Consider the following 144,179-nt stretch of genomic DNA (forward strand, 5'->3'; position numbering starts at 1 on the left):
AAGGCCATGTCTCCAGCCCCTCTCCAATGCATGTCTGAACATTTTATACAAAGTAGAGAGATGCAAGAAGGAGAAACTGAAAAAGACAGATGCAGAACGTTACCAAGCATTTGCACCCTTCCAGGCAGAGAGAGGCAATGGACAACACCTGAGACTTTGTAGTCTCCAAAACCTGAGCATATTTACACTGAGCTGCTCCATTCCCCAGTGTATGAAGGACACCTCAGTCTAGCTTTCCTATTGCTACAAATCACCAAATTATAAATAAAACACTTCCAATGAAGTATTTCTGACAATTCATAGGAATGTTGTTAGGTGCCTCCTCTTTTATTTTTGCTACAAAAGAAATAAGGAATTATTTCCATTTTGAGGCAAGTTGAACTGGATGTTTGCATTATCTTTAAATTTGAGGGTGGGCAAGGGGTCAGCCCCCAAACAGTTATCCATTCTGCACAGCCAACTGTAACAGGCACCTGGCATGAGTTTATAAACCAAAACAGTGGAGGCAGGTTATAGTGAGCTCTGCATGAAAACCAGCTCTGAAAGAGAGAGTGCACATTCCACTCAATAAAAGAATAATAAAGTTTCAGGTAGGAAATAAATATTAAAACTAATTTTCCACCAGGGAAATCTCTTTGCAGTAACTAATTTAGATGGAGAATAAAACAAAAAGGCCCTATATCTCAACCCTGGCAATAACCTGTCACTGAGCACCGCTCACTTCTTGTCTCTGCTCAGACCTGATGCCTGCACAAGAGAAAGAGGTGACAACTGCTTTGCCATCTCCCTTTATAAATCCAGTCAAATAAACCATGCACAAAAGGAGTTTCTTGCAAAATTATAACAGTGCATTACAGTCCCTTGGACATTCTTGAGCAGCAAGGACAAGAAGTTAACACAAGATTTTTTTCTCTTAATGATGCCAGTAATTACATGAGATACTGCAGGTGAAGAGATTGCTTTGGTATTCTGTCAAGAAATTAAAATGCTCTCACGGTGAAGGCAGTGCCTTTCGGTTGCTGGTGGTGGTTTTCGTGTTTAAACTTCTCTGATGATTAAAACTGGGGATGGATGAATAATACAGAAGGAATGGAAAAATGTTAACAACATGTTGAGTGCCTGTGGTAACATGGGCTGGAGACCACATCAAAACAAGTGAGGTTTGACTTCCCTGGAGGTAGAAGGAACAAAGTGGAGGCCAGAACCCTCACAGGCTGTCCCTGCCACAGTGAACGTGTTTACTCTGTTTTTACCCTGTGCTCTCTTGCAGAGGGAAGTTCACACTGTGTCACTGCCTCTTCCTTGCACAACTGCTTATGGTGACCTTGGGCTGACAGGCTTCTGTTGGGATATACATACACTGAGGGTCCCTATCAGATGGTGCATCCCCCACCTGTAGGCTGGTATTGCAACCTCTCCCTGGAAAAACAGATACTGCCCCTGTGTGATCTGCTTGCAGAACCCTGTATGCAAGCACCACGGGAAGGTCACACATCCCTTTTTTTTTGCCTCTGTTCCCCTGAAAGCAAAAATGGGGAGAGAGGCACAGTGCTTTCTCAGAAAAGAAAAAAAAAGGAAAACACTAAAAGAAAAAAGTAGTAGAAAAAAAAACCCCAACACCTAGGATCACTGTTCCTGCTGGCTGAAAGCCCATGTCTGAGTTGTCCCCACTCTGGAATACATTTGCCTCTATCTCTGACTACATGGAATAAAGAACCAAGACCTTGTCACAGTCCTTCCCTGATATCACCTGTCAATGTGCAGTATCCAGAATCACAGAATTGTCTAGGTTGGAAAAGACCTTGAAGATCATCCAGTCCAACCATTGACCTAACACTGACAGTTCCCAACTACACCATATCCCTAAGCACTATGTCAACCCTACTCTTAAACACCTCCAGGGATGGGGACTCCACCACCTCCCTGGGCAGCCCATTCCAACGCCTAACCACCCGTTCTGTAAAGAAATGCTTCCTAATACCCAGTCTAAACCTTCCCTGGCACAATTTGAGGCCATTACCTCTTGTCCTATCGCTTGTTACTTGGTTAAAGAGACTCATCCCCAGCTCTCTGCACCCTCCTTTCAGGGAGTTGTAGAGGGCGATGAGGTCTCCCCTCAGCCTCCTCTTCTCCAGACTAAACCCCCCCAGTTCCCTCAGCCGCTCCTCTTACGACCTGTGCTCCAGACCCTTCACCAGCTTCGTTGTCCTTCTCTGGACACGCTCGAGTAATTCAATGTCCTTTTTGTAGTGAGGGGCCCAAAACTGAACACAGTCATGGAGGTGCGGCCTCACCAGTGCCGAGTACAGGGGCAGGATCACTTCCCTGTCCCTGCTGGCCACGCTATTGCTGATACAAGCCAGGATGCTATTGGCCTTCTTGGCCACCTGGCCACACTGCTGGTTCATGTTCATCTGGCTGTCAATCAACACCCCCAGGTCCCTCTCTGACTGGCAGCTCTCCAGCCACTCCTCCCCAAGCCTGTAGCGCTGCTGGGGGTTGTTGTGGCCCAAGTGCAGCACCCGGCATTTGGCTTTATTGAAACTCATACAGTTGGCCTCAGCCCATCACTCCAGCCTGTCCAATTCCCTCTGCAGAGCCTCCCTACCCTCGAGCAGATCAACACTCCCACCCAACTATCCAGCAGGTTAGAGTAACATTTCCCTAAAGGCTCAAAGAGTATTTCCTTTTAAACACCAATGTCTACTCTCCCAGATGCTTCATAACCTCTGGCTAAGCTCATCCTCTATCAGCCCTCTTGGTTAACCTCTCCCAATTCCTTACCTATCTTCAGTGCCTGTTTCTCTTTGTTGTGCTCCACAACTCAGTCTAGGCACAACGCTGTTGCTCGCACATAAACATCTAGTATCGTATGAGCCCCCCCTAGGATACCTGAGTTGAACCCCATGGTGCTGATGTGGTACAGGACAGATGGGACAGGTTCATTTTTGGAGCAATAATCAGAGATTAGGTAGGATAGAGTGGAGCATCATTGACAGTGATTGGCACATGCTTACACACTTAAATATTCTGTTTTCTATATTTTCCTTCAGATATTAATAAAAATTTCATGTATCAATAAAATATTAATATATTCCCATATTAATAAAAATATCGATGTGCTTATACAATAGCTTCTTGCAGATAATGCATGCCTGAGTTTCCACAGGCAAAGAGCAAAGCATATCTACCCAATTTGAGATAACTTATACCTCTACAACCTGAAAAACAATGACAGAAAGTTAGGGTGCTCTGGAACGGGAAGAAAGTATGGAGGAAATAAATTCTATTATACAGGTTTTAGCAGCCCAGAAATGTCTATCACTGTAGGTGGAGACACCTACACTGGTGCTAGTCATCCAGGGTGCAGCTTCATGTCCTGTGCACCAGTGGACAGTCGCTGAAATACTTGAGCAAGGCACACACGGTTGATAGATATGTCATGGGCTACCGTGGGAAATAGGGAGTTGGAAATAGAGCATTATTCATCTCACTGATTTTAAACATCCTAACTACAGCAGGATAAATCATTCTATTGGAAAGGCTGCATCTCTCCAGTGATGTTAAAGGAGTCCAAATATCTCTATCAAGAAAAAAATGTCCTGTCCACTCCCAACATCTTGAAGTCTAAGAGGTAATGCATGACAAAAAGCAGTTTTTACTCCCCTCACCTATGCCTGGGGTGTGAGATTCCTTCATCTCATGTTCATCTTGCTCCAACATCTCATCAATATCTCAACTTACAGGTCTCTGGGATAAGGAAACTCGCCTTCCTGCTACACCTGTAAAGCATCATGTAATTTTATGTGAATGATGCATTAAAATAAATAACTGTATTTTTCTGTGTCTAAGGTTCTCACACCCAGAAAATAAATTGCCTATCTCACTTTACAGCTTTACCATTGGCACCTTGAAGAAGCAGCTCATTAACGAGTGAAGGAGGATGCAGGGAAGGGGGGAAATCCAATTTCTAGCTTGCAGTATTTTGCTAAAAACATTGATAACAATTTCTGCTATTAGTCTCTGTCAGAAATGCCAGAGTCATTACTGAAATGGTGTGGCCAGAGGGCACCCTGCATCACAGCTCACCGCAGAGTCTGAAACCCTTGAATAAACATTATAAAGCACTGCAAAACTGTTTGTATTTGAAAGTTTTCAAGTAATTAAAGTAGTACTCAGTTCTGTTGGTAGGAGACTGTCAAGATGAAAGGAAATCTCATCTTCTGCTTACCGTCTCTTAGCTAAATCAGTGTGCTGTGGTGGTTCTCCCAGCCTGTATCTATGCAGGTTTTGGTAGTGTTGGCTGAACGTGCATTTGAGTATCTGACCCAAGCATCAAATTGTATCCACACAGGGTCCCCTTGGAGCACGCTGCTAGGATCCATATTTTGCCTCGGGGTGGGAATTCAACAAGCATTTGCCCCCTTTCCGCAATTCCTTTCCTTATGCCAGCTGCACATCATGCAGGAGAGCTGAGCTCAGCTGTGCACCACCATGTCCATCATCAGGAGGTCAGGACTCAGATGTGAAGACAGCAGAGTGCTTGGATGGCAAGAAGAATGGCATCCACAGAGCTGTCAATCAAGATCAAAAATCTTGTTGCCCCAAAGCGTAGTAATAGTAACTTGTCAGTGGCTGCCTGCGTGCCTCCATCAGGACCACGTTCCTAAGAAGATAAGGTTCATAACATCTTCCCAGTATTTACAAGCCAGCGGCAATTTCTGCTTTTTGTGTGGTTTAAAATCCTAGAGCTCACGTTCCCCAGGGATTTCCATCTGATTTCAGTACTGATGGGACATTGTGAATTGGGGTTTACCACTGGCCTTCCTGAGCACAAAAGTACCCATCAACTGCAAGATCCAAGGAGCTTAGGACCTACTGTCTTTACTACTGACTCTCATCTGTGTAAGAGAAGTAATGATTCACCTTTTGGGCATACTGCAAAAATTAGTTAATGTTTGAGGAGCATTTTAATGATATAAAGTGTGGTAAAAATGCTAAGTATTATTATTGTTCCACTTTGTCTTCCACTTAAATATAAAGGGGGATTGTACAGCTACTTCCCAAGTGTCTCCCAAGGGTCTTTCTAAAGCAATTATGTTGGCTGACACTGTCAAGCTTCAGAAAATGGAAACGATTCAGAGGCTGACCAATCAGCCCCTTTACCAGCAGATGAATCTAACGACTTTAAAGCTATTCATTAAGCAGCACTATGAATTGATTACATAAATTAGCATGCCGCTGACAAAGCAGGGAAGGGAGGAGAAGACAGGAGAGGAGGCTGACATAACACATCCTTCATTTGGCAAAGACAGTGGTTATTAGGAGCCCAGAGCTAATGAAAGAGACAGATCCATTAGGCACGTGTCGCTGTAAGGGATTGATTGCTCCCCCTGAAAAAGGGCTGCTCCTCTTGTTACTGGGGGATTATATTTGTTCTAGCTTGTTGATCCAGGGGTAACTCTGTCACATTTAACAAGAAAGTATAGTTTGGAGAGAGAGAGAAGGAAGATGATAAACTTGCTACAAAACCATTATTGAAATCTTCTAAGCCCAAGCAGCGCAAGCTAGGTTTGTTTCACTGTTAAAAGGGAAGACATGTGAGGAATATTTTCTGTCTGAGGCACCTGTATTCAGGAGAATTACAGCCAGAACTATTGGAGCAGGAAGTTTTTTTAATGGAAACTTTGAATGACAAAACCTGACAGGCGTGCTTGAACCCTGCATCTGATGAAAACTGTCTGTCCAGGACTAGCACCATACTGTCTCATTGCAGGCTCCCCTGAGCTTAGCAAACCTGGATCAGATCTAAGAGGACCAGAACCTCTCATGGAAAACCTTATCAGAGCTCAGCTAGTTGCAGTCAGATCCCATCTGTCCATGCTGTTTGGAGCTTGCTTTCCCCTCTGCAATAACTGATGTGTTGTCCCTACCTCGAGTCCCAGCATGCTCTAAAATCCTTCACTCTTGTTTAGAGCCACCTTAATTTCAGGTGGGTCAGCCTTGAGCTGTCAACATCATCTCTCCAGGCAATGCAAGCATCACTTCACAGCAGAACTTCCTTTCATGCTAACTAGAGAGGGATCGAATAAAATGGTCTGATTTCAAAGTTGTCTGTATGCAGCATTACTTCTTCATTCAGGACTCTCTGAACAGTTTTGCCAGTGCCCCCCTGTCTAGTTGAGCCCAGAATATGCCTGTGTAACTCTAAGTACAGACAAATCCCTTATCTTTTTGTTAGAAGTAGGTTTTCAACCTATTGGAGTTGCTTCTGGCCCTGCATTAGGGAAAGATGTGTCGAGTTATCTTCCATTGCTGGTCTGTACTGCAGCATGATTTAAGTAATCTCTAATTAGAGGGGCATAAGTGTGTTACTCAGCCCTTCAGACCCTTAAGTATATGCTTAAATTAAGCACATGCTGAAGCCCTCTTCTGAATCAGGAGCCCAAGCAAGTTCAGGCTGAATTTTCTGCTGTATTTTGAAATTGCTGCAATCCATTATTCCAAGTACACTTGGGTGCTAAAACTAAACAAAAACTCTTGGAAAAAGCAGCTCTTAAGAAAAAGGCACACCTCATTCAGTCTCGCTTTGCAGACAGCTATCTGCTTGGTGAGTTTGCTCTTTGTCTAGCAAAGGTTTGCACACTGCAGGAACATAACTCTGTTGTCATTTTGTGACTGACATTAGTTAACAAAATGTTTTGCACTCTTTAAAGAAGGAATTGATTTTTTACTCTGTAGTTTTATTACCAAAGAGGGATGAATCCTGAATCTGATATCCATTCAGATTTTTTCCAAGTTTACAAGAAAAATGTTTTGATTTAAAAAAGAAACCAGTCACAAGCTGGTGAGCGTGGTTCAGGGAACAGACCTCCCCACTGTTTCAGATGGCTTGCTGGTTCCTGCTGCAGAAAAAGCTGGGTTTGATGGATCACCAAGAAAATCCGTTATGGCAAATGGATGCTGATGGCAGCTGCACATATTTAGACCAACTGACTTTTTCTGTTGCAAAAAGAATTCAGCAAGATCAGAAACTACCAGAGCATCATTAAATTTGGATATTTGATGGAGCAGCTTTGTGCAAAAATTTAACTTCAGAGAGGATTTTTCTATCCTTCGCCGTTGAAGTAATTTGGTGGATTTGTTATTAACCAAGAAAGAAAACAACCGGGATAGAATATCTTGCTAACTCTAGCTACATAGGGATTACACAGAGCTTTCTGTATTATGCGGTTGTTCCTTTGCATATTTCATTGACTTGGGGGAAAATATTAAAATGTGTAATTTCCATATTGCCAGATTATCGTACACTCTCCAATGATTGTTCTCTCTATTTTTTTATGATCTGTCAATTTCCACACTATTTAAAAAGACAACTTAACGCCAGAAAAATCTCATAAGGTATTTTTTTTTCTTTCCTCAGCATAGAAAAGGCTATTTTTATGACTAGAAACCTATCATTACCATTCATTGAGCACCTTCCCTTGCCATTGCAGATAAACACTGAGCTTAACAGTTTTTAGCCTAAAAAAAAAAAAAAAAATTCAAATCTGCTCCCAGGAAGTCTTTGGTAAATATCATGTCACCATGGAGTGCCACATTAATAGAGAGTGTGAAATACAAGTGTGAAGTCTATGATATATCTATACCCTGTGCTTTTATATGTCATAATATTTAGTTATCCACAACTAAGGAACTCACAAGATTTTTGAAGTGCAGTAAGCAGTACTTTGCACATTTCACAGACAGGGAGATGGAAAGATTCACGAAATAGATGCAGTGGCTGGCAGGAGGTAAGGCAGGTCCTCAAGTACAGCTCTTGGTACTGATCTGCCATCTTCCTAGCACACATACAGCCCAGTGCCTCCAGATTTGATTAAATAAAGAATGACTTAATAAGGTTGGATGAGGTAAAAGGCTTGATAAGAGGAGATGCAAAGCTTGTCAACAGAGAGACACATGTGAACATTTTTCCACAATAATTAATGGTGGCGACTAAAAGTGGATTTGTCAGTTCCTTTTTTAAGCCTCGGTGTTAATACTTGCTCCAAATGAAGTGCCCTTAGATTTACTTACGCAAGGACCTGCTACTGTGGGGGCAGAACAACAGCAAAGGGTGTCCTGAAGCACCTGTTATGGTGGGCTCTGCTCACCGGCCACCACCCCCCAGTTCTCTACAAACCTGAGATGACCTGAGCAAGTGTCCTCAGTGTGAGATAACATGAGCAATCCCTTTCATTATGTACTGTGCAAGGTGCAGAGCCTTTCTGCAGATCTGATGATCCCCAGGTAACCTGACAAAGCCACTCTTCTGGGACCAGGGCCTTTCTAGGAAGGCCGTAGCAGAAGTGGTCCTTGATACACATTTATTGAGTTACGCTCTAATGCTGCTGCTAAAAGACTTTTCATCTTAGAAGACCATTAAGTATGCACTCCTAGAGGACGAGAGTCCCTCTCATAGGATAAGCAATGCGGATAAGAGACAAAATAAGAGCAAAATACTCATCGTGTTTTGGAAGCCATTAAACTCTTCACAGTGATGTGCTCCTCTGGCATGGCTGAAACCATGTGGCAGGGCTAGAGGATCTGAGAATCCTTCTAAACAAATGTCAACAGAAAACTTACCCCTTTTCCGCTACAGAGGAAAAGAAATTGTAAAGCCAGAGAACAATATACCCATTCAAGCTCTTTTAAGTTTTCATTAGTTCCTAATGAAAGCTTTGCAGATGGAGGAGGCAGCAATTAACAATTAACAGCAATTAACAATTATTCCTTCTGTTTGCTTCCTGCTGGAAAAAGGAGACAATTAAAGTCTCTTATCCTGTCCCTGCCTCTATCCCACCTCTACCTTGGGAATTACACTATCAGGGAATCATTTTGTTTAGCAAAGTATCTGCTTTTTCTTGTAGTAAACAGTTATTGCCTTAGGGCCAGGTTTTCAGACATGCCTGAAGATACAGCTGAGTAATTCCTTCTGAAAACTCACAAGGTGTTTTTCTGTGTATATAAATGTGTATGGTCTCTATGTAGAAGATAAGAAAGACCAGAGAAGCCAGGACACAGTAATGGGTTAAGGTATGCCATAGGGAAAGAAGATGGTGAGTGTCAAAGACAGAGGGAAAGAATAGATTCAGTTTGTGAAGTATATCCAAAAAAACAGGTTTTACTGTCAAGCCTAAGTCCATCCAGTCGTTTACAGTTGGAGCTCCCAGGTATGTGTCTGGGATGTGGCTTTGTTCTTCATGCTGTCCATCAGTGTTAGAGGAATGTGCTATGCTGAGAGACAAACCCCACCTTGCAGCAAGTCTTCCGAGGTGGGTTGAGCACTCCCCTGAAACAGCTCTTCTCTGTGCAGCTCCTGCTGAAGATCTAGGACACATCTGTCTGTGAGTCTTGATTATATAAACATGATCTAAGAAAACAAATTGTAGAATTTACCATAAGGAGTCTAAGGAACTAAAAGAGCAAGAGATCCCTGATGGCACAATAAAGGAAATCTGTTTCTGCTAGGCATATATCTGTGATGCAGAGAAGTTAGCAGCTCTCCAAGAATGAATTGAATGGAGAAGAGAGAGTTACATGCTTAGGGTGTAAGAAGCATTAAGACAATGTAGCATAACTGGTAGAGAACCAACTTGAGCTGGACTGGATGTTCTCTAGAGGTGTTGCTGAGACTGTGATGAATCACCATGTCTGGAGTTGCATGTGGGCAGAAGCTCTTGTTAAAAGAAAAAATATCCCTGAGGATAGCATTAATATGGGAGACTTCAACGTCCTAGGTTCAGACTGGGAGACAAAATACTACTTTCAAGAGTTGGACCCAAATATCTTTGATGTGACTGTCACCTGGGCAAAAAGTGGTGAGGCTGCCTATGAAGGAAGAGCAAATTTTAGAAGAGCTTGTGGTAAAAACAAGTCTGCATTAAGTTGATTTAGTTTCTGTTAAGCAGAAGGGTACATCAGAACTGGTCTGCAATGAAGATTCTTGATTTCAAAAGGGCCCAGGGTTTCTTAATGTCAGTTATGTAAAAAGTACTTGGAATGGAAGTGGGGAAAAAATATTAGGATTCCAAAGTCAACTAAATCAATTTTTATCCCCGAAGCAACGTTGTGGTGAGGTTTCTCTGACTTCAGGTTTCCAAAATTTAGATACATTCACTAAGTTAATTGACCTCTGGAGACATCTGTCTCACTTTGCTACAAAAGACAATTCATCCTGTCCCAGGTCACGGTCTTAAATAGATGAGATAAACTGCCCTCTGGAGCTTCTTGTCTCCTTTTGTGGCTACAGAAGGAATTTACATGTGGTGCCTATGCCTGAAATGCTAAAATTAAGTGATGTTGATGTGGGAGGAAATGAGAAACCTACAAGGGATGGGGAGGGAAGGGGGTGGGGGTGGGGTGGGGAGGAAGTACAGCATTAATTAGCAAAGAAAACAACATCTCAAGGTTATGAAAATTTAGAACAGAGTAAGAATGGCTATATTTCAACTGGTAATTTTGGGAGCATTTGTAAAATACGTATCTCACCGGAAACAGCAGCCACTAATAAAACAGATTTTTAACACAACTGATAATACCAGATACATCTGAAGGCATTTCCTACCACCCTGCAGAAAACACCTCAAAACTCCTTCCAAAACTTCAGAGTTCAGAACTATTTGGGTGCTCAAATTTAACTATGTGTTTATGTGAGTGAATGGTTACAGATTCATGCTGGTGAACCTCCTCAGGTTTTTTGGGAGGGGGAGAGGGAAATGGCATTTAAAAATTATAAGGTATTTTTTTTTAGTGGAGAAAATATGTAGTAAGTCAAGCTTTCATCCAACTGAAAAGTGTGGAAAACTGGTGACTGAACTGAAGTGAGGTCAGTAGAGAAAGACTGTTTAGCTTTTACAGAGAAGTATCTGCATGACAGCAGAATGCCTCCCATTGGAGGGATCTGAATCAACCTGGTCAACTATAGGTACTTGTTTAGGTCTTAGAAACATCTTCGTATGTCTCTGCACATGAATTAATTACCTCAGCTTTTCAGTTCATCACCTCCATGTGGTTTCTTTGCATTGCTTCTGTATGTCTTTGAGGCATGACTTTCAAATACACAGTGAAATCGTTTATCTAGGATGGAGATCTTCTGGGTTTGGTCTGGTGGTGCTTAGCTCAGCTTAGGGATGCTTGAGTGCAAGGTGAGTTGTGTGAGAGACAACAATTCTCCTGCTCTGCACATGGTATGAAGAAGTGTCTGCCCTTGTCTCTAGGACTATGGCAACTCCCGTACCTGATTTCAGTGTAAATCCATGTGCAACTGAAAAAGATTATTCTTTCCTGCTTTCTCTCTCAAGTGCTTGTTCCTACTCATCCCAAAATACTGGTGGAAGAGCTCATGCACCCAGGCAGATAGATAGACTGGGAAAATGAGCCAGCTGAGAGATAACATGGCTTTTTAATGTGAGTTAGTCTTTAGCCAGAAGAATTTCCTAACTGCCAAAATACTGATGCCAGCACAAGTGAGAAAGTAGAAGTGACACGGGGAGGGGATGGGACCACTCACTGAAGCAGAAAGAGTGCTAACACTGAGGTAGCCTTGGCTTGTAGGTTAAGTAAGTTCAATTGCCTCATGTTTACAATGCACCACAAACCTATATGTAGGCAGTTATGACAAGTAGATAAACCACAAAAGTTCATACTAACTCTTCCTCTCATATAATTTCTTCACACCTCTGTGCTCAGAAACTACCAACCTGTTTACATCCAGAACAGACTGGGTCACTCAGGAAGAGATATTGTTGAATAATACTGCATGTCTCACTAATACTGATCTGTGGATGTAAGAGATATTCTGCAATTAATCTTTTAGAAACAGGCAATTAATACTCCAAAGGCTATAATTTATATAGTTTCTGTCAACTTTGTCATCCAGATCAGAGGATAAAAGATAGGGGTTGCAAGGATCTGAGAACGAAGCAGCCCACAAATCTTCACTGCAAGCTCAGCAATGAGAAAGTTAGCATTAAAGTGCTCATCAATCTTAGAGGCGCTGCCTGGATCAGTGTGCTTATCACCCCATGCATTTCTCCAGAGGCAGAAACAGCAAAAGAGGTATGGACCTTGGTTGTCCTACCAAGGCTAATGGAAGCCTACATGCAGGTGTTTGCAAGCATGTTGATATCTATGATTGCATCTGGTACAGTCAGTGGACCTGCACAAGCAGATATCCAGGTGGGACTTCAATGAGTTGACTCAACATAGCTGTCTACCACTGAGAGACCCCAAAATGCCACTTCTAGCTGCTGCTCCATGAGGGTGTCACTTTTCCTTAGATTTGCCATCCCATTCACCTCTTGGGTGCCCTGGATCACCAGCACGATGCTGGATCCTCAAGACTTTTTCTCTACAGTGTCATCAGTCAGGCTTCCCTTTGCCTGCTCTTTTCTGCTCCTAGTCACATCTTAAAACCAGGGTGGTCATCACTTAGTGCAATAACTAAGGGAGGTACTACTGAGCTGCAGGCAGAGGTGTCCACTTTGCAAACTAAGATTTCCATCAGTATGGGGTCTGCAGTGTCAGATGGTATCTAGGAAACGTTTTATGACCAGTTCTTTCCAGCTCTGTATTCTCTGAAATGTCACCAAATTTCATCATTCTTTCAAAATTTTAAGTCCCTTTCTTTCCACTTGTAAAAATTCAGCAAAGTATCCACTGGATTATCTGAATCAAACCTGTCTTCACATGCTTGTCAATAATGTTAATATATGAAAAAATGCAACAAACGTTTCTTTGCCTCACGTCTCTAATGCTCTATCAGTAAAAATTAAAGATAGATTTGTCTGAAATAAGTTACAATTCAGAATGTCTTTTCCTATTCTACATTAAGGGACTCATCTTCAAAGCAATCTGCACAAATCCCATTAACAGCAATAAGAGAATTTGTGTGAGTAACTCCCCAAACACCACTTTGAGCATTAAGCCCTTTACTTAATTCAATATCAGATAAAAAACGATCTAAGGAAATGCAAAGACTTGATATTCTGGTTTGTGTTTCACAATGGACTGGAGACTCTTACACAGAGAGACACACGCACGCACATAGATACTGCAGCTTAACAATTGTAAATGGAAACAGAAAAGCTCTTTCTTGTTAAAGGAATTAAAAAGAAAAAAAAAAAAGGGAAAGAAAAAGTCCCCAAAAAGCAAATCCAAAATGCCTGTGATATAGCAGCTCCATTCCCAGAAGAGAAGTAAAACCTTGAAACACATTTCTGAAAATGTTGTATTGGGTTTCAGAGGAAACATGGCAGAAAACAATATCCCCTAACATTGGGTGCATCATTCAGCAGTCTGCAGTTAAATTTCCGGCCTCTTCTCCACTTTCCATCGTCTCTCCTTCCTGTCCTATTGCCTATCCCATCAGGCACTAGGCATCCTGGCTCCCAGCTCCTTTCAAGTCAAAGGTCATTGCTGCATCTGTACCTGTTGGTGAGGACCTTCTTTGAGATCTGTGGGCACAATTTTTTCCTCCATCCACCTCATTGTCAACAAATATTTGGGCCTGGACTAGCCACAGTGTCCTCTTACAGAAATTCAGATTTCACCCAGAAATGCCATGACCAAGGTACCAGCCCAACTGGCCTCTTAGGGACACAGTGCTCCCAGGCACCTGAAGGAGAGGGAAGGTTTTACATTGGTTTTTGAGGTGCATTGGAGACCCTTGAGCAGGGAGAATAGGGAAAAGGATTCACAATTTTTCACTGCCATGCTGTGTGGCTTGCAGAAACACCCTGGTCTGCCTCAGTGGTTAATGTGCTAAGAGAAGACAACAGGACTTTCCCACTGGAAAGACGTGTATGAGTTCATTCCAAGTTCTTGGTGGAAGATATTCTCATTATATATTACTTGTAATAACATGGGCTAAAAACGTCAAGTTCCAAGGCACTAGCAGTTGTAGATACTGAACAAACACAGAACAAAATAAGGGATATTTTCCCCCAATTAGATGATACTTTAGGGCTTTAATTGAGCCTAACATAGGTCCTTTGAGGCAGAGCAGTCCTCAGATAGTGTCCAGGTTCCCAGCTCTTCTCTCCCTTTGTGCTTTTCTCTATTATATTCATGACAGAGCATGAAAATGAGGTGCCAAATGCCTGGCACTCAAAAGCAGGGCATTGAGTGATTGTAGCTGGAGACCTGCTGTGCTCAAGCACTCTTTGGCTAGGCAGATTCCTGCTGTGGAGGCTGTAAAGCAGAAAGCTGCCTTGGTAAAATGCAATTAAGGTCAACCATACATCCAGGAGCTCAACAGAGCTTGCAGGTTTCCTGTACAAACTCAAGCTTAAAGATTTACAGTTTGGATGTTCGAGGGTCATTCCAATTATGAACAAAAGTGAACTTCAGAGTAATGATTGCATTTTGATGTGGTGATCTGCCCCAGGACACTCTTCCCTAGAGACATGTGTGATCTCACCTTAACCCAGTGGGAAGAAGGTTCCTTACTACTGCAAGGTCTCCAGGTCTCAGTGACAAGTCCATGAAAGTGATAACAGCACTTTCTTCTCCTGAAAAGGTCCTGCCTTTTGCTAGGTCTCACAGCAAGACACTGTAAATTGCCTTGGCAGCAAATATCTCCCGAGTGCTCTACATGTGCGTGCGTGTGTGGGAGGGAGGTTTACCGAGACAGGGTGTTCCTTCTATACGTACAGTTGATACACATAAAAGGACAGAGTGGGCTTTCCAACATGTGGGCATATTTCACATCTGAAATAGCAGCAGCAAACACCAGACTATGTACACACCAACAGCAGTTGCTTCACATTTGACTTAGGTATGTCCATCAGCTGGAAAATTTCACAGAAATGGCTGACTGCTGTGTGGGTAATGTCAGCAAGAGGACCAAAGTGATGTCCTTCACTCTTGTCTGAGGTGAAGGGGAGTCATACATAAGAGAGCAATCTGCACCTAAAAGAACAGGACTTTAACCTGTTGCCTACAACAGCCCCTGTATGCTAAAGCTGTTAGGTATAGAGCTTTTGCATGTGACTAAGGGCCACAGGCACGCTCAGAAAGAGTGCAAATATCAAGCTGATTTGGGGAAATTAATTCAAATGATGCCTACACATTCAAATATGAGAAAGCTTCACTTTCTCATATGAGTAGAGTTAGGAGAATTATATCTGTTCTTAAGTTTTGTGGTGAGCGGAGTCAAGGTCCCTGGCATTGGGTTTGGACCTGCTTGCTTTCCTTTCTTTCTTCTTTTCTTCTACTAGTTGCCCTTTTGCTATGCGCAGACTTCACATTTACATGAAATCTTACATTGATTCTTATGGAGAATTTTTAGATTTACACGTAGTAAGAAAAAGGGGGTCTTAAAAGCTCTGTTTGGGATTGATGTTAATCCTGGACTGAATCAGGAAAGCAGTCAATGCCTTCTTTCCCTGGGAACAAAAAGCAGGTTTGAGAGAGCCATCACCTTGGAAATCCCACCCAGAGCAGGATTACCACAAGCTAACAGCTGTTTCAGGAGCTCGGGGCTCTTCCTAGCTTCCTCTCTAGCTAGCAGGAATTGTCCACTAAAAGAGACTATTATCATGCCTGGAAAGACTGCATGCTCAAGCATTCCAATCGCATATCCATCATAGGTATTGCATTCCCTAAAATGGCGTGGGAGAGTGTCCAACTGATTCAGAAGTACTTGAGACTGACTGCTGATCAAGCCCATCTACTCCTCTTTATGGCCAACTCACCAACTCGCCGTTGGGCATGGCTGGGCCATCCCTACTGTTTAGCCCTTGCAGCTTTGGATCTGACCTTCTTCAGCCAGCATGGTTGTGAGTCAGTGGGCCACTGAGTTGCCTGGGCACAAGCTGGGAACTCTGTGTTACAAAGCTTTATTTCCAGACATGACTTATCCAGAGACACAAGAACAATGATGGTAGCTCTAGCTATTGCGGGGAAGTTCATCGTAGTACCATTGTCTGCTGTAACCTCCAGATCATATGTTCTACGTCCCCAACTAAGGACTCATGATGGAAATTATTATCACAGTTGCTTACTTGAAATCCAATCCATCTTAACTGTGAATTTTCTGCTTTTACTTTATTAATTGCTACATTAATCACCAGTCATATTGAGCTTTTCAAAACGAAATGGCCATTCAATGGCAACATCAGCTCAGTGTTTTGTGCCTGGGAATATTATGCTTCATCATCCAAATGCCATCACTTTTTTTTATACGCTGTAGAAGTGCTGGGGAATTGCTTGTTGCTGGAGGTCTTATTTTGACACCCATCTGAAGGTCAGGTTAAACAAATGCCAAATAGGAATAAGATTTGTCTAATTGGTCCTGTCTTGTAGAGGGGAAACAGTCAAGCTGACACCTCAAGGTGTCCTGCAGCACTATTTTTCTCTGGTTTTAAGATTTTATGACTTATTAGAGAAGACAGTGTAATTACAACTTCAGCTGAGGTGCAGTTACAAAATCAACTTATGGCACTTGAGTACAGACACTATAGTAAGAGGTGTATCATTCTTAAGCAAATATTGTAGCAGTAGAGGGACTTTGAGAATCATTAAATTTCACTGAAAGGCTTGAATCTTGAAATTAGAAAAAGCAATAACAATGCTAACAAAAGTACCAGTAACAGCAACAATATGGTTAGTAAAAACAATAATTATTTGTCTTGAAAGTCTGTCTAAAAACCCTAGGAATTGAAATATAACTACCTACTATTTTTGTTCGTTCTGTATGCAAAAAACAAAGATGGTGTTTCCTCAGAAACCTGAAAATCCAACTTTATTTCTGTAAGTGTTTTTTAACGGGGCAGTTGACTACATGTTGGTGTTCATACTGCTGCTTACACGAGTGCTTGATTGTGTCCACAAATCGGGTGAAGTATCTAGAAATCTTTCACAAATTAATTGTGCGTGCAAAACTGCAACACTGAAAATGGAGGTGTCTTCAAAATCTTGGCCTGTGATGTCAGAAGCAAGGTTGGTAGATCTTTTTTCCCTGCGGAAATAATATATGGCAACTATATTTCATGTGTTGGTCATCAATTTCAAGGAGCTCAGTTGGAATATCTTGCCAGTGCTTTACTAAAATCACTTTGCATTATATTATTCAAAAATTAGCTCTTTGCAGAGCTCTGAGCATGTCTTCCCTGAGCTGGGGAAGAAATTTAAAAACCAGTGTCTGACCTTTGCATTACTTTTAAATGACTATGTAATAAGCTGCAGGGAGATACATGGATTTATTTTCACCTCTGGATTCTGAAGAGTATCATAAAACATTCAAGCTTTTGCTCTTTTAGTTTTATGTCACCATCAGATTTAGCTTAGAATTATTTTACGTTCTCTACATCACCTTTCAGTGAGGACTTCTATGGTCTAGCAAGCCATATGTCAACACACATCACTACCCATTGGTCTGGTGCTTTATTTTTAAGGCTGGACAGGTCACTTCTCTGACTATATGCACTTTTGTCCTTCCCGAAGCATGGGCTGGTGGTTACAGTGTCATAATAACACAGAAGGATTTCCATCCCAAGACTTTGTTGACTTTGTAAAAAAAAAAAAAATCTTTCCAGCAGTTTGATCCTTTTGTAAATCACCCTAAACCCACTTGCTTGCCCATTTCTGTATTTTTGCCTTCTAAAGAATAGCCAGTCTTGAGCTAAGACCAGGAAGGAGCAATTTTGTTTCTCCCTTTTTGCTGTATCCACAAGAGACATCTGAATGGGATTGACAGAGCAAAAGCAAAACGAGGGTCATTCAAGTTCTTGTTAGATAATTCTGTAGACTCTTTGCTCACTTTCTCCCATGCACACGTCAGTGGATGCATCCTGCTGTCTTGGGGTGTGCACTACCCCAATTTCACTGAGGCAGAGGGTATGGGTGATGAAACCAACAGCAAATGCCTGGTAGCCAAGCTAGCCCAACAGATGGACTTTCTGGGCAAGACTCAGGATGCCATTGAAAGGTGTGAAAGGTGAGATGACTCACTTCCAAAGCTGGAACTTATACTCGACACAGCCTGTAACTGCAGAGAAAATGTTATATGAAACATGTAAGAAACACAAGGTTTTCTTTTGCAAAGCGTGTGACTATCTCTGCAGCTTACATTTTGGACTCCACAAATAGCTCTTTTTCCATCACTGCAGGATGTCTCCCCCCATGTTCAGTGGCTGCTGTGCAACTTGGGACGTTTTGTTTTTGTAATTCTTGTCCTGCCACCATCAGTTCCTCTCTCACTACATCCTTCTCTGCCAGTTGCTCATTGCATTACCTTCATTCCTGTCTTTCACCCTGCTCCTCATCTCTCTCCTAAAAGGTCCTCGGATGCTCTTGTGTCTCCTCACCCACCCACCATCTTTCTTGTTTCATGTTCCACCATACTGCTTCTCTGGGAAGAATTTGCAGGCAGGTAAAACCCAAACCCTGCAGCTTGGCATCTATGGAAGGTAGAGCCAGGGAGGCTGTGTTTCACCTCCCTGGAGGTTTGGGGGCTCAATGAGGGCAAGACTGTGCTCCAGGCAGCTTGGGCACATTCATCAGGGCTGGGGTGTGGAGCATGCAGAGCACATAGATGTGGAGACACACCTCTGCTCGGTCAGGAACCTGCACTGCCTGCAAGTCAGGCTGTTGTGGGTCCATTATGTTCTGAGGGATGCAACCACACTAACATCTATCTGTGCCCATCCACGGAGACTGGCTACTGGCTCAGGTTCACCCTCTTTTAGTATGAACCTAAATGAAGATTTCACCTTCTCTAGTTGTCCTCCAAAGGCACTGAAGAGAGGCAGTTCCCTAGGGCGATTTGATTTTGGCCTAAAGTTTACTGCAGGTGCTTCCCTCTACAGACAAAAAGGGAGCCTCCAGAGGTGCCTCTGTATCTAACACTGCAAAGGACAAATCCAGACTGGCCTGTCCTAGAAGATGCATGAGGTCACTCAAGATGGAGATAAGTTGGTATTAGCAGTGAAGCCAAGCAGATGGCTTTCTCATCTTACCTCCTCAGGGATGAACCAAATACATCAAAACACAAGCCTCACTGCCCAGCCAAACAAAACACAACCCAGAGAGAGATATGATTTATTGTTACTTTATTAACAACGCGGTTTACAATTGTTTCAAGTAAAAAGGGAATTTCTTTCATTTTGAATAAAAATTAAAATATAACTCTGAATATAGATTTTCACTTATTTACATGAAAACATATATACAGAATAGAATCTTACAGCAAACTTAAACATGCCCTTTTCCCTGTGAAATTTAAAAAGTAAAAACACCAGCATTGATTGATTTATATGTATATATATACACATACATACACACACACACACACACATATATATACATATATATATATATATACACACACACACACATATATATTTGTAACACACCAAAGGGATTATATACACAAAGTTTGAATCAAATCTTCAGTACAAACTGGAATGCAAAACAATTCAAAGGTTTCCAATGTGCATCACCACGAATGGACTACAACTGCTGGCTGTAGAGCTAATTTGTCTTGTTCCGTAAGAGACAGGAGGGTTTAAGTGTTTGCCTCGTCCTACCATGGTACATAAGAAAGCTCAATTTCCTTCAAAGCCTGCACTTGAGACTTTCACCTTTGTGGGACCATACTGCAGCAAATGCCTGGCTGTACTTAACATCCCTGCCTGTGCACATGAAACTGCCATGATATTGTTCCCCAAGTGAGTGTTTTCTAGCAAGCAGGTCCCTCAAGGTGAAGGCTGCTGGAATAACTGCACATCAGCACATCCTGACCCGGTTTGGTGGAACAGGGATCGGGGAATTCAATGCACACATTTATAGGCAGATATAATGTCCATAATCTCTGGTGAGACTGGAGCAGCAACAGGCAGGTGGGGCAACTTGGGAGTGATCATTTTTGTCCTGTCACATCGTAACACAGAGCAGAGTGTTTCGTAGACCCACAACCTGAACTCAGGGCAACGTCACCTTTTTCTATGGGAGAGCTCAAATTTTAGCCCCTGGCATTTCCTATGGAGGTCTGAAAGGTGCAAGAGGAGGTTCTTCCGTCCCCAAATCCAGAAGACGCACAGGAATTGGGTACAAGGAAGAAAGACTGGTTTTTCCCTACTATCCAGCCAAGGAGCCTAGGGCCACCTGGGCCAAATCTCTGTATCTCCACTGGGAAACAACATACGAACCTTTCAGCATTGTAGCTCTGAGCGTATTGCCAGCTTCTTTCCTTCCTCCCACCTAGCCCCTGTTAGGGCTTAAAGCATCTTTTCTGTGAAAAAGACTGAGAAGCCTTCAGGAATGACGCCCATGGGCTGTAGCTGTGCTTCCCTGTTGTGAGAAGTCCTTTTCCACAAAGATATTTCAAGCCCAGAACTCCAACCTCTCTTCTTCTCTGAAAGCCTCCCTCCCCTCTCCCACATCCTTGGCAGTCATCAAGACCAAGAATATCTGTAGGTAGGCAGCCACAGGGCAATTGACCTGCTGCATTAGGCTACTTGGGCTACATGACCTATCCAGCAATAGCATCACTGGAAACATCTGTCCCTCCACACTGAGCTATGGGGAACATATGCCCTTCAGGCTGCACAGATGGCTCCTTCAACAAGGTGTCAAAGCAAGACCTCCTCGTCTCACCTGGCCTAACTGCCTGTCAACAGAACGTCCCCATGCTCATCTATAGTGTGACAATGGACAAAAATGTATTTTGCTGGCATGATGTGCCACGGACCATTACAGAGTCTGGAGTTTTAAATCAGGAACATGAGACCTTTTTCAAAGTAAGAATTAACATGAAAGACTAAAACAAAAGAAAGGCCATGAGTATTTAAAACTATGACCCATGTTGGTTTTGTGCAGTTCACATGTCTTCTTCTGCAAGAGGATTTCAGTGCATGGCACAAAATCACTGCAAAACCACTCTTTTTTCTGCAAGGATGGCTGACATTTAAAGGACTACTGGGCTGTAAAACTCTCATCTTTGATGACTTGCTCATATTCTAAATGCAGCCATTAAGATCATTTGCACTTCTTGCTGGAGTATTGTACCAAAGAATCAATAAGAGTATTAAACGTTTCTGCTCCTTTATTGTGAGTTCATGAGCACCTAAAGACACAAGCCCTCCCTTGTTAGGTCTGGCAGATTTCAGCTGGATTTCTGCCTGCTAGAAGAAGAAGGGGTTTAAATTTTATGCTAATTAACTGCACACTTTTTGTCTTCTAAGTGAAGAAATGTGAAGATCTGGTCCCACAGCCCACACATCCGTGAGGGCCCTTCCACTAACCTTGGTTACTTCTGGATCAAATCCTGAGTAACTGATTCCCTTAGTTCTGGGACAGATGATGTGATGAAGAGTATTACTGAGAGAAAAGCATACATGCACCCACATTTTGAAAAGAGTTTTTACATATATATATATATTTTGTATAAAACTTCTTCAAAACTCACACGATGGGGAGGGGGATATTTGTTGAGTGTATCTGAGTTAAAAAATCTACAGCCACAAGAAAAAAAAAAAAAATCCTAATGCTTAAGTTGTTGCTGATTACAGAAAATATTTCCTGGAGTAGGGAATCAGCTTTGTAATCCCAAGCAATGGAAAATACAGCTTGACATATCTTAGCACCAAACTGGAGCCCTTGAGACTATATTTATCCACATATAATAAAGCTGGTTTTAATGGTGTTCAGTTGCAGCATATTCTTCTCTTTTGGCACTTGAATTTGGAAATGGGAGGAACAGTCTGAGTTCATAATTTTCCAGACACACTGCACCAGAAAAGCAAAAAGTATTTGAAGTGCCCTGATGGTACTGAGTTTCTAAAAGATTGAGATGGCACTGCAGCTCTGCCAAATTCAATTTTGTGCCCTGAAAAGACCAAGGCAGGCTTTTCAGGTGACCAAATGTTCATTATGACAGCCCAACAGTGTCTGGCCGGCCTTCAAAAAGCTGAGACAGTGTTTGCTCCACACCACATGACTGGGGACTGCAAAAGGTTGAACGTTAAAGCCAAGGAATGGTGACTTTCCAGTTTAAGGCAAATTAGCTGTTTACCCAGAGAGAAATATTAATGGGTTTTAGGTGTCTAACTTACTGAGAATCTTTGTAAATCCTAGCAGACATTCAAATACCTCTGACAGTGTGGATCAGGTCATCTCAGCTAGGACACGCATCTGCCAGATGCTTCACTAAGGACAGGGTGTGTAACCATTTGCCCTGATTTCAGTGGTTACTGAGGGCACATAGCATCTCTAGGAGGTTTTCTGCACCCTGCAGGACCAAACCATCAAGGGCGATTGCATATGGTTATACTGTGGAGCTGGAGACCTTGAAATCCTTCTGAGAGGCCATAACGCCTCTGAGAGGTAGAAAAAGCCACGTTTTGGTTGTCCTGGCGTTGAGAAAAAAAAAAACAAGTGTGGATGAGAGCTGTGTTTTTGAGCTGGAAAGGGAAGAAGAGCTCTGAAACCAAAGAGAGCATTTTTCTTCAAGGTGAGAGAGGAACATCCATGACAACGGGAGGAAGGCAGGACAACCGCCAGGGAATCATGGACATTCCCCTATGCTTTAATCTAATTTCAGAGATGAGTGCTTTTGGCCTGTAGGCTAGGAATTGGTTGATTCTGTCAAGGTAAGTGCTGAGGGGGTTGGGAAGGGAGCAGGGACCTGCCCATGGATCTGTTCAACCTGACTGAGTGCAAGCTCAAAGAAGCCAGTGCAGATGAAGATGGGCAGGTACCACACATCCTCCAGCCCCCTGCCTTTTTCTCCACAAATGCCTATCCTTAGTCCTATGCCTGAAGAGAGGCCAGTAACAGGTGCCTGCACACCCTTCTTGTGAGAGCAAAGTGGTCTGTGTGAATATGCTGAAGTTCAGCATCCAACAGCCCAAAAGCAACTGCTCCTCAGCTCTTGGTTATGGTCTTGGATAATCATGAGTTCAGCACTTCACACAGGTGGTCTTTTGTATCTGGTAACACAATAAACTTCAGGCCTGGATGCCAAATTTGGAACAGGGAGGAGAAAAGATGTGGTTTCACCAACGTCATCAGTGTGTCTATGAAGTTGCACCATCTCTGAATTTAACTCAGAACCAGGGCTGCACCAAAAAAATCTTCCAGTGGTTTATGCTTCTACATTATGAAGTCAAGTGATATTTCACCTTAGCAAGATCAGGTTTCTGACATCTCCTTTGAAGTGCATTACTCCAAAGCCTTACTAATGTTCCAGAATTGAAACGAAGTCCAAGCAAGAGTAAGTAGTTCCTTCTGATCTCTGCTCAACCTGTAAGTGACAATCCAAGCATACTGTCCAGTTGAACTACACACTATTTTCCACTTGCTTAAGAAATTGTCTAGGAAGTTCAGCTCCAGCTTTTCTGGAAGGCAATCAGTGCAACAGATAACTGTAGCCCAATCCCCTATTTCTTTCCAACCTGCAGACTAGAAGAAATAATAAAGCATTTACCACCCAAGGTAATTTTAGGATAAAGATTTCAGGTTATTATCTTCTCCGAAAGGACAGAGTGATAAATGAGACAACAATTGAAAGACAAATGGTGAGGAGAGAGAAACCTGAGAAAATAAAAGAGCCGGCGCAAGGTAAAATTAAAACTCTTTTTTTTTTTAATAGGTGAGTTTTAAATACGTTTTAACTTCCCTGAACAATCAGTAAAGACTCCCATGTGCTGGGCTCAATGCTCCACCCATCCCCTGCTTGGCCAACATCAAAGCTGGTTGCTCTCAGAGACTGCAGCTGTCTGCTCCCCAGCCGTGCCTCCATGAGTACTTAGCTGCCATAGGAAAATCTACAGTTACAAGGCTGATGGAGAAAACAATTACGTTTTTGCAACATGTCCCAGGAAGCGTTAAATGTCTCTGACAAATCCCAGTGACCAGAAACTCCAAGAACATCAGAGCAGCAAAGGATGTTCAGATGAAGGTGGATGTGGTAAGCAAAGGATCAGCGCTGGGATGCTGTTTAGCAAACAGCCATTCTGCTTTCCTTCCTTGAAATGTCCTCATACGCCAGTTCTCCTGACAGCAGTCTTTTGGGAGCTATCTCCTGCTGACAGATGTTATACCAGCCACCGGAGGGATGGGGCTGAAGCAAGGAGGAGCTGGGAGAAGCACCCTCCCTGTTTTTCTCAGCTGTGCTCTCATTTTGCTGGGCACAATCCTTTTGTCTTCAGAAACAAAACAAGGAGCAACAATTTTACGGGACCCTAAGAGGGATCCAAAGTAGTTATCAAACCAGTTGCATGGTCACAGTCCACTGCTACTGTCAGTGGGAAATCCAGTCGAAAACCCAGTTTTTGAATGTCTGCACCACTACAGAACCCTATTCCTGGATTTCTGAGAAACAAAAGAAAACCATTTGATGCAGAGGTGACTACTTTTCCTTTGAGTTGATTAAACTTGAATAACAAGATCGTTGTCAGTACAAGACAATAGCTGAGAACAGATCCAGTCCTGCTGATCTCCCATGTAAGAAAATTACTGATGAAGTCTCAGGAGTTGGCAGGATCTGGCCCAGCCTGCAGTGGTTGCACCCATCACATTCCTCAGTGGCAAATCAGGAAACTCACTGAAAGACAGACTAGAAATTCCCCAGTGATGCATGGCAAACAGAGTCAATACTTCTGGCATAACACATGCTCTGTGGCAGATTCTAATGTAGTCCAGAATACTTATTTCTGAGGCTTTCTCCCCTTAATCCAAAGAATTTAAGAAAGAAATTGATGAAGGAGAAAGGAGCAGCCATAGCCTGCTGTTAGTCTGTAGGTTGTTCTGAGCACACAGTGGTCAGCAGAATTACTGATCCAAGTTTGCTGTCACCATATGGTATGTGCTTGAGGGTGGGGGTTATCTGGCCATAAGCACTGGCTTCAGATTTAGGGCTAGAAATGACATTTCTTTTTGAAGAGGTCTTCACTGAGTGGGCTTTGGCATCACAGCATTGTAACAGAGCTGTGTACAATTTCCAAACAGTTCCCTGAGGCCAGGGAACAGGGGTCTGTTTATGATTTGAGAACAAAAGTCTGCCGAAGTCAGTGGTTTCCTATGAAATCGGGCTAAAACTCAGCATGAACCATCCAATTCAGTTTTTGAAGGAGGGATTCACTTGCACCTTATAGTTAGAGCAAAATTCAGACTTGGTCCCAGTTTGGTTCTTGCTTTTGGGAGAATTTTACATCATTGTGATGCCGCCAACCTCTGCTGAGTTACAGCAAATTCAGGCTCAACACATGGGACTAATGGGGTCATATATCCCTTCAAATGGGAAATAGTTCTCCTATAAACACAACTGAGGCAAACCCGAGGTGTCTGACCCACTTTTTCACCCTCTCTGGTGCTTACACTGCTTGGCATGAAGCAAGCCCCCAGTTTCACTAGCCAGGGTGGCACTGGGACAATCTGGGGGCTGTATATAGACTGCGTTGGGCCAGATCCTCAGCTGATCTAAAGCACCGTCGTATACGCAGCTTGAAAAGATTGATACTTTTTTATTCCCGCTTAGCAACCAGATTCATGAAGGTGCAAATGAAACCAGCATTCACTCAACAGTCTCATCATTAAATCAGAATAGCCTTTTTTTTTTTAACTCTGTGGGGCTCAAAGTCACGTCTTTAAAGTGACTTGGGTTTAAGAGCATGGGCTTGACTATGAAAACTTTCATGCATGTTCCTGTACAAGAATGCAGTACTGTACAGCTCTCATCACAGAGACATTCAGCTTATTGTGCACAGCCAGCACAGCTCTGGACACGTTACTGTGCACTGGGTCTTGTTGCACGCCTGTCAGTTCGCTGCAGCTTTGTCTGATACCATACAGAGACCATCAGTTGAGTCCTCTTTCATAAATCACTCAGGAATAACAAACAGCGTATGACTGGTATAACACTTTTTCCTTTTCTAAGACAGGTGGGAGAAAAAAAGCCCATTGATCACTAAGATCAAATTTGCAGTAAACCCCAGGTAATGCTACAATTGATCACTTACATTTCAATATGAAAGAAGTGTGTCAGAGTTGGCTAAAAGAAATGTTCATGTCCAAAAATTGGCCTAGACAAACCATCATCATCTGGAAATGTCCATCCCTTCTCCTTGGGAATGTGTCTGCCATCGGTAGCTTTGTTTTAATGAATGACAAACCATCTGATCCATGCTGGCCTTCACCACTGCGTAACAGGTTGGCGAGGCTCACAGGAGAAATGCCAGCAGTCTTTCGGTGTGCTTTACAAGTACAAAAAAATTAGTTCAATTTGTTGCTAGTTTTCTGTTGTGGGTTATTTTTTTCTTCCCTACAGATTAATTTCCAGTGCTTCCAATTCCACGTGTTCTTGGAAAAGAGAAGGGGTAGCGGGAAAAAACCCCTTGAACAAGCTGAAAAGTTACAAAAGAGAGGGAACAAGAAGGAGAACAGAAAGAAATGGAGAAGTGCAGTCAGTTGGCGTACTGTGCATAGAAAGCAACTTTTACTCGCTCGATCTGGTGACAGAGTTTGATGGCTGGACCAAGCTTCAGCTCCATGCATTCTTGCACCGTGGGCAGTGTCAGCAACAGAAGGGCTTGGCCATCGATGTCCTGGGGAAGAAAAAGACAGGGAAAATGGTTTTGTTTGTGGACTCTGGAGGGCAGAAAGCATAACCAGGTCTGGAAAAGCAAGAAGGGAAGTTTGCCCCAAAAATTAAAGGTGGTTTTGTCCTCTGCCCCTTTCTCCCACTTTGATGCTGCCCATCTCCTTTCTCTGCGATACCTCATGCTTTTTCAGAAGTTGTCTAGTGTGTTTTTGTAGGCTCTCGCCTTGCCCCCAGTTTGGGAAAAGCCTCCCAGCTGCTGAAATGCAGGATCACCTTCTACAGAAACTCTGCAGGGTCCACAGAGACCTGATTAGTCCCATTTTATGACTGAAGAACTGAAACAAGGGGGAGGCTGCAGGGAGCACACCAGGAGACACAGGAAGAAGCTGAATGGAGAAACTGATGCAGGTCTCACTTCCAAGTCAGACCTTTCCCCCACCTCTTTTGGCCCGTGACTTGTTCTGCAAAGATTTATGTCTGTCTTGCTCCACGCCATGTCCCCTGGTCCACCCAGGACCTGCCCTGTTCCACTTCAGCTGCTGAACAACCAAGACCGAGGGGCCTGGACCACCCAGAGCCCTTACAATCTCTAAAGTCCCAGAATCGCAGAATGGTGTGAGCTGGAAGGGACCTCTGGAGATCACATCCTTCCCTCAGGCACATCAATGCACCAAACTCCATGAACTAGCACCCTAGACAAAAGCCATTTTATTAGGGATTTCTGTTGGCTATTGTGCTGGTTATGATCCTCTTCTTAATTAAGAGCTCAAGTCCTCTTTATTCTTTAATGGACTGAGAAGCAGACGAGCAGGCTACAAAACTGCTTTTTACCCCTTAGGGAGGATCAGAGACGAAGTGCAGAAAAGAACTGTAACTCACAGGCAACATATAACTCCCCAGGCCGGCCCTGATTAGGCAGCATTAAACACGAGGAGGATTTGGACACCTTAAGCACTGCTTTGATCAGGACTGTCCACAGCTCAGGTTCTTCCTCCACTGAAGCTTGATGGCATGGCCCATTGCACCAGAGCTTCCTTGCAAATCACAAGGAAAAGCTCTAGTCATCTGTGTTCGATTAAAGTCCCCATAAAACTCTTTGGCAAAGGAGAGACAGGGTTGGCTTACAAGCCCTGGCGTTATTCCAGGCTGATTAACAAATGGTCGGAGCATGCTGCGACGCAGTGACTACAGCTATGGAGTGTTTCAGCTGTGCTCTAGACTCTCACTTCAACTTCTCCCAGTCAAAGCAGCTGTACTCGGGTACAGAGTTATTCGTGGTGAAGAATCAGAGATAGTTCAATGTGCAGTTGGCCATACCACTGACTGCCATCGGCTATGGCCTAATAAACCACACTTCCTTCTTACTAACTATGATTTCTTAGCGCTGCCCTTTACTTTGAGCGGCAGCTGTTACTCATTAGTCAAGGAATGGCTGTTTCCATCTAAATTTTACACGTTCACACTGACTTGAGATGAAGAGCATTGGCTTCTGCCCCTGCAAACCTATCTGCTTAAGAGGGAGATGCTTAGCATCTCCTAAAATTAGGTCATCCAAGAGCCTGACTGCCAGATCTTCAGAGGGATGTAGATGGGAACTAGGTGTCTACATACTTGAAGCATCTAGGTGTTAGTGACAAAATTCAGGCAGCCAGTTTTGGGTGCAAGCAGCAGTTTTCTGCTTCCCTTCTGCTTTAATATTTTAAAATAGGGTGGAACCCATGTGTCTAGGAGAGACAACTTGCTAGGTACCAAATAACCACTATCTGTTGGTACTCTGAGGTGCCTGTGTGACACCAGGATGATGCTGTGGACATGGGCATGAACAAGGTCTAAACCTCCTGTTTTTCACAAGCACTCCAGCTGGGGTGTTTCTAGTCTCTCTGAGGATGTGGCAAGGCTTTGATTCAAGTTTCCAAGGGTTTCCATGCCTTGCCAAAATTTGTGCTACAGCTTGGCCTGAGGGGATCTAAAGTCTGATCATAATCTCTTTGTCAAATCTAGCAAGGTGGCTTTTTTTTTTTTGTGATGTGAATAAGCGCCACAGACACAAAGAGAAGAGTTAACATGAAGACCTCTACCTGCTCCTGAAATATTTTGGCAAGGGGTGCACAGTCCGTCAGTTTAATAAACCTCACAACATCAGTCACGGTCCACTCCAGTGGGTTACTGTCCAGGATGAGCTTTTCTTCCTCTTCTTGCTTAATTTCCTATGAAAAACACAAAAGCTCTCATAAAGAAAACTACCTTGTGTGGAGAACCAGAGCAGGGATTCCCTCCCCAGATGAGGAAGGCTTGTCACTTAAGGTTGATCTAGGAAGAATACTGCTATTAATTGGGAGTAAAAGCCTATGGACATACTCACTTCCTTGACTTGCGTGCACTTCTCCGCCTCGCCATAGGAGTGGGGCTGCGGCCTCCGGCTCCGTCGGGCTCTCTCCGTGGGAGGAGGTCTGTCCGACTCGGTGCTGCTCCGCAAGGTGACCGCTCGCCGGGGCCTGGCGGAGGGGACCTCAGCAGAAGACGTATCTGTCTGGTCATCCCGAAGCTCTGAGCTGGTTTCCTCACTTCCCGTCTCATCCTCCATTGCGTCTGGCTCGTCATCTTCGCTCTCCTGCACAAGGACCGTCAAAGAAACAGCATCCGGGCTTTGAGATTAATACAGCAGCAAATTGAAAGGCGCTAGGTCAAACTGCACACCCGTGCCCACGCCAGTCCAGGGTAACATTTATTTTAACTGAGTTATCTCATTTTCATTACAGTGCTAAGTAGATTAGCCCTCAGTTTAGATTTGTTATGAAATGTAGAAGGAAAAAATACATGGTGGACAAATTATTTTTTGTTTTTAACAAAAGGTCAATGGCAATAACTCATCTGGCATGAAATGTTCCTCCTTTGGGCTTGCATCTCAAACCTTCTGGCACTGCAGATGTGCGTGAGAAAGGAAAATGGAAAATACTAAAAGGCTAAAATGAAACTCAGGTTGCTTGAGATGAAATAAACCCAGAAACAGGCTTGAATTTAAACCTTCACCTTGCTTCAAATTGTCATAGGTGTCACTGGTACTGAAAGGAAGGAAATTTCACAGAATCACAGAAATCACTGAATCATCTAGGTTGGAAAAGACCTTGAAGATTATCTAGTCCAACCATTAACCTAACACTGACAGTTTCCAACTACACCATATCCCTAAGCGCTACGTTGACCCTACTCTTAAACACCTCCAGGGATGGGGACTCCACCACCTCCCCGGGCAGCCCATTCCAACGCCCAACAACCCCTTCTGGAAAGAAATACTTCCTAATATCTAGTCTAAACCTTCCCTGGCGCAACTTGAGGCCATGACCTCTTGTCCTATCGCTTGTTACTTGGTTAAAGAGACTCATCCCCAGCTTTCTGCACCCTCCTTTCAGGGAGTTGTAGAGGGTGATGAGGTCTCCCCTCAGCCTCCTCTTCTCCAGACTAAACAACCCCAGTTCCCTCAGCCGCTCCTTGTAAGACATTTCAGTGCCTTTCAAAAATATTGTGATGTACAAGTGCATACTTGTACTTAGTTTCTTAGCTGGCATTTCTGTAAAACCCAGGACAGAGGATTTCACCCAGATTTCCCTGCTTTCAGCCCAACACCTAACTGCTGAAGGTGAAGCACAGATTTCCACTTAAAGGATATTATACCAGATTCTTGTTATTTCTGTCACATAGCACTTGCAAGCACACACCAACTGATGGAAACTGTGTATTTTCAAGTTTATATATACATTAGCGGCCCAAATGGCTTCGACAGCTTAGCTCTGATCAAAGTGTGAGCAGGCATCCAAGCCATATGCTTAGGTCTTAAGCGAAAGAGCAATTTTAGACAAAGTTAGTTATATTGGCTGAAAGGCTGAAAAACTTGGCTAATGGTTGATTTAGGCTTAACATGAGTTTAAATTCCTCTGAAGCAGGTATAATCTAAGGAAATGAAGCAGAACTACATCTAAATGAGGACCAAGTCATGAAGATGCAAGCAATCAACTGAAAGCTGACTAAAATATCCCTCTCCAGCTCAAGTAGAGGGAATTTAAGTAAATCAGTTTTATTTCACATTGCACAAAGCAGCAATCACTGGCACTCAGCTGAGAAAAGGAAACCACACATGAATTTTGTCATTACTATCATGGGAAAACCACCTGGGAACAGTCTGCTAAGTCTCCTTCAGGCTGCATTTGGACACGAAACTTTGCTAAAGCTGGGTCCCTGTCATATCACACGGCATACTGCAAAAATTGAGGCCTCAAATACCGTATATTTGGGACACAAATAATTTGCTTGTTTTCTAAAGCTTCTAGAATGTCTATTGTTTCATGTTGTGAGCCAAAAATATTATGAACAGTTAATGAAAGAATGAAAGCCCTTGAAACCACAATGGTCCATGAGTTATTATTATTTATCATAATACTTAGAGATCCTAGACGTGGATTACAGACCTCCTTCACTCTGATAGATACTGTGCAAAGCATCTAACGGGCTCATCTGCCTGCCTACAGTCTTGCAAGGATGCAAAGGAAAACAAAGATAAAATATTAGACAGCATGTTAGCTAGTGAGCATTACGAAGGTGGGAGCAAAACCTTCATTTTCCAACTCTAGAATGGACAAGGGTGAAAGTCCCCAAAGTGTCCCAGTAAAACCAGTCTGACCTTAGAAGAACAGAGTAGCAAGGAGTGATTCAAACTGGAAAATGGAAGTGTTAAGGTTTGCTGTGAAGTCCCTCAAAAGGAAGACGCAGATGGGGGGACAAAAAAGCACCAAGGGGCTTTTGCTGATTTATCCCAGTGCAACACATACCTCTGCAGAGCCTGCAGCATTCAAATCAACAGCTGACGATCTCCTTTTCTTCTGCACAAAGATGGATTTCCGCCTTTTTCTGCGTCTGGCTGGCTTGACATGTCCACTTTTCATGTTGTTATTTTCTCCAATCGGTGGCTTAATGATTTTTTTCCTCTTCCCATAATAATAAGCTGGAGAAATGAAGCAAAATACCCATTAAAAACTTTAACCACAGAGAAGAAAACTTTGGCTTGCTTATTGCTACTGCTTCAGTACTGCACTCTAGGTGCACTTTTATGGGAAACTTTAAAATACATTGATTTGGAAAAAATGTCCAGTGTAAATATAAGATGTCATCTTGGACTAGCACAGAGTGTTACAGCTCTTATGTATACATATTTATTGGTGATGAGTGAGGAGTTTAGAATTTAACCCTACAATATGTACTTAGGAAAAGCTTCCGCTAAGCCAAGCGGTGATTTGGAGGGAAAGAGGCCAGCATGCTTCAGATCCAATACCCTTCTGCTTGAGCTAAGTCTTGGATACACTTTCAGTTGCTAATGTTTTCAGCAGAGAGTGGAGAGGGCCAGCTATATTAAATTATGTATGTTTGTTCAATGCACAAAGGAACAGGTTTTTATTACCTTCAACTATTTTGTGGCCCAAGTTGAAATTAAGGATGTGAGAGTCATCTGACCTTACACTAGTGTTTATGTTAGATGCCTTCTGACATGCTCTAGAGCATCCTCTGGGGCTGACAGATACTCTGCCCTTCACCAGCTCGGGTATCCTGGGACAACTAAAAGAGCACTTGGCACCCATGTCAAAGTTCATAACTGAACTGAGCCTTTCATGGAGTTTTGAAGAACAATTCATCCAGCCACACACAACCACCACTTTGAGATAAGACAATCTCAGCTGGAGCTCCCCCAGCTGTACTTCTCCAGCTCTACTCCTCATTTACTACCAGTGGGAGGCAGGAGCCTAGCTCATGTGTAGACTTATATAAAAATCCATATTCACTGATCTGAATATCTCCCTGTGCCCATTTCTCCTTCTACTCTGGCACCAAAGAGAAGTTAATTGGTTTAAATCAAACTTACTGGTTTCTTGCAACCTTTGAGGAAGAAGGACAGCACTCACTTCCACTTTCCTGATACATTTAAGAGCCAATAATATCAGAAACATTGACAACAAAAAACTGTTGCACACATGCCTAACTTCAGCCTCCTTGTGTAGGTAGGAACATGTTTAAATATTAAACATCCTGAGCAAAGAGAGTCAGTGCTCCCAAACTCCTACCAGTACTTCAGCATCATGACACTGGCCTGTGCTGGTGCGTATGCCGGAAACTCTTCACGGAGTAGGACAGGATTCATCTCACCTAACAAAGCTGTCTCAGATGTAGCAGTTTAAATCTTAGCTGGCCACTGCTTGTACCTTTTATGAGCTCCTTATATTAACTTTATGTATGAAGAGAAGTCAAGACTTCCAAAATGTAATGACTTTCAAACACATATTTTAGGATGGAGTGAGATGGACATTTTTCTGGAGATGCCTATTTCTCTGTACAGAATAGTAAGGGAGCTTATGGTGGCCCAGTCAGGATTAAATAACTGCTCTCAGGTGAGATGAATCCTACTCAATATTAATGTATTATACAACCGTTCTTCACCACTAGCTCATGCAGTCTCCCACTGCTCTGACTTCCAGCTAGCAACAAGCAGCATTTTGGCCAATACTCACTGTACTTGGTTTTAGTATGAATAGAGCAGTTCTCTGGGCAGACTTCAGCCACCAGCACAGGACTGAACAAGTTGGGGCAGCACTCCAACTTGGCACAGACTCTTCTGCAGAAATCCGCTACCTGATCCGATGTCCGCACAATCTTAACAGTTGCCCTGTATGTCTTCCCTCTGTATCTAGAAGAGAGCACAACACCCCATGTCACCAATCAAGAGATGTCCTTCAATGCTGCAGACCAGACCCTCCTGTTAGTGAGATACCTTCCCTAATCACTTTTGGAAGAGGATCTTTCTTGGGAAGGCAGGCAGAATAGGTCTACTTGTTTTAGTGGCTCCATTTCAAATGGACTTGAGGAAAGAAAGGCAGGGTGAAATGAATCAGAGGTGTGGACAAGATTTGGGAAGGAATACATGTGCAGACTGGATGTATCTGTAAATACAGCAAGAGATGGAAAAAAATCACAGCAGGCTTGGTGAGGATACTATACAGGACAGCAAGCCCATGCTATGAACTGATGGAAAGTTTTGGGGAGAGGGATGTAGTCTTTCTTCATATATTGACATGTGATGAGCAGCTTATACGCCTTGCAGAGACTTCTGGTCACCACCCTGTGTTTCAGCTGCACTGGAGACTGTCTCTATAAGCACCAATACACCCTTGGTCTTCTCCATTGCCACCCTTCTCAAGGCAGCTCTCATATCACATTCCATCTCACAACAAGACCACAGTTTCATTGTGCCGACTGGTTACTGGGATGCACACATTGTGTAGAAGTATCTGAGTGAAACTGTACTGTCTGCCATACGGGGGCCAGATGACTTCACCGGTATGAGATGTGGGCGATACAAAACCCAAGGAACTAATCAGGAGTCTCTTGAGTTGTTTAATGGGGTTGCAGCAAAAGGCCCTAAAAACTGATTCCTACAGGGAATGCTTAGAGCAGAAATCTGCAATGAAAGTTTGGTCTTAAATTTGTTATCCATGTGCTACTAAAACATTTATTTCAGGGTTTTATATGAAGTGTTTCTGAGCGATAAATGGCTAAGAAAGATACAGTTACATCCCTGCCGTAATACATTGTAGATGTGAACTCTGAAAAACCAATTATCCCCATAATTTATTAAACAGCAGCACCAAGCTATTGTAAACAGTGAGATAAGGTTTTTAAAACATCTCTTGCACATCCTGAGGAATGCTACACAAGAGACAATCATGCAAGCGCCTGGTGTTAAGGCATTATAAATGTGCTTAGAGGAGAGAAAAGTAACACACGCAAAAGAAAAAGAGGCAGAGACAGTGAAAGAAGGATTACTGGATGAGAGGCAATGAAAGACAAAGATACAGTCGTCAGGAAAAATGAGACAAAGCATTTGTGAGTGCGTTAAGATCCACAGTTCCCTAGTAGGGAATCGGCTGCTGATAAGTCAGATATGGAAGAGGAAGAGGAGGAGAAGGTGAAACAAAGAAGACCTGGCCAGAGAGTTAAAATAGACAGCATGTGCCCAGACCCAATTCCCTCTCTCTGAATGTTTTACCGAGTTGCACAAAGCAACTGAGAAACCACCTTTTGCTGCTCTCCCTCCCAAACCCTCTTTCTGTGAACACTGGGGTATGGGAAAAGGGTTTGAAACTGTAGTACACAAAGTGTTTATAGAGGGGTATCCAAATGAAACTTGGTCTGAGAACAGCCCAGTCCAACCATCCTCATGTCACAAAAGACTTGATCCAAAGTATCACCTCAACACAAACCTCTTCCAGAACCTAAACAAGCATTTCTGCAGGGCACCAGGCTCTGATACCCCACTTCCAAGAACCCCAGGTCACGGTGACAATCCTGGACTCCTGGATTCATTCATTCTTCGAATGAATGAATGAATGAATGAATGAATGACTTAATTAGCCAACTCTTCATGCAGCCTGACAGACCTGGACAGATGACATAAAATGGAAGAAGTGTTCCTTCCAGATACAGAGCACTGTTATCCCAGCTTCCTTATGAAGTAGCTGCACAAGCAGGTGGGCTAAAGAGGGTTTGGCAATACCTAGTATCAAAAGAACACATTCCACGGGCATTTAAATATATCTACCTATAAACGTTATATATTTCTTTTCAGTGTGTTTGAAAAGACTCCTGCCATTATTACTTCTCCAGGAGCCATTAAGTTTAGTGATGGCCTAGACCATTAGGTCAGTCAGTCTGACTCCTGTGACAGGCTGCAGAATTTCACTGCATTACCTTCACCTGAACCCCAACAACTTTGGTTGGACTACAGCATCACTTCCAGAAAACCACCAGCTTCCCATCGAGGGTCTCCACATTGGAAGAATCCTAGCAGCAGGAGCACCTGTACCTATACCTCAGAAGCCTATGCCTCATTTTATCTCTGGATGTTTCTGGATTTAACTTACATTTATTTGTCCTTGTTCTGACTTTCACCACTAGGATGAAACGACAGCATCTGGTTTTGTTTCCCTGCAAAAGCACTGTAATCAAATTGCCTCTTGATCTTCTTCCTTATAAGCTGAGAAAGCTGCCTGATGGGTATTATTCAAGGATGGCTGACTTCTTCTAACTGTGTGCTTCTGATTGTGTTTGGCTGCCCAGAAAGGACCCATTGTACTAAAGTGCTTGGTGAAAGAAAAAGGTGAAACTAGGAAAATGAACTACTGACTGATTTCACAGTCTGGTTTGAATGCAACACACACAGCAATTAACAGAATGGATGGCAAAATGGAGATCAACATGACTGCAGCAATCAGTTTCAATAACCCAAGGTGTTAGTACTGGCCGCAGTAATATTTTTTACATGATTTTGGCTTTGGCAGCACCTCTTTCAACTATAAACCAGGTTCTACTAATATTTTCCATATTCCTCACACACTAAAAATTTTTAACACAAACACCACCAAATGTAATCTGAGCTGTTCTAGGACAGCCATGTGGAAAGAGTTCCTTTGGATATAATCAGAAAATCCTTTTCCATTAGCATTGCTCAAAAATTTACCAACTACTGATACTCCTACTGATGTTTTCATACTAGGGCTCCTATCTTCCCAACCACTTGCAAGCAGTAAGTAACGTGCATGCACAGCATGGCAGCACTGGTGACTTGAAAAACAGTCATGTCGAGCACAACATTTTCAGTTTTCTTAGAAACCACTGTTCTTTTTAAAATGATTTTTCAGCTGAAGCCGAAGAAATCTTCCTTTTCTTTTCCCCTTTCTCTGCCCTTAGATCCCAAAAACTGGAGAAAGTTATGGCTGAAACGACTCCCATGAAAAACATACTTGGGATCTTTGCTAATCCATGAGCAAAAATATTAAGCTAATAGCACTTTGCTGGCAATATGATTTTTCTGTTGAAGCTTCCTTTGGTGATGAAATAGATCAGAGGTTCATGAGAACAAAATGCCTTCTAGGAGCTCCAGTTACGGACCATCATGTGATCATAGAATCATTCAGGTTGGAAAAGACCCTTGGGATCATCGAGTCCAACCATCAGCCCGACTCTACAAAGTTCTCCCCTACACCACATCCCCCAACATCTCATCCAAACGATCCTTAAATACATCCAGGGATGGTGACTCCACCCCCTCCCTGGGCAGCCTATTCCACTCTCTGACCACTCTTTCTGGGAAAAATTTTTTCCTAATGTCCAGTCTGAACCTCCCCTGTTGCAGTTTAAAGCCGTTCGCTCTTGTTCTGTCACTAATCACCTGTGAGGAGAGACCAGCACCAACTTCTCTGCAACCTCCTTTCAGGTAGGTGTAGAGAGTGATGAGGTCTCCCCTCAGCCTTCTCCTCCTCAAACTGAACAGTCCTAGCTCCTTCAATCTCTCCACATAGGATTTGTTCTCCAGGCCCTTCACCAGCTTCATTGCCCTCCTCTGCACTCACTTCAGCACCTCGATATCTCTCTCGTATTGAGGTGCCCAAAACTGGACACAATACTCCAGGTGTGGCCTCACCAGTGCAGAGTACAGGGGGACTATCACCTCCCAAGGCCAGGTTGGACGGGGCTTTGAGCTACCTGGTCTAGTGGAAGGTGTCCCTGCCCATGGCAGGGGGGTTGGAACTGGATGATCTTTAAGGTCCCTTCCAACCCAAACCATTCTGTGATTCTGTGATTCCCTGATCACCATCAACTTTCAAACATGACAGCGAGTGGCCTTGCAATGGTCGGTTCTCTTATGCAAAGCTGGCTGCGTCCCATCTGGTTCAAAGCAATGGTGTCTGTGATGGGGATAAATATTCCTGGAGTTCAGCTACTGGCTTTGGGAAGCTCTCAAAATTCCATTTAATGAAGGAGTCCAGGAATACTCATCTTTCTTATTTTGATTAACTGGGCTTCATACAAGACCCAGAAGGTAACTCTCTGCACACACTGGTACTGTTAATGTCCAAAGTCCTGCAAAACTGGGTTAGTTCAAACACTCCACTTACAGCCCTCACCTATGAAAACCCTTAAAAAGCATAAAGTCCCTCAAGCATTTTACGTAAAATTGGAAAGCCAAATCTAGATGTAGGCACTGAATTTAAAGCATCAAAACTATAAGGGTTGAATGCCTACAGCTTCGGCTGGCCCTCATGGGAATTCAGAGGATTAGGCCTGACATTTCTAACTCATCATCACCAATAAATCAGGTTTGACTATTTTCACAGAGAACCAGCAGCACGGATTGGAAGCGACTGCCATCATGCATTGCAAACACATCTCTTTGGACAATCTAAATTGTTTATCTTCTCTGCAAGGCTAGTGTAATTGATTCTGCGCTGGTCACTCATGACAGCAGAATAAACTAAATGCAGGTTACCCTAGTACTGAGATAATGCATTCCTGGCAGTGCATGATCTGGCATTTGGGCCAGTGGGAAAAACAGCCTTCTCTTCACCGTCCTCCTCCCTCCCCATTGCTCTACCCTACTGCAGCCGTCACCGCAAACAAACAACAACATTGTCAAGATCCAAGGAGTTGTCAGTCTACATCAGAAGGAAGGCAGTGACACGACATGTCACATTACAGCACAGATACTCCAGCTGGCTGTAGAGCTGTCATCATTAGCAGCAAGACACCATTGGGAACTGGTGTAGCTGGAAGCTGGTCTAGACAGGCATTTGCTCATTACAGGTCTCTGTTTAAGATTCCGGAGCTCAACTGACTGTCATACCTGATGTAAAGTGTCATGTGCTGTTTGTGCAACCCAGGGTATCTGATTTCATAGGCATGTTTTCTTTTCTGCTTCTGCACAACCAAATGCAATTAAAACCCTGGTATGCTTCCTGATGAAGTAACTCAAGCAAACTCAGGAAGGAATAGAGAAGGAAGTCCTAGGGTAGCCAGACAGTCTTGGGGCATGTCAACCCTCTGTCGCCCACTCTTAAAAGTACTCAAACTACCCACAGGCAAGGCAGAATGACCACTGAGCACCACTCTGTGTACAGAGCTCCAGCCCAAGCCAGATAGCTACAGCAACAAGGTGCTGTCCAGGCCCATGAGCTCTGTCTCCTCAGGAGCCAAAGGACAACGCCACACTGAATGAGAATGCACTGCTATGCTCAGAAGTCACTCCAAAACTTGCTGTCCCAGCTCTGAGCCTGTAATAATCCATTCTGTGGCTTGATAAAGTTGAAAGATGCTGCTTGACTCACTGAAGAGCGGAGGTTGCTGCCTCCTGGGGCAGCCATCATACAGGAACACGTACACAGCCTGTGACTGGCTGGCCAACATAAAATACAAAACCTCCTTGCTGGAAAGCAGTGGTATACTTTTATCTGTCAGGCTATGTAGATATAAGGTATATCCCAGCAGGCTGGCTGCCCTACTAAATAGATGGGAGGAGGAAGCAGACACAGGAATAAATGGGTAGAAGCATCATAGGGGAAAGTAATGGAGACAGAGGTGCTCATCACAGTATGATTAGCACATCGGGTAACAGTGAGGGAGGATAAGTGATTGATGTGATACAGATGAGTGACAATCTCTAGCAGCCCATGTACTCATCACTGAGTTGGTCTTCCTGGTATAAGTACACCCGGCGTCAGCAGGCTGCCTGGGGTTGCAGTGGATTGGGCTGTAGACACAGCTGACTATCAAGGACGAAGACATCCCTGCACTTTATGGTCAGTTAAATGCTTTTCAGGCTGTCTCCCATTAGAAATAAGGATTGCAGCAGCCTTAAGAACTAGATATGGCTGCTTTTGCACAAGGCAGATCACCACAGTCAAATGAGAAATCTCAACAAAGTCCTATTTTGGATACTGATAATAGGAAAACTGCCTGTAAGGTCAACTCTTTGCAAGCCAGGATATTAAGATGGCGCATTATGACTTGATTTCCAACTGCTAAGTACTGCAGGAGTGCATTATCTGATGTTTCCTAGTACAAAGTGTGGGAGCCTGGAATCAATGAAACCCAGGTCACGGACAATGACTTGTTTTTAATGAAAATCTGCATGCGCAAGGATGACTTTTAGATTTCCATCCACAAAATTTCAATTGACAAACACAAAAACATGACTTTCCACATGGGTGAAAGAAGCAAATTAAAAATAGGATTTTCTAGTAGCTTTTCATTTCTATTTGCAATCCTCCTTTAGAAAAGCAGTTTCCAAGTATGCAGAATAAAATGTTCTCAATTCTCTCCCTCAATAAAAGCACACATGAACTTTCTGCAATATCTGCATGGCTGAAGATCAAATACAATAGCAATCAATAGTGCCATATTTGACAGCCAATCATTTCAAATAACCAAGTGAAAATTGCTTTTATTTGAAAAGGAGTAACAGAGTTCAGTACAAAGGGTGAGATTCACTGCATTTAACTTCAGTATTCAAAAAGTCAAGGTGACCAAGTTAGTCAATGGAGAAAACTGTCTTCAAAGAACTATTTGTTGACATTCATCTTGAAGCAGGAAGAATTGCTCTTTGGAGGGTCTCTGCAGAGAGTTTAGGTGAGACTCCCTTCTTTCAGAGAGACAGGGGTTGTTGAAATACATCCTAAGTGTAGTGACCATTACATAAAGAAGACATAAATGGGTAAATTTTAAAGTTGGAAAGGGAATTTGAGTATTTTCTAGATAACCCAGTTTTCTTAAGTGTTGAGTAGATGAGAATTGAAGCATATATTCTTGAAAAGCCTCAAATCTTGACCTGAATCTCCGATATGTTAGTATTTTGTCCTAATCACTCTCCTGCTTAAAAATGTGTCCCCGCTATTTTATTTGCACTTTTTTTTGTGCCATTCAATTTCACCAGGTTTTTCTGCATTAGAGTGACAGACTCTATATTAAAAGCAGTAATACTCCTACATTTAGAAGGCCAGGAATTGAGTTAATTCAATAATAGCCAAGCTTATAGGAACAGCTTATCATAGAACTCAGGACTTCACTGAATAAACATGGCATTTCTCATCAAAATCAGGACGGCTGCTTGGAGAAAGACAATAGAAATGAACCATTCAGGTGAATATTTCATTTCTTAAGTTGCTATAGAATGACTCAAATAATTCAGTGAAGCAAAACGATAATTAGAAAAGTAAAACTCTCACAATAGAAAAAAATCTTTTGTTCTCTTCTTTTTCTTTCGCCAGTCAGTTCCATTTTTGAAGCCTCCCAAATAAAAGAGCTCACGCTGAAGACTTACTTTGCTTTAAGGGTTTCCTCTTGGAAATTCCACTGAGGGTCTTCCACTAGCTGCAGTTCTCGTAAAACACTCCCTGGCTTGTAAGCTGCATTGATCACCATGCTGAGAACCTATTGAGAGACAAAACCAACAACACTTAGGGGTTTAAAAGTTGTTCTTGACCACACTGAGTATGAACCCAGGTGCTGCATAGGCAGGAGGAGCTTACAGGTGCCAATTTAAGTCCAAGGCTGCACAGGCTAAGTGCTAGATGCAATGAGAAGAGGTCCCAGATTGGATCAATGTGCCAAACATATTGTGGATGACACATCAGTCTGATACGGTGACTGCATTAAATGCTGCTAGCTAACCCTCAAAATCTCCTGTTAATCAGTAATTTTTCTTTGAGACAGACTCTCTCACCCAAAGCACATTCCATTCGCTGCATCCATACTGGCTCAATCTAACAAAAATTAAAATACTTCCGATGGCTCAACGAAGTACAAAGTCATGTGTACCATTACACACTGAACACTAAACAGGAAATCCACATACTTGAGGTCAGTAATATGCTTAAGCGTCTGAGTGCTGCGTGCCTTGACTGTATTAACAGAATATTAATGAAGTCTACACAAAAAGAGTTTGCAGGAGGTGCTCCTGAAACCCAGTGTGTGTCCACTCTATACAACAAAACACATGTGTCAATCCATTTAATCAAAGTCTCTGAGAATAAAAATGATTCCTACTCTTGGGTCAGAGAATCCAAGCTTCAATAGTCTACATTTGGCCTAAGGAGATAAATACAAGAAAAACAAATCTCTTAATAGCACCAGACCATGTGTTTGAACACTCTGCATTGTATGCACATGAATGATCCCACAGTGAGTCTGGATTGGTTTTGATATAATTTAACTCTTTACCTAACACGTGTTTTTAATTCCTTGGGGGCCTGCAAATGATTTCAGTATCACGAGCGTTACGTTTCCCCAGCACCCATGAATGCAGTTCATCAAAAATGAAACACTGTCTAGGTCATATTGCAAAGTGCAATGTGAGCGCAATGTGTTTATGTTTGGGTTTTTTTTGGTTGGTTGGTTGGTTTGGGTTTTTTTGGTTTTTTTTTTAATCCAGCAACCTGAGGATTTGATAGCTTTTTGAAAACCTTGTAGGATTAACCATTTTCAGGCAAGGGCTTCACTTAATGTTGCATAGTACCATGTAAAATTGCAATGGTTTGAGTTGCTTGGCTAGGTTATTTACTGGAAACAAAATTTAATTTATCATTGGGCTCTTGGAAACATTACTTGAACCACTCTTCAAAAAAGTGCAATTAGAGACACCTAAAGCAATGCCTAATTAATAGCACCAACGTCTTATGCAGCTCTGGTCACCTGTACATCTCAGAGCACTCTGTGAGGAAGGGCAGGATCACAGTCCCTATCTCACACAACGGGAAACAACACAGATTTACCCACAGCTCTCCAGCTGGTTCCCATCTCATCACACAACTCGCTATACTAGTTACTAAGCCATACTGACTACCAAGAGAGTGAGCCCATCCAGTTGCTCATCCACGTGTTTTCTTGTCCGCCTCTCACCCTAAGAACTGATGGGGCACTGGCCTCTGACACAGAGACACTGGGACCTGATGTAGGGAAGCCAAAGGTGGGTTTTTAGAAAACATCAAGTGCTTGGGTAGCTCCCACACTCATTCACAACTCATCAGACGTCTTCCCCTCTTGATCAGCAAATCCAGGGACTTATTTAACACCGATGCAGGAGCTTGTAGGAAAGTTCTCCTTAAGCACACTTCTACACCCGCCCTGCTTGCTGGTGGGAAAGCCAGGAGCAAAAAGCAAGTGTCTCTTGCTGACCAGTTCCCACAAACAGTGCTGTCCTGCTCCTTTATCAGGCTGATGGTGTTTGTATGAGTTGTCAGAACAGTTAGGAAATGAGCAAGAAAAGAAAAGCCAACCCTGCAAATAACAGTGTGGCCATGTCTGGGCATTATCCCAGACACCTAATCAAATCCAGCCCTGCGAAGACGCCCACAATACCAGGACTTTTCAAAGCTGGCTTGTCATCAGCAGGACTCTGTGAACTTCTAAACTCAGTTTAAAAAAAGAGTGTTTTGTAAGAATGATAATTTCCCTTTAAGGGAAGAAAAAAATTATTTTTTTAGAAACCTCTGGCTTTTACTCTTCTTGTATCTCAAATAAGTCACTGGGTTGGCCTTTTACCCTATAGCAGAAGTCCATCACCATGTTAACAGCGTTACCTTCTAACAACACTACTGCTTCATGTTACACACTAGGGAGAAACAAGAACCCTGGTTCTTCTGAAAAAATTAACTATGATTAAAGCAAAAACAGTGAAGAGAGTTCACAATGATCATATTGGAAATTAAATGGGAAGGAGGAATAAAATCCATGAGACTTGTGTTACTTCTCTTAGGATCCTTAGGATCCTACCCAGGAAATCAGACAGCGTGAGTCCCAGCCCCGTGCATCATCCAACATGCAAACATTGATTTTGTGCTGTAGGAGGCAAGTGCTGGAAAAGGCAGATTAGCCTGAACCAGTTCTTCCTGGAGGACTGAGTGGTGGAATCTTGATTTTGGGTTTAATCCTTGCTTAGTGACTTCCTCTGCTTAAGCAAGAACACAAAAGTCACAAAAAAAAAATCAAAGGGGGAATTGTTTCTAACTTTCCAGTTTCCAACTTTCTCTGGAGATCGAAAGTTACTTCACCCGTATCAGAGCAGTCAAATTTTGATCTGATTCACTAATTCCCTTTGGCTGGAGTGTGATTAGTCTGAGATTTTGCTAGTTTATTTCCATCCCTCTCCATCAGGAATGGTTTGGGTGCAGCCAGCAGTGCCTTGGAGCAGAGGAGTGGATTAGACAACGCCAGCTTTGCTGCTATGCATCTATGAGGTTTTACTTTGATACTGCTGAACTTTGGACTTTCAGAGTCAAATCGGTTGGAGTCACATCAGTGAGCATGATCACACAGCACCACCACAAGCCTCTACCCAACCTTATAAGCATCTGACATCTTAGCAATGAAGTTTTCCATGTCACAGATTTTCAAGTGCACAAGGGCCCTTTTCTCAGCATGTCTAGACATGCATGATGCCACTGGGCAGTTCAGGACCTTTTTCCTTCCCATCATAGCTTTTTGGTATTCAAACATTTCCCATCTCTCCATCCCTCTTCATTAATGGTCCCAACCCTGGATGAAGCGTTCTCAGGAGGTACCAGTGATGAGGTGCAGTTCAACATAGCATCACAACCCTTCTCCCGCTCAAGTCCAATGATCAGCATCCTTACAAGGAGAAACTAAATTTCCCTCCTCTGAAATATGAAGCCCACATTTCCTACCTAACAGGAGAGACCCTAACTACCAGGCTAGCCTCAGGCAGGACAGTAAACAGTTATTTTATTTTATTTGGAATAATGACATGTCTGTGGGACAGAGAGAGAAGGGGAAAAAAAAAAAAAAAAGAAGAGTTCTTTGGTATTCTTTCATTAGATGATCAAAGATCTAAAAGTGAGCTTTTGTTATAGTCAAGGTTGTAGCACTTAAGTGTTGACAGGCTTATGACAGTCCATGACATTTCAAAAATACAGATGTCCAGATCCTAAGTTGGAGGAACTACTACAGAGGAGCTGAAGTCCACAGCTCTTGGAGAATGTCAGTGAACCCTCTTGCAGAAATGCAGTTTATATCTTTCCAGACTACAGAGGTTTCTGCCATTCCAACATTATATCTGATCCCTAATAATGCCATCAGTCCGGTTCAACCATATGCCTAAGGCTCAGTACAAGCTTCTTAATTTTCCTGAGCACTGTAATTTAATTATGCAAATTTCTCCTAAGAAGTCCTGCTGTGCTCCAAAAAAATTCAAGTTGCAGAGTGCGGTAGTTTTCCTTCACAAATGCTGGCTGATTTCTCCTGTTTGTATCAGTTGGACAGTCACATTACCTTTAAGTCCATTTTCTTTTTAAATAGAGAAAGTCTAAAGTGTCTCAAAAATAGTAAGAGCAGTAAGCAATGAGGCTAATTAATCTTTACAGCATATTTCCCTAAGATATGGTGGGTTATAGATCAACCGAAGTCTCAAAAAGACACCTCATTTTGTTTTACAACGTTGCCATGGTAAGCTGTTGGCATAGATGGAAGAACTGTTCAGAAGTATTTTTTTAGATATTCTGACCCAAGAACTAAATCTAAAGCTGACAATATGTTTAACATAAAGTTAGCATTTATTACATATCTTAGCTACTATACAGTCAATATTTTTCAGCCCAGATGCAGCTGTTGGATGGCAATAGTTATGTCTCCACTGTATTTGGCTCCAAGTTCCAACTTTTTTTCCAAACAAGTATCTCAGAAATGAGATAAGCTTTGCAGCTGATGTTAACAGGCATTACCACCTCACTTGCCTCTTGGGGCGAAAGAAAACACAGTAAACCACTGGTCCCAGCAGAAACTCGTGCTGACACTAGGAACAGTGAACAGCTAGGCTTTAAAAATAAGTTTGGCACTAGATAGTACAAGAGTTGCTTGTCACTCACCAAAGGCTTTGCATGGATGCAAGGATACACGCACACGAACACACACAGAATTAAAATCAGTATTTTTGATCATACTATTGAATAAGTTGCAACTGCTCTCAAGATTTTGCTTGCTCAAGGGCTGACATTCTGGAAGGCACCTTAGTAGTTTCCTCACTGCAGAGCTCACAACCTCTGAATCCAACACTAGGACAAAGCAATTGGGCAGAACACGGAAGAAACGCCTGTTCTGTTGGAAAAGAGGTGCTGCACAAAACCAAACCTATCTGTGCTGCTTCCCTCCCAACACTCCAGGTGAGAACAGCCTACAGTACTCAAATGGAAGGAGATGCTCCACCACAAGGGTATCTCCTAACCTTGTTTAATCCAGAATCAATCAGTACTGATCCACAGCTATCTCACTATTAGCGTGCAGGCGAGTAGCACCAGTTTGTTTGGAGCTGGATCCAGGACGATGCTTCACTGCATCAGTGATGGAGGTAAGGAAGGACAAGACCTCGTGGGAAAAGAGGGCTGAGGAGCATCATGAACTACAGTTGTGCTGCATTTTTTCATACAACTCTCATGGTTGAGTGTGGAGGAAGGCAGAGGATGAGGAGCTAGTCCCTCAGCACCCAGCCAGGAGCAAGGTCTCCCATCACCTGGTGCTAGTGGGGAGAGGCCACTTACTTGCTTCTTGCTTTAGGTAATCCAGGCCAGGGAATGGGGCAGGAGTTTGTTGTTCAGCTGTTTTTAGTCTGGGGTTTCCATCAGCGCCAAACACAGCAGCATCTCCATCACAGAGACTGCTGCCCACTGTGAACTGGCTGGCAACCAGCACAGATTTTTAACTACCGTCTCTAAAGGCAGTAAGTTATGGCTGGAGACCAGAGCGATTTAAAAAACTTTCACCAGACTGCTACTGACTCCGCTCTTCCTTTGTAGTTTTTGTTTTGCCTTTCCCACCCTCCCCTGTGTGCTGCCAAAGTAAATCCCATGTATAATTTATCTATTCCAGACAAGTTATGCTGATGCATAATTTACAATGGCCTGCAATTATCCTATATAGTGAGAGAGAGATAATTGTAAAGCACTTGCATTCTTGGGGCCACATTATCAGCAGGTGTAAAGCAAGACAAATGCATGAAGCCCAGCACCGAGACTGAGTTCAGAGGGATGGGGCCCCTTGTGAGCTCTTCAGCTGTGCAAAGCCTTGTGGGTGTGGTCTTGGGCTGGAGGAGATATCTCCTGCGCTGTTCTCACCACTCAGCTCTGCAGTCCTTTCGGGTGCTCTGGCAGCTGCTACAGATCTTCATCTCAATGCAGCGATGTCTTCTTTACCACTTCTTGCCTCCTCCATGTGCTGGGTACCCCTATCCTCCCTCCTGCCCATGGTTCTCTGAGCTGCTGACACCTCTCTCATCTCAGCAGCAGCTGATAGGAACCAGATGTATCTCCCCTACAGCAACATCCTGAATGTCTTCTCTTCACCCTTTCCAGAATTTGGACCTGGTCTCTGAGGCCAGAATGAGCTTGAATTTATCTGCAAAATAACACTGACCAATGCTGGGCCATTGCCATTGTCCTGTTCCTTGGGAACTTGTTCATGTCTCCAGAAGCAAGATGCCCATGTCTCATTGCTCCTTCAGCAAGCAGTTCTGTAAGGAGGCACAGCAAGAGAAAATAGGCTTTCTGTAGGAAACTCAGGTTGGTTTCCACAGTTGGTAATCAGTCCAATTCTTGAGGAATTTGGAGAAGCTGGTGTTAGTCTATGCAGCAAAGCCCTAAGATGGGGAGGACCTGGCAGAAGCTCTGCACTGCTTATGTTTTCAAAAATCCAAATTCTAGGAGGAAAGGAGGAAGAAACATTAGCATAAGTATTGACTGTGTATGCCTCATGTTTCCTCCGTGTTGTTTTTTCATTGCCTATTCTTCAAGTAGCAGCAGATTGCTAACACTCCCTATCAGCAAGCCACTATGGACTTGCTTTCAAATTTGGCAGCTGTCAACTTTTGCTGTGCAACCACTTTATCCTACTTTCTGCTGAAGGCTATTTATGACTTGCTTCTTTGAGACCCAAGTGTCCCACCTGCAGCTGGATTACTGGGATCTCTTCATGGCCCAGCTTTCAAGCATATGAGACAACCAGCAGTGCCATTGTGTATAAAGCAGTGCATGTAGGTGATGGGGAGGTGAATGGGGACACAGGAGTCACTCTACAGTACAGCACAGAGGTGTTTTCAAAAGTGGTCGGTGATCTGGGAGGAATCTCACCTTTCATGTGTGAAACCAGGGCTGGGTTTCACCTCATTTCAGACAACTGCAAACATCCTGAGCTGGGCACTGAGGGTCTTACAAATACATTAGATAAATGGACACCCAGAAGCTCCCATGATTTTCCATCAAGCACAGAGGGAGTTCAGATACATCCCTGCATCCACATCAAGGGTGAAAGCTGGAAGATCTGGATTTCTAGAAGATGCAAGTCAAAAAGTCAAACTGAAATGGTTTGGCACCAATGGCACGCTGCTTATCCAACAGTACCATCTTGCTGTCCTCTGCCACCTGCAGTCACCTTCCCTTTCAACTGTATGTGGACTGTAATCTTTGTGGAAAATGTTTATGCATTCTTTCAAACAAGCAAACTTTTCTCTGAGGACAACAGCAAGCACTCAACGCTCTGGATTTGGCCCAAAGCAAGAACTGATTGGGTCAGGATGAAGTGAACAGATGGTGGTGCTCTGCCATCCCTGCTGCGTGGGATTAACCCATCCACGTTCAGCAAGAGCTGAGCACACCACAGCTTCCACTCAGCACATCGCATACAACCCTGCTTGGATTTCTGTCCTGTTCACTTTGGATCTTGACGGTTTGGGCCCCATCGGACCATGGTCACACATATAAAGGTGTCACTCACACTGAATCTGTTGGCCCAACAGCATCATGGGTGCTGAGAAACAGGTTGATGGTAACAACCACAGAGGTCCTCTTTGGAGACAGCTCTGGACAGAACATGAATTATCTTGCATAGTTAGACAAAACTTGCTCCCAACCAACAAAACTCCCCTGTTTCAAAAATGTCACCTCTCACATCAAAACCCGCAATACATATACCTACCCTCTCTTCCCAGCTTGCAGTTTTGACTTATGGAAACCACTAGAGAGCTCCAGGACAATTTTGAGTGCATTCTTTTCAAATTCTGGCCCTGGTAACCCATGACCCATGTTTTCCCCTGAAATCCCCCCGAAAGATAGCTGAGCCGTACCTCTTTGAGGACCAGCACGCACTTGCCAGGCCCGACAGACTGAGGTAGCTCTGCTATTCTGCCTTTGTTTAAATATGGACCTGAGAAGCAGCGGTGGTTGATGTAGAGCTGGGGGCAGCAGTATCTCCCATTGATGGTGCCTGCAAGGAGAAAGTAGCATTGATGTGCGTGTAGCACTTTTGTATAATAAATCAAGGGCCCTTCTTCTTCCTCCTAGATGTGGGAAGGAGGAGAGAAGAGTAAAGGAGGCACACAAAGTCTTCCCTGAGATAGAAGGTAGAGACGCCTCTGCTACTCGAATCCATCTGACACAGGAAAAGCAAGTGCTTTTAAATAGCAACTGATTTGTCTGCATACCCTAGCAAAAGGAGAATCGGGAAAGGATTTCATTCATAATGTGACCCGAGGCTCTTTCATAACTCACATCACAGAAGGATGTGAGCGACTCAGTTGTAACTGGCCAGAAAGAGAATGTATTAGCTGCCCCTCAGTGATATGGAATCGGCTTAGGGAAAAAATTCAGGTGGAGAGCTCTACAAACCCCTCTTCAGCTACTGCCCAACCCAGTAAGCACTGCGGTGCCATTCCCCTGACCCAACATGGGTCTACAGAACAGTTTTCTTTGTCTGGGCTCTAGGCTAATTACTCTGGGCTCTTTTATAGCCCATGGAGAGAAGTGGGTACTTCTAGACACGGTTCATGGTGCCATCCATGTGGTTATCCACTTTTCGGTTATCATACCCAAAAAGAGCCTGTTTCTCCCCATTTGATTGTAACGGGGCCCTGTGATGCTGGCTCAGATGCCAATGTGTGTCCTGCAGTCTGCTGAAATAAAGTGAGTTAAATCCTGCCCCTCCTGCTGAGTCTATGCAATTAACTGGATGAATACTGCACTCTCAGAGCCTCCTGCCATTGCTGAAGGGGAGAAAAATTTGCCTTTAGCAGAAGTAGCAGCCATGCCACACAGTCTTGATGCTAACACAGGGACCCATTAAATCCTGGTGGAAGCAATTTCATTGATGCCAATTAAAAAGTTGCATCCATCTCCACCAGGGCTTCATTAGCCCGGCCCTAACATCGTTAGCTGAAATGGGCAAGCTGCAGGGGAACTCTGCTAAACCCAGCAAGACAAAATGTTCACATGCAGAGGACCAGACCCTCACATGCTGTACATCAGACACTCCTCATGCTGTTGGTGGGTCCACACCACCTTACACCACCTGAGGATGTGGTCCCATCTCCCCACCGATATGACACACTTGATCCCTTTTTGGGGTCATCCCCTTCCATACAGGCAACAGGTCCATGAAATAAGGATCCTGCTGGTGCTGAGCAGCCTTACCTGTTGTGTCTGGCTGAGGAACTGGGCAGAGGTCATGAGGTATTTTCTCAACAGGCACTGTGGATGGTAACCTGTTAAACAGCAATTCAGTGTATTTAATAGTGTCAGATGGGGCAAAGGGGCAGAACCAGCCTTCAGGCTGGACTGAGAAATACACCAGCACCTGCCTGGACCAAGGAATGGAGATACCTCAAATGCAACCCCACTTACACATGGTTTATCAAAGCCCAGGGCCAGCATATTGCTGAAGAAGGAGCCAGATCCACCCCTCCTCCAAAAATACACTCTGGGCTGTGAGCTTCAACCCTTCAGGCTGCAAATATTCACATGTAAATCCCTTAAATTCTAGTTTCTAGAAACTGCAAGGGCTAGATAGGGAAATGCCCTCCTGGTAGATGTCCATCTTCCATAAGCATCCCTTACTGACCATCAGACACTGGCTATGCAGTCCCAGCCAGTAAAAAATTTCTATTACAAAGACTTTCTAATACGCTCACAAATATTCGAGATTTAAAGGAATCCCCCTGTTGACTCTGCTGCAGTATCTGGGCAGTAGTTAGCAAAGTCATTCAGCTGATGTGTATTATCTTCCCTGGAATACCTGATGCATCCCCGTAAAAATATCACCTTAAATAACAAAAACTTACTGCTTTTCTGGTTGCACAACTGCAATTCTTCTCTTCCTTCGCACTGTGAAAATGAAGCAAGGAAGAAAAAAACAGTTTTGTACCCTTCTGTCCTATAAAGTATACCCATAATGCATAAAAAGCTGTATAAATGCACTGACTATAAAATGACTTCTAACACAATGAAATGGTACTTAATTACTATCGCCATCTTCTCTTGGTATTTTTAAGTAAGTCACTACATCATTAAAACCTACTTTAAAGCTGTAATAATACATTTAATCTTTCCTCTGGAATGTTAATATTGTGTTTTATGGGATCAGTATAAAAAAAAATTAAATAAAAACACAAATATTTTTCCATACAGAAACACATATGGATAAGATTACATTTTACAAGCATGATTACCTCCAGCATAATTTATCCCTAGCTATAAATTGCGATAAGGCTGCATAATGTTGCCATAGCAGTATTCTCCCAAATTAGGCCCCGGCTGTCTGATTTTTAACTTAAGCATATTTAACTCTTCAAAAGGGTTGACACATTTTAAATTTGCCTTTCAGATGTTAATTAATATAAACAGCGAGGCTAATTTTTCGTCTGGTGGCTTGAGATCGGGGTTGGATAGTTTCTGCGAAGAACAGGAGAACAACACCGAGCCACCAAGCACTCATGAACCGCCTTCAAATGCAAATGGAAAAGAAAGAAATTGGTCTTAATATGCACTGGAGGCAGGACAAAACACTACGGGCTTAATTGTGCCGGGAGAGATTTGAATTAAACACTAGGGAAATCTCTGAGCTGGTAAGGGCAGTGAAATAATGGGATAGATACCCTGGGAAGGGGCAGAAACTCCATCACAGGAGGCCAGCAAATGCTTCTCCATTTAGATGGAGCAGATCCTGTTTTGGACAGGGAGCACCTGGATGGCTTCTTTATGTCTATTCCACCCTATATTTTATTTTTCTTGTGTCCCTAATTCACTCAGCTGCCCCAGTGAACTTGGCTCAGCGCAACAAAACCTGGTTTCACTCTGACAACCCCACTGCAAACCCACAAGCCACACTGTGCAATCCCAAACCATGTAACAGCCTTTCCCAACACAAGCAATCCCAGTTTTAGAGGGACTGATCACACAGACAGTACAAATTGTATAATACCAGTGCTGCAGAGTGTGGTCACTCATTAGATTTATTACTATTTATTATAGTACACTTACAGCCTGGTTACCAGTCTGCTAGTTAGGCTGGTAGTTTCAAAAATTATAGACATAAGACAAACTCCCTGATAATCCGTTGATGTAATATCTACACTGCTTGAGGTTTCCATGTACTTACAAACAGCTTTGTGTGGTGGAGTTAGGTTATAAGCATTCGCTTCACACCAGCCAACAGGGAAAATGTCCATAGACTCTACATCAACTATGTACTCTGGAGAGGGCATCTGTAAACCTATAAACACAAATTTATAATGTAATTTAGACATGGAAATACCAAGCTCGGAGCCATTTGAGCATTCATCATGAACCAAGGGAAGCAAATGATGGAACATGTAAAAATAAATCTGCTTCCCTGTATCAAAATCAGGCATCATTTCATCTTCAGTTTTGCACAGACAGCAATGATAAGACTGTTGCATTTACAGTGCAATGTGATTCCAGAGAAAATTCCCATTAAGAGCCCACTAAGAGTGCGGAATGAAGCAGCTGAAAGGCCAGGAAGGTTCAACATGCATGACTTTTACACAAAGATGGCCTGATTTCCCCCTGGGTCTTTTTTTTTTTTTTTTTTGTAGAGTTGCACAAGCTGGTGAGCAGAAGGCCAGTCGGGTGCTTGCTCTTACTGGTAAGAGAGTGCACATGGGCTGTAACAGGATGATAGCTGATACGATAGGCCTTTATGCCCCGATGCCCCCTGAAGCTTTTTCATGTAGTTCTGCCCTTGAGTCATTGCTTTTAAGGGTTGGACATGGCCACTCTTCTGTCTAGAGGTGTCATGAATTCTCCTAGGGCTCCTCACTACAACATAACCTGGTCACCCAATAAGGGAGAGGCAGCATAAAAATCCCAAGTGGAACAGATGCACTAAGATCTCTGGCATAATACTGACTCTAAAACCCCACTGAAAATCTCTGCTTAAAGCAAATCTCTTCCAGTTTGGCTACTGTGTCTCCTTTAGAAGACACTCTCTCCTGTCTTGTATGTGGGTCGTACTCAAAGACCACTGCAATAAATGGAAATATTCCCACTGGCTTTGAGTTCTTTTGAAAACAACTCTGGGTCCTTAGTCAAGACACCATTTAATTACTCCGATTCAAGTCCATCTGTGCTGGCACAGCCTGGCCAGCAACTTCACCCTCCTCTGCCATTTCTACCCTAGGACCTATAGCTCCAGCACCAGCATGAGATGATCTCCTAATAAAAGAGACCAAAGGATCAGCAGCTTCCCCTGCAGCATCCTTGCCTTTGCATCTGTTACAGCATCTTTGCCTCCTGCTTAATGCAGGAGAGCTTGACTGTGCACAGCCAGATGACTATGGGGAACTTTCCACTAATGAATGTTCATCAAGGGCTTGCAGTGTAATTGAAACAGTAATTGAACTTTGTGATGGGAATGGCATTGAGTCTGAGATGCAGCATTTGGATCAATCTTGTCTCTAGTAATAAACTTGATGCACTCTGAGAGCGTGTGGCTGTATGAAAACCCAAAGGAAGCAGGAAAATAGGTGCTGGTGCTCACACTGCTGGAGGAAATAATTTAAAGAATGAAATCATGATGTCTGCATAGATTAATGGATGTCTTCATGGTATTTCTCTGAGCCCTTCATCATGTTCACGCATTATACGTTGAAGATACAATCTCTATTTCACTGGGATATGGGGAAGGGAAGAGGATGGGATGAAGGCACATGATACAGGACACAACCTGCTCATATGAGCCGCTGAGCCTCAATGCAAGGTCTCGCAGCTGGCACTCCCTGCAAAACCATTTCCCTCCACAAGAAAATATCAAGAGGTCACTGCTCAGTTTGAACCTGATGAAAGCTGCACTCTCCAGCGGGCAAAACATTTTCGCCTAACACCGCAAATCCAGCCAAGGAACTGACATGAGAACTGCCGAAGTCAATGGCAAGTCATGCACAAAGTGAGCAAGCCATGGACCAAGCCCTAAACGGAGCAAGAGACAACACAGGCCCCGCTGAAATTTCATCAAATCTGAGAAAATCCTGTATTTCCATTACTGCAGCTGTTCTACAGTGTTTTTCTGAGCAAATAAACAGATCGAATGCACTTTCCTGCTTGCAAGCAACAATAGACATGACATGAACATTTTGGTTTTGAAGTTTAAAGCTGCATCTGCCCTGACAAGCAAGGAAGCACCATAATGTCTGTCCTCCTGCAACACCGCTATTCCTCTTGTAAGACATATTCACAGCTACCCTGTCCTCCCAGGCACTGCTTCTTCCCTCTGGCGATTGATAACCCTGCCTTCCACTTCTGACATCTTACTGCTTCTTTTGGCCTTGCTCATATAAATGGAAAGCAGCTTGTTTGAGACTCATTAGTTTCATTTGCTGCATTTTATGCTGCCATTTTCCCAGACTAAGAAATGTCCATGGGACTTGAGAGGTTAAATGGAAAATAAGAGAACAGGGAGATTTGAAATAGGGTGAGGAAAACTTCCATCTCCTGCTGCGAATCCTATTGGATAGGCAGAATAGAGCAGGAACTCTGGAAAATTCTCAAAGGGAAGATTATGGAAAACCTCCCTGGAGAATTGATTAACAAAAGAATTTTCCTCAAATTCCTAGGCCGTGCAGAGAGTGTACATTATTACTTGCATAAATTCACACCAGAAAGCTACAGTTTTAAAATCTAAAATGAACCAGTAAAAATTAACAATGCAGATGATGAGTAATAAAGTAGCAGAAAGTGATGGGATGCACACAGCCTCGGATCAGCCCTACGCTTCTTTTCCACCACGGGGGAACTATACTGCTGCTCATTAAATGCTCACCCTGAAGTTTACAGAGTTTTGCTACTGTACAAAGCGTGATTTATTAAGCAATGTTCCCTCATGTCTAACTCGATGCTGCTTAACTACTGCGTCCTGTTTTATGGCTGCAGTTTGGGCTGTCAAACAGCAAAACTGGGAGGGCAACAATGAAAGCTTCAGACGCCCCCATGATAAATGGTGGGACTCGAGGTCTTCAGTGATGGGTTCCCGTGGTAGTTGGGGAGTCTTGCTGCTACCAGAAAATAAATAATCAGTTAGAAACAATAGTGTATTAATGGAGTCAAAAAAAATGCCACAGTTCAAGCCACATTTATTTTACAACTCTGCAAGCAGGGTTTGGAGGTTTTTTTTAATGCCTAGTTTTATCCTAACACTGCATACTGTAGTCATGTATTTCAACAGCAGCAAAGATTTCTTTTTATTTTTGCAGTCTTTTGCATCTTTTCCTTTTACTACAGATCATTCTATTCCTGGCATTGAGATATAAAACAGGCTTAAAGCATCTATATATCAGAACTCAAAAGACAAGGAGATGCACACAGGGTTTTTTTTTATGACAAGTTGTAAAAAACATCCTTTAAGAAATTAAAAGAGTAAAAGGCAGGGAGAAAGACATGAGGGAGGGGAGCAAGGTGGGAGTGTGTGGCCCTCTCCCTGCCTTTAGTCTTGGAGGACTAGTTGATTTAAAGACCCAGGAAACAGCATGTCCCATTCACTACAGTGGGCAAGAGTTTAGTGAATACTGAGTCCCTTTGAAAGTATTACAGCTTATGGGTAAAAAAAGAAGGGTTCCCAAACCCCATAAAATCTGCATATAAAAGTGAAGGCACCTGGCCATTTAAGAAGGAGAGTTGCCAAAATGGGCTGGATTCCTTGACCAGATGGGTCAAGGAATCCAGCCTTAGTGAGAACTGCCTTAGTGAGAACTGAATTTCAAGCATTGATTTCAGCTCTAAAAAACATTTGCCATGTGTCCAGACTAGACTGCCGATGAGCTTTAGCAACCTCGAGTCAGAAGGCAACCAGTTGTCTCAGATGAAAAAAAAACTAAAACCCACCATTGCACACAGCTCTACCAAAAGCAAAGATGCAAAGTCGTACCTGCTCTGTACACTGGAGATAATCACAGAGGAGACCAACGGCCTGGGGTGACAACTACACGTCAGGGATGGAGAAGGATGACAACCCAGCTCTCCTCCATCTCCCACCTCTGCTGCATTTGGGCACATGCCTGCAGATCTGCTCTCCACAGACCTTAGCCAGCCCAAACCACAAGGCTTAGCAGCAAAGACACGAGAAGCACGAATGATTTGGCCTGCCAAGCTTTAGGTCAGAAGGAATCTCTCTTTAGGTAGCAATTGAGTTATAAATCTCTGAGAATGGGATTTACCATGGAGGTGTCAGGAAAGCCTTGTCTACCATATAATGCTACTTTTGCAGAGCTAAACACCACAGAACATGTACCTTTCTTATATTTTAGAGCTAGTTGCTAGCACAGATGAGGTACTTTGGATTACCTGACAACGTTTTTACTAACTTTAAGACCTTTGATTAGAGACCTTTCCTCTTGTAAAATGGCACTGCACATTGTCAGATGCTGAAATACTTCTTGGGTTATTATAATCAACGCAGCACAATGCCGACGGTGATGACAATACAGTTAGTATCAATCTGGCTTCCACTGTCTTCCAGCCCCAAAACACTGAGAGCTGAGCATCTTGCAGAGGAGGGAAGGTGACGTTTTGTGCACATCAGGCTTGAGAATTCATCTCACATGGGATGTCTGCAAGAACTCCTTGTCACGACCCCTGTTCCTCTGTCCTTTCTGGAAATTATGTACGTGATTATGGTTTGTTGTCCCATTAACCCTTTCCTAGCTGCTTCACTCTGGAAGGGCCAAAATAAACTTGCATTAATCTCTGAGAATGAAGGTTCACACTGCTTTCGCAGAAGCAATCTTGACAGCATCCCAGATTTAATTAAGGGACAACTCATCTGCCTTATGCATTCATCAAGAGGCAGAAGCACAGGTCTTACAGAGGCTGGTGATGAGTGGGACTACGGGCCACCAGAAGTGCCTTTGATATTTTCATGGTTCTCCAGAAGCAAGCAAAGCATATTACATTTGTAGTTGACGTTGACCCAACTACTACTGATTTCAGAGGGAAACTGAAGCTCTTACATCCCTTATAGATGAAGCCAGTAGCTTCAAACCATAGTGTTACTTTCATAGGCAAAATTTAAACTATGTTGTGACAACGATAGATGCTACAACAACTTTATGGTTTATCACAGTGCCCATCAAAACACTTAAATGAGCATGGCTTCCTGCTCTCGGTGACTTTCAAATAACATTGTTTTTAAAGCAATAAGAAGAAGAATCACTGCTTGGTTCTAAATTACACTTACTTAAGAAGTCCTTGCCCAGATGAATTAATAAAGTCCCAAGAGCAAAACCACATAAAAAAATGAGTTCATCTATACCTTACTTCAAGACAGGTGGAAACATAAGTTTTCATATAGTATTACGCTCTGCTAGTTTTTCAGCACTCTCCTAATACTGCTTGTACAGTGGCAGTGTTCTCCATGGGGCGACGGCATTCTAAACTCTATAGAGTTACCACCTGCAAGATCTCTCTTAGATCAATCACAGGGAGGAGTGATCTCAGCATGCGATGGCCATGGTGAGGAGCAGCATGTATTAGAGAAGTTTATGGACCTCTAGGTGAAAAAAAGGAGTGGAATGGCAGGAATGGCGTTGCAGAGGGACAGGAGATCCCACGAGAGTGTGCTGGGAATCACAGTGGAAGTCTCAGCTGCACAAGCGAGGCAAACATCCACTCCCAGGATGGAGGGTCTATCATGACGGCAGTGAGAATGTTTCTGTTGTTCGTGGAAATCATGCTGGTAGAGTCTACACAGATGGGAGGGTGGAAGATCTTGTGGCTCCCTCAGGGAGAGAGAAGGGAAAGGTAATTCTTTATAACAGATTATTGGTCGACGTGTATGAAAAGGAAAGGCTGGAGAAAGCAGTTTTGTGCAGAGGACAAAGGACAAAATTAAGAGAGCCACACAAGCACAAGAAGCCTTTACATCACATACCTTCAAGGTGAAGCCACATTAATCGTCCTTTAACTGAGGTGATAGAAGCGACACATATCTCTGCAGGGTTCCTGGGGTTCACTGCCTCCAGTTTCATGCTCTTAGTAAAGCCACGGCTGAAGGATGTCTGAAAGAGTCAAGGACCAACATTGAAGCATGGCACTGCAGCACTGCACGACTTTAACTAGACTGTCCACTGGGAAGCATAAATGTAGCATGGTTTGCTTTTCACTGGAAATGCAGGAGACACTGAAGAACACAAAAGCATCCAGATTGAAAATGGAGCTGCTCTGGGCACCCATATAAAAAAAACCCCAAACAATAGCAACAAATCAGGAAGCAATGTATTTCATGGTTTATGCCAATTCCTAACTCTCAGAGACCAGAAGGAGGTTACTCCACAACCGGTCCAAGGGTATTTGAATGCTTGCTAGTGATGCATTTGCAGTCCACCATTGTTGATGGGATATTACACAGAGCATTCCCAGATGTGCTGCGCTTAAGCATCTCTCACCTTGCTAGGAGAAACCTTGTAAAGCAAATAAGCCATCTTGCTTGAGATCAGAGAAATTTCTTCACATATTTAGTTGTCCAGGATGACTGAGGCCAGAAAAATTTGAGTAACCTGTTCAAGTACATTTTATTTCATGGAGCATTTTAAGCTCAGTCTACAAGGTCCTCCTCTGTAGACTTCAGGTATATAAGTTCCTTGGCTGCAGGTTGGTGTAGATGGAGCCAGTCGTATTTACTGCTACAGCAGTACCCCTGTACACTTAAATACAGCACCAAAGAAATGGGTCTTTAACAGGTTACCTGAGGCCCTCACTGCCCTCCTACTCCTCTCCAGTGAAGGCAGTCAGGCCAGATATTACAGCAACGATCCCCAAATGAGCAGTCATCACCCCAAGTAAGAAACACAGGACCAAAATGTGAGGTCGTGAGCTTCTGAGAAGGCAGCATCCCCTGTCATACTAAGAGTTTGGGAGCCTGAGAAAAGCTACAGTTCAAACCCATTCAGGTACCACTGCTGTAGGCTAATGTATGCCTTGGCAAACTGCTTCAGTCTGAGGTTGGCCTGGCCACATGACAGCAGCAGGCTCCTCACCAGTCCCTCCTGCTCCTGCCAGAGGCAGGATGGCTCAGTCCTAACGTAACAAACCACAGCTCCTGTTTGTAGCTGTTACAGGTGATCCCAAGTGCAAGGGAACCCCAAGATCCTACAACCCTTCCCAAATCCTTCTCCACAAGCCAAGCCTCAAGCTTTCATCCCTACCCTCTGTCCCTTCGAGTGCCCCCTCTCCTTTCAGTTATGCTCAGTCCCTTCCCAATACTCCCACCACCACTATCTCTAAAATGCACTGATGCAATACCAGTGGTCATGCCATCGCTTCCTTCCCTTGCGTTTTCCTCCCCTCCATCCTACCTGTTCTGCACCACATCAGCTGTGAGTGCTTGAATTTCTCTCTTTGCACACAGTAGCACAAAAAGGTTCCCTCTCTTGACTAAGATTTTGGCTAATGATAATTACAATGGGTAGTAACTGTCACTGACTCAAAATGACACCAATCCCTCATCCAGCAACCCCATGTGAGCAACTGGAAGCCAGACTCAAATTCAACCCTTCTGCTATTTGTACAGCACCTAGAACCATGGGAACTTCACCTTAAACAATCACTGGGAGCTCTCTGTAAGACTAAAAACGTCTGGATTTGGTCTTTCTTTTCATCAAGAGGCCTTCCAAGAACGTGCTGCTAGTCTCAAACATTTCTTGGACTGTCGCAAGCCTTGCTCAGCACACAGATCAGCTTCACCCTGTAAAAGCTGCCAATGGCCAGGACTGCAGAAAAGCAGGGTGAGTTTGTTCAAATGCCTTTTATGTTGCCTAACAAGGAAACGTCATTTATCATCACACCGACTCCTTTCATTGCAATTCGGTGCTGGAGGCTAATTTATACAGAATCAATGGCAAAACAGTTAGCCGGGAGTTTATTTTACTAAGCATTTGGTCATGTCAATCCATTTCATAAATGCCTCTCCTTGTTAAATATCCCCCCCGGGGAAACAGTTACAGCATATGCACTTCCAGCACCACGTCTGGCTGCACTAGGTGGAAGATGTGCTTGCAATACAGCTTCTGTCAAAGAGCCGCTCACAGCCATGAAACAAATGGACCGGACTGCCAGGGAGGTTGCACAAGCGACAACAAGATTACATCTCTCTGCAGAGAACTGTGTTATTGAGAGTGAAAGAATAACAGACACATGTTCATCTGATGAATGCTTCCTTAAAAAAAAAGGAGAAAAAAAAAAAGTGCTTAGACCTGATTTAATCTTTAGAGGATATTACGCAGAGACTGCTCCCAAGGCTGCCAGTGCTGAGAGCACAGATCCATTACTTGACAAAATGAGGAGATATAAAGAAAAGGAAGGGGTGCTTGCAGAAAAGAAGAAATGCGACAATTGTCCCGTTCTACTGGTGTGATGCAGCGTTGTGCAGCTTCCCTCAGCGCTTTCAGAAATCTTCGCTTAAAGTCCCTTGAGACAGAGGGTTTTGCATAGGATGACACAATAAATGGGGCAAAGAAATCCTCTCATTTGATTCCCAGGTCAAACTCTGCTGATGATACAGGTCTTCTGAATTCATCAACAAAAAGTCTTCAAATTCATCAATTCACCATCAGAGGTCTGTTCCAAGCCAGGCTGCCCTTGGGCCACCACAGATGAAGAAGGCCATGCAAACACATGGCTGGTGTCTTGTGAGTCCATTGTGCTTTCCATAAACAGCCTGTCCCCTCGCCTTCTGACTTCTGAGTACCCTGAAAGGCTATGTAACTCCCAGAGGAACCTGCTTGTTCACTGTTCACACCACCTCTGTATTTTGCAAACCCCTCTTGTGCTCATTTTAGTACCACCACATTTTCAGTTATTGACGGGATCTCAACTTCCATCAGTTGATGGGATCATGAAGAAGAGCACCAGGTTATTGGAAAAGGCAGAAGGCTGCATCTGCCTTTCACCAAGTGATGAATACCTGTCAGATCAAGCCACACCAGACTGTCATTGCCAGAAAACAGCCTGCAAAAGACTATTTCCAGAGCTCTGAATCTTGACGGCCTCCAGCGTAATGACGTGCTGCTCACTCCTACATCACTATTGCTGTATCAAGGAAGCACATGAACTGTCCCAAAGACCAGAGCATCTGTGCGGGTTAATCACTCTTCTCACACTCTGAGCTCAAGAGTTTCAACCTTAGCTTTTAAACGCATTTAGTTTGGTTAAATGTATCCCCCTGGGAACCAGAGAAAACACCCAAAATGTGAAAATGCCAGATGATACCATGCAACTTTTTTACCTAGTTTATGGGGTTTTTTAATAGCACCTGAATTACTCGTAATGGTCAGTTGGATCCTTCTTGTGCTAGGTGCTGTACAAAATCAGATTGGAGATGAAGAGCAGGGAATCTAAATGAATCTGATAAAGACAAGAGTAAGATAACATTTTTTTTTCCTTTAGGGATGGAGACCTGAAACACTTCTCCAGCTTCCTCCCTAAGACAGACTCATGGTGATCTGGGGGAACCTCCCAAAGCTTGCTTGCTGCAGCTTTTCTGTGCAAGCTCTTTTGTTTCACATGGATTGACAGGAGTGACGCAAAGGCAAATAGAGAACTTACGTTTCTAAAGCACAGGTGAGGCGCTGCCTCCGCTCCACACTGCTTCTGGTAGTCTGCCCAGTCAAAGTCCTGGCCAGAGTAACCTGCAGGATGACAAAACGGGAAGTGCCATCAGCCACCACTTCACACCAGAGAAAGCACATGAAATGGGCCCCAAGCAGATGACCATTTGTGTTGCAGCATCCCATCCCGCCTCAGTGAACTGTGCGATATCATCTGACAAGTTCTCTGGGCACCTGTTTATAAACCATGAGAGCCAATGCCAACGCTTCTCCAGCCCCTACTCACACACCTGCTGCCTTTTGCTTTGAAAACTCCAGGTCTTGGTTGAAAAGTAATTAAAACATATTTATTTTCCTTATTTTCCCTTTCCTCTGAGCATGTCCCAGGCTTTAATAAACCCATAACTACCCAGAAGTGCTACTGTTCCCAGTTTCCAGATGGGGCTAGTCATGGACTTCTTTCTCATTCCTTTAAATATCTAAAAGATGGGATTATGGAGCTGGACATCAAGGGTCCTTCAGAAGTGGACAAGGAGAGGACCAGCACAATCAGAAGCTGATCCATCCTCTCTTTCAAAGCATGAGATAAATTCTCCTCTTTCTTCATTGATATGGATGTACCCTCCATGACTGATTTTCCAGCAGCTCAGCATACGTGAGCTGAATCCCATCATAGTAAGCACGTCATCCAAGCTTGTATAGAAATCTGGAGTAGAGCAGGAAAATGAACGCAGATTTCCCAGCTCCCAGACTAAAGTCTCAGCAACTAGATGATCATTTCTGCTTCTAGGAAAAAAAGGGAAGCAACATTGATTTATACGAGCATCTCTCAAACAGTCCCATCACAGAGACAAACCAGACCTCTGCTCATCCATTCTTCTTACCTGGCTATTTAGGCAATAAACTCTTGGGTCAGAAAGGGGTTTTTTCATTTGCTTTTGAGGGTTTTTTTGACCACCTCTTAGTCTGTATTTTTACAGTGCTTGAAACCAATGAGTGCTAATCCTGTCCAGGGCCCTGTGACGATACTGTCGATACTCTAATAACATTATTGCAGAACTGCTCTCATTGGGAAGTTTCATGAGTCACTTAAAGGCCAAATTCTCCCCTCAATCTCCCTGCCTGGCATCTCAGCCTGGCCTCATTTCACAGAACATCCCTTAATGCCTTTTTCATTATAGTCAAAAAGGGACACTCAAGATCAGATGGGAATGAATCATTTATGACAATGAAAATTGTGACATTTTTTGTAGGCAAGAAAGGACTGGAATACTGAGTGGAGTCACCTATCAGTCACCCAGATCCAAAGAAAGGAAGTAAAACTTTTGAAAATAAAGTCCCAAGCATCCAGCTAAAATGCAAGTATCTGGGATAAGATGAACTTCTAATCCTAATGATTGCCTATATGACAAACAAATTAATGAGATAAAGCCTTGAGCTAAGGTGTCTCTCTCTGTGGGGCATGAAAGTGCATAATAATTGGAAAGCTAGAATTTCCTACATGCACAGGGAAGTAAAAAAAGACAACTACTTATAGAGAATGTTCATTTTTCAGACCAAAAAACTATCCTTGCACTGTTTTTTAACAACCAATTTCTGCAACAGTATTTTCTTCCTGCATTTTCTCCCACCTCCTTTTTTCTCTCCAGTTATTTGTTTGCCAGACACTTTTCAGCTTCATAAAATTAAATGAGAAACAGGAGGAGAAGTGCATATCACTTCACATCAGAAGGGGATTCATCTGATCACATACAGATGTTTGCACTGGAGACGCCTATAGCTGTGCCTGTCACCCTGGCTCCCTGAAGAGTCAACGGAGAGACAGGCAGATCTAGAGGTGATCTGTCTGTCCTCCTGCAGAAGGAGCAGAATTGCCCTGTGAAAGTCCCTGTCTCTCTCCATTGACTCCAGGAGAAGCCAGGGTGACAGGCTCAGGTGGGGACAGTCACAGCGTAGTTGTCTACATTAAATCACCTGGGGTCCACCCCAACTACCAGAGCACATTTCCTTCAAGGACCCAAAAATCCGCCCACACCCATTCTCTAATCTCTAATTTAAACACCTCATGGACTGGTTTTGAATCTTAATTGCAAGCTATGCAAAATCTTGGCAGAGTGGATGAAAAGGCATATTGACAAGGTTTCAGTGAGGTATAAAAACTTGACTGTGTTGACACCGCACAACCATCTGTTGGCTTGGCCCTACACCACTGAAATTGCTGGAAGACCTTTTGCTGCAGAATTCAGCAGGAACGAAACCTGGGAGGGCAGTTAGAGAGTTTGCCATAACTCACTTCAGCAGCCCAACAAGGATGGCTCCAAGAGGAGCATACTCAGGAACTGGCTGCAAACAAGCCTGGACCTGTATATGGCCTTTCCCTGGAGCACCATGATGTAAGCTGAGTGTGTACCTTCATTAGCACATGGCATTCACATACTGTTATCCTTTAAGGCTCAGCCCAAGTAATAACATTCAAAGCTTTGCTTGCATAATTCACTTGCTGCTCCCCCAACACGTAAAAAACTCATTGTGTTCTCTACCTCAACCCTCAGCACAGAAGAGCCCAGCAGTTCAACTGGAATCAAACACAACAATACAAACGTATTGGGAGGTTTTCGAAGTGGGATTTCCTTAGTAAGCCTTACAACTAGGAGTGATACCAAAATGTTTTCTCCCCTCTTAATAGCTCATAAAAAGGAACAATGGTTGCTACTCTGAAGGGAAGTGGTCTACAAATCTAGCTCTAATAAATATAAACAGCGCTTGTTCAATGTTTATACAGCAGCAGTAAATGGGTATTCATTTTTGGCACTGTACAGGAAAATACTGCTCTCTATTTCTAGTAGCAAATGTTTGCACCTCCTGTTCATGACTCATCTACTGTATGTTTGGCTTCAACAAAGGCCTGATAGGCAAAAAGGCAAGAGAATGGTTATCAGACAAATAAAGAACTCTGAACCCAAATATCCCAGCCTGGCACACTGTTCCAATGAAATAAAATCACTTAATTTTAAAATCTGAAAACCTCCCTGAACCATAAATTAACCAAAAACCCAAGCCCAGAATCAGCAAAGAAATCTTTTTCACAAAAAGAAAGAGAACTTCTTTCATTGTCATCTTTTGCTCCATAGGAACCTCTTGCCTTTCAACAGGGAGAGCCATTTGGGCAACACTAAATATTGTCAATATATTCTCTGTTAAGGGTGATGCTGGTTGAGAATGCATAAGCACTGGGGAAGCAGGAGGCTGGTCAAATCTGGTGAGAAGAGGCAGTTCTAAACACCCCAGGGCAGGCAGAGCTGTCTAGTGATTTGGGTGGAAATGGTGGGATTTCTCCTTCTGCAGACCTGCTCATTAGCAGCCAGCTCACACCACAGCCATCCTCACTTTCACAGCATTGCAGCCCTCTCATATCAGACCTGGTTATTTATCCAAAGCTGGTATTATCATGCTCAGAGAAGACTGGCTCCCTCAGCAGGGGTTTGGACGTTTTTCACTTTCCCTCTGCTTTCTTTTTTTGGTGGTTTGATGCTTTTTGTCATTTTGTTTGGTTGTTGGTTTTTTGGGTTTTTTTCTAAAAAAAAGAAATCATTCTGATGTCTGATTATATTTTAGTGACTCAAAGAGCATGTCTGACGATGGAAGAGGTTTTTGTCACCAAAGGTGCTAAAATGAAGTTTGGGCATGCAGTCCTCATACACAGAGTAGGAAATACAGCAATATATAGCATGAATCTATCTGCCACTTACTTCGTGCCTTTTTAATAGCTTCCCTCTGGGACTTCTGATCTGACAGCAGGAAGCAAACTCTATTTTCATCAGGGGAACGAGGGAAGACTTTCTACACTTTCTCAGGAGCCCAGGTGGACCCCAGGCACCAGATAACTACTTGCCCCTTAGACCTTACCGGCCAAGTTGAGAAGTATCTGTATGACAGATGTTACAGCCACTTCCGAAAATTCTGGCATCTAAAAGCGAATTTGCATGCACATGACCCGTAAAACATCATCTCAGACAGGCTTTGTGCCAGCATGGATTGGAAATTATTAGGCCATGACCCTGTAAAGAGAAATGTCTGGCCTATGGTCTGCTTTAGTTAATTAGCTGGTCTGGGGGAAGCTGCATGTGAATTCAGGGTGGAAAAAACAAAACGTTCCGCTTACTTTCATTTTTAGCAACTTTTCAGGTCAGTATCAGTGAGCACTTACACAGGCATTATCATTACACCTGGACTTAAGCAGAAGGGAGCTAAAGTATCCAGACAGCACATCCATTTCAGTAAAAGTAAGAGACAAATCATGGATGCACCATATGCAGCTGCACGCACAGGACTTTGGTGGGAATTTCAAATTACACGTGCTGAAGAGACACTCTGGATATACACAGGAGGACTCTGAATCTGGTAGGGAACAACCCTTTGTTTCCCTGTGTTTAGCAGCAGCATACTTTTTCCAAAATGAAGACAAACCTGCGTGCGCAAAATTTAGTGGGATTATTTTTTGAGGCATTTCTTTTTCTCCCAAGTAACACCAATTTTTGGCAAAGGGTCAACATCTTGGTCAGCTTCAAAAATCTAAAATTCCAGAGAACCAACACATTTTGCAAGCGAAGAAATATGGCTAAGACACTGCAGGTGGCTGTCTGCAATTGCAAGTAATTAACTGCACTGCTACAAAGTTGGGAAATAGCACCGTTGGAGGCTATTTCTCCTGGCTCTGACCTAAACGCTGCCTGCAATTTGTCTTCACCGGGGATTTTTTGAGACAGCTAAGGAAATGCCTAAACACTCCTGTGCAGGCAGCTGCAAGTTTAGTTTAGTCATTCAGATTTAGGAGTTTTGCTTGGCCTCGGTGGTGTACCAAGGTGGATGCTATAGGGAGATGCCTGATTTGCCTCTAGTATGATACAACTTTTAATGCTCCTTTCGCTCTCTACACACACAAAGTATTGCTAAGATGCATTTCACAGGAATTCACTAGGCTTCGGTATGGCCTGCTTCAGACTACAAAGCATATGGACATCAATCCACCAGCAAGACACATTTGCAAAGATGTTCATGGGCTGGTATGAGCCAGAACAGCCCCAGTGACTCAACAGTGCTACTCTGGCTCAAGACACTTAGGGTGATCCTCTGCAGCAAACAGCATCACTGTTTTAAAGGCAATAATAACAAGCAAAATCCCTTCAAAGGAAACCTGAAAATCACCAAGAAGGAATACGAACCCTTGGGAGGTGTGAGATTGACTCCGTTTTTAAGGCACCACTGTATTGGCAAGATCCCTAAGGAATCTGCATGGCAAAGCATTGAGATTTTGCTGGGTTCAGATCTCAGGTCATCAATGGTCACTTGTAAATAATGATTGTTAAAAACCTAAGGGGTGAAGAAGACAACAAAATCGGAAGTTAAATTTGCTGTAACGTTACGAAACATGGAAAGCTGAAACAAACTGACCCTGAAATCAAAGTACTTCTGAAAATAACCTGCTCTCACCTAATACTTCTCAACAAAGTATTTCTACCAAAGAGATCAAAGCCTGAGTTTTAGGGATGGGTAAACTGAGACAAAGGAAAGTGCTGGGGTTCAGGATCACTCAGTGTGCCCACAGCCGAGCAGGGACTGCAGGAGATCCTAGAGACCCCAGACACTTCCTCTCTCTTGCCTTTGAGAGTGTGGATTAAATATCCAGCTATCCAGCTACCCCTCTTCATCCAGCTGTTTTATTTCAAGTTTCCCAGGAGGAAAAGAGAGGGGAAGCAGGGATAAAGGAGGGATCCCCTTTTTCTGCATGGAAGTGGTAGATAGACATGTTCATCCCCACGGGATCTAAGTGCATATATTGTCACCTGGTGATGCTTGTTGGACAGAAACAATCCATTAATAAGGAACATCCATGGATTTTAAATATATTTCTTAATGTGTTCTACAGCCAATGAAGTAACAGTCTTGAGTTTTCCTAAATGTGGTGGAAATCAGTAAGAGGACCCTAATCAGGCTCTTTTCAGCTCTCCTTTCTGGGAGCTCACCTTGGTCACTGATGCAGGACAGATATGAAAAGGTTCCCTCATATTCACTGCCTCCAGCTTCATCCCCACAGTGAAGAAGTGATTTCTCAAATCAGCATGGTCCTGCAGGAAGAGATAGGGAACAGGAACACACAGTGTGTCAGCACCATCCACCAAGGAGAGGTTGATACATTTGAAAATCTATTTTACATGTGTCACCTAGGTTATTACCAGATTGACTCCCAGCTCCAACTGGGCACTCCTGGTCCTGTGTTCTTTTCATGCCAACCCAACCACAGCAAGAGAGGGGACAGCCTGGCTCCCAGAGCAGAGATCTGCAGGAGCAAGCCTGTCATATCTAAAGCACAGCGTGCATCCATCTCATCAGCAGCATCTAACTTGAACTTAGTCAACAAGGAGATCACGCTCACCAAAATGAGAACAACCCTGAGAAATGGCTACTTGAAAATCTCCCCTGGGCAGAGCTTCTTTACCTCTGACAGTCACTACCATCTGAGAGCAACTAGAGGTCCAGAGGTGTCAGGACTCAACCTGAGGTCCCCCAGAACATTAGTGCAAACAGCTCAGGATGGCCCCAGTTTACCCTGATGGATGTCCAGCTCCTACAGGGTGCCGAAATAAAGACCTAGGCTGGTTTCGATGTGCTGCAAGATGGGAAGGTCTTTTCTTCAGCCAGGAGACTAAAGGTGCACTAAGGTCCAGACAATGAACTCGGATCCAAAATGTGGACTACAAGAGAGCATGCTGGTGGGAAGACAAGCAGCTGTGTTCACATGCCCATCACAACACTTTCACCCAGGATCAAACCTGGATGCACCCAGAGGGTTGCACACAGCAGCTTTGGGGATGGCAGCAGGATGCAGTCCCAAAACTCAGAAGCAACCCAGAGGTTCAACTCCCTGATTTGCCACCAATTTAGTGTTTAACATCTATCAAATTACTCTATCTCTCATGACCCCTGTCTAATAGGTGTACAAACTGGCACCCTAGTGCCAGAGTAATGATCATATTTTGTGTTTATTCAAGAAAGAAGTCCTACAGTATTTCTAAACCATCGGTGCATTAGCCAATACAAGCATAAAAATAGATGATGTTAAATATAACACACACATCCACACGACTCCAAAATTAGATAGCAAGCTTTCTTCATGTATAAGTGGTTAGCAATGCCATTCCCATCTACATTCATTGCTACATGTTGTATTCTTGTTCTAAAATGATTTTCTATTGATCCAAACTTGTATGTCATTGTGCTCTCTTTTCCCAAGAACTGTCTTCACTTGTAAACTCAACAACCTCTATTTTGGGATCTTATATTCCTGGTGCCATTAGAGATAAGGATTTGTACATGCTCCAACCACGGCTAAATGAATTGTTGTTTTCATCTTACCAACTTGCAATGTTATGGAGCCTTTCCTGTGAGAACCAAAAAGCAGTCAAAAAAAATCATAATGGATTTAGTCTCACAGCAGAAGTATATACTGATGGGGAAGTTGAGGAAGATTTAGAAATAATGGTTAGTGAACTAATGGCTGAAGAAGCACACATTCAGAAGTCTGGGTGTGCCGCAGTGTAGCGTAACCATCAGCCATACTTGCGCTTGCTGGCAGTCACTTCTGTATCACTAAAGCCCCAGAGAGACAGGAGACTCATTTCTAGCAGCTTTGCACAGACAATGTTTTCATTGAATAAAAGTCTGAATCAAGGAAGAGAATCTGGCTCCTTATACACAGAGGTTTTGCAGTGCCACAGACACATCGGACAGACAGGTTGCCATCGTTAATACTGAAAAGGCTTCAGCTGGGAAAAGATGATGGCTGCAAAAATCAGACCTAACCAGCACTGAACTTCAAATATTCAAAGGCAGAAAGTGTCTGGACTGAAGGGCTGCCTCCTCCTGCATGAGGATCCACACCTGGCGTCTCTTAATCCTGAGGGCGAGATTGTAAAGAAAAGGCGACTTTGCAAAATGTACATCTGGAAGTAAGCTTACACTGCAGCATCTTCCCATCAATAGTTCCAGGATTCAACTCACGCTCATATCCAGCTTCAATACATAACAAGCCAAGATCCACCAAAGTACTTAATCATGTTTATCTTTAAACATGCAAGTAGTTTCATCAACTTTAAGTGATTTGTTGATTGAGACCAAAATATTATCGAGACCAAACCATATTGCTTCTTATTTTTATTTGATCCCACTTCTTTGGTTCTTCTTCTATTTGTTTTGGCTTTTTTTCAAAAGGAAAAAAATAATCAGGTAGGAAAAAAAAAACCAAACTAGTAACATTTAAAGCTACTTTACTTCAAATGCGTATCCCCTTTTCTCCACACACTATGTACCTTAAGATCAAATCTCCCTTCTCATTCAGCGTAACATGTAAATATCTTCCCCATTAAATTAATTGCAAGAGTGAACTCGCAAGGGGAGTTCATGGGCTCTCAGGTACATCTCCCTTTTGAGGGTCAAAATCCTCTTTGAAGCAGGAACATACATTTGTTTGGAGAAGGGCTGCGAAAGTAAAAAGCTTGTCTGTGTTAAATGTCATTTTTGAGATGGAAAAGCTTTCATGGAGAAAAAGCCTTCGTATTGTACCTCTCCGGCAAATGGTCAGGGTCTGGCTATTTGATCTCTCTCGTATAATTTGCTAAAGAGGCATCAAAATTTACCGAAGCAGGCTTAGATTTTTGCAGCCACAAAAGGAAAAAAAGATCCTGATGCCGTTCTCCAGTTCCAGTGCTGGAGTTGCCTCAGCCAGCAGGGAATTACTTTGTATTTGGCATATGCTCCTCTTCAGAACTCCAATTAATTTACATAATTTCCAAGAATAGGTTCCACAGAAGTGAAGGCAAAGCTTTTAATTAGTATTAGACTCAAAGTGATACACTGGATAATGAACTGCTCTCTCCTCCCTTTATTCACATTGACAGGAAAGACGTATGTTTAATAAAAGCAGCTACAAGAGGAGGACTGGAGGGGTGAGACTTTCCCCTGGTCCACACCAGGCTCCACAACAGAGCAAAAGAAATGCCTGAAATGATTATGGGTGGCAGAATCCAACCCTTTACCGCTATTTCATGGCGTTCAAAGCCACCTAGAAGGATGTCACCAGTCATTATGTTCTAGCAACTTCTCTAAGCCAGTTTCAATTTTCTTTGAAATGGAGATGAACATGCAGAATATTTTTGACCAGTTGGAGCATTTTATAGCCTCGTGCATAGTGAACCTTTACTCCTACTGGCATTCAATGCTTCCCAGGTGCAGCCCTACTGACCACACAGATTTACACCAGCAGATTGCCTGTCCCAGGGTTCACAAGCCCTGAGCAGGTGACGGAAATACCCTCTGACTGCTGGAGAGCAGTCAAGTAAACTGGATCGACAATCAACAGGAACGCAGAAGAGTCCCTTACGGCAAAGTGAAAAACCATGCCACAAAAAGTACAGTGAATTAACGTGGTACGAGCACCACAGTCACTCATTCAAAGGGTCACAATCTCTAACATGATGGATTACAGCCTGTGACGGCGTTCATGGGTAATGAATGGAAAATTGCATAACCCTCCACTGAACGTCTGTCACTTACATCCCAAACCCACTGGCAAAAGCCAGGGCTGTCACAGTTCTCACTACAAACCCCACGAAGCAATTAAACTCAGCCCCACACTCATAGTTTTAGAGCAGTATGCATTTGCAAATTTGCCAGTGTGCACAGGATGTGACCCTCCTGGCCACCCAAAAGACAGCCCCACTTTGATACGCATCTGCATCATTATCTCTATCTTCGTGCGGCATGTGCTTCTACAACCCTTCTGCAAAAATACCGATGGGCTTTGCAACAGCTCGCTGCAACCAGCATCACCTGCAGGGCTGAACGCTGGAATGTCTGAAGGTCAAATAACAAGTCAGCAACAGTGCTGGGAGGAGAACCAGACTCCTAATTCCCAACCCTCTTCTTTAGGTACTGAGATAGTTGCATAATTTTCTCCTTTGTAGCTAACGAGCCACTAGCTGTGGAGGTTTCAAAAATGTCAGGTGACTTGGGAGCCTAAATGTCATTCCGAAAGAGATCCCCAAACAGATTTACAAAAGACATCAGACTCTTAAGGATGAAGACAGGCTTTAGGGAAGTACCCGTGTGGGTGAAAGGCTTAAATCCTAATAATAAAGTCACTAAGCATTGGCTTTAGATCTTGAACTCAAAGATATACTTCAAAAATCATCATAGTCATTTGCCCTTTCTGGTACATAAATACCTTGCTAAATCTGGCTTCTGAGTATTTCTACCCAGCAAAGGTCATTTAAGTGTAAATAAAGTCAAATTTGTCCATGTCACAAGAGTGGGGCTTGGGTAATTTTAATGCAGATAGAGCAGAGGGACTTGGCTAAGCTGTTTTTGCCCATGACATTCACAAAAACCAGACTATGGGCTGGTTACTCTAGTGTGGCCACAAACCAAAGGAAGGGCATCGCCTTCAGACTGTGAAATGCTCATTTTCAGCCCATTCTGCTTGAGCTACGACAGTGGAGTCAGCTCATTTCAAACCCAGCAGCTTACACAGTGTATAGGTAAGAAGAAAAGGCTCTAATTTGAACTCTGATTTTCAAATACCCTAAACCTGAGGGCTCTTTTGGTCCAGGACAGTCAGATCCACACCATTTACAAGACTGCAACTTTGTGCAAAATTCAGAACCAAGTCTGAATGCTGAAAAGTTGAGAGGCTGATTAGAAACACTGAGCACTTAATAAATGATTGTCCTGAGCCTCCTTTAATCCTCACCAACTGTAACAGTGTGAACTGCTATTGCCTTCAGTCACATCTCTCCTGGTTTACCCTATTAAAAGACACAGAAGAAGTGGGCCCCATCTGGTATGATTGGAAACATATTATTTGATTCAGTTTTTGTTTTCAAAGAAATCACTTCCCCCAGTGTTTTCTCTAATTCTCCAAGAAACTGGCTGCTTCTAATAGCCTAATTTTAATCACAAAGCTCATGTGTGGTAACCAGTCACAAACACAGTAATAGCAGTGGTTAAACTGCCTCTATAGGAATCTGGCATTTGTTTTTTAATTGAGGAAAAAAATAAATAAAGAAACCCTCCCAAATGCAATCCTCTGCATTATTTGCAGATGAATCAGTCTTGTTTGCGATTCATCAACTTCCTTCGCTAAACACAGAGCAATTTTCCCTGAAGACACACTCTCTGCAGGGAGACAGAAATCCCCCGGTAAGACACAACATGAGCAAATTGTCCCTTGGTTTGACAAGCGCAGCCATGGGAAGACCAAAATGTAGAGATGTGGGGTGGAATGAAGAGGAAAGGATGCCGGGAAGGAGGCTTTAGAGATACCATGACCCTGAAGTAATGAGCACAAGAGCCAGCTATGAACAGCACCTACTGAAGAGCCCCTTAAAAACTGCAGATGCTTCTGCCTAGGATCAAATTTAGCCCTACAGATTTTAAGCTCCTCTTGTTGAATAAAAAATAGTTACCATAGAAACAGCAACATTGCAGAGTAGCCGGTCTAAATCCGAATACACCTTCTCCGTATGGCTGGGCCCGCTGCAGATGGCATTAGGGCAAAGATCCCCTCCTACGCGGCGCCTGCTTTGATTCGCCTGCACGGTGGAAGCACGGGCGGCAGAGGTAAAAGAAACAGATATGCATCCACTTGGGGCGGGGGGTTGTGTTTGGTTTGGGCTTTTTAACAACTTAGAGCCTTCAGGACTGCCACACCATTTCTCAAGCATTCGCTAATGAATTCTGGTTCTATCACATGCACAGGTCCCATTTCACAGGTGGGAAAGTCAAGTGAAAAGGAAAACAGAGGTGGGAACACCTACTTGAGTGCTCAAAGTCAAACTATTGGTGTCTCTTTTCACACCCCTAAATAAGTACCTTGGCCATGAAGAGGGACTGAATCTTCACAGGCAATTGTTTGGACCAATTCTGCCCTCACTAATGTCATGGCAGTAACTGCTATTGAGAAATCAATGGGAATTTGTTAGAGCAGAGAGGATCAGAACAAATTCAATGCACACTGTGGGCTGCCACCACCCTGCAAAACAGCTATGGACCAAAGCTGGCTTTTGTTTTCTTTGAGAAAAATCATCCATCTTTAGATGGATGACTTTTAGGTATCACCCACCCACTACACAGGAGCAGACTCTGGTTGTAGGTGTACATTAGTCCCTCTCAATGGAAAACATTGCCATTCCCAAGGATGCAGGAGGCAAGAGCTCAGGATATCATGCACATACCCCCCCACACTGAGCCTGGATGCAGTAAGTAAACGGGATCAGATACTTTTGCTAACCTCTTACCATCCTACAAGACCCAGGCATGTAATGGAGAAAGAAAAACCACACATGCTAAACGTACAGCCAGAGGGATGAGGAAGGCTGATGGAGCTGGTTCCCACTCAGCCTGTCTGCTCTGCTTGAACTGTCTCCGACATTTCTCTTCCAACCCTGACTTTCTCACGGTGCTGCCAAACAGATCCTCAGGGCATCTCAGACAGGGCTTGGCTTCATTCACCTCCTTGGATTGCTCTCCCCACCCACTTCCTTGCAAAGCCCACGGTCAGGAGGGAGTTGCAGAGACATTAGAATTTTTTCCTGCTCCACAGAGGTACCACCAGACTCCATCTCGTCTGAGTGGCACCTTTGATATCAGAGACATCCTTGCTCCCAAGAGCCGTGAAGGCAGCGACATTTGTAAGGACCTTTGCGGTATACTCCTAATGATGGTTATTAGGTCTTACAAAGATAAATGGCCTTAACGAGCTGAGACAGGAGTGGGTCAAAAGGCAGCCGAACAACAGAGGGATCGGGACGCTGCGCACGTCTTGAGCCAGGCAAACAGCAGTCAGGGAGAAGGGCTGGTGAGTGCTACGGACGGAGAAGAACAGATGGAGTATAAATAATCTGGCAGCCTGCAAACAACATGGCGACTTGCAGGTTATTAAAGCACAGTGTGCGCATCAAAGGCCAGCCAAGCCACCAGTGCATGAAAGGAGCGGGGACTGCTTATGTTGGGATTTGGCTTCCAAGTGAAACCAAAAGCATGTTCGTTTTAAGCTACTGCATCAGCACGTGCCCATCTATTAGGGAGCTGAAGACAGAAAAACCCTGTTGGACTTCAAGTCTATTCATATAGCCAGGTCAGGATTGTCTCTGAGCAGAAAGTAATGCCTGGGTTTCTCTATCTTACATTTAAACTCCTCCACAATATCAAATAATGGAAGGAAACACCCTAAGACACCCAAAGGGTTTATAACTTTTTGAGAAATATTGTCCTCCTTTAAAGAAAAAAATAAATAAATAATCAAAGTCTTGGAGAAATAGTCTGTCTTACTCTTATAATTAAAATGCACATTTCATCTGATGGAAAATTGTATTTTAGAGAGGGGAAAGGTGTCCTATTTAATATTTGTCTTCATACTTTTGAGTGTAGAACTAAAACCACTACTCCGTCCTGAATTTCAGGGGAGAGGTCTTGCCTGGGTGATCGATGGTCCCTCTATCACTCTCTTTAGGAGAGATTTGTCACAACTGATTCCTTTCATGTCATTAGTCTGACCCGTAATGAATACCATTACTGATTACAGGAAACATCCAAAAGCTCCAGTTAGAAATAGGGGCATACTGGGCTGGGCATAGTGTAGAGCTTTTTTTGCCAGAGAGAGAAGTTCAAGCTGGAAAAAAACAATGACAACTTTAGGAAAGGAAGACCAGAGAGTGGAGACAAGAGGAATGGGACGAAAGGCTATAAATCAGGAATTGCCACCTGTCTTAGATAACACCTCTCCCTCTTAAGCGTCTGTGCTCTTCAAGCAGTTTAACAGAGTTTGGGTTAGGGATGTGGCTGGTGACAGCTCCATCCAAGCTAGTCATCAGGACCCACTTGATAGCAATCAGAGGAAACTGGGAATAGGATGCCCATATGCAACATCTATGAAAAGATTATAAGCACCCCAAATCCTGGGTAGGATTTAGTTGCCCAAACAGAGGTGTCTGGGGTGAGCTGAAAGACACCTGAGGATCCATGACATCTGCATGGGACTCACCAATATGGCACAGGAGACCAGGGGAAGCGTAATGGGATGTCAGAGAAGATCCCCAGGACTCTATCCTGCCCCTCTCTAGGAAACTAAATCACATGACCTGTGTCCAGCATTCATCTTACCCAAGCTACAGGGCTTTGACTCTAAAAAATGCACTGATTCATAAATATTAGGACTAGAAGGTGCTGGGTTTGGAGTCTGGCTTCCTGAGGAGAGAGCACCAGCAACGCCACCACTGAAGCAAACCGCTGAAATTGTCACACCTAACATGAAATCAGGCCCCAGTAATAGTTTGACTGCCATTATTCATACACAAAGCCCTGGCCATTTTCTCAGGTGTCCTCTGAAGCCTAAGTCATCGTTTATGACCAGTACCCAGTCAAGCATGAGGAATCCCTACAGTACCCTGAAATCAGAGCAGAAACAGCAAAGGACACTTCTCCTTGGTTGTGGCCTTTCAAACACTCTTGAAAGTCCTGTCTGTGATTCGTTTTCTCTAAGGATCAACATGTTCGCTGAAAAGAACAGAACGACAAAATAGCAGGTGTGTTGCAAAAAGCTTTTGTGAAGAAAAAAAAAAAACTTATTCCAGGATGTGCAGTTTGCAAAACACTATGTTTAGTAGCTATATAATAGCAGCATTTTCTGGCAGTTGAACATCACGTTCCTTCTCAAAGGATCCTAAAACATTTTACAAACACTTTCAACATATGGCCAAGCGTGAAACAGCACCAGAAAAAAAGAAGATCCTGTTTGCAGCCTCCCCCCTGATTTTTGCAACCAACTCATGTGGTCTGGCGGCTGGTGCCCTCTCCTTGGATGCCAAGAGGGGATCAGGGCTGCGCTTTTGCAAAGGGTTTTTGGATCTGCTGCTGAAGACCACCACACACAAGCTCAGCTCTGCCACACTTCTGAGAGTTGATAATTCAGGCTCAAATCCATGGTTTATGAGGTCTCAAGCAGACCCGACTCTGTTACACCAAAACCAAAGAGCATCACCACTGACAGCAACAATGGACTGACAGACCCATAAGAGGAGCCACTTCTCACACTACAAATGTGGATCTGTTTTCCCAGCACCGCCACCTGGGACCAGTTTGATGGCACATTAGTGACACTGCCCACAGTCATGCACAGCACAAAGGACAACTTGAATTCAAGTTGTAATCCAGCCAAACGTGCACGTGCTTACCCTAGGGACTGCTCATGTCTGTAGAGCAAGCACACACTTAAGCTTTCCTCAGTGAGAGATTTCTGTAGGGAAATGTGGAAAACACGGAATATAATTGCTCGGTGTGCAGTTTACCATGTCCGCCAAAGTAAACATTTCCAGCTTTCCAGATCTTTAACAGTTGCCAGCTGTCAAACCTTGTGTTTTATATCTCATCTAACACATGACAGTTACAGTAGCACGGAGCCCCAGGCACCATGTAGAGACAATACTTCTGTGCTGGGTTTGCAAAAAAACTTTTTTAAAAAATTAAAAAAAAAAATTAAAAAGACACCTTTGGATTCAACACTTCTTTCCTGGGATCTGCGATTCTCCCTGAAGGTCCCACACACAAATATTGGTCTTATCTCGTAAGATCAGACAAGTGTACTCTCATGTAGTCTCCTAAAGCCTTTCCTTAACTCATGTTTAAGTCATTTCTAGAGGAAGACATGTTCACAGGCACAGACAAGCTCTCATACTTTTCTCCTTAATTAGAGGCACAAGGTGGGGTTGATTCACCCTAAATAGGCAGAATAAAGTGGTGCCCACACACAAATAATTTATTCAGCCTCCTGCCTTCCCAACACCAGAACCAGGGGCTTAGATAACACCTGACACTGAATTCAGTTCACCTTGAGCCCAGCTTTCGTATTACAAATAAAGAAGTCCTATTGATCTAATCTTGCCTTTTTGTCACATTTGGCCCCAAAGTAACTCTCCTCTTGGGCCATTCAAGCATTCCAATGTTTTGCATTGTCTTCTAAGAGGAACATCTTCACAAGCTCCAACCACATGGCATGGCAATTGTGATCTGCTGAATTTAAATTTATGACCCTCATGCAATAATTAAAATAAGTGGGTATAAGTCTGGCATGCTGAGAAGAGGCAGCAAAACAGCTGTTAGTTATAAACTTTTTTGAAAAAAAGGATGTTTTATGAGCCTCATCAGAAACATTCTTCACTCTTTCATATAGACAGGAATAAAATCTACACATTAGGCATTCCCTATTGTGATTTAAACCCTGCCCCACACAATGCATTTTTGATCTTGAAACTGCAAACGCAAACTTTAATAGAGTTGGCGGATTGAAGCGTTGTATGAAATAAATGGCAGAGAATCAAAACTCTCCACACGCCACTCTCATCACAACACAGGGCTTCTCAAACCAACATTCGTGCCGAAGCCAACGCACAGATCTTCCCACTTCTCCCAGCCTAGCAGAGCTTTCACATCGCAAGCAAATGAGCCACTGCCTGGGCCATTAGCAAAGCGCTCCTAAGTTAATGTTGCTAATTCAAGTGCATCTCAGCTGGGAAAGGAGCCTGGATTCCTCACGGGAAGCTGCTGGAACGTCCCTGCAGAAAGGGTCAAGGTGGCACTGGGGTTTCATGGCATGCCAGCCAGGGTGGGACATGATGAGTGCCTTCTTCCAATTATAGAATCATAGAATCATTCAGGCTGGAAAAGACCTTTAAGATCATCAGGTCCAACCATAAACCTAACACTGCCAAATCCACCACTAAACCATGTCCCTACGTGCCACATGTACACGTGAACTGCACCAATTGCATGGGTGTTTTGGGATGTCCTAGTGCAACGTTGCTTAAGGGCAGGGAAGGAACTCAGAGGGTCCCCAGGCTGGATGAGCCAAGAATGGTGGTGGGGAGGGCACTGTAGTCTACCAGGTCCCCAATGAGGAGGTGACACCAGACAGCAGGGCACCAATGTGCTTCAACACACCTCCACGAGCATCCTCTCACACCCACAGCCACGCTGCCCACCACACCACGGCGAGGATGTAACTGTTATAAACCAGATGGGCACAGCTAGAAAGCAGGACTATCTGGAGCCATCATGATTAATAGCAGTGCAGATTTAGATGGGAAATTAAAGCTGGTGCCTCAGGGCTGAAGCACATCTCTAACTATTAAAAACCAGAATGAGAATAAAAAAAAGAAAAAGACAGGGGAGCAAAATTATCACCCACTTCCACTATAGGTTCATGAAGGAGGTTTCTCTGCTTGTGGCCAGATGAAAATTTGGGTGCAAGGCTCACAGAAATCTGTCCAGATTATGTCAACTTTTATATTTGTACCCTTAAAATTTCATGGTTCTATACGATGCCTTTGCACAGGTCTAACAGAATAAGACACGTTAAAAATAATGCTGGAGAAATCAGTGCAAATCATCCCCAGCCCCTAGAAAACACTGACTGCAAGAAATCAGTTCTCAGAATGGGAAGTCCACACATAAAACTGCATTTTATACAAACATCTCACTTGTGACCTTTCATGGTGATGTATTAGAGCAATGGCCTTTCCTGCAAAAGTTTAACGTAAGCTGCTAAACACTGCATGATATTTATTCACTGTGGGTTCTGTAAGTGAAGGAAAAATGTGTATCTTTTACCTTAAATACTTCCATTGGAAGAGGAAAATTTGCTGCATCATTAAGGGATTTTTCCAGAGCGCATTTCCACTCAGATACAGTCTTCAGAGAATAGATATCTAAAGCAATGATAACAGAAGAAAACAACAAAACCAAGAGGTGACTGGGGATCAAAAATTTTGGAAGTCTTAAGTTCCTATGTCATAAAACCAGGTAGCACACGTGAAATGAATAGTGTGTATATTCCAAGCTGTACAGCGTGGATAAAATCAACACAAAAGCAACTAGCAGTGGCACATTTGAGGAAGATTGTGTTTTATATCCTGGAGTAAAACCCAGAAAAATGCATGCCCCTCATTTTCTGCTGAAGAAATGAGAACTGTACTATCTCATTACTTGAAAATAAAAAATCTTCTTTGATTTTCAGTTCTCAAAATACCTGATGTTTTCCAGTTTGAGGAGCCTCAGGTCTCCAGCCAAGATTAGTTATATTTGAACAAAACTAGAAATATCTTTACCAAGCCTTCTGTTCATTGAAAGTCTCTTTTTTTACTACAGGGTTGGGGGTTTTTTGTGGTGGGTGGGGGTAGATGTGGGAAGGAACACTTCAGCTAGATCTCTACCCAGACCCATTTGTTGGTCCCACACTCAAACCAGAGTATCACAGCAATTCAGAGACCTATAAGTTTTCATCATTATACTTTTAGGCAACATCTTTGTGCAGATTCACATTGCTTTCAGTGAGTTTCTTTAAATAGGTTTAATATTATTAAATCACTATATTAACAAGCCCTTTATGGTTCAGTGCAGTGAAATGCCTATGAATCATCAAAGGAAACAATACTATGATGAAGAATGTTATATTGGATTTACTTCTGCCCTAGAAAACATATTGTTATCCTGCACATAACAAGTTATTGCAGAACATTCATATCAAGGTCTTAAAGAGACAAGATAGGTAGACAGATTGCAACAATTATTAAAATGGAAATTAACATTTGCTCAATAATAAACTTGAACCTTGAATTGGAGTGAACAGTGTGAAGCTTTTCTTTTGCCAGTTCGGCTTCACGCACTTACATCACAGTTCAATTTGCCCCAATTTGCATTTAAATTCTGTACATCTAATAACCATATATATTTACCAGCTAGCAAAGATTTACTGCTGTATCTTACAACTCTGAAGGAGGAAATAAAAAATATGTATAAAAAAGGAATTGGCAAGCACTGTTTTCACCTAGCACTGATGGTACAAGAGAATTTTATGTTCTGATCTCAACAGATTTAAGACCTTATCAAAATAGGATTTGCAGAATCACTCACTGGAAGTGGATGTATTTATACTTCCACTATATCAAACCTCGCTACTTCAGAATAGACATCAAGGATATGCATATGAATTTAAACACGCTTAAAGGGAAATGTTAACCTTTCAGGGTGGTATTTTTAATTCCTCAACTGTCTGGTTATTAATGGGAATATACATTTCAAGTCTTTGTTTACAGCATGTGCAGTGGTCACAAGTGTTCAGAAGTGCACTCTTTATCTAATTGTTCAGCATTTTATAGCCTTGCTGCTCCAGTTCTCCCTTACTTGCAGGAGCCCTGATCGGCTTGAAGTGCAGGGAGGGAAAAAACTCACCTTGTTTCTTCCTTTTTGTTTTAAATGGTGCCAAACAGGGAAATACTGAATACAATATGATTTTGCCCCAAGCTGCAGCCAGCCTGTTGTTTCAACTAAAGAAAAGGCTGAGTTTTGGAAAACCCTGCTGGATGCTCCCCTGCTCCTTGGAGAGAGCAAGCTGAAAACAGACCCTCGTTTTCTACCATGATGGCAGCAGAGCATAGGAAAGAAGAAGAAAGTAGCGTTTCATGTGACTTTGCTCAAAATCAGTGAAAACAAGCAGCAACTTCTTTGGGCAGGGTCAATAAACTTCAAGAGATAAAGACAACTCCAATGGTTTCAATAACCAGCAAGCAATATCATATGCATGTTTAATTAGTGGCAGCTCACTTACGCTGACAAGTATATGGACACTAAATCGCACGGTTAAAAGAGCATAAAGCATTTTGTTTAAGTGATAGGGTTGCAGGTAATTGAATAAAGTGTACTGTGTCAATTTGTATTTAGGTTAACAAGGAGTGAGCAATTAAAATGACTGCCAATTTGTCTTTAAATAGAAAGTAGCATAAAAGAAGACAATCTCTTCCTGCATAAGCAGTCAAGGCAAGACCATCAGTGGCTCTGTGTCAAGCAGCCAGTGCCAATTTGCACTAGCAAGGAGGCTTATTCTGGATTCAGATATACATCTGAGGGAAAAAATAAGCTATGATCCCTTTGCCTCAGTTAACTGGGCTCGTGAGACAAACAAAGGCCCTGGAAGTTGCCATTTGGAGAAAGCATCCGGGATGCTATTTCCTAAAGACCCTCTTGCATATTCTCGTCCATTAAGTGGGTGCTAGGATGTGGATGGCTTCAGAAAAGAGACCTCTCCATCCAAAATACTGTAGACATTTGGATCCATGGGATCTCCTTTGTATGAGATGAAAGGCTGACCTCAAACTGTTGTGCAAGGTGAAACCCAACCTGGCAGGTCCCAGAGGTGGATCAACACAGAAAAATCACAGCCCAGACACAAAGGGAAATAAAGCTGAAGGTACGTATGCAACATTCAAGTCAAGGGTACGCAAAGCACTGTCACAACCTGCAGAACTGATGTATAACTGAACATCCTCATTTGATAGCAACTGAACACGCAACCTGATTTGGGGGTAGCTGTGTGTCCTCAGAATCTCTTTGGAGGAGATTCACAACAGCTTTACTATACAGTCTAAGGCTGTTCCTGTTATCAGTCAAGGAGACACCTTAACTGGCTTCAGACGTTCAAAAGTTAGACAACCAGGTCTGTGTTCATTGCTTTCAACCCCCCTGAGTAGAAAAAAATAGGCTTATGAAGATGTCATTTCATCTCCTAAGTTGGACTTGTCTTAGGCACCCCCTTTTCTCCACCAATCAGGAAAAAAAAGCAACAGTTCATGCTGAACTGTCTTCTGGATGCCTGCACTACAGCAGGTGAATCTAATCCCTGATGTTAAAAAAAAAAAATACTGCCCACAGTCTCTCTCAACTCTCTGTCTTTTGTAAGAAGATCCACACTAGGTCTTACACAAAGGTCTTTCCAGTCCAAATCCTATTTACTGTAGAAGTCACTAGGAAGGATGTAAGCAGGCAAGGATGTGTCCCTGGCACACTCTCCTGGCCTGGGGTCCTTAGGAAATTTCATCCTTTGACAGTTTGTGGTTGAGTAGCTTCATCCCTGAGTTTCTTTAGAGCTCTCTGCTGCCAGCATCTCATCCTGACAACTCACTACTGCTTGCCTGCCTGCTGGTTCAAAGATTTCTTTTGCAGACTCTTTAATTTGAAACAGATCCCCTAAGACCAGCCACTTGGCTTTTACCCTCCTCCTCTGGGTTAATGTCTCATACACTTTATTCATCCATTGTGCTTTGAACATGCTGATGTTAGGTGGACAACAAATGGCTGATGTAGTCCACTACGTCAGAAGCGGTAAAACAAGTATTCCTGCCTCCAGAAACTCATCTGATTCCCTATTTCTGACTGGCTCCTCCCTGGAGTGCAGAGCCTGACAAACGGGTAGACCAGAAGGGGGGTTTATCAAAGAAAGACCCTTGGGGGCAGTGCTCAGGAGAGGACTGCTGAGAAAATGGAAGGGTTTAGACCCAAAGGGTCTTTTCTCAGCAAACTCCTATGAGACCCAACTTTAGGCGATGTAAAGTAGTGACCACCTATTTAAGTCAAGGAAAGCCAGGAAGAAGATCTGGGCATTGAATTAATTAGTAACAAATTTCACTAAAAAATGAATGAATGACCAAAGAAATGCCAAGCAGAGGAAACAGATATCAGATGAAGACAGATGACAAAAAGAGAAAGAAATGTTAAAAGCAGTAAAATTAAGGAGAGGGGAAAAGAAACGAACAGCTTCAGCAAATAAAGTGTCCAATAACAAGTTTACAGACAAGACAACTGATAAAATGAAAAGAAAAAGAACAGGTGCAGGGGGCAGGGGGGGTGGGCGTGGAATCCATATAGACGGAAGCACAACTGAATAAAAGGAGGAAAGAGTAGAAAGAGAATGGAATAAACAAAGTGTAAGCATAAATCTCGTCTGGGCCATTTCTGTATTGATTCACCAAACCTATACAGGCCAAGAAGAGTTCAAAGATGGTCAATAAAAGAAGTATTCCTCTGTAACACAAACACTCTGTAAAATAACAGAGTGGGTGATATTCATGCTCTCCAGTGTTCGCATCTAATTTAGAAGTGATGGGGAACATTGATTCCTACCTATCAGTGAAGAAAAACACATGCTTCCAAAAAGCATTCAAGATCCCAAGTTAGACCCAAGACCCAGACAGACTTGTGAACATGACAATTGCATGTATTGGGGTAACTTCTCTGAATCAGGTGTGATGGACAGAAGGCACATCAGAAATACCTCCCCAAAGGAGGGCTACCTTTCTGCTATCATTCGACACTCATGGGAAAACTTCACCTACAGCACAAGGAAAATGAGGCACAGACCTGGACAAGTTGTTCACCTACACAGGAAAAGGTGGAATAGGTCTGCTGGGCCAAAACCTGTACATTAACCAAGAAAGTACCTCATCTCTCGAGGGAAATGGTAGTCCTGGGGCATCCAGCTTGGGAGGTGCAAACAGCTAGAAATAGGAGCCATGCTCCACAGGACTGAGCAAACAGCTTTGTGGCCCCAAGTATAAGCCACAGTTTTATGAAAAATACAGACATGCCACACTTTGTGCCCCAAGGAAGACCATGCAGGCAATAGTCTAAGCTGTCATGTTTAACCAGATCCCTAACTCCAGAAGAAGTAAAATCAACCAACTTGACTCAACCAACTCAAGTCAGACCAACGCAGAGCCAAACACCTGAGTAGAGAGAAACCCAACTACCCAGAAACTTTCACAAAGTTTTGACCAATATTATTGGATGGTGGAGAAAATTCACCCTCCCAGTCATCCCCCAGTTTAATGAGGTATAGTCTGGCTGGAAACATATCTCCAAAGCCAGCCCAGAACCTGCCAGTGAAAGCCTCTGCAAGCATTTCTCCAGGAGGCTTCAAGCACCCCTGAGCCCTTACTGTGTGCCGTGGTCCCCAGCACATATCCTGCTTGCTAAACCTTAGAAATGCTTAGTCTTCCCCTACACTCAGCCTTGCAATCATTCTTTCCCTGCCATTTTGATCCTGCTCCTTTTGCCAAACCCAGTCCCACTGTTTGGAGTTTGATTCCAGCTGACCTTGAAACTCTACTCTTGTCTAGCCTCCTGGCCCAGCCTGCTTGTGTCTGACTCTTCTACCTGGCTCCTGTCCCTTGAACTTCTCCTCCTCCTGGAGTTGTGACTTTCTATTTCTGACCCCAGACTGGCTTAAATTCAGTCCCTCTCTCCACCCAAGCTGGTTTGAACATTGTCCTGGTTTAACCAGGATAGGGTTAAGTTTCCCCAGCAGTGGGGGGGAGCTCTAGCCGGGTTATTCAGATACCATGCGGATGTCACATCCTGGCAGGTCACATTTTTCCTGGCGGGAGCGCGGTGCACTCGTGGTTTTGTACATCGTGCTTCAAACTGCTGTATTTGGTAGCTATTTTGCTCTGTTCATTGCTATCACTATTACTGTTATTGTTATTGCTGTTGTTTGTTGTGTTGCTATTGCACTGTTGTATTAAACCTTTCCTTATTTCAGTCTTGGGGCTTTGTATTTCACTCCCTTTGTGGGGGAGGGGCAGCGGCCGCGTGGTCTCAGACCCCGGCAGAGGCTAAACCATTACAAACATTAAACTCCAGAGAGCTGCTTCTCCAAGTTGCAGTTCCCCTATGTTGAATCTGGTCTGGCATATTTGCAAAGACTTCACTCCCTTGGAGAAAATGCAGGACAAAATCTGTGGTCTTTTAAGTCTGAAAGACCCCATCTACCCTTACTCGAAGGAATATTAGCTTAGCTTCTAGCAACAGGCACCCCATAACCCCCCGATGGGGAGGCTGACATGCACAGACAGACAAACCCAGAACCCTCACTGCACTTTCTGACAGGTTACACACAAGGGAGGTCTCACTTGGCAGATGTACAGCAATGTTACAGCAGAACATGAAAGACCTCTGTCAGAGGGGTCACGAGGGTCCCAAAACACTTTCTCCATCCCCAGGAAATTTCATGGATGTCTACAGCTACCCAAGAGAAATGTGTGTGGCCACAGAAAAACAAACGGGCAAGAGGTCTTTGGTTGAGGGGAAAGCAGATGGAGCCTAGTACATGCAGAGACATGTCACCTAGGACTTGATTTGGACAGCAGAAGACTGGTTCCTAGTCAGGCCTCCACCAGGATGCCTACAGTATGTTCAGGAAGACCTGGTCACTAAAACGCCACTGAAAAGGGCTGGACAAGCAGGCACATCCTTGGACTATACCATCAGCTCTGCTCTTTGGTGGAAAACCACACAGAACTGCTTTTATTGGACACCGCTTCCTTCCAGGACTGAGCTAAGCCGAACTGAATTTATTAAATAAATTTAATACAGTTTACCTGACCCACTTGGAACCCAAATTAGATGGCTCTCACATGCCATCTGTGTTATAGCTAGAAACTACTGTCAAAGCAATGTGAATGCTGGAGATGGGTTGCATAAGTATCTCAAAACATCAGTAAATGCCCCAAAGGGAGAGAGTATTTTTAGGAGGATCTTTACCTGCAGGTGGGTCCATTCTGTATTTATTCTCTTGACACCAACCGACTGGTCGAAGTCTGCAATCCAAGTAAAACAACCACTGGTCATAGGATTCAGTCTCCTCCAATCCCACATAGCGAAGGCGTAATCTTCCTCCAACATTTTCAACCACACTAACTATCCAGTACTGAAAGGGATTCTGGGAATCCTGCAGCTCTATTAAGGAATCAACTGTAATGAGGTCTACAGGGTTTTTTCCTCGCAGAGGCTGTTTGAATAGAAGCAAAACTCCTTATTTTAAACTTTATTTGAAGACTTCTCAAGGAAACAGATGACAGCAGAAGATTATTTTTGTTTTTCACACCATCATCCAAGCGATCAGCAAACAGTCTGTTCTTCTTCTATTTTACTCAATGTCTTCCAAGTGCAAATTCAGAAGTAAAACAGAAAACAACAGTTGTGCTAATTTCTCAACCGACATCATCAACAACAACAAAAAAGAATAATAAAAGGTGGAACAGCTCATAAGGCACATCCACTTAGGATGCTCCTGAACAACTCAAATCCCAGTTATATTGGAGGATTTCAAACCAAATTCTCATTGACTGCAGCTGATAAGAACCAATCACAGGACTGGACACTGGCATTTACCTAAAAGGCAACTACTTTGGGCATGCCTCTGAAATTGCCCTTTGTGCGCTGGTCTTTCCCAATGAAGGGTTTATCTCATTCCTGCTGGCGTGTAGAGCAAATTATTCCCCACAGCTACGGATGCAAGAGCCTGTGGTGGTTACTCCAGAGCCCAAAGCCAACGGCAGGTTCCCACCAGCTTAAGTGGTCTTGGGATCAAAGCCCAAGGCACACAGGATTTGTTGGGTTAAGTCACCATGTCCAAGAAATCCCAGTGACTGAGGTTATTTGCTCACACATAGTATTTTCTGTGATTCCAGTTTTGCAACCATTTACACATGTGCTTAACTTTACACCTGCAAAGCTGCCAACCGCAGGCATTAAAAAACCATGAGATGCTTTGCAGAACGATACCTTTGGGGCTCAGTGTTTTTGTTTTGTGATTGTGAGCATCTCTGTTGTCAAGCTTTTCTCCACTAACATAACAGTTAGATTTCTTCTTTTTTATTAAATGCAAGTTCCAGTTCTTAAGCAATTTCTCAGTTCCAGGGTTTTAAGAGCAGCATTAAAAAAAAACCACAAGAGTTGGGAGCACTGATCCCCAAAGGAGATGCAAATATATGCAAAATATATTAAAAACAATGACTTTTTTGTTTGCCCCACTTCTACTTAATTAAACAATATAAACCTTTCACAGTATTTTTAAAAATATTAATTCTGTAAATCAGAGTCAGTCCAGTATGGTTCTTTCTAGGGGTGGCTAGAAAAATAGAGGAGAAAGCCTTATTTTCCAAAAAAGTTCCCTTTCCTTTTGAATTTTGAAAGTAATAAAAATTCTGAAATGCAACTGATTTTTACTACACCTCCCTTAATCCAAAAATGCAGACAACAGAATGAGAATCTGGTAAAAAATGTAATTAAAATTAACTAAAACCTCATCACATGTACAGTTTTAACCAGCTCTATGATTAATTGATATTTCTCAGAACAATACATTTGCCATTATAAGCCATTCCTCTATAGTGCAAGTTACAGACACCTGTATAATCTCCTCAAATATTATTTCATGGCAAAATGCAGTGTCAAAATTTAATAATATAATAGAAATCTACTTCAATGGGTTTTTTCCTCTCATACAACTGCTTCATTGCAACAAAGCATTCTTTAATATGAAATGATGGTGTAATGATTTAACTTATTATAATAAATCCCTGGCTGTATAAAAGTGAATATTGCTTCTCTGATTTGTGTGCTAAATTTTAAGCCAATGGGCTGTCACTTACCCCTGAGAACTGAATGGCTGAGATTAATAATTGGCTTACATGAAATATTAACATTTACCATAACACAAGAACCCTTTATATGCATAGCTAGCATGTAAAAAAAAAAAAAGTATCACTACATATTGATTTAACAGTGTAACAACAATCTGCAGCACTCACGAACAGCAAATCTGTCGACAGGGGGTTACATACATTACACGACACAGACAGCACATATATTGCTTAAAACACCAGAAAAGGGTCAGAAACTGTTTCAAGCCAATGCACCGTTTCTCTCTCTGCATTTCTGCCTGGGGCTGCCTCTTTTCTCTGCCTGCGGAAAGGGAATGGAGAGGTTTGCGATGGCACTGGCATACACCAGAGATGGGTGTTAGACACCACCAGCTTTCTGCATATGCCACCTGGGAGCGGTCCAGGAACGGGGATGCAGCAGACCTGAGGACAGGCATTATTTTGGGCGTGCAAGAGCTGTTCGGCTAACAGATTGGGGGGGTAAAAAAAATCCCTGATGGTATGCTATTAATTCTCCCTGCCAGGCAGCTCGTACTGCTCAGACACATGGAAGAAGGATGCAGCTGTGGCTGGTGGGAGTGACCAGCGACAAAATGATCAAAAAGGATGCCTGGATGCACACTTGCTTCCAAAAACCCAACATGAGACCTTACACAAAGGTAAACTGCCTGCGCACCTTCACTCTCATCCTAAACAGAGGGGCAGAGAGAATTATCGCCTGCAGGATGGGCTGTCTCCTCTCCAAATGCCCCGCACAGCATTCACAAGAGAGCAGGGCAGGTCCCGATGAAGAAGGTGCCCTGCTCCCACAGTTTCAAGGTGAATCTGTGGGATTTTTTCCAAGATCTCAAGGCAAGCTGAGGCTGCCCCAGGCGCAAGTCGCCCTGTGAATACACTGCACAGACTGGGCTCTTGGCCATATGGGTGCATCTGAAAAAACAGACCCTTCTTCTCTCCTGACTACCCACAACTGAGGCCACCTCACCCAGCTTCCCTGCTAAATCTGACTGCTGTGTTTAGGTGGAGGGAATGTCCTTGGGGGAGCTATTTTCATATATACATAAACCTGATAGTGCTTCCCATCAACCTACTAAACCCCCTCTCCAACCTGTGTCCTGACTCGAAAGCTCAGCTCACCAGTTTCGTGGGTCTAACGGGGCACTGAAGGGCTGTGTCCTTCTCCCTACAGACTCCCTCCATGCTCTCCTTCACCATCCAGCCTTTTTCGGGTACCCGACTTCCTAAGCACCACCCTCCAGCTTAAAGGCAAAACAAACTACCCAGCACTGGGTCAGAAGCAGAGCCAGCAGAGTCAAGGCAACATTGCCACCAACTTTTGGCCGGCGCTGGATCAGCCCCTGATGCTGGCACACAGACGCCGCAAGCACACAGCCCTACATGTCAGGAGCGCAAACACTGCTGCAGCATGCACACCGCGACGCCGTATCGGATAGAAACTGCAATCTAATACATACGCCTTCCAGTAAATTCGCAGGTGCAGTCCGGGCACCGGTCAAATCGTGTATGAGAAACTCCGTCCAGTCCATGTATTTCTCTTTGATTGCTGGGGAGGAAAGGAAAGAAACGCTTAGCACAGCAGACTGCAATGGACTTGCCACATGTGTTTTAGAAACATCTCCTTGGGGGTTTACCAACTCTGAAGTTTCAGACACAATGCAATCCAAACCAGGAGAAAAACTGGTTTGTTGTCCAGTTCCATGGGCAACCCGTGCACACACCTACATCCCAAAATAAGGGAAGGTGTTGCTCCACTGTAGTCACTGACAGTGATTTACAGTAGCGTGGCTTATCATCTCCATCTCTCCCATTCAAAACTGGCCACTGCTTGTGTAACCACTCGTATCCTGCTTATCACACAGATTCAGATATGATTTATAAAGTCTCTTTGTATGTTTACTGATGACCTCTGAGAAAAAAAAAGCTGTGCAAACTTTCAGTTCCTTGACAGGACAACAGAAACTCCAGGTGCCTTCCCCCACAAAGCAGAAAAATCAACCCTGAGAACATCGTATGTCAGCTGCTGATACAATACACTTGCAAGAAGACTTAAAGAATTTATCAGAAACTTCTATTTCATTTCCAAAAAAAATCTGAATAATTTCTGAGCTAAACATTGTAAGCCTGTGTTACTTCAGGATCTGTATCACACAGTTTCATAAGATTTGAACTGAAATATATAAATGTTGCTTCTGGTATTCAAGTTCTGATTCAATTCTTGTTGACATCAGTAAAAGTTGGGCACCAAAAGGCAATTCAGCAAGTCTCAGCTTCAGAGATACAGATGCCTCTTCAAATGCATTGTGCATTTGCAATCGGAAACCCAGAAACCAGACTTTAATTCCACCTGCCTATACATGGGAATTAAATTACATCAGAGACATTCTTCTCTCCCAAAAAATCTCACTTACGTGTGAGAGAACCAACAGTGATATAGTTATGTTGCTAACATAGCAACACCTATAGAAGGAAAAAAAAAAAAAATCACCGGCATTTGAAAATTAAAACATTTCCTCTGAACAAACAACTGGATACATGGTTTAAAGACCACTATCCCACAGGGGAGCCCAGGAAGGGCTGTAATTAACCAGCGTAGGTCCAGAATAATTAAATGATAGAAGCTCTCACGGTTTGCTCAAAGGAAGTCCTTTGCTCCACACATTAGGGAAATAGCACATTAGGCAACCAAGAGAAATCCAGTCTGAAGCACTCTGCACTTTCACATACATCAGAGTGGGATTTCTAAATGTTTTAAATGCTCGGTAACTGTGACTTCTCAGTCCTTCCCGAAGATTGGTATCAGCTACCACACTGCCCTAACAATGCAGAACCTGAGGTTTTGGACCTCTGAGAAGGTGCAATCTCAGTGGTTATCGCAGGAGGACATCAGACTGCAAATACAATCAGCATTGTGGGCACAAATATTGCCACCGTTACCTCCAGCCAAGAAAATCAAACGTGAGCCTTCTCAAAGTGCATCCTCAAGACATCTGCTGCCAAACATTGAATTAGGAATGGAAAGAGGGAACATTGGTTTGCCCAAGGACGGTTATATGACATTGCCATAAAACCTGGCACAACATGCTCATGGTTGAGCTTCCATCCAGCATGGGTGCTTGGCACACTTGGACTCTGTCCCACACTCAGTTATATGTACCTTATGCAATCCATACAGTTGGCCATGGACAAAGACAAGCCAGGCCCAGCAGAATTTACATCAGATCTCATTTCTGAGTTGTGGTCCTTCCCCAAAAGCCAGTTCTCCCAATGTCACTTGAACTATACATTCAGTTTATAGATCTAAACGACTTTAAAAGTGCATTTAAATGTATTTAAAATTAGCAAACCTTAAAGTGCTGGACTTGAACCTCTATAAAATAATACTTGAACTTGTCTGGAACTATTCTAAGTCCTTTGTAGCACGGATATTGCATGCTTTCCAAGAGATTTATGACCTTTACATTATTTAAGATGAAGGAATAGCCTGAGAAGAAATGGTTTATACGTGGCACTTTCGCTCTCAACATTCCTGTTGCATACACCTCATCAGTTCCTGTCCACCTACATTAGCATAAAGAAAACAAGTTTAATTTTGGCATCAGTGAGAAGATAGTAATTGCTGTAATGAATTAGACTGGCGTCCCTCTAGTTCAGACTTCTGCATCTCACTGCGAATAGCACTGGGTGCATCAGAGAAAGGTGCAAGTTGAACTTCATTTTGGCTCATACCCACAAAGTTGTCAGCCAAATTTTGAATGCCAGAGCTTCATTACTAAGGAATGACAAATGTGATAAAAAGAACACAGTTCGAACTTTCAAAGCTGGCAGGAGGAGGGGGGGGGAATAGGATTTTCAAAGTTGACAACAGATTTCAGGGGCCTACATTTCCAGATGCCTGATTTGAGATGTCTTAACGGTGCCCGATTCACAGATCTTGCTGTCTGTCAGTCAGTACCCCTTCTAATGCCTCTCAAAAAAAATCCCTTGTCCTCTTTTAAAGACTTGCACCTCACTGCTTTTTGACACCTAAATAAGATGGTGTACCTCTCCACATTCAAATCTGAGTTACAGGCTTGCAAAGCCCAAAAGTGCCAAGGTGACCTCTGTTTTCAGACTAAACAGACTCAGCTGAAAAAACACGCTACACTCCCAGTTTCCGAGTGGTTTCAGAGCCATCTCCCCAAACAAATCTAATATCTGGTGGTTTGCTTTGTTTTGTGCTTCTTTTGCAATGTAGATAAAGTGACTCTGGAAACCTCTGGGAGAGAACAGATTGCACTGGAACTTTTAGGAACACGGATTTGCACTTTGTCTGTGCCTGTAGAGCACAATCAGGCTTCTCAGTACTACAGTTGAAGTCATTACAATGCAAATATTAATTTTCAGCAGTAACGAAGTGAATCTGAATCATCACAATACCTGCAAAAGCCTTCAAGGACCAAGCAAAATGTTAAACAAGAATATTCAAACAAAGGAAAATCTGCTGGGTAAATGAGAATAGCTGGCAGTGTAACGCATGGGTGCCCAACCTAAGAATCCATCTCAGGAAATGCTGGTGCTTCTCTGGTGTATCAGACCCAGCACCTGTGAATGAAGCATTGATTTTCAATCAGTAATTCACATTTTCACTTGTTAGCTACAGGAAATGACTCAACTGAACTTCTCCTGCAGCACGAGCTGGAAGAACTCTACTTTTAGAGCCCATCTACAGCTGGCTGGCCAACTGGCAGGATGGGAAATTGGACAGGACAAAGGATCCTGCTCCACATGGGTCTAAGCTCCACTAGCATTGCTACTTTCAAAACAATTTTTCCTTCCTTAAATAAGTTCAGTGAGTCAGGAATGGTCCATGAGGCTCAGACATCCGTATCTTCTCTACTTTTCAATGCATCCATCTTCCCAGAAGACCTCTGTGAACTTCCCCCACACAGAACCTATCAAGCTGAGTGCACCTCCAGGATCCCAGCTAACATCTGTGGTGCTGTGGGAGGCAGGGGAAAACACACACACAAGAAATAAAGTGAAAGAAATTCCATCAATCCTTTCAAATAGAACCATTTCTACCAGGGAGGGAGGTCCTTCTACAAAAGACAAAGCCACAAAATGTGTCCTTCAAACCTTCAAATGGAAACACTTTGATGAGCCACCTCCAACCACAAAATGTGATAGGCACAAGCAGTGATGTACAAGTGCACGATTAATCTCACCCTAATTCATGCCACCCAAGCTCTTACTGAGCTGCAGAGTCTCAAAATGTGGCAAGAAATCTTCATAGTTAGAAAGTTCCCTGGTACTTCTACCTTGATGGCAAAGGAGAAAATATCCCTTGTTCTTTGCAATCCTGGCAGCTGACAAAGCTGGGAGGAAGACTTTTACCTATGCATAAAATCCTCTCCAAGCAAGGGTAAGTACTGAAAGCTACCAGTCCCTTTGCACACCCACCCTTCCCTCACCAGGCACAGTGTGACAGATGCACTTGACACTCCCTTCACCAAACTCGCAGCAGTTTGATACAGGCTCCAAAGGAGGTAAAGGCCTGAGCTGGAGCTGGGACAAGAACTCCTCAAGAAAACACACAAAGGAGCACAGTGACCCAGTGAGCACCGATGCATATGAGCTTGGATCACCAATCATGCGACTAACACATGAAAAGCTGGTGGTTTTCCCAAGGCTCATTTATCAAGGAACAAAGGAAGTTGTGGGTACAAGGAGTCTCGTGCATGCCTTTCCCATTGTATGCAATTTGACTACGAGCCAATCACTTTATCTCATAAATACAACAGCCTAAGTGAGCCTGCTTTGAGCTCTCCCTTCTAGGCAGTGTGGCTGCACAGTCGTGACCTCCCCTTGAGCTGGGACGCCTCTCAAGGTTGCTCCTCAAGGCAAAGAGACCTTTTACCAATGACAGACCACTGGAAGAGCCCAATTCGAGTTTTCCCTGGAGAGCAACTGGACTGCATGTCAGGCGACTCTCCCCTTGAGCAGGGACGCCTCTTAAGGCTTGAGATTCCTTACCTGAAACTAAGAGATCCTTCCTTATCCATGGCAGAGAGACCCTTTATTCACAATAGATCCTCTGTGACTGGTTGCACGCTGAATGAAATCCGCATGTCTTATCCCATTAGACATAAACCGCTGACCAAGTCTGGGACTAAGTCTAGATCCAGCCGCACCTAGACTCCTCTCTGAGAGGGAGTTTAGAAAGCAAGGGGGTCCATTCTGAATCTCATGACGCAAAAGAGATTTTCCTTACCCTTTGTATCTCTTCCATTAGATGTAAAGTGTTGATCAAGTCTGAGACTAAGATTGGATCTAGCCACACCTAGGCTCCAGCACGAGTTTAGAAAACAAGGGGGTCTACTCTGAACCTTGTGACTCAACAGGAGGGTCTCCCTTACCTTTTTGCATCTCTGGTCTCTATGTAAATCATTCTAAATTGATTCTAACTTGATTTTCCTTTGTACGTTTCTTCCACGTAGTAAGTAGTAGAGTGAACCTTGCCATCGAACTTTGTTAAGTTGCACTTTCACAAATCCACATTAAAATTACTTTTGCTAATACCTTTGATGGTGATTCTTTAAGTGATCTAAATCACTCATCCGTGACACACAGCTCATCTGTGAAGATGGCACCATGGAAAGGAACCGTCACCCACACCACAATGGGGCTCCAAATAGGCCCAACGACAAGAAAGCATTTGAGATATTCTAGTTACCTTGAGGCTACATTTGAAATTATATCCTTACCAGTGATGGCTTGCTTGACCAGGACAACAGTAACATAATCACAGTGATTGGTCCTCTAGAGCATGAGGCTTTGATGTTCTATGAGGACACAGCTTTGCCAAGAGTCCTACTATTGCTATGAGTAACAGACCCATCTTAGTGCCACTCCCATGGTCCTGCACAGGGTCTGCTGTGCAGAGAAGTGACCGATACGAGATTGTGCAATTGTCTGAGACCCTGGGGGCCAAATGCCATCAAATTTGTCATAGTGAGTGGAAATGATTCAAGAGAAAAAAAGACTTAGTTTACTGATCCCACTGATACAAAGGCTACAGTGTGATCTGAACTGAATGATTAAACACTAGATAATCCAGAGAGGAGACAGGTATTAGCAACACTCTCACCATGGAAAAAGCATCAGTCAGAGCTCACACCAGATTAGACACAGTACAGCCCAAAGACAAGGCATGCATCACACAACGCAATGTTCCCGAAACGCCAATGCTCTCGTAACTGCTTTTCTTTCCAGGTTTAGCAGGCAACACCACAGCGCTGTTTGGAGCTGTAGCTTGTGTACACAGATGTGCCTGTTTCCTTTGGATTGGGTTCAGTTCATCTTGGAGACGGTGTGGGTGGTTGTTTTCACACCTCTGCAGCTCCAAGGCCAAAGGCTTTAAAGCATCTTCTTGCCATAAAAATGCCACAGAACCACCTGCCTTAGAGCAAAGCAGGCCAAAACAAAGGCCAGATCTGCATGTTGCTGGGCCAAGGTGTATCCATAGCAGAGCCAATAGCTCTGCTCCAGATTGCACTCATGCAGGACTAACTGCACAGAGGGGAAAATCCATCTGGATCAAGATCACTACAGAAAGACCTGAGAAAGACCCCACTTTTCTCTCCCCAGTTCCTGAGGAGCAGTTATAGTGATGTACCAATTCCCAGACTCAGCACCAGGCTGGGCTGGTTGAGGCTGAGCCCAGGCTTTGCCTCCTCCTAACAGACCTTGGTGAAATTATCCACACCTGCAAAAGTGAAAACCAAGTATCCCTGCTCCGCTGCAGTCCTTGCAGCACACTACCTTTGTGTCTCCTGCAGGAAAATGCAAAAATCCTGCCTCCTTCAATGAAAAATATCTCAGAGAGCAGCTTCTAGTTAGCAGATATTACAGCAGATTCTTAAATTAGGAAGAAAAAGGACCCTTCCACATTAATACTCTATTTATTTCTGCAGAAGTGATGGTACAGGTTATAAAACTGAGCTCTCCTTCCACAGGGTTGAGCTCTGTCACAAAATAGACTGCACCCAATATCCCTCAAATAATAACTCTTCCCACTTCTTTCTCTACTCGATTCACCCTGCCCCCAACCTCTCTGACTCCTAATTCTTCTCTCCCCTTTTGACTCCCTGCCATTTTCTCACTTTTATGCATTAGTCTCATTTTTTGAAGCAAACATCAGGGCTGTGGCTGGACCTGACTGGTCCAAAGCTGGGCACCATGGCAGCAGCTGAGGACCAGGGGCTGCTGCAAACCCTGGTTGATATGTAAAGTACCATTACCACCGCTCACCTTGCACCAGGTTTTCAACATCAGCTGCTCAAAACCAGCTCTTTCCCCTCGCCCTGTGCGTGCTGACCATGAAAAGCCATGCAAATAGCAGTCAAAAAAGGCCAGAGCGCTGCAACTCTGCATCACTGCATGCCCTGTAATCCCGCTAAGCACATGCTGGAGAGCCAGGACAGTGGCTTCATTCCCAGTGCACCACCGCCTGCCCCTGCGATTCTGTAAATCTCTGTGCCCTGCCTCAGCCACAGCATATAATGGGTTCAGATTTATCTGCCTCTCCAGAGAAATAAGAGATTAAAAGAACATTTACAGTCCCATGAAAGCACTGAGTCATAGGCGCTCCATTCAATGAATGTGAGATACTATTATCACATTACCAACTCTTGGGATTTTATCTAGTCTCCTAGTAGTTGCTGGTTTTCTTACAGCAACTTCTCTCCAGGTCATGAGTTTATATGAAAATCCGCTTTTTTTTTTTTTTTGTTGCAAGAACAGTACACTGCAAAGCACAGGAAAAGCCTTGAAATCTGAAAGACTGAGAAGACAATGAAAAAGAACATGCACTATTATTTTTTCCTTTTTCATGACTGTTTTTTTTCCCCAAACCACTCACTTGATTGACAAGAGCAAGACTTGGGAATCTGAACTGCCGCATTCAGTGAAATAAATTAATAGTAGCACAAAAATACTGGCTTACAGCACCTAAATTAGCTACTCCTCAGAAACAACTTTACATACCCCGTGGATACTCTTGCCCTTCCCAGCCACAAGGAAAGGCATAAGACGACCATGCTTCCAGCCACCAGGGACCATTGAGCAAGTAGTGTGCCATTCCTTCAAAATAATGCATGATAATACAAAATAATACATAATGCATGATTGAATATCTATGCCCATCTATCTACCTACTGTTTGAACACATCAAGCTTGCAGGCATGAGGACAACCTAATACTAGCCTATCTGAGAGGACCTGAGCCTGTAACAGGGCCAAAGACAAGTAATAATATCAAATTATGCTCATTTTTGTCCATACTTTAAAAAAAAAAAAAAAAAAAAAAGAAAAGAAAAACAAGGAAAAAAATGCTTTTCATGTTGGGGGTTTTTTTAATAACCCGGAATCACCAGCAACCTGTCGACACCTCTACCAGAGAACCCCCACTGGACTCCATCAACCTCTAAACAACAGAGTTTTAATTTTCTCATATGTGAAGAACAGCATCTTAAACAGCTTTATAAAATGGTTTAAAATCTTTGGGATAAATCTGCTAAGTGACAACACTCTCACTGTGGCAACTATTCTTCTTATTAAAAATTTAACTCCTTCCTAGGACTGGAACGAATAAAAGTTAACAAGAGGAATTATAGCTGGACAGGACCTAGGCAATTCTGGTTGCTTCATTATGAAATAAACTAAAATATTAGGATCTCATAAAAGAAACACATTTTCTGAAGAAGTAATTCACGATGTTCAAAAGTTTATATCTAGGTATTATATATATTTAAGATATTCACTTTTTGAAAAGGCATATTGCAAAAATATAAACCTTATCAATATCTTATTTTAAAGTTGTCACACATTTGATGCAACATTTATATGTTATAAAAGCCTTAACATATAAATGTTATAACTATGTTATAAAGGTCTAAATCATGGAGTCAAAATGAGATGTCTTTATATCAAAAGAACATAGAATGCTAAAACAATTTGTTTAGACTTCACCTATCAAAACAATTTGTCAAAACTGACATGTTCTCACAAAATATTTCCATTTTGATAAAACAGCATTTTGACAGAAAACAGTTGAATCCAAACATTTTCATTCAGCTTGCTGAACTATATACGTCCTTCTGAACCAGACTAGATGTGAAAATAAGATGGGGGTGTGAGTGCTGTCCCTGCTCTAGGATCCCCCTGTGCCCCCAAGCAAAGGGCTCAGGCTGTGTCTATGCTGCTTTTGAACCCTTCCCACATTCTTCAGGGCAGGGAACATCCTCTGCTGCATACCCTACATAGCCAGATCTCCCCTCAGGCATTTCCAAAATAAATTTAAAAAAAAAGAAAAAAAAAGCTACTTAGTGATTTAATGGCATTTTCTATAAAAATGACTGTTCACTTTGGATTCTTTTGTGGGCTCCCTGGAAAAAGCTAAATGGGGCTGGAGACATCTTCAAATCAGTTTCTTTCTTAAAACTTCAAACAACCTTCTGTTCTCACACCAGTAGAGCTCTGCAGTTTGAATCAGATCACAAAATAATGAAAATGCAGTTCAAAAAAGAAAAAAAAAATGTGCATCAAAAGTTGTTGATCTGCTTTCCTAACGATGCAGCCATAAATATCAAGAGATATCAACTTCAGAGCTCAGGCATCACCTTCTATACACCTATCTTAAATACGGAAAGCCTTCAAAGAAAATACTATATACAGGGAAACCTGAAGTTATAAGCAACTGTCCATCAAAGAATACGTGCACTCAGAATACACTCCTGGAGTCAGCAGTACAATGTGGTCCCATTCATGTGAATTTACAACAGGCTAATAAAGAGATGTTAGAAGGAAGTGTGCTATCTGTAAGAGAATCAGTAGCTCTTGTACACTGTTAGAAGATGCTGCTTTGAGCTATCGATGAGTCTACTAGCTCTTATTACTGTTAAATATCTAAAATTTTTAATAAAACTGAAAATGTGTAAACTTCAAATTAATGTTATTCTTTTAGCCCATGTGAGCTACTTCATACAATAAAATTATGCTGAATGATTTTAAATTGTCTTCAGAATAGTTAGTGTGCTCTGGTTTTTCAGGCTACCCAAAACACCCTGATGCCATTTCCAAGAGAGGACTATCCCTGCTGCACTTCTTATGGTCTTGACACAAGAAAGGGACGGTGCACAGACTTTAATCCTTGCATACCCGATTCTGCGTGCAAGAGCAGCCCTTGATTAGAAAAAGCAAAAAGAGATGTAAAAACAAAGAAAGGCATGAACACATATTTTAGGTTCTCACCTGAAGAATTCCCTTATAGTTTTTTCTTGCAATTACACTGAATTTCAGTATAATGAGACCGTTATCCTTCCTGCTGCCATTCGACATTTCCAGAAATGATCCACTTATATTGTCTCAGTCAAAACAAGCAAGTTCATGTGCAAAAAATTGTCTCACTGTCCACAGGAGACTTTTACTTCCTAACATCCTTTGAGTCTTTCACAGACATGCACACTATTCCCCTCAGGTTTCTCCAGTCCTTAATTAACTGTTATCTTTTTAACAGTAAAAAAGCAGCAGGTGGCTTGGGAGTTGCTTTTCATTTCTTGAAGCTTGCTCTGGCCTGTGCTGTCTCCCACCCAGCTGTGGGAACTACAGGTGGAAGAAGGAAAGGATGTGGATGGGGGATGCTGTGGGAGAAAGGCGTCAGTGTGTGCAGACAGAGCGAGTGGATGCTGTTACACTGAAGTTATTTTTTTGAGTGATGCAAGATCTTGCAGCAATCTTCTCCATTAACTCTCTGCAGCTCAAGAAGCCTAGCAAAACACTCTGCCCAGCAAGAAATAACTGCCAGGAGGGTCACTACCAGCAACAGCTGAGGCACTTGAATGCAGTAGGTTCAGCTGTCTTCACCTCAAACACAACATTATAGAAAGAGGCACACTGCTATGGCTTTCTGCTTACAAGTTAAACTGCTCAAGATCAGAAATTTGCCTAATAAATCCCAACAGTATGGTGACCCATGTGCCATTAACCCGTATCAACCTGCCTTGATTGACTGAGTACAACGGCCTCAGGTACCCATCCTGCATGCAAGCTGCAGTAAATGATCTACTCATAAGTGCTGTGATTAATTACTTCCCTTCAGTTAAAGTCAATACTTTACTTCAACTGGATTATTTAAAATAAATTAAAAAAAAAAAAAGGATAAAAAGGAAAGGTGTGTTGATAATGGGAAGCAGCTCTGCTCTATCTTGGTGGCATTATCTATCAATTGCAATCAGATTATGTAGATAAAGAACAGCAACAAATTTATCAGCTCTATTTGCACTTGTCATGTCCCTTCGCTGTAAGAAGGCTTCATGCAAGCAGAAGCAGCACCACACAGCCAGGGACCGTCGAGACACAGTACTGCTCTCCTTTGGGAGTACGGGAACAGAGCAGGAGAGAGAGTGAGACGCAGGTGGGAGATGGCAAGAGGCGAGGGGAACTCCTCTCTTCCCACCCTTGGCCTTGCAGGGACGCAACCACTTCCCTCACCTGGTCCCTCAGCATGACAAAAGGTCACCTGCAGCCCTCCAGCTTCAACAGGGTCGTATTCAAGGATGAAGCATTCAACTTTTTACAGAATTTACCATGCATAACTATTTATTTTTTAAGGTGTTTTTGAATTAATTTCACCTGGAACACAATTCTGAAACCTTGTCATCCAGACTAAGTACCAAACAACAGAAACACCACCATGACTTGGGAAGAGTGGCCGCCTGGCAACTTACTCAGGAACACAAAAGATCCTCCAGACACAAATATTTTTAATTGGCTCAGTTATCTGTTCTCTTGTATCTGCAGGCATGAATGAAACCCAATTATTCTGATTTTGCTCTAGCAACCAATGCGGTGAAAAAGGGCTGATTTTATTCTTGGTTACCTATGCGATAAATTAGGAGGAAACCTGATGCATAACTACAAAGGTGTTTCACTCAGAGCAAGTGGTTTCTGTTTCTCCAAAATTCCTTACCTTCACTCTTATCCAAACAGAGATTATAGGCTCTTTATGCATAGCAATAACATTGCTCTCTGCCTGATGCAGTTCTAGGTACAAGGTAACTAAATTTCATTGTTATCAACAACAGTATTAGAAATTAAGCAGGAATGGCTGACTTAAATGGTCTCAGACATGTACACACACACAGAGTTGAGTTCCTGGAAGGTATTTCTGAAAGCCAGGCAATGCCCAGCATTAGAAAGCTCTGAACAAACCATATAACCATAGGGGTTCCTCCATCATTAGTATCAATGTCCATTAGGGTGATGGCTCACTGTGAAAATGAGCATCCAAACTCCACGGTTCTCGCCACTTAACTCCAAGCCTCCACGTACATTCCTTGATTATTTTTTCCTCCAGTTGCATTAAGCGCCACGCTCAGTGCGCAGAAGAGATGTATCATGTGCAATGAGAGCTCAGGCTTCCAATCTTCAGACCCAGGAGTCTTAATAAACACCTTGTCAAATCAGCGGTTTGGGATTATTCAGAGGGGGGGGACACCTGGTATTTTGATTGTAATTTCTGAATCCATTTTTATCCCATAGAGATTAAAAAAAAAAAAAAAAATTGTAAGAGCTCTGTTTTCAAGGCAAAATCATCACCTTAACCAAAGTGCTCGGAAGCAGCCCAGGTCACAGACCTCAGAGTATGAGTGCAGGAGATGGGTTACGTGTGAGCCTAGATGAGACACAGGTAAATACACCATATTCCCTGCACAAAACTGCACTTAGCAGGCAGTTGCTCAGCTGTTTTCTTCCAAGCTGCAGCCCCTTGAAAACCAAGGCGGCATTTAGTCACCTTTGCAGGCAGAGAGATTTACTGTTGCAGGTAGACAGAGATGGACAGATGCTTTGTAAAATCCTGATTTAAAAGTTTCGAAAGTCATTGGGGAGGATGTATTCGTGCTGCTTGCCCATCATCACCCTAGTGAAGCCTACCTATAGCACTTCATATGCTCCCTGTGTACTAGTTCCAGAAGAGAAATGTAGAAAAAGGAAAAAGGTATGTTTACAAAGCAAAATACAGTGATTCCTGGATAAATCCCCATCCAAGTTAGCATTTATAACCATAGCCAGAACTATTGCAATATAGCCATCAGCTTGGTTCATACCCTGAATCTCTGACCACCGTTGGGCACACGCTGGACCACGCCAATAGTTGTTATGAATTTGTATGAGGGTCTTTCATAAATACTGCATTGCACCCAATCTCTCTGATGCTATGAAGTGGAGCTAGTAGAGGAAAGGAGGGCTGGAGGTCACCTGATCCTGATCCAAATGCCAGATGCTCTCCCCTTGGCTCGCCTTTGCAAACGGACACGAGAGGCACTTTTATGTCCTATCTCTTTGGGACCTCAGAGGCCAGCCCCGAATGGATTCTGCGGCATAACAACATCTAAAAGTTATGGGCCATTCTGTAAGGGGATGTCATTGCAGTATAAATATTGTGCCCAAGGCTCTGACCTCATGCCCCCAAACTCTATCCAATTATCTCACATACTAAGTGCCTTTTCTCACTTCTAAATCCCACAGTCACTTTCTGAAGGCTATTCTTTGGAGACAGCTCTGTAAAATGCAACAAATTTACAGCAGCAAAATGTTCTTACATAAAACATAAACCAGTTCACTGCACAATTACCTTTCTTCCCTGGCAATGCCAACAGTCTACAGCAAATACCCACTATGAACAAAAGTACCAAAACATAGAAGACATATAGAGGGACCTGATGTCCAAGAAACCTATTCTGGGTTTGGTTTTTTCATTTCCCATCTTCTACAGAAAGATGAGAATTAGTGGGGGTAATGCTCGCAGTTTCTTATATGCATTGTGTTGTTTAATACACTACAGAAGAATAATTCAGACAACTCTTAGCTCTGGTGGGAAACACTAATAAAAGATAGAAGGGCACAAGTTTTGGTTAACAGTTAAAGCACTAGACTATGAAGAGAAACTACTAATTCTCTATTAACAAATTCACCAGATATGCATGAGACCCAGAGAATATCCAAAAGCACATTTTTGACTTTGAGTTTTTCTGCCTTTAGATGGACAGTACAAGACTAGATTCACCTTAGGCTACTCAACTTATCTAAAATTTAAGTGTCTAGTCTCACATTATCTGAGATTATTAGATGTTATAGCTACAGGCAGGTGAAACACGTCCCTGGCTGGATGACCACAGGCTGGCAGTCTCAAATCGTGTCTTCTTTTGAAGACATGAGCAGTGATCTGAAAGAAAAAGTAAGCCACTACTAGTTTCAGCCTGGACCGCCAACACAAAGGCAAAAGACGCATCTCAGAGATGAGAGGCAGAGGGGTACCTTGTGGGAAAACGCTGGCAGGACTCAGGCAGGAGGCTGGTGCCACAGTGCTCAAGTTGGTGAGGAACAGTGCTGCGAGGTGCAAACAGCAAAGCAGGACGCACTAGGTCTAATTTAAGGATTTGCCCACAGTTCTCCCCAAATCTCACTGCTCACGCCCAGAGCATGGGACAATACTGGAAATCTAACCATCCCCATGACCCAAGAGTGAGCCAGCACATTCCCAAATTATCACGGAAACAGCCAACAAGCCTCATTCACCATGACTTCACCTTCTAACACCCCACGAAGCAGACACGTTATGTTTAAAAAAAAAAAAAACAAAAAAACAAACCTCCTTTTGCACTTTGCCATGCATTCTGTAATTAATCAGAATTGTATTGCCAGCTTCTAATGATCAAATCCCACTGAATCACTTTGGAGCCTCTTGGCTGTGTGACATAAGCACCACAAATCAGAACCCGGAGGGCCTTATGAACATCAATCATGCATCCTTCCCAAAATTAATGGTACAGCCAGGCCCCATGAGGTGCTTAACATCCTATGCACAAGATGTAAATTCATAATCATCATTGCAACACCATCAAAGAAATATTCCATCAAGGTTCATTTTGCGCTTGCTAAACATGTGTTTTCTTCACTTGAAAATAGAAAAGGGCTTGAACTATAAATCCCAGGATCAAAAACATCCCCCAAACTTTGAAGAGTTCAGATCTGAATCGGAGATCAGCGTGGAACATTATGCATGGCATCATCTGAAGTGCAAATAACAATGTGTTACAAGACTTGAAATGCCAGCAGCTTTTCCACAGTGCTCCAAACCTCCTTTGAATTCTAAAACTTTAGCTTCTCCATCACTCTGGAACAGGTTGACTGGAGATGATGATGCTCTGATGAACCCAAATGCCTTCACTAAGTTGAAGGCTCCTAAATCTTCATGCAGCCATGATTCATTCAGCTGCTTTGTGAGCTCTTAATCTCATCTTCATCACACAATGTTTCCTCCAAGGTTTTTTGGCTTCTTGGCTTCTAAATAAAGTTTGTAGATCTTCTACAGGAAAGAGGCCTTCCAAATGGAGCCACCTGCTGATGTCCAGGCTGACAAGTTCAAAGACAACAGCAGAATAGCTCAAAGCAAAGCAAGAGCCTATGGAAGAGGTAGCTTCCGTAGTCAAAATGCTCAGGGTGTAGATAGACAGGGATGACTCAGTGACCTTCCCACGGTTGCTTAGCATGGGAGAATTACAGGATTTCCCCTTCTTTAGGCTCTATACTCATCATGGCAAAGCCTCTTCAGTAAAACTTGTACAATACACAAAAAGATGGTTTCCTGAGTTTTCACTGGAACAAGCACTTTAGGAAGTAGCTGCATTTTTACACCACAACCTGAAAATGTTGACTTTCCCTTTATTTCTTTATCCATTCTCAACAGTGACAGTGTGGGAAAAAGCTTTTTTCGCTACAAATGCTCTGCCCCACAACCCAAAATAAACCATCAATCAAGAATGGTTTCAGCACATCCTTAAATTTATTTGCTTGTTGCTTTTTTTTCCTTTTGTGACCAAAATCAGATAGAAATGAAAGCACACACATAGACACAGCAACAAATCATTTGGGAATTCAGAGCAAAAGCTTTCCAATGTCATGTAAAAGGGCCAGAACTGACCCAGAATTTGGAATCTGGGTTAGAGGAATTGATTTTTTAATTGCTATCAGGAAAATGCTTTGTAAGAGCATCACTTAAATCTCTGCACTGTGTAACAGCTACCTCCACAGGCTCCAGGAGCATATGGTCTGCTTCAGGAAGCAGGCCCCTTCCATAATGACTGGGAGCCCACATTATCGTGCATAATGAGGGAAAAATCAAGTGTAAGTCACAGCTGGCTCGGGATCATGCTGGCACTTGCATCTGCCACTAGCATCTTCCCGAGTTCGCTATATGCATGTTCCTCACGAGCAAAATCTGAGGTGCCCCCAGGTGCATCTGAAGGAATGCTCTGCTGAAGGCATGACACTAGACACATTGGCTTGTCCTTGGCCTAAAAGAGCACAGAAAATCCTCTCACGTCTGCTCAGCTCTAATAGATATAATTTAATCTTCAACCTGATCAAAGAAAGGTCCACTGAAGAGACATGTACATCAACTCTGTCATGCTCTGGATCAAGTCCCTTATGCTATTTACCCTTCCCAGCTCCTACAGCAATGCACAGAAAGTTACCTCCTTCTCTGATATAAAGACCCAAAACTGTGCCTCACTTCGGATATGAACAGTAGGGGTTTTTTAAGTCTCCACAGATGTCTCCAATAGCAATTATTTAAGTCTGTCCATGTTTTACATATTATATCACCACATTAACTACCCAGGGCTAGTCTTACAGTTGAGATGGCATTTCCATTCCAAAACTGCTCTGGGGGAAATTACGGGAGACTGGGGAAGGGAAATCATAAGCAATTACCAAGAATGGCTACTTAAAATCTCTCAAAATAATAATTTTTGAAGAACATTTTATAAAAAACGCGTTCAGCCAGACATTAGTTAAGTTGACCGTGTCAAAAAAGAGTGTTTTGCATCCACTGTTATGTTTTCAGGATCAATCCTCCCATTTTTCTATGGTTTCTGGGTTTTCTAGCTCCACAGCTTCAGAGCGCACGTCCCAGAAGGTGGTGTGAGTGTGGAAGAGCAACTCAGGATTTTCACTGATGAATATTCAAGGTATTGTGATTTCCAGGGTCATGAGTGAGGCATACACTTCAGGGATAGTTGCTTGAATAATGACATTGTAGCCTCCTCAATGGCAACTCAGCAAGTCTACAAATGGGGCTGTAACTCTTCTGCTCAACAGTGAACAGATTCTCAACTGTTCTGCATTTTGTTCTGTATTCACATGGTTTGCACCAAACAGCTGGATGATGTCAAATGGTGGCTCAGCACAGAGTAACAGGGCCAGTAATTCTAAAACTTACTGTGTCCTCAACCACATTTTTTATTAGGAGCCTCACTGGTACTTTAATTGTAAAATAACTTACATTTTTCCATCCCTTAGCACTTAGATGTCTTGGGAGGAGTATTTTGCTGTTTTGTGCAATGGATGGAAGGGTTTTTTTGCAACAATTGTCAAAGGGAGATTTTACTTGAAATGGTCTGAAAGGTACCTTCCAAAAAATCCACCATTTCAACTGCTGCTTAAGAACAAGGAAATCTCTACTCACAGAAAAGCCTGACGTCTGCTCACAGCTTTTTCCTGCAGTATTTCCTTGGAAATGCAGCTTCTCATTCACAGTCTCTGCCTCATGTTGCAATTATTCTTTTCCTTCCGTATCTTTGTTCCTCCAGCACAACTTTTACTAAATGTCAGGTCCAAAACCAATGGTTTAGTCACAGCAGCGGTGCAGTGTTATCCTGCAGACTGTGACCAGGACTGTGAGCAGCAGAAGGTGAAGCCATGTGGTCTCAACTGCTCATCTTAAGCCCTCCAAGCATCCTGAGTGGAACTTGAGTTCCATCAAAACTGTCTTTCCTTGCAGGAGGTTGGAAGCCGCAGCAGAAATTGGTTCTGCCGACATTTCAGGCTGGATCAGTCAACTACTGCAGCTTAGCACTACTGCAAGGAAATTTGCTCCATCAATCTTTGCCAAAGTTGAACCCTTTTGCTGGGCAAAGGGCTTGGGTTTTGATCTATACAGACACAATCTCATACATTGCCTAATAACACTAAAAAAATAAATGAAATATAGCTCTACATGGGTCTGGACAAGCAAACGTTCCTCAGTTTCTGATGCAAACCCCTCTTTTTTTGCCACTACCCATAGCAAGGCACAAACCTCATGGAGATGTATGTACTGCATCCAGCCAAGAGGCATAAATTTCATTTCCCAAAGCTGTCCACTACAAAAACAACTGGTGCCAGATCAGTGGTTGTGGAGGAAAAAGAGGAAAAGAAATGCACTTTTGTTACTTTTCATCACAAAAAAAGCTGAGAAATGCCCCACTCCATGCACCTGTGTCCAACCCCACCACCCCATGCAAAAGTGCATCAGTGTTCAAGTTTGAGCAGATCCTCAGCTCACTGAGCAGCCCTGCCCACAGATGCCTTCCCAAAGACAGCTCGACCCCTCTGATCACCCTTGCTGTTACCTCCCTACCCTGTCTTATTTGCTTTTCACTTGCATGGTCCAGCTGCAAAAAAATCAATTGGCTACAGCCCTGCTGTTCCCAAGGGAAAATCAGGTCTCTCAGGACTTTTTTTTGAAGTATTGCAAAGACACGGAGTACAGAGATAATACATATCTTGATCTCTTCCTCGCCGTTTGTTGTGACAGCAAACCGTAAAGCAATGACACTAGCACACCCGAGCCCCAGCTTTGCCAACAGCCTGAGCTGGAGGGGCATTTCGATCTCCCTTCATAGATTTGTGAAGCAGACCAGTCAGTGCAGAAGTGTGCAAGCCTCACTGCCCACGTGGGGCCAGACTCCAGAACACTTCAGGCTCCACAGACTCCACTTTTGGCTAGTTCTGATCCTTCAAGCAGCAGCAAGCTGGGTGCTGAAGGCTTCCAAAACTCAAAAGATGCCTGCTTGCTTACATTCAGAAATGACCAACATACTCAGGTGACGTCCCTGCTGGATAATGAAAGCCTCAGCTGGGGTCCCATGACACACAGCTGTGATGGTAGAGGATGGCTGACTCCTCAAGCTGTAGATAAGGAAAAAGTCAGACTGGGCTCTCTGCCTTGAAAACCCAGATGCACACCATAGGGGCAGGATGAAAGGAAACATTCGTTGATATTCAAGCATCTTCCAAACAGAACAGGTATCAGGAGAAAACAAACAGATACGAGTACAGCGCTGTGTACAGAAATGAACTAATATCAAGCTTGACTGAAAAAGTTGATTAAATTAGTTTAATTTAAAAGCCCAAACAAACCCTGGAGGAGGTTCTTTGTTTATTGCTTTTTACCGACAGCACACGTTACTGAAGAAGCACCATGTGGGCATGAAATATTTATTCATTAAATCTTTCATAAAGCTCTACACTATTGGTTTCACTCAGGATATATTTATAACTTGTCAAAGTCCACGAAAATCACTGCTTTTTTTTTTTTTTCCCCCACCTCCATCCCCCTCCAGACTGTTTATGAAAGGATTAGGCTTTCAGTTTTCATTGCAATAAGCCTGATCCTCAACTCCACTGTTGCTTGTACACAAGGTGCTGCTTCTTTAATCGTAACAGGATAGCTGCAGTTAAAATAGTTCAGCCTTCCCTGTACCACCCAAAATGGACTCTTACAGTGCTTCAAACACAAGGTGATGCTTTACAGTGTTTCTGTTATGGGAATGGCAACATCATTCACTTATGGAAGAAGGTGCCATGCGCTGGTAGCAATAAATGGAAATAAAAGTTAGAACAGACAGTCCACCCAAGCAAAGGAAACGCAGTCAGAAAGTGCATTCATTTCAGTATCAGGATGTCCGAGTCATTTGTTACCAAACCTCACTCCATCAGTGAAACCCCTTCTTGAACCCTTCCTTGGCTGTCAGCCAACCTACAGATTAAACCCATGCTCCAAGTCGGGTTAATAAGACACTAGCATAAACAGTGCTCTATTATCCTCAGTGTTAGCTGTAAAACTATGTAATATTGTTTTACTAGTTTTACTGACTATATAGCTCAGTCCAGTACAGGAATGAGGATGGGTTATACTTAGAAATACAAATGAAAGTACTTTTCACCCATAAGTGTGCAAAACTCCAGGATTTGTGTTAGGAGTGTGCAGGGACAATTGCATCAATGAAACTGTCACCTCTCTAATAAATTACACTGATACCTAATTTAGGGGTGGGCCAAATCTAATTCCCCCAAATAATCCTGAGCAATAAAAAAAAAGCACCCCAAAACAGATGCTGGGCAGGCACTTTAGGTGCACTGCAGGGTCCCGTGCAGTTTTGGTGGCCACAGTCACTGCGTGCATCCCTGCCTCGTTAGACCACAGGCTGTCTGGTCAGGCCTGCTCCTGTTTCCCTTACTACATTTGTTTGTGAGAATAAATAAATATAAACACAGCATAAGCAGATGTCGTTGTCCCTGGAAACTAGGCGTGCTGGATATGTTTCTGCTGAAACGGCTTCTTACTGCAAAATTAGGTTTTGATTAAAGTGTGTTCTCTTCTTGCTTTTAATAAACAGAGCCTACTTCATGTGCAAGCTTTGGGCTTTTTTTTTTTTTTTACTGAAAACCTAAACCGTCTTGCATGGCTTTGGTCTTCCACATGCCTGATCCTCTGCAACGGCTGGGTTCCCCAGGCACCTCGTGGGGCATCAAGGAGAAGACATCTCAGGATGAGTCCCCAAGGAGACACCAGACCCTCATGAGAGAAAGTCTAACTCAGGCAAAAGCACAAGAAGGGACCAGCACCCACGTATGAATCCCTTACGGCACTGCTGCAACTCCAGACACTTTGGGTATTTAATCCCAGAAACAACTGTTCTGACATTTTTGAGGGGAAAAACAATTACTTTTTTCCAAAGGGAAATACCAACGAGAACAGAGCAGAAGCTTTGCATAGATGTTTTCTGTGAAGGGGAAAAACACCTTTTCTAAGTCAATTCAACCAAAATCTCAACCAAAAAGCACAGAGTGACCCCAGCTGATGGGGCTTCGCCCCAGGGGAAATCTTCCTCTTAGCAGAGCCTGACAGTATCCCATCACCATTTACCTAAATCATGGGGTCACTGCAGAGCCAAGGCTGGAAGCTTCATGGTAGGTAAGTTCCCTAAGGATCACCTCCACCACATTCCCAAAAAACTTGAAACAAAAGGACCTATATTTAACCAAGCATTGATTTTTTGCCTCGATAGCCTCCATCACTCACAGCAATCCCAGCTAAAGCCAGAGCAGCGCACACCTCGCACTGCCCAGTCACACAGTGTTTCTTTGTCTGAGTTTCACAACAGAAACACCAGAATAAATCATTTACTCCCGAGTCCACTCTACAAACCTGCCAGCATCTCATCTCTACAAGGTTCTCTGCAACTATGCCTCTAGACCTGAAAAATTATATTAAAAGAAAAATCAAAATGGAAAAGGTTGACCTTAAGCTCAGAAGTCCTGGTGATGCTCAGAAACTCTGCGTTTGACAGTCTACAACTCAAACTTTTTCTAAAGCCTGTCCCACTGGTCAGGCTGTGCCACATTTGTACAGTAGCTCAACAATTACTTACATTCCCAAAAGACACGTGGGGGCCTGTTACACTCAGTTTACCCCAAAAGGGCCTCACTTGGCAATATTAAGTCTTTCAAAAGTAACAAAAGCCAACACCACATGCAAAAGATTTGCAGTTTGACACAGTAGTGAAATGAAAAGACCATTTTATCAAGACAACATTATCCTGATGACGCATGAGCAATGGGCTTGACTTTTCACATCCCAGACTGAGCGAACTGAGTCATGTCAAGGAAGGGAAGGAGAAACTACTGTGGGTGCTGTAATGAAAATATGTTCTTCCTGGGAGCAAGTCTGCTCCCATGTGGGGTTGGCGGGGAGATGCGGAGCCATGATATGCTTCAGTGATTTCCAGCTGCTGCAAGCTCCCAGGAGACATCAGAGTCAACTGACACAGTTCCTACTAGGGCAACATTTCAGCCCAAACACCCCCAGCTCTTCAGCCAAAGCTGGCATTATTTTTACCTCCCCTCTGCCATCACCAAGAGAGCAAAGAAAAAAAAAACGCTGTTTTTTTTATATGCTCGTTAAGTATAATCTGCTAAATGTTCTATGCCAATGCATAAAGCTGCCTACTATGCTAATAGAATATTTAATTGACATTTATTTGCTGACTAGTTATTTATGCTAACACCACCCCTGCATAATTAATAGTCTGCTAAAGTCGACTTGAAAAGCACACATAAAACACTGTACTCGGAGTCATTTGCAGTATTTAAAATAGAGAAATCCTGCAATCTATTTACATTAGGTTAGTCTAAACTTGGTTTTGATGGAGTAAGGGGATAAGGATTGGGCAAAGAAGATATAAAATACAAAATCTATATGCTACTTCAGAAATATCCACAGTGTTTGACAGTACGACCTGCCAAAGAAGATTTCCGAGTTTCATTTTACTTTGCTCGAGGGCCCAGTTCTTCCCTGATGTAAAACAGTACAAGCTCAGTGAATGCCTACTGATTTTCTCCAGCCTCAAGCTCTTAGGAAGTAATATTTCAGGTGAGCCTTCAGTGAAAGAGCTAAACCGGGGCCAGATCTGCTCTCAATTATACCAGTAGAAAAGCAAACTCATCTCAGATAAGTCAGTGGAAGTGAGCCAACTCCTCACAAAGATAAAAGGAGAAGTCCACGCCGCCCATCTGATCCCCTCTACCTACACTATTATCACGGACCTGCAGGCATAGTTTAAGTTTTATTTCTCTGGGATGAGATTACCAAGAGAAAGTTGGCTTCAGTTAAAAAAACCCAAACATCCGTGATCGCATTTTCTGAGGGAGAAGCTCTGGAGGCTTTCATCTGTCTTCAGAAACATTATCTCTGTGCCACTCTCTGAAGAACCTGTAGACAAGCTTTGCAACACAAGTGACCTCCAAGAACGATGTTGAAAGGCGAGTGTATGGGCCGCACCCCCCCCCCCCCAGCTGTGCCCCTCGAAAGAGCCTCCTGCGCACCTAGGGATTCCTGAATGACACCAAATCCACACCCCGAGTAGAAAGCGATTGCTCAAGGCTTGCTCTTCTCTTTGCTCCTGTCTCACCTTCTCCCCTCACTGCTCCTGTTCCCAGCCCCTGCGCCTCATTTTCTCTCAATCCCACTACTTTCTGCTGTAGTCCAGTCCCAGCATCCGTTGTAACCACTACATCCATCGATGATTTCACGTTAGCGCTAACAAAATGGAAAAATTGGCTCAAAGTTAACTTATTTCTTCCATCCGTATATTTATCTATCTGACATCTTGCACATCAATCAACTGTGCAATGCAGCTGACCAGCTTTTCACTATGCAGAATCCAGCAAGTCCTCGTGCCATAAGTTTTGACATGGTCAACTAGATCCACTTCTCCCCTCCCTTATACCAGTGATCTCAAACAGCAGAATTTGGCTCTGTGATAGATTCAGATAATGGTATAAAAAAAAAAAAAAATTATTTGAAGGTAACTCTGTTTGCTGTGGCACATGTTTTCTCTCTTTTTTCACCCACACCCTGCCCAGAATCAAACCCAGCACTTTGAATCTGAGTGAAATTCCTCTCCTTTGGCCTGGATCTAGGATAAAAGTTAACCCGACCTGAGTGAAACACAAAAAACTATTTAAAATAGTGACCAAATGATGATGTTCCTCTTCACAGAAAGTCTAGGCAGGCAAAATGCTTTATGCCCACCACTTTTAATGACCTATTTCACTTGATGAAGCTCAGCACCATTCAGGAGGGACTTACTTCACCCCAGGATCAGGCTTTTCAGCTCTAATCCTCCTTACATTGGTGTAACAGAGAAGTAAAGGCTGCTTTCCTGCACAGAATCGCAGTACAACTGATCATCCTGATCTCCAAATCCACGTGTAGATGGTGTTCAGAGGTTTTCCCATCTGTATCAGTTCATTGTAAAATCAAAATATAGACCTGGTTCTCTCTCCACTGTATTTCTTTGCATCTCCAGTCTCCTCTGTCTCCTGGTTTACACAGCAAGCAGACTCAAGCTCACTGAGTGGATCTGCACACAGAAATGCCCTATTTGAATTTCCATCTGTCAATAACATTAAAGCAGAACCACCGTGGCAATTACAAGTGTACACAATAATCTTGTCATCCAGTGTCTTTAGCGCATCCCAGAATGCATTAAGATAGTGCCAGGAGAGATTCGGCTCTGTTGGCTCAGCTGTAAATCTGCAATCTGTACAAAAACACCCAAGTGTCAATCAAAAGACGTTCCTGCTCTTCGCGTGGTTCACAATGCATAATTTAGCTACTACGCTTGTCAGGTTCTCCACACTGCTCTTCTACCCGATGGTAAATGTGTTCATGAACCCAACTGTCATCAACAAAGGAAAACAGCACATGGAAATAACAGGCTAAAGGAGGCAAGAGACCTCCTTTCCTTTCACAGTTAAAGGAATTGCTAGTAAGGGAAAGTTTAGTTAGACTTTAATTTTTAATGCTCAATGGGTAAAGCATCCCAAGGGATGGAGCATGCTGAAAAACAACTGCATCGGCTCTGTGCTGAGGAGGACAGTGCTTGGGTAAGACACAGAAGGGGATAAAGGCTGTCCCTGTTTCCATGCAGGCTAATATTATGGAGAAATTTTAACTAACTGATGGAAAGTCTATGTTATATCCCACCCCTACAGTGCAGAAAACCAATCCTACTATACCACCACAGCCTTGCCACTGTCAAGGAACTTTGAAGCAGGTTGTCCTTCCTCATATGAATTATAATTGCTGAGAGGCCTTGTCAGAAAGGATGAAAATTTCACACTCAGCTACATCAGGCAGTAGCTACCCACTGGTCTACACCACAGTTAATATGCAATAAAATAGAAATCTCTGTCCCAGGACGTGACTTTAGAGCTGATCAGTGCCAAAGCTACAGACCATAAGGACAGCTTCACACTTGCCTCAGCTAGTTCATGAATAAACATCCAATTCATTCAAATGAGTTCTATATTAACTAATTTAAATAATTTTCATTTTGCTTTGAATGGTAAACAGATCTATTCTGCCAGGATAGTTGAGTTTGCAATTCAAATTACACACCGATTTGTAATGAGAAAAATATAATTAATGGCAAAGCTTGAAGTAACTACAATTTTACTCCTTTGATTTCCTGCAGGGAAGGAGGGAGTGGAGGGTGAAGCTTGCAGGCACACACGCACTCACACCGTTCTTTCATAAGCCAATACATTTTATTGCAAACTCAAGTATTTGGCTTGAGCAGTCCTATCCTAGTACACTGCACCATAATGTCATGGGAGGACATAACATGACTTGACATTATACTCACAGTCACCATGATGCAATACTAACATCACCCAATAAATAATCATGTAACAGTCTGTAAATTAAATGACTTGCTTCTATTGGGATCATAAACAATAATTATTTGGCAGCTGCCCCTTAAAAGCTCCGTGTGTGCTGAACATTAAATCAAGCTCTATTGATTTGCTAAACTGAACCGGCCTGGTTTTTCGCATCTCTCCCCCATCTAATGAAATTCTTCGTCCTATCACTCTGTACCATTCTTGTCTGGCATCACATTTATAAGACAAGCGCCGATCAGTCTGATCTGATTCGTAAGCAGAAACAGAGCATTGTCCCCAGTGCTGGTATTTTGTCCACTGAACAAGTCATTCTTGGCAGATCTGCTTTTTAAGCAAAGCCTTCAGCTCCTGATTAAAATCAAATCCTAACGACAGATAACTGGCCCTGGCCACGCTGTTTGCACAGTCTTGCCGACAGATATCCTCACTGTAACTAAGATGTGCACAATCAGGCCCTTAGAAAATGGGTCCACGCAATTTGAAGCTGGCTTTCGTTTCTTCCAAAGGTTTAACAACAAAATATTGTGCAATGCTAAAAAGGCAGAAAACCTCCACAGAGTTCATAGAGAACATAATTTTCTCTATAACCAATGCAAAGTCTAATCCTGCAGGTTTCACCAGCGAAAACTCTCAGCACTGCAATGAAGCTTGGCTTCTTAAGATACATTCACCGCTCAGCAAAGCAATGAAGAACAGGACAAACTCCTCACATCTCTGTATGGTAAGTCTAGTACTCGCAAACAACTTTTAAAAGCTGGTCAGAGCTCAGTTCTCCCTACAGAAGACAAGGGGCACTCTTGAAAATTCAGCTTCTACCCTGTGGTGTCCCAATGGGAGCTACGACCTTTTGAAAACCCACCTCTGACCACAGGCTGAACCCTGCGGGCAGACACCCAGAGGAGCTCTGCAATTTATGAACACATTTAAGACCTCTCTCTTTTCCAAGTGAGAGAAGTCCTGAGGCTCAAATCCTCCTGGGCATTTTAGATGTCTCATTCCAAAATACAACTCAAGCTCTTAAATGCTTAAATCTCTTTTGAAATTACAACCTACGCATTTAATTTATTCTTTCTGAAAACTATACTAAGACATATTCAATAGAGTTTATTCACTAAGAAGGGGGGGGAGGGGGAAACAAAACAGGGCAGTTGCCCAAATTTAAGACCCTGGCATACAGTTACATCACCCAGACAGAGAAGAAAGGAGGTATGACGCACTGCACATTTGCAGTCATTCAAGCAAGACAATTCACACGAAGTGGCCACAACCCAAAGAGCAGATTCCAACATTTCCATGAAAAGCAGTTGCCTCCGGGTATAAGACAATCGTTATTTTCTATTACAACCATCGATAAGATCTCTTACCCCTTGACCCTTGCATTTTGAGATTTAGTTTACAGCACTGTACACCTTTCTGATAACATTGATTATAATCCACGTAATAAAAGGTAGTTTTAAAGACCAATAAAATAAAATACCTAACCCCTCTCACATCAGCTTGATTTACTAGTGCTAAGCCAACAGATTTCTCAGCCATATTTGTCTTCAAGACTTCTTTTTTTTTTAAGCAATCAGTCCTCTGTTTATTCAAAATACACAGACCAGAACAAAAAGATAACTTTAGCTCAGAGTTCAGCATACACAAGGCAGGAATCTCAGCTTTGATTCAAAGACCGTGTCTACAGCTCACTTCAGTGGGAGGTCAGGAAACACCTACACCAGGAGAAATCACGCATGGCACACAACTGGCACATATTTTTTTCAGTGGTCACATGAAACAGAAAGTGAAAGAACTTCAGCAGTAGAATCCTTAAATGAGACTTTCCTTAAACACATGCACAAGCTGGAATCTAAATAATCATCTCTTCCTCCCTTGATCCAGAATAAATGGGATATATGGCAGGAATACATATGAGTAACAGTGACAAGTATTCCTCTGCTTGGAGCTACATAGTGGTAAGGATACACAGCTGTTCTGCTGATGTACACAGCCAAAAAGCCCCATTTTTCTTACACACTGGGAATCAAACTGTGTTATTAACAAACTGTTCCACATGGGCTACTCAGTAACCCACAGCTCTTGCATCCAGCTTTTATGCACCTAAGAGCTGATAATCAGGACATGTCCTAACCTATGATGACCGAATTTTGCTATCTTTAATCATGTGTATCTACCAGTGGAGTCAAAAGCTGCAGGAATCTGGCAATGGAAGGTTTTAAACTTTCAGGGAAAAACACTTGAGTGCACAGCCAACTTCTGCTTTTGGTTACACCCAAACTGATCTTGCTTATTTTAGTTTGTTCTCACTCTGAATTTCATCCTTTCTTTCTACAAGAACAGGACAATTTTCTCCCTTAACTGAAAATCACAGCTTTACAATTTAGCAGTAAGCTTCCTTGTTAAGACAGCTTCCTATAGAAGCGCCTTCTGTTGTTACCAACTAGGGCAAAAACGCCTTTGCTAGAGGCTGACTGGCAAACTGAACCACCCACTGACCCGTGGGGACCTGACCCTGACTGCATCACCCAACACCTGTGGGGGATCTGGAGTACCCATTCCAGTGCCCAATACTAGAGCATGACTCTAACAAAACACACAGAACTCACCATCTGGAGGCATCAGGACCTTGTTATTCTGTGTACACCAGCCAACCGGGTGAAGATCTGCTGTCATCACGTCACACCAGAAATCCGCCCTGCGGTCATCTCCATAGCCACAGTAACGAAGCAGTAAGAGCTGTCCACACGTTGTAATGATCGTAGCCACCCAATATGTGTCTGGATTGCTCTTGTTGGCCACTTCTAATTTCATTCCTGGTTGGAAACTACTTTGAAGGCTGATTTCCACCTTACAAAATGAGAAAGGCATGTTGTCACCTTTTCTTCTTTGCAGGGAGACCACCCCTCCCCAACTAAGCAAGATAATGCTGCTTTTAAAGAGCAGCTCTGGGAAAAGACATGATTTGATTGTGCTCCTTAAACCAACCACCTCCTTCACAATCTGTCTGGGCAGGACCATTCCTACTTCATAGGCATATACCCCAGCATGCAAGGTCCTGAATGCTCTAAAGAAGCCTTCCAGCAGCAGTAACCTCAGCTGCACTACATCTGAGAGAGGACTGGTACCCATCTTACTATCACAAATCTCACTAATGCCTGGGAAAAGTTAGTTTAACTCAAGTGGGGTTGGATTTCCTACTGCACAGCTCCATCAGGCAAATCACAGGACACATGCAAGGTGGAAAGGCAGGTACTAAGCACCTCTAGGAGTTAAACCCAACTACAACTAGTAGTACAACAACATTGAAGCATCTCTTCAGGCTTCACAAGAATCAAAGGCTGAATGCTGTACCAGGCAGACCAAGGAGAGCATTTTCACTAAATCTGTACCCACCAGCTCAAGCCTCAACCTATTCACTCTCCCAGCACCATGGTAAATAAGGTATGATGGGCCATTGCTGAAAAAAGCAAATGGTTTGAGTCACTCTCTTGCCATCTGATGGAGATGTCACTTTCATTTATCTCACCAGTGATGGGCCTTAGGACACTGGAGATGCCAGCGCATCTCTTCTAGGACACTGCAGAGACTGCAGTTAAACACTAGGGCCTGCTGCGGGCACATCGCATGGTATCTTCCAAGGTCCAGTGGGATGTCTCTAGTGGCTGTTATTAGAGAAGAGGTGGATGCTGATTCACTGGTTCAGATGCCAGGCTTGTCTTCAGAAGACCATCCAAAAGATAGCCTGTTACTCCCTATGAGATGCGTAAGGGAAGGTTCTTACAGGTTTCTCAGTACCTTATCTCCTACTGAAACCAGATAGATTATAAAGGCCGGTTTAAGCCTGTCTCAAATTAACTTCTCATTTAAATGACAGGTTAAAATGCCACTTTTACTCACAGAGATAAATATAATATGGTCTACTTGGCCACCTGAGGACTTCACAGACTTGAGGATGCCAAGTTGCAGAGAGAACACTCCTCTGGCATGTCAGCAGTACTCCCTCATTCATCCCACTGCAGTCTGTGACACGACTGCTGCCCAGCCAAAGCCATTTAAAGGTACACTCCATGTACTTCTACTTGCATGGGCACTTCCATCAGCATCAATGCCTGGAGTCACAGAATAGTTGAGGTTGGAAGGAACCTTTGGAGATGGTCTAAGAATGAAGGTCTGTGACATTACTACTGTATTTGGTGATAAGATAGGATCTTATCTCTTGTGATGCTAAGGGTCCTCATAAATAATCCAGGATACATGTTCATTTGTCGTTTTTCTCCTTGTGCTCACCATAAGTAAAGACCAAAGGGGTATTCTAGAGGGAAGGGACTTGTGACTGGAAATCACATGAAGAGTGGCATCAAACAGACAGATAATATAATCTTATGTGATGGCTTTCAGGTTCCTGGTCAACCCAGGGTTTTTTGAGGATCAAGTTTCAGATTGTGAAGCATAATCACTAAAGACTATTCCCAGCACTAACTTGTCTCACATGGACAGTCCCAGAATCGAGGTGCTGTGGCACACCGCCACTGGCACGATCAGCAGGATGAGGTGGGCATCTCCATACACCTAGAGACATCCTTAATGGCTTCATGAAGCACAAAATTTTCACCTGGATCTAGTATTTGGGTTGGGGCCTGGAGCAGAAACCTGGGCAAGATGCTTGCTCCAGACAGCTGCTGGATCAAGGATAAACTCTACAATAAGCATTGCCCTGTAATTGTCCAGTATAGAGAATTACAGTCCTTCATCCTGCAATACTCCAGCTGTTAAAATAGAAGCAAAATAGGAAATGGAGGATTGTATTATTTTTTCAGGTGTAGATCGAAGAGGTTTTTCATCACGGCAGCTCCTTACCCCTTCAAAACAAGCCAAGAAATCACCTGGAGACAAAGGTGGTTCAATGGCAGGCCAGCAGTCAACCAAATAAAGAGTTCTGTCAAGTAGGAACAGGTTCTTCGGGAAGCCTTCTCACTGCAGCACAACTACACTGCTCCCAAAGGACATCTCTGCCAGCAAACAGACTCAGTATAAGACAACCCAGAGCATCACAGCTAAAACCCCTCTCTTCCTGTCGAAGATGTCCACATCCTCCAGAGCACACAGGCCAGCCGCGTGAAGCTGGGAGAAGAGCCGCTGCGACTGATGACCAGCTGTAGCAGAACAGGCTGCTACCTACATCTGATGGGTCAGGTAAGGAGAATGAGCAGCACTATCCTCATGAGAGTTCAGCTGAGGACAGACAACCACCATGACTTGTCGTGGCTTGACACAGATGAAGGCATCACAACACCTTCCCACTAGGCCCCAACATCTCTGACAGCGCAGTCTTGGGATTGAATGAGAAAAGATCTCCTAGAAAAATCTGCCAACGTGGTCACACGTGCATGCCCTTGACTGATGATGAACTCGTACATCAGCTTCCTTTCTGTCCCATGTCCTCATGTGACATCACGCACATGGAACTGAAGAACTTAAACAACTGGTGGTTGAGGGAGAAGCCGGTCTCAAACAATATCCTTGACTGTGATGGGCTCTGCTTGAAGACAAAGTCCTTTCTTCAAAGCATGCTCTGATCTTCATCAGTCAAGATTTCAAACACTTCGAATGCTACGGACCAGAGCCACAGACACTACCATCACTGTCTATATGAGCCACGTACACCCAGGAAGAGTATCACCTACCCAGGTACTTGGTTCTCATGCTCCTGAGACAGCATCTCCAGGCAGGAGACCAAGAGATGGTTTCCTATGGGCCATGCTGGGCTCTAGTGCTGAGTGACCCTGCTAGTCAGCAAATCATGCAGTAAGAGGACAACTCTGGAGAAATAAGGCACTCTTGTGAGATGAACCTCTACAGGTTGAGATGGACATCAATGAATAGAGAAGAAAAAATACATGAAGAAAAAAAAATATGAGTGCATTACAAGCCAAAGGAGGGCAACAGAAGCCCTCAAAAATGGAAAATTTGAACCCAAGGCATGACATAGACAGTGCTCTAAGCTGTGACTGCAGATGATGCAAACACACCGAGTTCACCTAATACCAGATAGGGGGCCATTCCTACACAGGTTGCCACATGCACAGAGTGACAATTTCTCCCCAAAACGGTCAGACCCCATTTCACTTCTCCCGGGACCCCCTGAAAACCAGAAGAGGGAACGCGTGCAATGCCCACGAGGCTCAGACAAAGCACGTACGTGTTTGAAGGAAGTGTGGGGAGCAGCACTGGCTCCGGTTTCCTCCAGGAACTCATCCCAGTTGAAGTCTGCATCCTCAATGCTGGAGCCTTCATCTGTTCAAAAGAAAAAAAAAAAAAAACAAAGGAAAAAAAAAAGGAAAGAAAAGCAGCCTAAAACACAGCCAAAGAAGGTAAAAGTTGTGTCAAAGAGTTCAGGGTGAGAACAGCAACTAGTATCAACATCAACACAAGCGAAAACAGAAAGCTTGTTTTAAAGATCTGTGCTGATCTGTTTTGACCGGCTCTTACTACGCTTTCAGCAGACTTTAGGACTTCAGGAGCCAACACTTTAAGACCAGAAATGACTCTGCTTTCATGGCAGTGGGAAACAAATGCATCATACTAAAACAGGCACTTGTGCTCTTTTATTTTGTATTTGATGACTCTCTTGCTGCAAGGGAGGTGGCTGCCTGCCCACTATCACAAGGGTGCAATGGCCTTGCTCATGCCCCAACAGTGGGTCACCCAGCACTGTTACTTAGAGCAGTGTCCTAGCAATATCAGAAGTTGCTTCTGTTGGCTGAGCGGTATGTAAAGAAAACACCCCAACCCCTGGGGGCTGGGGACACCCATTTTCAGTCCTGTCACCCTTTCTCTCCTTCCTCATCAGCCCTCCACCCAGAAATACCAGCCAAGGCCCCCATGCCTCCCTCTTCCACCGAGACTACAGCTGCTTTCCCCCAAATCCCCCAGCACCCCTCACCAGATCACTATTGACTTCTTGCTCTCTGAATTTGTCCTTGACCCATTTCAGATCTGGGGCTCTGCATCATGCCGCCCCCATCCACACCACTGCCCCACACAATCCTTCCCCACAGTGAAGGACTTGACATTATTACTCTTCCTTTTATTTATTTTTGGTTTATAACTGTGTTGAGTAGAGCAGAGTTGAGGCCTCAAACCATTGCTGAAACACACACAATAATTAAAAATAAATCTTCTTTCACTTACAGAAAAATCAGCCAAATCTGATTGTTTTCATTTTGTTCCCAAGCAATCTCACAAACTCAGTTTCATCCCCAGAGCAAAAATATTTACAGTCTAGCAATGAGCTCTTTGCAATAAGCATTTATCAGGCCAAACTCTGCGAGACCCTTACCTGCCCAAACATTCATCAGCGTGGTCATGATGTAATTAAAGTGACTCACGACAAACTGAATTAAGAAACCTCCCCAGACAGTTTTATGAAGAAAACGGCAGGGTTAATTTATTGCAATTATTGCTACAGGTCTTCAGTTTTCAGGACCAGAAAATTATGCTGTGCAATGGGAATCTCTTATTATTAAAAGGGGAAGACACAGGTTTTATTTGCTGCCTATGGAGCCAGATATACACCAGCAAGGGGAAGAAAGTGGATCAGAAGAAGGGTTTTGAGACAGAGCTGGTGGAGGGTAAAGATCTGTCTGGGAGTTCAAAGAGGAGCACTGAGCTGTCAGTGCTGTTAAACACTTTGCACACTGCTGCATCAAGTCTTAAGGTCTGGTTCCTTGCCTTAAACTCAAATAGCCTGCTTAAATATAGAGATGTAAATCAACATTTACTCCTGTGATAAAGTGGCTACCAGATGACTTTTCAACTCAGCAAGACAAGAAATAACCCAACCCCATGATTACAACCTGAAAATACACAAATTCAATGTAGAATAAGGGATGAGCTTTGTTTTGTTTCTTGCAATTATTGCAAAAACCTCCAGGCATAGAAGCTGGCTCTACTTGAGATATTTGACCTAAAATGAGGGGTTTGTTCATTCTTGACTGAAAGATAAGCCACAGCTTAACCACAAGGTAGGAGCTTGGTGCAAAAATTGCTAAGAGTTTCCTTTATCTGTATCATGCAGGCAGGCAACTTAGATGATCAGGGAAATTTTTCAGCCTTAATGTCTGCAGCCCTGGGGAGTTAATGTTTTAGAAAAGAGCCAGATCCAGAGATTTCAAAGGCTGAGCCTCTAAAATAAAGTATGTTAGTCTGTGAGTAGATGGGCAGATATGGTTATCCAACCCAGGCTTAAAATTACTCCTGTGCTTAAGCAGCTTTTTACCCTGAGTACAACCGATCCCTGTCCCACTAAAACTCAGAACCATCTGACATGAAAAGCTAAAACTTGATCTCCTCTGCCTGGCTGCTCCCTACCTCTGCATCCATCTACACCTGCGGTGTTAGGATGGGCTGCTCAAGAACTGCAAGGACATCTTCAACTCAGGACATCTGACATGGACAGGACATTTCCTGTCCTCTCTTCTCTTCTGCTCAGATACTTCCATTTCAATGCTTGAGGCATTTCCCTCAGCACATGATGCTGTCTGTATATTCTCAGTTGTTATTCCTGCTTTTTGCTCTAACCTGCTGGGTGAGTCCAGGCAAGTATCTCCTTTTCTCCAGCCTTCCTTGGTAGTCTTATGGGAAGGAGTCATTCCACAGAGCAATGGAAGCAAAGATTTTTATGCAGTTCAGTAGATAACCTCCAGCCCTTGCAGGGATCAACATTTCCAGGGTGGCAAAATCGTCTCCAGAATTTGGCAACAGCACATTAATTATGTTAGCGTTACAGATGCTAGTTATGGATGTAACAAGTCCTCCTATACTTCATAATGTTATTACCCGTGACCTGCCACCTGCCAACACAGAGAGGTTCAATGTCCCCAATGTTCCCACAACCCCACCAGCAGGTTCATTCACATGCAGTCCAGCAAAACTCACAACAGCACCTGTTTAAAAAAATATCACCCTGATCTCTCCTTTCTAAACCCAAACAGAGTCGTCAAGACCCTAAGGGGAGGCTGCATGAGAGCTGCAGCCTTCCCTCCCTGTCAGTTCATTTCTCTCTGACACATCACAAGTATGACTCCTCTAGTGTTTTATCTGCAGACTTTATCAGGAAATTACTTTTACAAGGTCTGTAAAATAATGTCAGAGTACTCATTTATCACAGCATCAGTGTTTTATTTTGTTTTGTTTTATCACAAAGGACTTTGAATGGACTGTAAGTTTCCAAAATTTTTTTTAATAGACTTTGTTCCCTTCTAGAAACCTGTCAGGGGGCATCCAGAGCAGAAACAGTGTGGCCCAAGGATGAGACCAGCCCAAGGGACCCAACCCCATCCACACACATAACAGGACTGTGCACAAATTTCCTCATCAATCAGAAAAGCCCTACTGCTGAGGAGCAGAGGACACCTCTTACCAACCTCTCTCAATTGCCTGGAGATCCCCCAAATTAAGAGGCAGACAGAGAAATGCAAAGTCTCTTAGTATATGACAACAAAGATTGTGCCCACTTGAGAAGCAGCTATCACAAAGCCGATCTGTTCATCACTCCAAGTCACGCACTCCAAGAACAAAGTCCTGGCTCTGCTGGAGAGCTGCAAAACCCCAGGTGCCAACATTTCACAGAGTGCCCTGCGAGATGATAAATTTGGCATTAGGCCTGTTTTACATATCAGCTCCCTTTCCAATTATTAGTACTTAGGCCCAGTGCTCTTTCTTAATGAAAGAGTCAAGGCTGGCTAGCCTACAATACAGTGATGTATAAACAAGCCCAGGATGGCAAATAAAATCAACAAGTCATTATCTGTGAGCCTCTCAATAGCTTTAAAGTGCTCGTGCATAGTCACTACAAAAATGCAACTGTTCCAGCTGTTAACAGCCTCCTGGGATGTCTGGCTATGGGAAATAAAGGGGATAAAAGACCCAAAACCCGTGGCTCCAGAAACACAGATTTTTCTCAGGCTTCACTGAAGGAGAACATATTTGTGGCAAATTTCTTAGTCAACTTATTTAGCACATAGAGACATTCATGACTTTTTGAGTGAACAGAGAATGAAATGCTTTAACAGTTAACCCATCAAGCGAGGCAGGGTGGGGAACCCAATCAACCATAAACTTCTAGCACGGCCTTGGGAGAGTCACCAAGATCCGTATCCCCAAAGAAATTGAGTCAGTTCTTCTCATTTGAAAACCAACATCTGTGGTTGGCCAACTGAATCTCATCCTAGAGGCTTCTACCTCTCTCCTATGGATATAAATGGTGACTAGATCAGGCTGCAGGTGTCCACTCTGGAAATGTCTGAATTAGAGGACATGAATCCCACCTCAAGAGAGGGGTCTGCCTCTCGTGAGCAACAAGGATTGAGATGTTCCCCTCTGCTCCAGTTAGGGTTAGCTCTCTTCATCCTCAGTGGGGAGAAAGAGCCAGCTCCAGATGGCAACTCAACCCAAAGGCAACCCGGCACCTGTGTTAAAATGGGATGACTTGCTTTCTGGAGCTGTATCTTTCTCTTCACTGGTGATACAGTCAGCATCAGATGACTAGGTTTTGTAAGGTGTTTTAAGGCACCTCAGCTCCAGATTCAGATGTTTAACTCTAGAGAACCCTCAGTAGTTACCTCTATGAGTCACACTATAGAAGGAAGGGTCTTTCATATCTATAGGAGAATCCAGGGTAACATTATGTTCTTACCTAAGGCAACACAAGAGTGTCCAGCTTTCTTTAGATGGGCTGAATCCATGCTTCTCATCACAACCACTCCATACCTACACATCCTCCATTTCACAGTGCACTTTTCTTGTATGATTTGCCTCCTCCTGGATGCCTAGAGACATCCATTGGACGAGGGTAACCATCTATGATCCCCCAACAGGTAAGTTCCTATTATTCAACTATTTCTGGTTCAGGGATTTCCGTGAGACAAACATGGTTTCTAAGCAGTTAGTACACTGCATCTTTCTTCCTTAAGCATGTCCAATTTCCCTTTGAAGCCATCTGAAATAACCAGAACCACTGCATATACCATGGGAAAAAAACCAAAACTTTGGCTGGGCTAACAATCCCACAGCACAGGAAACTTTCCATTTCTCTGTGTCCCACCTAACATGCAGAACTTAAGAGCCCCATTAAATCTACAAGCATCATGGCAAGACCAACTGGACTACCCCACATTTCAAACATGTTTTCAGTGCAACACAGCCAGTTTGCATTTTTTATAGGACAGTCCTCTCATTTTTCCCTACTGCTGCTGACCTCTTGAAAGCCCACCTGCATTTCCATTTCAGTTGCATAAGCATAATACAGTTGCTTTCTAAAAGCTGCCCAGGTGGTCAGTGTCAACCTGCAGGCCAAATGTCCCACCCCTGTTTATTATTTAATGGTAAAAGTTGCAGAAGATGGTTGCATTGCATGAAGGGTTGTGCAACACACCTCACCCTAAAAAGCTTACAAAGTCACCTCAAGGACCACAGCTCATAGTTTAACTGGCATGGTCTCACATTGCTCTGAGTCTTCTCCCCACCCTCGACTCATTAGCAAACGTGGCAAAGGTCCAAAGACCAGTCACAGCTTTCCAATGGTGTCCATGGAAATAGGAAAATCACCGAGTCACTACTAGAAGTCAAGAAACTAAAGGCTGGGCGGCCAAATTTCTGAGGTGCTGAGGGAGAAACAATGAAAAGAGAAAGACACAGCTTTGCAAAGACTTCAGCACAGCGCTGACCAATAAAACACAAACAGCACCACTGGAGAGAAAAGATGCAAAAGACACTGAAGGCAAAGCTTGCAGAGTTTTAAAGCAGTCACCCCAACACTGATAACACTGCATTTGAGGAGCGTTGAACCAGTGATTCACCACTGGTGAGGGCACCTATTTCCATGGAAGTAGACTTAACACATCCCTTCAGGAGGCCCATCTGCAAGCACAGACTCATCTGCCGTTTACATCTTAGGATCCTTTTATCATGAATAGCTCTTACAGAAGTGCTAGCAAATTCTGGAAAAGCATTCAAGCATATGAGCACCAACACAAGTACCACAATGCAAAATGTGTATAGATTAACTGACCGATAGCTCAGTGTTGTTCCCCACAAGTTCATCAGTTGAGCTTTCCCATGCAAACACAGAGCGAGGATGAAGTTACAAGTTATAGCTGAGCCAAATTAATAATTCCGTGCCACTGGGAGAGGTCCCATTCCCACCAGCATGTGCTCTAGCCCTCCCTCTTCCTCCAGCCAGTTCAACTCACAAAGCTGGCAGAAAAGTATTGGCCTTTTAATTACCTTTCTGCTGTGTTAGTGAGCCAGCTCAGGGTGTGATGGGCAGCTGAGGTGGTGCAAGAGAAGAGCTGATATAAAGAGGGGTCTCCCAATTTGGCATCAGAAAGAAAGTAGATTGGGTCTAGCAATAATGTGCAACTTCACCATAAGATACAGTCTCCTCCTGTTAACACTAGATATGGGAAGTTAAAGCACCTAATGCCAGAAGAAATCACCAGAAGTTAGCACTTATTTTTCTGTGTCTACCATGACGATGCCCAAATTTAGCACAGTGAATCCTCACCTTTAGGTGCCCATCCCAGAGCATCCAGTCATACGAATGAGTACAAGGACTACATGCTGCCTAGTATAATGTCTAACCCTCTCACCTGAAGCACTCCCCTGCCTAGTCTAGCCCTCTCACCTGAAGCACTCAAAAAAAATTCTGGAGGAAGTGAGAGTGAAAGGTCAAAACAAGGGAGAAATACTGTAATTTCTGAATGGTCATTTCCTCCCTTTAACCACAAAACTCCAACAAAGTAAAAAAGGGTGGGGAAACAGGAAGAACATGATATGATGTCCTGGGAAAGGTTTTCCATTGCTTTTTGTTTAAATTTTGAATAGCTGCTACATACTGTAGAAGAGATCCAGAAAAAGAAAAGCTCAAATTTTCCAACCCATCACCCATGGGACACAGTCTAACCCATAAGACCCAAAAAAGGCCTTCAAGCTGTACAACCATTCCCAATGCTCCCCTGATGACATGGCTCTCCCCACCCCTACCTATGACCAGCTGGAGGGCTGTACCAGTGAAGACAACACATGGGGGTGAAGGAGAGCTCACCTGAATCAAACTGCTCCATGCTGCCATTGGCCAGGCTCTGACCCTTCTCTGGGGAGAGATGCTGGGTCTCTTGCACGGTAGCGATGAAAGACGCTCTTGTCTCCATGGTTCAGAGGAAGAGGCCTTGACTTCCTAATTCATCCTGCAGCAGGGAGTGTCTAGAGGACAAGCTAAAAGAAATGAAAAAACCCAATGAGTGATTCGTTCCGCCTACACCAACCCATTCCCTCAGCCTTTCCAAATGGTTTTCAAGTTATCCCATGTTGATTGTCACCCATGTTGATCCTGCTCTCTCCTACAAGGTGAAGCTAGAGTTGGATGAGGAGCTGCAACAAAGGACATCTCCCCTTAGTGGCAATAATACCAAAGCAGCAATAACAACATACAAGCTAGTGAGGTAATAAACTACATCCACAGTATTCAACACAAAGGATTCACATCTCAAAGGTAAGTCCAGCTTCCTGTATCACCAACAGAGAGGGAAGGACCAGTCCATAAGGTGGCATAACCCATGCCAAAAAAAGGCACCCAAGAAAGGGCAACTCAACCATTCTCCAACAAGTCCAGCTCTTGGCATTCAACTTCTTGATGGTTAACACTGCGTGAGCTGTATCCCACTCCATAAATATTCAAACTTCCAAAGGGGGATATTTCCAATAACAAAAACAGGAAACACTGAAGGAAGAATGCTGGGGAGAGACTAGAAAAACTCTAGAAAATAAAGTTCAGCATGCAAAATACAGATATCCTAATGAAATAGTGCTGGCTGCAAACTGTTTTTCAAATGAAGACTGACCTAAGGTAACTGCACCAGTTAGTACCATAGAGGGTAGCAAATATTAACTCAGGTGTAGATTGCGCTCTGTTGGCAGAGGAGATTATTCTAGAAGGAATGGCCACAGTAAATACAAAGTGGAATAAAAACACGCAGAGATGAAAAATGATATGAGAAAGGGAATACAGACTGACTAGATCTTGAATCAGACACCAGACTAAGTAAGAACTGTATTTCTAGCTACAGTAAGCCACTAGGCAAGCAATACCCAGAGATACACCTTTAGGAGTAGATTAAAAAGAACTCCAAAGTGAGCTTTTCAGTAAAACTCTCTGAGATGGTGATGAATTATGAGGTGTCAAAGGAGGACTGAAAAAGAGAAACCAAGAGCTTGGGTTATGGGCACAGAGGGAACCAACTATTCACACAAGATATGCTAAAGCAAAGACAGATAGTAGGGAAAGTGTGTGTCCAGAATATACGATGTGGAGGACTGGTCCTGCTTATTAGTGGATGCCTCCAAGACCTGCATGACAGAGAGGACTACGCTGGCAGCACCGGCACCAAATGCTCTGCAAGAATCGTGACTTAAGTAGGAAAAAAGTTTACTGCCAGAGGCCAAGCAAAGCAGGAGGTAATAAGATTGTAAAAATATTATGGGATTTTTTCAACTTTTACTACTCAGGAGGCATATTCAGCAAGACTAGATATGGTGGTTATAAAATAGAAAGAGGGAGAGTGTTCTGTCATAGATTTTTCATTCCCAGTTTTTAAAGCTGTTCCAATGAAAATTGCGAGGAAGAAATGGACATGTGTGAGCAGTTATAGGAGGGAGGAACTGAAAAAGATGAGGAGCATGTCAAGCTTAAGTGGAATATCCATTAACCGAACCATGGTGGGACTGTCAGCTGGAGCAATCACAACAGCATCGTGGTGACTGCAGTTAAACCATGCTAAAACCGTGCGTGTTTCACAAAGCAGGTGATACAACACCCAACTGAAGGTTGTTTGGGCAAAGTTAGATCACCATCAGCTATTTGTGTTCCCCACCCCAAAGGACCCTGCTAACGAAACGAAAAAAATATTTCTAAAAAAATGAGACCGTAAACCAATTCAGAGCAATATGCTTGTTGGTCTCTTTGCAAAGTGCTTAGTATCTTCAAGCACTCCATAAATAATAATGATCACTTCCCCACTGTGATGGCCACTACAGCACTTCATCTTTATTCTTTGTTGACATGAGACTTGCTAATGAATAAAGTGTATTATATACTATGAGTATTTTGAGTGCAGCTAACCTCAGAATATATGTATCACTCATCCCCAGTGTATATTAAGTTTCAATTAACTATGAAACTAGAAGCAATCAGTCTACTGCAAGTCAAAAAACACTTCTCCTTTGGTAGAGAATACTTCCGTAAATATCATTAATAATAAATTGGTTAAGTATCAGGATTTTACATCAAGCTTGTTAAATGTGAGAGGAGGGTAGGTGTCAGATAAAGCTAAACCCTGCGTCGATTCAGCTGTTTTTATTTTTGCCTAGGACCAGACAATGATGGAAGGTAATCTGGGTCTATTAAAAAAAAAAAAAAAAAAAATCTAAGGACAGAAAGAAACAGAGAGATCAATTTAAACACAAAAAAAAAAATCCATCATCTTAAACAGAACTCAAGGATAATGATATAAAATACCAAGAAGAAAGATAAGCCTCTTGGTAGTGTAGTTAAATCTTGTGACGCTCCTATGATGCTGATAAGACAAAGTTATGAGCTCATAAAAGTGTCCAATCAGACAATGACAGTATTTGCTGTTTCTTACGCATTCAAGCCCCAAATCTGCCACCAGATCCATGAGAAAGGCCCATTCCCCTGGGTCAAGGAACTTCTCATCCGAAATGGAAAATGGATGGGAACCTGGATGGTGTCTGCAACACAGCTGGAATCCATCCTTGGTGGCCACATCTAGGGCTGGGCTTAAGCCCACTTTGATTAAGAGGGGCCAATGCAGAATCTCTTAGCCATATTCAGCAATGTCATCAACATTTTTGTTTGTTTAACTCTATTTTAATGTATTTTTTGCTTAAGCTACCCACAACTTATTGTTTTTGAAACGTCATGTCGAGAGCATCCACATCCCAAGAAAACTGAATCTGTCAGAGGCTGTAGTTTATCTTCTTATTTTGGGAATTAACTAGTTTACCATTTATGGTAGGAAAGCATTTAAGTATTTTCCCAGTACTATGTGTCAACAAGACCAAACTCTTATGCAAACATAAGCTTCAAGATAGCTCTGAGCCTTGGTGTTGATATAACTAACTAGCAAAGAAAGCTGACATAGGGTATTAATTTTTCACTTCTTATTAATTGCTGCTAATTAACACTTCAAACACAGTCCCCAGCCATACTGTTAACAGTAGCATGCTGACTGGCCTGCAATCATCAACATTAAACAAGCAGCACACACGGTTGTACTCTGATTTCTCTGTCAGTCTGGAGAAACCTGTGTCCACTGGAAACCGAATTAAGGACCACAAGCCACATTGCCAGCCTGTAAACCAGGGGATGGGAAACAAAAGCAAAAGAGGCTCAAGGTGACACTACACTAGGCAGGAACACAAAGGAAAATATTATTAAATGCATCTGAAAGAGCAGGGAGGGGTGAAACTCCCGGGTTTCAGATCCCTTGTTCATTGTTTCTGCACAGTGGTGGTTCAAACCGATCCGATTCTTCCCCCACACAGCTCCCATTCCCCTGGTATTTAATTCAGATCCAGACTCTTAATTCACAGGCAGAAAGAGCCAGCCAATATAAAAAAGAATCTCTTTTATTTCCTCCTTCCCACGGCTGTCAGTCTCAGCCGCACCATTATCGCAAGCACGCTGCCTTGTCATCTGTATCAATATTGGCTCTTTGTATAAGTGCCGGAGTGTTTCTCATCTCCTGTTGACTCCACCCTGGTTTTCCTTCCCTTGGAGTAAGCCCCTGTAGGGAGAGGTCCCCTACCCACACACAGAAATCCAGCACCCTTGGGCTCTCCCTTACAGTTATTTCGGAAAAACCTACTTTCTCGCTCCAACATACGCTTGGTTATTTAGGAATGACATAAAAAAAGGCAGGCTACTGAAACAGAGGATGTAAAAAGATCCTACATCCTTGAAACCTTCTACCTGGACAACGCATCCGTTGTGCCAACATACCGCTGAGTCCTGAATGGTGGAGAAGTAGAAATCCCACTGCTTCCCCAATGACCTGACCCCTGCCTCCAAAACAGAGCAACATTCTTTGACCTGAGATGGTCCCACCTCTCAGTAAGAAGCCACTTGATGACTATAGCAGGGGTGCAGTAAGGGCCACCAACATGACCCCACGTCCTTGGTAAAGGGATGTGGCCAGTAGGAGGGTGGGTCCATGGACTCACTGCATTTCCAGAGCTTGCCCCTAGGTATGTTGGGATATAAGGAATCCACATTTCTTTTTCCAGCCAAGTTGGAGGGAAGCTGAACATGGGGTGGCCCCAGCAGACTTTCCCAGTGAATGTACCTGCTGATTTCACCCAGTCCTCTCAAAGACAGGTGCTACCATGTGCAATTTCATGTAGCCTTTACAATCTTCAAGCCTTTTGCAGGACCATGAGTGAAAAAGCCACTGCAAAACAATCAAGGAAACCATTTTGACAGGGCTGCGCTGAGACCTGCCCTGCCTCAACCCAATCCCGGAGCCGAGACGGCCAATCCAGTTGTCTCCTCTTCTGTGCTGTTTCCAGAACACATCATGTCCCCCACCTGGTCAAATGGCTTTATATCAGGTAAAATGGGGGCACCTAGGCCTGAGCAGATGGAGAAAAAGTCTAGGTAGGACACAGGTGATACTGAACCAGGTCCTGACTTCATTGTTGACTTCACCTTTGGGTTTTCCAGCACAGCAAATTCCCACAAAACAGCACTACAAGAAACCATGCCCCCCAATCCTACCCACCTCAGGTAGGATTTGCCTCAGCTAGTCAACCATAACTGAGAGAAAGCAGTTCCAAAGGACAGTTTGTGTGGTCCAAGTCAGACACCCAAAATTCAGATGAGATGAACAATCCTTGGGGGGATGCCTGCGTTTGCACAGCACCTGCTAAGATTTTAGACATCCAAATTTGCCAGCAAACAAACTGAAGAAGTGAGATGCTCAGATGCCACATGGTACTGGCCCTGTACGTGGAGCAGAGTGAAGGGGGACTCAGCCCTGTGGGACTAGATCTAGGATGCATGCGAGCTGGCTGCCACAAGAGTGATCCTGAATCATGCTCTCCCTCCTCAGGTGACCTACCAAGGCATCTTCTCACCCACAGGACACAATACGAGACCGGACGTCACCCAAGAGTTAGGGCTAAAAATACCAAGTTGATACCCTGCCCACCCTCAAGCACTCTTCTCCACAGCATCTCCTTTCCCCTTTGGGACTCTGACCCCACACTGTGCTCCTGCGGCCCTTCTGGTTGCCTCCATGGTCTGCTAGCCTGGAGATACCCATATCTCAGTGGATCTCAAATGCAGTAAACACTGAGATCAGTCTTCCCAGTAGCCACACTGCAAAACACATCACACACAACCTCTGATTTTTACAGCTCAAGTCAAGAGTCTAAAAGTCTGTAACTCCATTCCTTGCTTTAAGCAATGCAGATGACCTTTTTCAATGCTCAGAGACCACCTCCAAGAGCGTGCAGGCAGTGTAAGGCAATAAACGCAGTCTCCAGCTCCCCAAAAAGCTAATTCATGGGCAATGCTGCAAATCATCCCATTGCATTTAACATGAGGATGCACAGGACTAGCACTGTCACTGAGAAGAAAGTCTGCCTCTCTAGGCAGAGGTCCCTAAATAAAACCGTACTTCAGGCAGGATTGCTAGTGGCAGCCTGCCACAATATTTACACCCCCTGAGCATCTGCACAATGCAAATGGAGGCTCATTTGGAAAGGCTATTGAACACATCAAGGAACAGCTTTCACCTCCTAGAGAAAGAGCCTGTCTCTCTTCTCAGACAAAGTACCAGTTGGAAACCTTTTAAGGATCACTTCTTCCAAATTCCTGTCCTTTTTTTAATTATTTATTTGAGAGCTTCCCTCGCCAAATGTTTTCACTTATATCAAGTGACAATTTCTCTTTCATATTGAACACCCTACAGGATTTTATTAGGGGAAAACTACTGCTTTGAACAGCACTGTATTGGTTCAGATGTACTCTGGGGTGGAAGAAACAAATCCCATCTAATCTGGAAAACTAGGAATGTTCACAATATTCAAATATATAAAAAATACCTGAACATGGAAGAAGTATAATCTGTTTTCCATGTTCTCGGTGGATCGAAGAGGAAGGCTTGGGTTTAAACTGCAGGAAGGGACATCTGATTTGGACGTGAGAAGAAATTGCTAATAATGAATCTGGTGAAGAAGAGGGACAGACTGTGGGAAGGGCACAGAGCCTTGCTTTTTGGAGGGGTTGGGATGCTGATCTGTTCAGAAACAGATCTTGGTACAGTTAATCCTGCCCTGGGGTAAGAGATGGTCTGTACAAGCCATGAAGGTCCCTTCCAGCCCTCCTGCTCCAGCCACTCAACAAAGCTGATCCTTCTGCTCTTGAAGCCAAGCATCAGGATCATTTGTGCAGCAGCACAGAAAAAAAAATTACTAAGCCTGGGGGGAACACATGCAAAAATGGGAAACTAGAGGAAGCATCAGAGTAGGGACGGTCTGCATTGTCCATCCCAAAGGGAAGAAGGACAGGAACAAAAGTTCTCCGAAGACACATGGTGAAGAAGGGATGATGTGAGGTGGTGACAGCCCTTTGTAACTCAGCAGGTCCTTGCTCTCCTCTCTTCTTGCACCAAATACCTCATACATTTTATGCCAACAGAGACAAACCTGTTTCACAAAGCAATTTTCTCATCCTCCCTACCTGGCACACCCCGGAGTCTAGGATACACACAGAGATAAATAGCAGTAAGATAAGATAACAGAAAGTAAAATAAACCTAATTAGAGAAACTAACTTGTTTACAGCAAAAATCCCTGCAGTATTAGGCAAAAACAAAGAGAAACAGATAACAGGCAGGCACATAGCCTTAGGTATACATCCCACTTAGCTGTCCTATGTGTAAATACAACCTAAGGACCTAGAGCTGGACTTAAAGCAAAAACCTGCCACAAACTTCACTGAGGACTAGATCAAACCTCTAAAATTAAAAGCACTTTTTCATCAAATTTCCCTTCTCCCGAGTGAGCTGGATGTTTCAGAACCAAGGGCTATAAGGCATTGCTGCCACACCTGTACCCCTGCCATCGCCCCTGCACATCCCCACCTCCAGCATCCCACAAAGCACATGTGCATGGCACGATACTGTCCTCGGAGCCCACGTCAGCTGGCTGGGGGAACCTCCCTGATTCAGCTGCCAACAGCAGGATCTTGCCCCAAACCACCCCGCAGCATTGTCACAAAGAGCTGGGCAAGGCAAGCAGCTGCCTCCCCTCTGCCCTGTATTTACGTTACTGATGCTCGTTCCATGCAGCTGTAAAATCCCCTCCTGTCACAGCACTGATCTCTTACATCCTCTTTCCATAGATATAAATGTCAGTGTAAGGTGCCAGGCCAGGGAGAGGGAGGTCACCATGTACTAATCTTGTTCTTCCACTTACCAGGTGGCCATCACCTTCTCCACGACTCAAGAGGCCATTTCCATGATCTATCCCCGCTTTGGTAAAGCACTTCTATCCATGATAAGGACCCAACATATACCAACTACTTTGGAGATATGGCATATTTAAAATTAGGCATCTTCTAAAGCTCTCAGCTGAATCAGGGCCATGAAGAAGACTGAATTAGTACCCCCAATGCCCTTTACAACAGGCAAAAGAACTGCAGGGAAGAAACACAATGGGAGCATCAACCATCTGCAATGCCCTGTCTTCTCCCACCTCTGTGTTTGAAAGGGAGCTGAAAAGAGAAGGCCTTTTAGATGGGTAACTTGAACACACACAACTGCTTATCATCCTGAAACATCTCATCTGATGTTTATCATCTCAAAATACCAATGGGCCAAAAAAAAAAAAATCAGTCAGACCCCCTAAACTGGACTGATCAGCCAAGCGATAGAAGTCACCCAGTGGGAAACACAAAACACTGTTTTCATGGACTTAATTTAGGGCCCAATTGAGAAGTCCCTCATCAGCCAAAACTCCCATTGCCTGAGGCAATCAGTTCTGCCTTCTACGTTGCAGTGCTTTGCAGCAGAGTTGTTTTCAAAAAAAAAAATACGAGATGCAAACCAGAATCCAGGAAACATCTGCCATCTGATTCCAACACTTTTTAGGAAAAATGACATTTTAGGTCTTGGCACTGTTTGGTTCATTTAAACAGCACAGCTGATCAGCATTTGGGCTTAGTCCTACAAGCACCTTACATCCCTCTCAGCACTTTACATCCAGAAGCAGCTTCACTGACTGGCAGGATCTGCCAAAAAAATAAGATCCAGCCTTGCAGCCATCCCCTGCCACCCCTTGGTACAACAGCAGGAAGAGGACGACCCTTCCCTTCGCCAAGGGAACATGAGAGCAGCCAGCAGACCCTTGCCAAGGTCTATCCAGAACCACAGTCCACAAGACAATTTAACTCAAAGTTCTGCAAGTCACAGTTATGGTGCTAATTCCAGCCCATTTCTCCAAGAAAAGCCAAACTGTATTCCCTTTCATTGCACAAGTGGCCTCTAAGACATGCCATGGTGAACATGGGAGCTGCTTGCCAAGACATCCAGGTTTAATGCCCCACCATCACCCAAACAACAGTGCATCATGGAGTCTGGTCTTCACCTACACCTTGCTCAAAACACCTTCCAAGAAACTGTTAAATAATACTTTTTCTTGTCTTTTCTTTAAAGGACTATTTTTAATGCATCCACAAAAGCTAATGCTTTCCACCCAAAAGTCTCCACAAGGGACTTACAGCTCCTTAGACTTTAACGATCTTCAGCCCATGGTCATCTTGTCTGATCTCCTACACTGCAGGGGCAAGGATAACATCACCCCCTGGATTTTAGTGGAGGGAATTCATCTTCCTTTCCAAGCAAATAAACACAAAGCTTTCCAATAGCTTATAGTCAAACTGGGTCTCAGGACTTTGCCCAGGAAAACAGGACTCCCTTGCACAAACCACCCAGTGATGTCAAGAGTATTCATCATGAAAGCAAGAATCATGAGTAAAAATAGCAAGGATACTGCCCCTACCTTTTTTTAAGCCTCACACCTACTCTCTCGGTCAGCTGTCAAGAACTGCTTGGGGTTTTTTTCTTTCTTTTATTACTATTTAATTTTAGAGAAAACGCTTCTGATTCTTAAAAATGGAGAAACTGTGAACATATTTTCCAAACCAGCCCTCTCAAGAACGCTTTGTTTAGGTCTTGCAAAAGGCCAATCTCAAAATAAACTTTTTCAGGAGTTTTTTAAATGTCAGTGACAGACTCTTTCTCATACTTCTGTACTCCCCTGTTTTGCAACCCAAACATTTTTAATCACTGTCGGAGTCATACCTGAGGCATAGAAAATAAACTAAAGAGAAATCTTCTGGTAAAAAACCCATAGGATGGATTTGACTGTTTTCATCAGAGATGACTGTCATTCAAAGATCAACAGTTTCAAACGATGAGTTTTAAATATTGACAAGGTACCACCGGCTGCTCTAATCCTAAAAATAACACGCTCCTGGGGACCAGCATATTACAATGATAGAACAAACTCAGTATTTGCAAATAGCATCACTATTAACGACAGCATTTCATTTTCAGCACTGAGGACCCTGTTGCACCAGCTGATATACTCTGTATGTGTCAATATTCACAGTAAGAAAATACTCCTGACACCTCCATCGCCTTCAGGTCATCTAAAACACGGGCCCTGCGGTCACCACATTAATTTTCTCTGTGCACCTTCAGAAACAAGCCTCTGGCTCCTCTGCTTCCAGTTTTGGCTACTTGTTCCAGGTTTTGGAGCTTTCCACAACTCCTTTACTTCGTCACTTGGACACGGTCAGGGACCAGCCACCTCCTTCAACCACCACCACCACCCTTGAAAATGCCCTCGGCTGCTCTCCATACATCCCCTTACTCCACATTAACATGAGTTTAGCCAGCAAAAAGTCCTTGAAGAAACAAGACAGCACCTTCTCTACCATGTCCCATCCTTCAGCAAGGTAATGTCACACCCCCTTGCTGATGCTCTCACATCAGGCCAGCATCCCCACAGCTGTGAAAGGCCAGGAACGGTGACCCAAAATACAGATATGTATTTCATGGGCCAGCAGCACGCTCAGCACAGCACAAGCCAAGGGTGTAGGAAAAGCATCCCCAGTCTAAAGACTTGATGGTTGTGGTGTTTATTCTATTTCTAGTAACACTACCATAAAGTTTTAATAAATGCTTCATTAAAACATCAACTGTCTGTCCAGCCAGTCATTTATCACTCATAATCACAGCTACATAACTACATACTGTCTCCTACAGATGTTCTTACATCTGTGCGAAACACACTCTCCACCTCTGCAACATCCTTATAACATCTGTTGAATATCTGTAAATGTTTTCTCAATATATAAATGAAATTATACTGTCTTGCTTATAATGCATCTACTGTCCCACTACCCCGTGCACCCCCTTAAATCATTAAAAAGGTATTTCCTTGTTGTTTACGATGTACTAGTCTCTTGGCAGCCCTTTGCTGTATCTATTTAAATGGCTTTTAGATTTTCACTTAGTAACAGATTACACCAAGCCTCCATCTTATCACAGGAGTTATTAGGACCTAATCCTTTATAAGCACTGAAGTTATTAGACTTGTGAGAATATTTTCTTCCCTTCCATAAATAATCTGTTGGAGAAGAAAAGAAAAGAAAAGGAGGAGAAAAAAGCCATTTGCATCCCTGCTCACCCAGGCAGCGGTCCCAACCCCGGAGAGAAACCCTGCCTTGCCTGCTCCTCCTTTGACCCCCCAAAGGAAATCAAATTTGTTTGTACCTCAAGGCTTCTTAGGAGGAAAAGCAAATTGCACTAAATCCCTGCCACTGCACGAAAAAAGTCCTCAGAGGAGGTTTGCCTGGTGCGACCAGAGCTAACCCTAATGCAACCTCGCTGGCGCTACAGGAGGGGCACACGTGGGCTTCGTGCAGCAACAGGACCTCCTCTCTTTGAGGGAAATAGGAGCAAAGATGGGGGGAGCAAAGCAGTCCCATAAATACAGCCCCTTTGGCTGAGATGGGTGTCCCCTGGCTGGCAAAGAGACCAGGGCAGGGGGTGGGAGGGGGGGGTCACCCCAACTTTGGTGAGGTGTTGGCTGCAGAGCCTGGAACAGGCAACGCTGATGCAAAGCAATGTGTTCCCATCAGAGAGCGCAGTAAAGAACCGTTTTAGGCTGCTTTTTCCATTTTTAAGCAGATCCCTCCAAGGCAAAGAGGAAAAAAAAGTGATGACAGGGAGGAGGGATGAGACCCCAGGTACAGAAGGATCCCCAGAGACCATTGCACCCCCTCCATCCCCACGTCCACTGCATGCAACCAGGCGAAGCTGCTTCTCTGCTCATGCAGCAGGTCTCTCTGCTACAACATTTTCTTCCCCAAGAGCACCAGGGGCACAGACTGATTTTAAAAGTTGTCCTGTCCAAAGGGCGGCAAACCTGGGGATACAGAGATGCCCCGCGGGGGGACTGCTTCCATTTTGCAATGGCTCCATCCCTTCCCACCCCACAGGCTGACACTACCCCACTGCAGCTCTTGGGTTTTGCCACCCAAGTCCCACCACTGTTCCACAGCTGCCTTCCAAGCTGCTCTGCTTATAATTAACCCTGTTTTCCGCTACTTTGATAAGAGATCACAATCCTTTCCCCCTCCGGTCTCCTTTGCCCCCCTCCCCACCACCATACCCTGCGATGTGAGTTTTCTGGCTCCCTGAGCAGCGAAGCTTGGTCCTGGCAGGGGCTGGAGAAAGGTGGGGAGAAATGGGGTGGGAAGATAGAGCAGAGCCCCTTTGGAAGGGGAAACTTCAACCTGCATGACAATGTGTGCAAACATCATCTCAAACTGTTTCTGCTAATTAAAAGCATGGTGGGTTTCTGGAGAGCATCTCCAAGAGGCACAGGGAAATGAGCAGGCAGATCAACTCTCTTCCTCCCCCCACCCAGGATCCTCCCTGGCTCCTCCATCCCCACTTGGGCACCGACAGCCTGCGATGCTGGAGCATCCCATCACCTCCCACGGCTACACAACACAGATGCTCCAAAGTTAACATCTCACAACCACAGTGAAACAATCCCAGAACAGCAGCAATGAAGCGCTCCCTGCCCGGGAAAAAGGAAGTTTCTCCTCACTCTGAAGCAGCCTCTCGCTCCTCCACTCCCCTGGAAAATACATTTGCAAAAGGCAGCTGGGAAGGGCACAAACAACTCCCTGAAAACTCCTAACAAACTCTCATTTGCTTGCTTTGCAAAAGCTGCAATTCGCCTCCGTCGTCATGGGCTTTTTAGGGTCTCTCTGCAAAAAGTGACGCTCGCTGCAGCACGCATGGGTAAAGCCACTTGTTTGGCAGCCCCAATTTCCGTGCGTAGCAATTTCAGAGCGTTTTTTGCTAAACAACAGAAAAGAAAAAACAACAAACCACCACGCATCCCCAGTTGACTGCGCCGAGGCGAGCGGGGAAGGCTTGACAGTTCCAACAGGACATCTCATCCCACGACATGTCTACTGGTAATGCAAAATAAATCATTGCTGTGTCTCTCGGCATTTTTTTTTTCTTTTTTTCTCATGGCACGTCTGTAATTTTGGCATTCAAAGGCAAATCGGCCGGGCTGTGAAGTCTGCATGTCCTTTTCTCATGGTTTCTCCCCAGCACTCACAAATGCCCTATACTTTTCCCACCAGTGAGTCCTGTAGGGGGGGGGGGATGACCCCTTGGACAGATCCCATCCCCTTCCCTCCGCATTTAATTCACCAGCGCACCTCTCCGAGCAACAAAAGAGAGTTCAACCAAACGTGTGGCACCTGGTCTTTCCTCTTTTCTTCCTCCCAAAATGTTTATTTTCAGTTTTTAAAAGACACCTTAACCCGCCATGTTGAACTGACAAGCTTTATAAATATTCATTTACCGCAGTTCGGGAGCGCTACGGGAAAATATGTATAGATCAGGGCTGCACATTTTGGCACAGCCGATTGCTTTCTTTTCTTTTCTTCTCTTCCCCTCCGCCTTTTGCAGCAGATTTTTTTTTTTCCCCTCTCCCCTGCAGATTCAGAAAAAACCCACCCGCACACCCAAAATAACTCTTACCGAGACGTGCATCACCCTAGTAAATTTGAAAGGAGGTCGCACAAGCATTCATCAGAAAAGCACCAAAATGATAGATATTACTTAAATAAAAAAAATGAAAAAAAAAAAAAGCGGGAGGAGGGGGGAGAGAGAAATGAGAGCATCTAAAATACGATACGCTGAGGCAAAAAGAAAACCCCTGCACGCCTGCGATTAATTGCACAGGCACTGCAAACCCTGCCCGTGACAACTCCGGCGTGCCCTGCCCACGGGGGGCAGCGGGGGGGGGGGGGGCACCCGCGGACCCGAGCGCAGGTACCGGCTCCGCCGGGGGACCTGCCCGAGCCGCCCCGCCACCCGCACGCCAACACTTCCCAACAACTCCACCGCCGTCTGTCCCCCTTTGGAAGAGGAAAAAAAAAATAAAATCCACAGCTAGCTTCCACTGGTAAAAAAAAAAAAAAATAAAATAAAAAGATTTTTAATATGTCTTAGAAGGGGAAAAGCGACTCTCTCCACCCAAGCGGTGCAAACCCCAATAATTAAAATAAAGGGAAATGCCAGCCGGGAGAGGTTTGGAGGAGGGTGGTACCTTACCTGGGTAAGTTTGGCTTTTTTGGGGTGTTTTTCTTTTTTTTTTTTTTTCCGCGCTTCAGCGGTGAGACCCCTGCGGTGCGCGGCGCTGCGCGGCGCGGAGCCGACCCGTCCCTCTGCCCGCACTCGCGGCAGACTCATTCCAATATGGCATCCGCGCAGTGCGCATGCCTGCCGCTCTTTTTAGGGCTGCTTTTTTTTTTTTTTTTTTTTATTTAGCAGCCAACTCCTTCAGTGACCTTTTTCAGCAGTTTCAAAAAAAAAAAAAAAAAGAAAAGAAAATCACATACACACCCCAACCACCATCGCCCCGGCTGCGCCGCGCTGCGCGCCCGCGGTGCCTCCGCGCCCCGAGCCGTGCCTCCGCCGGGGACATGGACTAAATAACCGAAGGGAGGATTGAAATTCACTCGTGAAATTGATGCCGCGGTTCCGCCGCGCTCCGCGGAGCGGGGCAGCGCGCAGCGGTAACACGGTCTGGCCGCCCGCGCGTTAAATGCGATAAAATACCATAAAGCTTTTTATACCACCAGCAAAGTGGGAGCTCTGCCTCCGATCTTCCCCTCCCCACCGCTCTCCGCATCCTTTTATTTCGGTTTTTCCCCACATTTCGTGTCGCGAAGAAACTTCCAGGGAGGGAGATAGGGAAAGGAGGGAAAGCAAAAAGGCACCGCGTCCTCCAGCCCGCCCGTCCCCTCCGCTTCCCCAGGCTCCTGCATTACCTGTTTATTCCCTGGTGCAGAAAATAAATAAAAAAGCAGGCGAAGAAGGCACAAGGCAAGATGTAAAATCAACTGGTGCGCACCCCTCCGCCCCTCCCGGCGCGCAGGCACACTCACAACTTTCTGCCGTTTGCACGTTGGGTTCTTTTTAATATTTTTTTGTTGTTGTTATTTCTTTATTTAGCGGTTGCAGGGGATTCACGGCAGAATTGCGCTGAACGCCGGTGTGCGAGGCTGAGCTTGTGTGGGGGTGTTTGCACGTACGGCCACACTGCGGGATTTTTCTGATTATATATATATATTTTTTTTTTCTTTTCTTTTCTTTTTTTTTCCCCCCCGAGAAAAGCGGCCCCTATGCAGGGCTGGAAAGTCTGGCCAGACACCATTGCCCATGCCCACGACTGTTCCTGCTCCCGGGGGTGCCAGAGAAATCCCCAGAGGCGGGATGGGGATAAAAGCCCCGTCTGCACCCGGGGTTTTTCGGGATGCTCCGAGCGGTGGTACCCGGCCGGCTCCGGAGCTTTCCCTACTCGGGTTTGCTCAGCTGCGGGGCTCTGGGTGTATTTTGCAGGGATTTCGCTCCTTCTCTTGGAGCCCTGCCCATGCTTCTTCCTGAGGATTTTTGGAGCCCTGATCGGGCTGAGGATGTAAGTGGATGCTTTTGGAGCATCCTCCGGGATGGGGGCTGGCGCAGCACACACATATTCAACAGGTCTGGAGGGGAGAGGAGGGAAGGAGCATCGTTGCTGCCAGGCAGCAACCAGCCCTGGGCTTTGTCCTTTCCACCGTGAAATTCACCCCAAACGCTGCTGTGTCCGTCCCCACACCCGGGCTGTCAAATTTGCATCTCACCCCACAGGCTCAGATGCAATCTCTGTCTCCACTTGCTTTTCTCCGGCCATTTCTGAGCCGAGGTTTGAAGTTTCTGGGTGATCTTGTGAGCACCCCTTCTTGCAGGAACAGGGGGGTGTGCAGGGAGGGGTGGTCTCACACCTCGGGACGCGGCAGAGCAGTGGCACTGATTTCCCACAGTGGCCACAGCTCTCCTCTGTCCCACTTCAATCTCTCTTTGCACTGGTTCTTACTGGGGATTCATCACTGACCCTCCCCATCCCCTATCTCTTCCACTCTCCCCACACTTTCTTTTCCACCAGCCTCTCACACCACAGGCAGTTTGTTCAAGAAGACAAGTGAGGAGTGTAACAGAAATGAAGAAATGTGTGATTATTTTTTTTCTGGGATGCATTCATGGAAAAGATACCGGAGACTGGAGAAAAGAGCAAATATTGCAGACAGTGCATTTCTTCACTGCAACCCACCTTCTTGCCATTCACGGTCCATCTCTAAAAGGTCATGGAGATGGGTTCAGCCCCTCCTATTCCAACAGAGTTCCTGTAAAACATACAAATCAAGCAGTTCATATTTTTCAGGCTTTGGGTTGGATGGGCTTTTAAAACAGCAAGGGAACACTGTCAGAACTTCAAAATAAGACCAAAAACCCAACAGATGCCAGGAAAGCATTGAAGTCCCATTTCTCCAGATGATAGTGGAAGTGGTTGACATTTTCAGCATGGTGACATTTCAGATTTTCAACATACTTTTGAAAGGAAGATGCTCTGCAAACGCGATGTCTGTGTTTTCGCTCCTTATAACCTGCTCTAAATTAGGTTACACTGAGATTCGTCTTGCTGCAGCAGATTTTGATCTAAAGCTGGTGACAGGTGACACTACCATCATCCAGCACAGGGACACAGCCACCGTGGCTCTCACAGCATTTCAGATGTTTCTCCATCTCCTTTCCATTAACACCGGATGCCTTTGTGCTTTATTTCCATTCACACTTAAGTGCTCTTCGCAGGAGCTTTGGTTCCACTGACTTCTCTGGAGCTTCTTCTTCCCCCTTGGCCTTGGTTTTCTCTGCCCTACCTTCTTTTATTTTTATTCACCGACTATTTCTGAAGCACTGACAGTGCATTTGGCCCTGCACAAAGAGATGTAGAAGAAAGCATTATTCTTATCCAAAGAGTTTGTGATCTAAATTAGCTCTGTGGAAGGTGTCCAAAGAGGTGGATTTAAAAAAAAAAAAAAAAAAAAAAAAAATCAAGGCTGAGGAAGAAAATCCCTTTGGAATTTTTTCTAAGTGGCTGCTACAATAAGACTTTCAGATATGAATGAAAAGGTGCAGATTTATTTCAGGTCTGATCTGAAAATGATTGTAACAGCTCCTGTTAGCAGCAAATACTTTGGATCTTGCTCATAGCTGAGAATATAAATTGGTTTAGTGGACATGAACTGCAGTAATAGCTGAGAGATTTCATTTTAATACTACCTTTTAGAGCATCACTGGGAAAAAGAAAGCACTTTGAGGAAAAACTGAATTGTCCCAGCATAGTATCCCAAGATATAAAATGGATTTAATCCCTGGTGAAGAAAACACACTGAGGTGAGCTCCAGTTTTAGTCTCAGTGACACGGTGTTCTCAGGGATGTATCTCCAACTGATCAAAAGCAGCTTGGCTCCATTAATTTCACTGC

The 144,179-nt window shown here is 43.6% G+C and overlaps 1 protein-coding gene across 2 annotated transcripts; it reads right to left on the bottom strand.

Moving 5' to 3' along the window:
* Positions 1–19,079: 19,079 nt before the first annotated feature.
* Positions 19,080–89,257, bottom strand: SFMBT2 (Scm like with four mbt domains 2). 2 transcript variants are annotated; one of them, XM_074869715.1, is made up of 17 exons: positions 89,194–89,257; positions 85,815–85,870; positions 79,053–79,150; positions 67,361–67,462; positions 66,560–66,707; positions 61,336–61,418; positions 57,665–57,791; positions 51,884–51,997; positions 50,568–50,610; positions 49,921–49,991; positions 48,579–48,718; positions 40,776–40,885; positions 33,136–33,311; positions 31,408–31,580; positions 28,947–29,195; positions 28,663–28,791; positions 19,080–26,588 (listed from the first exon to the last, which is right to left on the bottom strand). In XM_074869715.1, exons 2-17 carry the CDS (start codon positions 85,828–85,830, stop codon positions 26,448–26,450), a joined length of 1,920 nt encoding a protein of 639 aa, XP_074725816.1. In that variant the 5' UTR covers positions 85,831–85,870; positions 89,194–89,257; the 3' UTR covers positions 19,080–26,447. The 2 variants fall into 2 exon arrangements, with proteins under 2 accessions (XP_074725816.1, XP_074725817.1); XM_074869716.1 differs by lacking the exon at positions 89,194–89,257 and having other exon boundaries at positions 85,815–86,054.
* Between the last annotated feature and the right edge of the window lie 54,922 nt (positions 89,258–144,179).

The sequence above is a fragment of the Strix uralensis genome, chromosome 5, assembly GCF_047716275.1.
Source record: "Strix uralensis isolate ZFMK-TIS-50842 chromosome 5, bStrUra1, whole genome shotgun sequence".
Classification (NCBI taxonomy): domain Eukaryota; kingdom Metazoa; phylum Chordata; class Aves; order Strigiformes; family Strigidae; genus Strix; species Strix uralensis.

Bases quoted from the DNA above. Each gene is read 5' to 3' on its own strand.
- SFMBT2 (XM_074869715.1), bottom strand. The intron at 67,463-79,052 runs GTAAAAGATACA...CTCTTCCTGCAG, and splicing joins TTCCAATGGAAGTATTTAAG to GACCATGCTGATTTGAGAAA. The intron at 28,792-28,946 runs GTGAGTATGTCC...TGTTTTTCATAG, and splicing joins AGTGCACGCAAGTCAAGGAA to GAAATTAAGCAAGAAGAGGA.